This window comes from Apteryx mantelli, chromosome 1, assembly GCF_036417845.1.
Source record: "Apteryx mantelli isolate bAptMan1 chromosome 1, bAptMan1.hap1, whole genome shotgun sequence".
Classification (NCBI taxonomy): domain Eukaryota; kingdom Metazoa; phylum Chordata; class Aves; order Apterygiformes; family Apterygidae; genus Apteryx; species Apteryx mantelli.
In genome coordinates this window covers 182,576,961-182,709,831 of record NC_089978.1, presented here as the reverse complement: position 1 = coordinate 182,709,831, position 132,871 = coordinate 182,576,961, and the positions used below count along the sequence as shown (strand labels likewise).

At 39.6% G+C, this 132,871-nt stretch overlaps 4 protein-coding genes across 9 annotated transcripts; 3 read left to right on the top strand and 1 right to left on the bottom strand.

Annotated features, from left to right (window-relative positions):
* Window positions 1–216: 216 nt before the first annotated feature.
* LOC106488475 (cathepsin E-A-like) lies at window positions 217–9,497 on the top strand. The gene is made up of 9 exons (XM_013947364.2): window positions 217–272; window positions 445–622; window positions 2,698–2,815; window positions 3,734–3,852; window positions 4,541–4,740; window positions 5,911–6,033; window positions 6,657–6,801; window positions 8,951–9,049; window positions 9,138–9,497. Exons 1-9 carry the CDS (start codon window positions 217–219, stop codon window positions 9,315–9,317), a joined length of 1,218 nt encoding a protein of 405 aa, XP_013802818.1. The 3' UTR covers window positions 9,318–9,497.
* Window positions 9,498–15,363: 5,866 nt separating this feature from the next.
* Window positions 15,364–32,591, bottom strand: BEST3 (bestrophin 3). Its single transcript, XM_013947010.2, has 9 exons — window positions 32,440–32,591; window positions 30,593–30,687; window positions 29,789–30,022; window positions 24,216–24,370; window positions 23,511–23,588; window positions 22,956–23,108; window positions 19,419–19,499; window positions 18,510–18,661; window positions 15,364–16,273 (listed from the first exon to the last, which is right to left on the bottom strand). Exons 1-9 carry the CDS (start codon window positions 32,589–32,591, stop codon window positions 15,364–15,366), a joined length of 2,010 nt encoding a protein of 669 aa, XP_013802464.1.
* A 17,872-nt stretch (window positions 32,592–50,463) lies between these two features.
* Window positions 50,464–84,394, top strand: RAB3IP (RAB3A interacting protein). 2 transcript variants are annotated; one of them, XM_067313474.1, is made up of 11 exons: window positions 50,464–50,531; window positions 58,655–58,930; window positions 59,133–59,394; window positions 66,528–66,623; window positions 69,173–69,250; window positions 69,630–69,833; window positions 75,122–75,250; window positions 77,211–77,323; window positions 80,826–80,925; window positions 81,026–81,095; window positions 84,030–84,394. In XM_067313474.1, the coding sequence occupies exons 2-11, from the start codon at window positions 58,680–58,682 to the stop codon at window positions 84,110–84,112; spliced, it is 1,386 nt and encodes a 461-aa protein (XP_067169575.1). In that variant the 5' UTR covers window positions 50,464–50,531; window positions 58,655–58,679; the 3' UTR covers window positions 84,113–84,394. The 2 variants fall into 2 exon arrangements, with proteins under 2 accessions (XP_067169575.1, XP_067169583.1); XM_067313482.1 differs by lacking the exons at window positions 81,026–81,095; window positions 84,030–84,394 and having other exon boundaries at window positions 77,211–77,415; window positions 80,826–80,910.
* Window positions 84,395–86,895: 2,501 nt separating this feature from the next.
* On the top strand, window positions 86,896–132,630 carry MYRFL (myelin regulatory factor like). Of its 5 annotated transcripts, none has more exons than XM_013947991.2 (25): window positions 86,896–87,180; window positions 93,692–93,782; window positions 97,943–98,010; window positions 98,097–98,355; window positions 99,793–99,884; window positions 101,695–101,842; window positions 105,104–105,299; window positions 106,445–106,521; window positions 107,476–107,586; window positions 108,165–108,255; window positions 111,015–111,215; window positions 111,626–111,734; window positions 112,227–112,336; window positions 116,479–116,642; window positions 117,266–117,329; window positions 118,560–118,645; window positions 119,406–119,477; window positions 119,567–119,613; window positions 119,729–119,893; window positions 124,545–124,616; window positions 127,393–127,480; window positions 127,702–127,776; window positions 129,530–129,638; window positions 132,314–132,388; window positions 132,483–132,630. In XM_013947991.2, exons 1-25 carry the CDS (start codon window positions 87,135–87,137, stop codon window positions 132,567–132,569), a joined length of 2,703 nt encoding a protein of 900 aa, XP_013803445.1. In that variant the 5' UTR covers window positions 86,896–87,134; the 3' UTR covers window positions 132,570–132,630. The 5 variants fall into 5 exon arrangements, with proteins under 5 accessions (XP_013803445.1, XP_067169546.1, XP_067169556.1 ...); XM_067313437.1 differs by lacking the exon at window positions 86,896–87,180 and adding an exon at window positions 93,290–93,345; XM_067313445.1 differs by lacking the exon at window positions 124,545–124,616.
* Window positions 132,631–132,871: the final 241 nt, after the last annotated feature.

The following is a 132,871-nucleotide window of genomic DNA, read 5'->3' as shown; positions in this document are numbered from 1 at the left end:
ACTGTGCCCTGGTTATCTGTGCCTTAGTATTTTCACTGGACACCAATATTTGCACAATCCAGCGGTTACTCTGAGAACACATTAATGAGTTTTCTGCCAAAGCACTGACCTCCAGTGATTGACTGACCTGGCTAAGAGCCCTCTGCTGCACATGAGCTATAAAAAAGAGACTTCAGAGTCAATGAGTGTCAAAAGACTCTGAAACTGCTTGAAGCCATGAGGGTGATACTATTGGCTGTGGTTTGCATCTCGCTCACCCTGGCCTTGGAACGGTAAGAAAAGATGTGCTGCATCATGGGACTGTGTCTCAGCTGACCTCCTGCAGTGACCTCAGCGTGCTGTTGCCTGAGGTGTTAAGAAAGAAACAACGAAAAAAAAAACGTATCTGAGTTGTCTAGACAGGAGATCTAGTTAACATTTTATGCATTGATTTTATTTGCTTAGAATCCCTCTCGTTCGATTTAAATCTATCAAGAAACAGCTGAAAGAAAAGGGAGAATTAGAGGAATTCTGGAGAAATCACCACCCCGACATTTTTGCTCGGAGGTACCTGCATTGCTTCCCTGCAGATATTGCCTTATCAGTAGGAACCGCTTCAGAAAGGCTGTATGACTACATGAATGTAAGTACGCTTTTGGTAACATAATCATAAGGACTCTTTGTTCCATTGAAGGCAGATTTTTTTCCCCCAGCACATTTGAAATCTGGTCTCTCAGTGAAATTATAGCACTTGAGATGAATGGCTCTTTGCTTTTCACTATAAATACTACATGGCCAGCAATTCATTTACCAGTCTGCAAAACAAAACATATATAGAACGAGGTTAGAATAGGTAGAAGACTGATGTAGTCTGGCAACAGCAGTCCTGTGACAGGTTTAATTTTTGTATAAACCTATGCTGAAGTTTGTTGGGTCTCCAAACAAGTGTGGAAGGTCTGCCTGCATTCACCTCGGTTCTGGGCTGGATTTTTAATAGCAGTATCTGAATAGTTCATTTGGCTATATGCTACCTAACAGAAACTTGGATGTTTATGTGTTATTTAAAAAAAACAAATCTCATTTATCTGATCACGTGGAATCATAAATCAGTGATATTAAAGACCCACGTCGTGGTTTTATTTTTCTGCTTTTATCTCTTGAGTTTAACATGTATTTGATGAAGACATAGGTCAAACACTAACCTGGGTGAATTTACCACTTAAACTGAAGAAAGAAAAGATACAAGTTTGGCTGATCTCAGGCAGCAGCTTAGCAGGTCAGCCATTTTTGTAAATTGTTTTTCCTGGTATTAGCATTTTCTCTATTTTGTTGGTCTGTTTTCTATTTTATTCGATACTGTTGCTGTGTTTATCTAAAGGAAAGCTAAGTTACAGAAGTTTCTGTGGAGGCTGCATTTGAACAAGGAAGGGAAAGGAAAGGCAAATTAATTCAGCAAGAGCTTTCTGACACTTGGGGGCCACAAAGAAATGTGTGAAGATGAGTTAGAGATGTGTGTGAAGAAGAACAAAAGAGACTGAAAAGTGGCAGCCATCTCTAAAGCTTATCAAAAGAACATAAATACCAAAATAACAAAACAGAAAACACTTCCCCAGCATATCTAGCAACCACCAGTAACAGGTTTGTGGAGGTTTCGGTGCGGTGTGTTTATGTTTTGTTTGGATTTTTTGGCCATTATGTAGAGCTGCCACACTTTAGAGATTAAGCAATAGAGATTTATTTAATACAATAACTGATAAAATCCTGCTGTGTAGCTGAGTATGATGTTACATGGCACACAGGCTTGCATGTTTAGTGACTATCTCATTTAGCACGTAAACTCTGGAGCCAGAAGCCATACTGTGTATATTAATTAACAAGTATGCACTTGAAGCTCCATATTCAAGTATTTGTGTTGCTACAAAAGACTTGGCACTGGATATTACTTTTCTATCTGCCTTTGAATTCCAGAAATGCCTTTTCCTAAAAATAGGTCTCTTAATGCTCAAGTGCTCTTTCTTGGCCAGATAGGGACACTTAGACACTTGCACTCTGGCTGCTGATAAACCCTTCACTTCAGAGTTCACGTGTTCACAGATTGCCTCTATCTTCTGTTAATATCCAAGGACATTCAGTGGTTTCTCTATCCACTTGATAAACTTTGCTCAGTGCCTCTGATACAGTTTGTGAAGCCGGAACCCATTTTAGCTTGCTAATAACGACTAATTACAATGCGTTCAAAGGAAAAAGCACGGCCCTCTGCGACAGCGTTGGCACTGTTGGTCTGGCGGTGCCCTCGGCCATTGGCAGAGCTGGATCTTGCTGGCTTTGCATCACTGATTTCATATAGATATCAGCAGGGAACTACCTAAAAGACTGCATGTTTTGTGGGAGCTTTGCTTTGGGGATGACCTTGCTTTCCTGGAAGTCAGTGGAAGATGGCTCGTTGGCTTCCTTGGGAACAGCACTGAACATCTGCTTAAAATGCTTTAAAACACTGCACTATTATCCAGGCAGCTGGAGTGAAATCTGCTGTCAGCAGTCACCCATGCAGCCAGCAATAATTCCTTGCCCAGTAGAGATGGGTTTCATCTGCGTTTTAAACCAAATTGCACTGAAAACCTTGAGAAGGCGTTGTACTGCACCTCAAAGTCTTGTCTTTTTCTCAGGAGAAACTTGCCCTGAGGTAGCACTAACCCGACCGGATTTTCCCTCCCCCAGGCTCAGTACTATGGGGTTGTGAGCGTTGGCACGCCGCCTCAGAAGTTCACCGTGGTGTTTGACACCGGATCGTCCAACTTTTGGGTCCCCTCAGCTTATTGCATCAGCGAAGCGTGCAGTAAGAAATGTTACGGTCCCTTGTGCTGTCCGTGCCGGGGGTAAGGTGGCCCTTTCTCCTTCCCGAAGGAGCTTCCGGCGGCGGAGGTACTTTGCAAGGAATGGTATTGTGCCCCGGGGGGAGCCCCTGCCATCGGGGTTCGCCCGACACTCGCATCGCTGCACGTCTCGGCCCCTGTGCCCCGACCCCGAGGCCCCGTCGCGCTCCCGGGTCTTTTGCACCTTCCTCCTGGACCATGAAGATGTGAAATCCTGGACTGACGTATTGCAGCCAGATGGCTGCAGTTTCCCCTGTAAAATATTTGCAATCAGGGACTCCAACACGGGCACGCCGTAATTTGGTGTACCCCTCTGAGAAGGCCATAGCCTAAATCTTCATGTAGGCACAGGTCTAACGGGGGTTTCCTCCTCTTTCTGATGAGGCCACGTGAGCAAGACCGCTCCTCAGGTCCAGGAAAAGGCCAGATGTTGCTCTGTGAAATTGTCAGGAGGTGGGAGGGGAGGATTCAGAGCCCCCTACATGCCAGCTCTCACGCTGCCGGTCCCGTTCCCTCGTGCCTCCCCGCCGTCGGGAGAGGCACCAGCTGCAGCTGCCGAAGGTGCATCCGGAGGTGGCTGATGAGAAAGGCAGGAAAAGAAACCAGGAACAGCTACAAATAGCTGTGGAAATGTTGATTTTTTCCTTTGTTTTGTTTTGATTTCTTGTTTACATTTACAACTAAAAATAACCCCGAGGTATTCTGAGAACAGAAAACCCCCGGTGCCTATGGGCTGATGGGCAGCCTCCATTGACGCGTTATTTGTAAGAGAGGCAAAATGTGCTTTACCTGCGCTTTGGCCAGGCCTGTGGCGGGGAGCGGGGTGCGTTTCCCAGGACCGTGCCTCCGTGCGCAGGTGTCATTTGCTTTGATTTGTGTAGGGGTGCACCAGAGATTCAAGTCCTTTCTGTCGGATTCGTACGAGCACAGAGGGGAAGCCTTTTCCTTGCAGTATGGCACGGGCCAGCTTCTGGGCATTGCGGGCAAAGACACGCTGCAGGTGAGTGTCTGCCTAAAATGGGTGTCAGCATCCAGGCCAACAGCTTTCAAGGCAGATCAGATACTGGCTTTATGCTGCAATGGGGCAATGTGCAGTCTGAGTACAACTTGCGTTTTCAGCTGTAGAAAAGGCACTTGTGAAAGATAATGCAGAAGAAATGTCCCAGACTTCATTAATGCAGAGCCCAGGCGCCCCAGGCCCTCCGGGAGGCAGGGCTCACCCACAGGCCACGTCCGAGACCACGGGGGCAGAGGTGAGGTGCCCCCAACAGGGGTGCCCAGGGGTGTCCAGGGGTGGGGGTAGGCGCCACCTCTGCTGGGAGATGTCGGGCTGCCTCCTGGCACTGGTGTGAGCCGTAGGTGCCCTTCAGGACATGCCACGCCGGAGCGGGTGCTGCTTTTGCCTTGTGCTCCCCAGGCAGGATGAACCCCTAAGACTTCATTTTGCATTTCCTCCTGGCCTGGGTTTATGGACAAGCAGCCCCAGAATTAAGGTGTTAAAAGGAAGGCGCAGAGCTTCTCACCAGCTGGGCACAAGCTGCGTGTGCAAGTCACGCTAGGACCTTCAGGCTCTTTCCAGTACATTTAATAAACTGAATGAGTCGACATGAATCTGAAACACGGCTGATTTCTTCTAATTGATACTGAATTTACTTTTGTTTGTTCTTTTTTTTTTTTGTGCTGAACAGATCAGTAACATTTCCATCAAGGAGCAGGACTTTGGCGAGTCCGTGTTTGAGCCAGGAGTGACATTTGCCCTGGCCCACTTCGACGGGGTGCTGGGTTTGGGATACCCCTCCCTCGCAGTGGGCAACGCTCTGCCCGTGTTTGACAGCATCATGAATCAGCAGCTGGTGGAGCAGCCCGTCTTCTCCTTCTATCTGAAAAGGTCGATCTTAAAAGTGGTGGTGTCAAAAAAGAAGCAAATACATCTTAATGCAGATAGCAACAGCTCTGCATCTGTATATATCTTCAACTCCGGAAAGTAATTTTCCGGAGCGTGTCTAGAAAGAGAGATCAGTGAGGAAGCAAAGCAGCTAAAGTCTTGTGTCTGAAAATGCTTCCAAATCTAGGTCTTTAAAATAAGTTTTGTTTTAGCTCTCTCCCTCTGCTATATTATATGTAATTAACACAAAGAACTAAAAAAGAAAAAAAGTCCAGATTTATAAAGTTTATATTATAAGTTTATATATATATATTTATATAGTTTATATTGTCTATATATTGATATAGATATATCATACATGCTACACATGCTATATATACTATACTATATATCACATATACTATATATTATACAATATATATATTTATATAGTTTATATTTATATAAATCCAGATTTATATTATATATTTATATATCCAGAATGGTTGGGCTATATATTTAAAAATAAACATTCAAGGAAAAAAAAAGAAAAAGAGGCTCCTCCCTTAAAACTACTATCTCTGTCAGAAATTGGTAAAAAATAATTTGATTTTGGAGGCTGGTGGATTCTTTCTCATTTTCTTCATTTTTTCACCTTGCCACTGAAAAAAATGGAGCGAAAAGAAAAAATGTGTTGGGGGGACCCATGAATTTTTTTGAACAAATAGCTGTTCTTGTTAGAGCTCATCATAAAAAAAAACAAAAGCCCCCAGCTCAGACTTAGAGTGTTTTGAGTTGCCAGTGATTTTCTTCAGGCGAGTGGAGAAGAACAGAAATGCATTGCTACACCCAAGTGGCCACATTTCAGAAGAGAAATTTTTGTTTCCTAGTCTAAACCTAGCTGTAATTCCACAGTTTTATCTAGCGTTTATTCTGAGGTGAGACCAGCAGCTGGCTCAGCCCGCTCTCAGTGTCTATCTTTAGTCCTCAGCAACCTACGGTAAGTTTTCTCAGGGGTTGTATGGATGCTCTGAGTTGGGACTTATTCAGTTATAACTTAAAAATAATCCATTTCAGCCATCCATATATGAATTTGGAAAGGGCCATGGTTCATCTTTTGCTTTTTAAAGTGTAATCTCATCGGTATATGTTGACCTACTCTTACGTCTCTGTTAACCTGTGTTCTGTTTTTAGAGGAGAAGACACCGAGAATGGTGGTGAGTTAATCCTGGGGGGCATAGACCATTCCCGCTACAAAGGCTCCATTCACTGGGTCCCAGTCACCGAGAAAAGCTACTGGCAAATACATCTTAACAAGTATGTGTGCATGCAATGCCCGGCAAAATTCACCTCTCCCCGTAAAGCCTGTGGAGAAAGAAAAGCCTTGCAAAGCGCTTTCAGAAGGCCTCGGTGCAGTGTTTTGCCTTTGCTCCTCCCAAACAGGGGGCTTCCTGTGATGGGACTGAGAAGTCCTTTCTGTAGGGCATTTTAATATGACCCACCAATGGTCAAGTTGATTCTTGGGGGATTATTCAGATAAGGGGTTAAGGCACCAAAGAACCAAATCCAGCTCCAGCTGCTGCTGCAATCCCTCTTTTTAATACTGGTCAAAGCAGTCAGTGGCCATCTGCTCCTATTCCTCTTATGTACAAGGATGAGGACACATCTTGCGGGTCTCACCTTGTGGGTGAGGACAAGCTCATCAGCAGACAGCAAATGATCAGCGCTACAGGAGTCCTAAGACAGAAAAGTGGGTCCATAAAGGAGAACTCTTCCTAATGCTGCTTTCTTTTAAAACTTTCATGTCTTTTAAAGACGTCCTTGTCTTTCGAAATTGGGAAAGCCTGACAGGGTGCTCTAGCTAGCAGTAATGCGTTGTTCCTGTCACAGCGTATGTACTGTTTGCTTAAGGGTGGGGTTTTTTTTTTTTTCACTTGCAGTATAAAGATCCAGGGCCAGGTGGCATTTTGCTCCCACGGTTGTGAAGCCATCGTCGATTCGGGCACTTCTCTTATCACTGGCCCCTCTTCACAAATCAGGCGGTTACAGGAGTATATTGGGGCAACTCCGTCGCAGACGGGAGAGGTAAAAGCCACACGGCCAGCAAACAGCCAGGGCGGAAGGGAAACTCTTTGGGGCATGGAGCTTACCGGCTGGGGAAAGGGAAAGAATAACCAAAATAAGAGCTCAGGAAAAGTCTCAGAGAAAGCACTGAACGCAGAGCCGGGCTGCCGCCTCCCAGATGTCCATGTCCTCTTCAGCGCTCTTCAGTCATGGTGTGGAAGGAAATGACGGGACCATCTGTTTAAGGAATCGCTCCATTACTGTATATCAGGGTTAGGGTTGCCTTTTCAAGTGCCTGGCTGTAGCTGCCAGCTTCCCTGAGCCTGTCAGCATCAGGAAGTGGAAAAGTATCTTAAATTCAGCCCTGCAGTGATAGGCATGATGGGCCCCTTCCTGCCTGCTGGCTGCAGGGTAGGAGGTCTCACCCCAGGCTCCCAGGAGGACCCCCAGCCACGCTGCCCCGAAAGCCTGCTCATGGCTGGGTAAGGCATGGGTGCGAGGGCCAGACCCCTTGCTGTCTCTCCTGTGTGTTATTCCCGGGATAAGAAACCTGAGATGGCTAAAGCCTGCCCGTCCCGAGGCAGAGCGCAGCTTGCTTTTCCCTGTGAGTTATTGCTGGCCTTTGGCTGACTTGCGCCGTTAATTACTGCATTGCCACAGCTCCAGGGCCCCAGGTAAGGCTACTGCACACAGTCACTGTTAACCTTGCATTTGCCTTGATCCTCCTGCAAAACTGCATTTTGAAGAAAATTAAGAGGTGGCATTTTCAGGTGGCACTGGGCAAAGATCAGAGAGAAAGCGCAGTCTTAAATCTGCCTCCTTTTGTAGAGGAAGACCTGGAGCTGCGCCTGTGTAACCCACAAGACTTCCGACTTCTTTTGCAATTAAATCTTAAATTTTGCTTTTGCCCTAATGTTCAGATACATCTCAAACAATATGTTTTGATATCAAGCCTGTATTGTAATGATACTCTCAAAGGGACATAGATAAACTGTGTTACAAATGTAGCTATATTAATGCAAATGAAACAGGTCATTGGAGTATATGTTTAGACAATGCTGAACAAATAGTACTCAGCGAGCATCTCAGTTTCTGGGGAAAAAAAAAAATCCTCACTGTTTTTGTACCAACCACAGACAGGCTAAGTATATTGGCTCAGCTGTATCCTGGTGTAAGTATGCGCATTCATCAGTGATTTTACCAGAACTTCTACCTCTTTCCAGCAAGAATTCATTTGTCCTAGACATACTAACTATGTAAATGAAATTATGTCTAGCTTCTCATATTCTCCACTTGCATTTTAGTGGCTTTTTTACTCTGTATCCCCTGGTTTATTTTGTTGCTCTAATGGTATGACACCTGATAGGCGTACAGAATATTTCAGACTATGTTTTCAAAAAGCAGATTTAACAGCAAAAAAGAGGGCTCTTCCTTACGGGAAGCCTCTAAAACAATGACTTTAAACACTACAGTTTATGGCAAAGATCCCTCTGGGGCTTGGAGCATTCTGCAGTGCCATTTAACATCCCAGTTGTTTCATGAAATAAATAGAGAGGCCAGGAAATGATCCTGTGTATTGCTGTAAGTGAATGCAATATTTATAGAGATTAATGGCCTTGTTCTGCTCTTCCAGTTCCACTCTAGGGCAGAGTAAAGTATAAAATTCGGTATTGCTCACAAGCTTTCTGCGTGAGCCCCTTTTTCTAAAAATACAATGTTGCTGAGCAGAGGGGCAGAGCCGCAGCTGCGAGGCGCTGCCTGTGCGGGCTGAAGGCAGCTCCCCGGGCCGAGCCTGAGCCCGAGCATCAGGGCAGTTTTGTTCGGCAGAGCTTACTCATATCTCCTTCGCAGGGGGCTCCAGGGCGCTCATGAGCTTGGCTTTGCTTCGGAGCTGTGCCGGGTCAGCGTGCCCCTCTCCTTGCCCGTTTTGGGGCTCGCGAGGGTTTTCGTCAGCCCTGCTCCTCAGGGTCTCTGGTGCCAGGGGTGTGGGCTGGTAGCGTGGTTTGACCCAGCGCGGGAACCAGAAAGTGGGAGGGCAGGGCTGGGCTGTAAGTCAGCCTCATACTGGTTTTGGTAGTAAATTCAGCTGCAGCAAAATTCTTGAGCTTAAAGGACAGTGTTTTTACAAAAAAGCAAACCAACCATGTATCGATCAATGCATTGCACACAGTTTCTCGTGGACTGCAGGAGACTGTCCAGCTTGCCTCTCATCAGCTTCACTATTGGACACCATGAATACAAACTGACGGCAGAGCACTACGTGGTAAAGGTGCGTATGGGTGGCCTGGCAGCGCTCCACTGCCGCAGCGAGCGAGTGAGCTACGGGCCATGACAAGGAACTGTGCTTTCCCTTGCAGGAGTCTGTCGAAGACCAAACCTTCTGCATGAGCGGCTTCCAGTCGCTGGATATCACCACTCGCACCGGCCCGCTCTGGATTTTAGGAGATGTCTTTATGTCTGCATTTTACTGCATTTTTGACCGTGGGAATGACAGAGTGGGATTTGCAAAAGCTGCTCATCGGAAGGATTACCACTGAGTCCCAACAGCATTTTTTCTGCCTTAACCAGAGTGTTTCTGTAGTGATCTTCAACACATGTAGGAAGAAGGGCTTTGACTGAAACCCTGGACCTGAATACAGCCCCCCCAGGTTTTAAAGGCTTGGGGTGATCCTTGGTCCAAATTTTATAGTTTGGCTCAACCTCTATCCGTTTACAGCTGAGAAACATTTTTTCTGAATAACTGGTAAATGCCACAGCTCTCTAGATGGAGTGAAAACAGCTCACCACTCAGATTTGCAAAAGAAGGCTAAAAATGCTAAGCAGCACAAGGGTGATGTGACAGCAGTTATAAATGGGTGAAACTAACCCTAGTCTGATCTGCTCCAAGGATCTTTTTTTCCTTCTTGCTTGTCAGCTTCCATCTCATTTCCTGCTGACTTCCTTTTCCTGACTGTTTTCCATGTTATAACTTATTCTTCGGGATTTTGTCCAACCTTGTCTCCTTAGTGCCATGTAAATTCTCTTTATGGGCTTGCTCCAACTGGTTTATCTAAAGAGGAGCTGGACCAAGCCCTGCGGGAATGTGACCCTTTCCCCTGCCATTCCCTGCATGCAGTTCCCTGCTCCTTATGTCACCTCCAACCTGCCTTTTCCCAGGGGTTCAATCTCGCTTGACACTTTCCCTCTCTTGTGTCTTGGTGTCTAGCGTCTAGGTCTTTAGTCAGATGCTGCCTTTACTCCCTGACACCTCTGCCCTTCGGCCTGTTCTGGTGGCTGGGAGCAGCGTCTGTTTGCATGACAAACGTCAGAGCACAGTCACTGTAAAGGGAGCAGTTTGGAAATCGCATGGCAGCACCCCCTCATTTCAGACGAGTTACAAGGCCAAAGCACCAGCACTGAGCCTGCGCTGTCCCTTCCTCAGCAGCAGCTTCAGCTCTGACAGAGGTATGAAACGGCCACAGGTAGCTGCGTTGTCTCCGTAAGTGATACAGTAAAAGACGACTCACCTAAATAATGCCCATTTGAATGTTTGTTTTGCTTGTTAAAACTGATAATGTTCATGTACACATGAATAAACTTAATCAAGGAAAATCTCCTTTTGACTTAATGCTGTTTCAATTTCAGTTTAAATTTTCTTGCAGTGGGTCCTATGCCGTGAGAGCTTCATTTGTGGCTTCTCCCACAACCAAGGCTGGAGAGGAAGAGGGGAGAAAGTAAAACAGCAATTAAAAATCCTTGTTTGCTCTAGGATATGGAGGGGAGAAATGGGACATACTTGGGCTGCTTTTCTCTCCCTAACGCCAAAAAATATCCATGCAGAGGAAAGCCGTGTAGGCAGAAAGAGAGGTGCTGCTTCAGGGGTTTTGAAATGCAGCTGCGGCGCAGGGCAGAGAGGCTGAAGGGCAAAGCTGCCCCTGCCCAGGCGGCTGCCCAGCCCTGCGCTCTTGGGGGATTTGCTGCTGCTGTGTGTCTCAACGTGCTTAACACACAACTAATATGACACCCATTACCTGCCTTGGCAGAGTTACAATCACTGCCTCTTAGATTTTAAGGCTGCAGTTGTAAGACTTAGCAAGTACTAATGAAGCGAGAAGGTCTGTGTGTAGATATCTCTGAAATATTGATCTTGCCTTCCAGTATGAAATATTTTCTCTCTCTGATGCATGTTTTCACGGCTCTATATTTGCAACTACATTGTGTCACACATTTGGTGTCAAGGCTACCAACCTCTAGCAGCAGCAGCTCAGTTGCCATTTGTCTCTTTTTGCAGAAAAGATTAAACTATACACAGTTATGATTTATTTCAGGACTGTCTTGCTTTGTCCTCTCCTTGTCCATCCCATTCTTAAGGAATACAGTGACCATAAGTAAACCTGTTTGTCTAGAAAACTTCATTTGTTTAATCCTAAGTCAAGACAAACAAACATCTATAAAGCTATATCATTAATTTAACAGCAGCTGGATATTTTTGCTTTCTCTATCATGTAGCTGACTTAACATTTCCATTATTTCCAAAATACATGTGTACTCCTTGAATAGGAAATTGCAGTCAGACTTAGTGGTGTGTTACTTGTGACTGAGGGTTTTAAAGGTGGTGGGATGTGTCCATGCAGCTTGAACACTGTCATCTCAGCTTCACAAATTCTAGCGTGGAGTGGGAACATGTCCTAGAAATATGTGGAAAGTTAGGCATAGAGTGCAAGGACTGGCCCTCTCTTTATTCTGATATATCCCATCCTGTTCAAGATTAACACCATTTGATGGTAGCAAGCTGTTGCTCTGACATATTCATCTATCCTAACCCTATTCTCTCCTCAGTCTTTATGAGCTTTGCCAACTTCTGTAGGTCTGTCTCTCTGCTCCTTTTACACATCAAGTTGAGTTGCATGGTAGGTCAAACCTTTGCCAGATGTGTTTCTTGACAGTTCAGTAAAGTCAAGACAACCGTGTTTTTCAAAATGCCTTTATTCATGCAATAATTCTACATTGTTTATACCAGTGAACATGAATTGTAAATTGTTGAGCTTGCTAAAATAGTCCATTTACCATGCTAAGGCAAACAGTTTACTGAGAGAAGTGCCTAAGAGAGCATATAATCCCAAAAGCTAATTTCATACAAATCAGAGCCCACAGACATTTGCAAAAATGAGATAACAGACTAACTGAGGAGAGGAAATTTTTCTGATAACTCTATCCCAGCATTAGTTTCTTCACAAGCAATGACTAGAATATTATACCTAACCTGGAACTAGCCTACTACATGTGAATGCTATTTCTGTATTGCAGAAGACACTGTGGGACTTTGGAGCTGTTGTTGCTAATTTAGCATATGTCTACATGTAATAGAAACCTCAGTGGGACTTAACTGAAGCTTATCTACCCAATAGCTACTGTGTGGACACTCTTAGCCTCCACATAAGACCGAACACGGTCGCTGGTCCAGGGAGTGCTAGCAGAGTGAGAGGGAGAGGCAGGGTCAAGCAGCAAAATCATTGCTCAGGGGATGCGTAACAGCCTGTTGGAAAGCATCATCATGCATCCTAGAGAGCAGCCAGGCAGAGAAAAAGATGATGGAAGGTGAGCGCAGCTGAGAGATAAGAAAGGCAGGAAGACTTCTTTTAGCTTAGCAGTGCCGTCAACAAAAAAATAAATTGATGTCTGGGATGGGGAGGACGAGACTTTTCTCCAATACCTAACGCCCTGGTGGAAGTAGGGTGGAAGGAGGAGGCTGAGGACGTGTGGTGGGACTGGACCTACGGTGCAGATTCATCAGGGTCTTAGACTAATGGGAGAGTGGGCATCTCTAATTACAGTTACCTCTAATTTCTGGCTTAAATCCTCTTACACAGAGAAGGACATTGCCTCAAGCTTTCGTACTGTATGGAGAGAAAAGCCTCTCAGCTAGATAAGAAGCCAGGTTTTCTCCACAGCTACTGAAAACCCTTCATGTACATACATGGCTGGGAAGAGTATGGTCAAATACCAGCCAAAGCCTGTGTTGCTCTCCTGTCTTTGATGAAGCCTATAAAGGAGTGCTTCAGGCTCCCACAGACAGAAGCACTCACTCACCCTAACTTTGGATTTAGCTGTTTGCCTGGAGCTGTCTGAGTGTCCTTAAAATGTATCATTTTTAAACTTAAAACTTAACACTTTTTAAAGTTGAGTATGTTGGTAAATAGAGTTCCTTGACTGTCACAGATGTAATTACATTGAAAAAAAATTGAACTGGAAAGTGTGGCTCCAGATAAAAGAATAAATAAAGAACGTTGGAGGAAAAAATATATTTTTTCTGCTGATGTACTATGATAAACTATGTGTTTCCAGCACTGTCATAGGGCAAGAGAGTCCCCTTCCCCAGGGAGAATCAGCAGTCCAGGGCTCTGAAGACTGAAAAGCTGGAGAATGCTGCCATAAGTTGGTTATTGCCTAGTAAGGGCCATCCAGAAAATGATGCTATTTATTTAATTGTAATACTGCTTTGTCCGGGTCCTTATTGTATTGGGACACTTGAACATAGCAACTTGAATAGCCTGAGGACTTGTTCCAATATGGCAAGGGTCAGCTTGCCTCAAAACACCTTATGTCAAAGCTTTGATTTAAACCTCGCTACTCAGCTGTTGTCTGACACTGGAGTCATCTCATCTCACTGTATGGAGTACCACATTCCTAGGTGCCTGGGTAACCTGCGTTTGGCTTCTCCATGTACCGAAAACTCTCTAAATATGAGTTTGAACAGCTCTTCCCTGGGCTAAGTGTCCTCTGCTCCCTGAACCAATGAGGATCCAGAAATATAAGTTCTTTTGTCTTCTTTTGTCTAGCATCCTTAAAGGATTTGACATGGTGGCACTGCTTACACCATGCCTAATGCACACCAACAGGAGCAGGTTCCCAGATGGAAACAAAGCAGGAAGAGGTGGAAGTGGGGAGGCTAGTTGCTTTTTTTCAAAGCCTACCCAGATGAGAGAGAGTGCTGCTTTATATGATAGCCTACTTCAAGGCCTCCTCACCTAAGCTGCTGGCAAGAGGCACAGGAGCAGGCAGGTCCTTAGTCCCTTCTCAGCTTCAGGAGTGTCTGGAAAACTCCAGGTAGCCACTGGTGCTACCAGTTGCTCTGGCAGAGGTTTGTTGTCTGAAGTGCAGTCATCTGTGCAGGAGAGCTGTGTAGAGCTGCTGCCTGTGCAATCTACACAACTCTTGCCAGCTGTTGCAGCCACCATCATTTTCTACATCTCCCTCTCTCCCTGCTCCTCCCCGCCCTGAGCTATCCTGCCTCATGTGTGCAAGCTGCAGCCCACGTTGGCTGGTCCCTGTCCCCATGACTGCAGACACCATTGCCTGCCCAGAGGGAGAGTGTCCAGCTGGATACTCACTCATGGGGGAGTGGTGGCATGTCTCTCTTGACTGTGTGCATGTATACGTAGGGGAGAGCTAAAAACAAAGAGCCACTGCTGCTTTTGGGGTCTGCTTTGGGACTTCTTGCAGGAGTGGCAGCTGAAAGGTCAGCTGCTACTGGGAGGTGGCTTGGCACCCTAGGAGCAGCGGGAGCCACCTACTGCTGTCTCAGGTTTGCATTAATGTGTGTGGGATGTCTGGACAGTGTGGGAACAGGGAGTGAGGGAAGGAAGTGGAGAGCAATTTCTGTTAGCAGTCAGCAGCCCATTTGGCTGTCCCCTGTGGGATGACTGTAGCCTGTGGGCTGCCAGCTGAAAAGCCCTGGTGTAACACCCACCCACGAGAGCAGAGCCCTTGGCTCAGGTTCTCCTCACTTCTCCCACCTCTTGGGAGAGCGCCATGGCACCATCATCACCAGGGAGGCCACATGGGAATGCCAATTTACTGTAAACAGCCATGGGGTAAACCACATACACACTCCAAGGAGCAGGGACCTTACGCTGGCTCCTGTGCCCAGGTCATCAGCAGTTTTGTGTCCTCCATTTTTCCTAGTGAAGCTAAATATTTAATCCTTATTTTTTGTTTGTTTGTTTTCACTGTGTAGTGGCATAGCTTCAGCAGGCGTGGAGCAGACTCTCACCTCACACGAGTGAGGAGCCTGATTTTCAGGGTGTTCCCTGGGATGGTGAGGGATGAGGATGCTAAATCTCTCCAGGCTGAGGAGGGAATTGAGTCCACACCTCCCCTCTAGCCACTTGACTAGAAACCAAAAGTGTTGGTGGATCCTATAAAAGAATGTTATGAACCTTAGTCTGACGGAATGGCCGGTGGTGCCTGTGTTCCGGCTGAATCCAAAGTGCATAGAGCCACCTCTGCTTTTTTGATAACCCCCCTGTTTCCTATAGGTAAGCCTACGCAGCTCACTGCTGCACGTGCTGGCTGGTTTGCATCCACTCCTGAGGCTCCCAGTTCTCCCCATAAAAGTGCTCCCCACAGGGTCAGAGATTTCAAGCCAGCAACCAGGTGCCTTAAAGCAAGTCACCGTAATGCTTCATATTCAGGTGCCCAAATCCTCTGTTGGATTTGCTCAGGACTTGTCTGAGCATTGTCTGCCATTCTGTATTTTCTCTCTGTGCGAGAACCACTTTCAAGAAAAGACAGGAAGTTCAGCCAGACTCAGAGGAAGCACAGTCAAAGGTTTCTTTCACTTTTCTCATTAGAAAATTCTACTATAGCTGTTTCTTTAGTATCCAGGTGTTCCAATAAGTGATGCATTTCCAATGTATCTGGAGCAGCAGCAGTAGCAACATCTTTTCCATCACTTAAGGTCCTTTGTTGGGACGTTGTCCCAGAATCTGCTAAAGGAGGTGCAGAGTTGGCATTTAACATTGTACTATGACTGTGGAAACTTGGTAAACTCCATCGCTGAGGGCTTCTCTCATGATCTGTTATGAAACCTGCTATACTACTACTGTGCGTTTCATGTTTGGGCTCCCCTATCACACTAGGAAGTGACTGATGTGTCTCAGAGTTAGGGCGATATGTAGACATTTCTGGAGGGACAAGTGGAAGATCCAGAAGAGTCACATCTGTCTCAGTTAGATTCCCTTGCAGCTTGTCTTTTTCTGGCACACTTGTAGTGCAGTCGGTTTGCAGATTTGGTTTGCCCAGCATATCAGGTGCCTTCTCCTCAGCTTCAGAAACGATAACCTTGGGAACCGACTTGTTTGTCTTGGATGAGCTGTCGCTGTCGCTAAACTGTGCGTCATTCCTAGAGGTTTCTGTTATAGGTCCTAAATCTCTGCTGCAATGAAGTCTATTACTTCTGTCAGGTCCTTCATGTTTCTTCTTGAAGCTGGAGGTAGAATGTCTCCCTCTTGTGTGCATTTCTTGCAAATGTCTGATGTGCCCCTTTTCATCTGCTGGGAAAAACACTGAATTCTCACTTGTCTGCCGATTGTAGCGCCGGTGAGCAGGAGATGAAGGACTCTCATGGACGCTGAGAAATCTCTTAACTCTTCTCAGCACCGAATGTTGTCTTCTGTGTTTCTCCTCTTCCCATGGCCACTCTTCCCCATAGAGGAACTCTGTATCAGCCAGCCTGCCAAATAAAGTCAGGTAGTAGGTGTCACTTACGTACAGGAAGGATGCAGTATATATGCAAATATGTATGTCTTGGCAGGAAGGCAGCAATAACAGAGCATATTTAAGAACCAAAGCCCTAATGTGTCCCTGAGGAAGGGCATGGAAGGGATGAAAAATGGGTGAGGACACCTGGCAAGAGTGCCTGTTCCTCTGCGACTGCTGGATCGCCTGGAAAGCTCTCAGCATTCAGGTGTCTCTTTGCCTGAGGACCAGGTTGTGAAAGTATCAAAGTGGGCCCCTGGCCCCATTTCGTATTTGTGTTAGGAGCCAGGGCAGCTGTGCTAAGCTACTGTGCTGAGTGGCTGCAGCACTATGACAACCCCACATGGTTAGGTTCGCCATTAGGGTGAGGGGAAGGGGACATCCTTGTCCAAGGCTGTAGATACTTTGTCAGCAGAGTTCTTTGGGCAAAAATGCCAATAATAAAAATCTGCTCCTGGAAACAGAGAGGGAGGGTTTCAAAACACGTTGGAACAACCCAGGTGCTCACATCTCATTTGCTTCTAAGGCATGATGATGCATTTCAAAGTCCCACCTGTAATTGCTACTCTTTTCCTGCCCAGTCTGGGTGGATAACGAGGATGACTACTGCTTCATCTGCCAGGTGATTCAGCATACATTACTGACAACGCAGCCCAGAGGACCAGGCAAACTGCCCCAGGTATCGGTCCTAAGGACAAGGGTTTCAAAGGGGTTTAGGCTAGGTCTGAGGTGACGAGCACAGGGAGGTAATGTTAACCCAGAGGGACAGAGGAATTTCACCCAACATTTATGAACATGCTGGACCAGAAAGAGAAGGGTATGGATTTTTGTCTCACATTATCTATACTTGCTTCAGACTTGGATGAGTCTTTAGACCTTGGTTTTGAAGTTCACATAAGAACTACCTAGTTCTTTTTTAAAGATGAGTGGAGAAAGAGTTATGAGGAGAAAATACTTGATTTAAAAAAAGTCAGCATATCTATGGGTTTTTCTTCTCTGCTTTTCTGTCAGCTGTTTTATAATTTTTCCAAAACAGAAAAGTTTCTGAAAAGGCTCTGTGTGATAAAAGGAACTGGTATAAAAGCATTGTTCTTTTTGTTATAATGCTTGGCAAAAATGCAAAACTAGGAGGAATAAATGAGAAAACGCTGACTTCCTTTTCAAAGCCAACTGAAGCAAAAAATTAAGCATGCTTTACTTGGATAAAGACTGGAAAATTCTGGAAAAATGGAAGACACCTCAAGATAATTTTTAAAGCTACAGAAAGGCTGCTATGAAGATTTTTAAAAAGATTTTCAGATAGAGATGTCTACATGCTCTAGTATTTGTTATTTACACTTACCGATCTGTTTTATATTGCAGCATGTCACAAGTGTTTAAACTCAACAGTTTATAAGCTGACTGGCCTATCACTGTTTTTTAATATAGATCCTGACAACACTGGGCAATGCTATATCCTCGTAGTGTTTATAATAACGGCTCTTGTAATGATCTCTGCAAACAACTCCTCTTCTTCTCTTTTCAAAAAATCTGACCACTCCAACTTCCACGCCTAGATTATTAGTCAATGAAAAATCATACAACGTGTAAGATCATGTCTTGTTTACCTTCACAACAATCTCAATCGATTTTAGCCAGCAAGACAGAAGGAAGCATCTGCTGATTGAACAAGCAGAGGAAAAGCGCTTGTGCTAATTGGGTAGGGGATGTGGAGAGACTGTAGTAAATTGAAAATTATTAAGAAAAGTCAGTCACTGTGTTCACGTAGCATTTTGTACTCAGAGATTATCAACAAGCCCCACCAGCATACTCTATTTATTAATTAGACCATTTAAGATAGAGGTGCACAACACATATGAGCACATGGACTGCTGAAGACATCATCCCGTCAACATCAGTCTGTCCTCTCCTTCCCGAATAACATCAAATCCCATCCCTACTTTCCCCGCTCACATCCCTGACCCTTGGCCACTTCAACCCTCTCCTCCAGCGGAAGTGGATTTTTAAGATAATTTATTACAAAGTGCAATTTCTGAGGTGGCTGCCCAAAGAAGAGCTGCCGCCGTGGGGCTGGCCATCGGGGGCTCCCCCCGTGTCGGGGCCGGACCCAGCTGCCACGGCTGGCGGCAGGTTCGCTCCAGTGGACAGAGTCACAGGAAGTGCCTGCAGTGCTGTGTCTGAGGGCATTACGGCCCTTTCGTGCTACTCACCCCATTTCGATAGTCGACCCGAGGAACGAGGGAATGCAGTAATCGGCAGCTGCTTTGGTGTAGGGCGGCCGGGCAGAGGAGTCGTTCCAGTAAATATCTTTCTCCAGCCTTGGTAAGTTCATGTGCATCTCGTCCACCGCCAGAAGTGAGACCTTAGATTTTTTTGGTATAAATCATGTCACTTTCAATATAGCGGAGTGTACAAAATAATCTGCTTTATACTGCCTGGGCCAATGTTTTTTCTGGAAACTCTTTTCAGTAAGCTGCGCGTGCTAGCCTGAGCATTGCGAAGAGACACAGTATTAAAATATAGTCCCCCCAAACCCTCCTATTCCCACGAAAGCATAAATTTTATTGCAACTGGAGTTTTCCATGTTGCAAAGATATCTGCATCTCGCAGCTCCTGCCACTGGGGGAGGAAACTGCTTCCTGTGCTGGCCGCAGGCAATGCTGAGGGCAGTATCACAGCACAAGTCATGGTATGAGCCGTGTTTATTGGTTCAGGGCCCTGTTCGGTGTCTTCTGTATCTTCATCTTTATTTTTTCAGAAAGATTAATATACAATAGTTGCCAAAATATGTTTTCATCTATAAGGGAATAGATGGCTTTGGGATTTTGCAGGATTGACCTACATTACTTATTTTTCCAGGCATAAACTGAGTTTATAGTGTGGGGTCAGCTGTTTGCATCTTTTATCAGGCAACAAGAAATATCAAATACCAAATCCATGATGAATTAGCATGTAAAAACAGAAATATGGGGATCACAACCATAGGTATTCCTTCAGGGAAAGATTCTGTTTCCATGACCCTTGACGACATTATTTTGTGCCTCAGTACAAGAACTAGTATTAAATTAAATTATAATATACAATATGGTAAAGCTGGAAGTAGAAATAACAACAGCAACCTGTAAATTTCTATCGATGCACCAATTAGTTTCAAAATCATCATCATCTTCTCCAAACGGGTTAATAAGTTGCTCAGCGACCTAGGAGGAAAAGGAGACGGTGAACAGAGGCAGGCGTGCAACCACAGGGCTGCTGCCTCCTTAGAGCAAATACGATCTGATTTCCTTCTCCCCGCTGTCACTTGCGATCACTGCCTGAGCTCCAGCATGACGTTTCTGCCAGCCTCGTAGAGGACCCGTTTGCTTCCCTTGCAGGTTTGTACCTCGACGCCTCGTTGGTGCTGTCAGTCAGGATCGTTGGCACTAGCCGGCTACTAGGAATTGAGGAACGGCCAGGCTGCTGTAGCTGTCCCACATGACAGTCATTACCTCTCATTACTGTTAGCTTGGGCTGATTTAAATTGATGGTATAGCAGCTAAGGGCTCTGTTATTGCATTATGCGCTACAGTACTCTGCCAGCCTGTTCAGTTAATATTTCTGAGCAAAACAAAACTGAATTTTTCTGGAAAGAATACAGTTTGTCTGGCTGGCTCGGCCCCGGACGCCACATATGTTGTGGGGAAAAAGACCACAGCTGCTGGGGGGGGGAAAGATACAAAATGGGAAAATGCAAAAAAAAAAAAAAATTTAGGAAATTCAGAGTGCTTCTCTATTTCTCAGTTCCTCAGTACACTGAGATTTTAAATATCCTTCCCTCCTCCCCATGCTCTTTTCCTTCTGTTTCTCTTTTTCAGCCCCAGCGTTGGAGCTGAGCACATTGTTGCTGAGCCCCCCAGATCCTGCCGGGATCCTCGGGACCATGGACGGTGGCAGTGGCCAACTGCCAGGGCTGACACGGCTGTGGGCAAAGCAATGGTCTCTGCTAAAATTTTGAGCAGGCCCCTCATGGACCTCTCTAGGGACTGCTGTGATCTAAAACAACCTGTAATAGTAAGGCGGTCACCCCGTGGCTATTTTTTTGCATGTGCCTCATGTTTAAGTTCCTCTAGCTTGTACCATTAGGTAGTTACTTGCTGACTGACCTATGCTAGCACCTCCCAGGCTGGTGGTGGAAGATGACAAACCAGCTGCTGAAAAGACCAACGCTATAAAAACCCCAGATAAGGACGGGGGACTGCAAAGGAGCCAGAGGACATCTGTGCTCACACTCGTCGTTCTGCCCCGTGGCATTATATTTCAGATATAGTTACGTAACTGCTGGAATAGCAATAAGCCCAAAAGCAAATTGCACAGGGGCTCTGCAGGGAAAACACCAGATCAGTTTGGTGCAAACTGGGGAATCACCCCACAAAAATGCACTGCAAAACCTGTCACGACAGCTGAGCCCGTGGATGGCCTGTCTATTACAGAAATGAAAATGGGGTTTTAGACATGTCTCACGTGATGGGAAACTTTGCCCCTCTGTTGTATGTGTAACAAATCAGGCCTGAGGCCAAGGAATGAGCTCAGTTTAGCCATAATTTCTGGGGAACTGCTATGTTCCTGGAAGTCAATAGTTCTCGGCCGTTTTTACAGTCCAGCAGCCAAGGTCTGATACACCCAGCAGGAAAAAGGCTTTAACCTTCACGATAGAAATAGCCAGGATTCTCCAGCACCACGGGTGCAGGCAACCCGCCGCTCTGAGGGAGCACTGCCGATTTTAAACCTGCTTTTTTAAACTGCTCCTCCTCCCTTTCTTTCTTTTTTTTTTTTATGCACAAGATTTTTCCGTTATAATGACAACTTACTCCTGACGTCATCAGGAGTGGGCTGGAAATCTTGAACCTAACTGGAAATGGCGCTACCCACAGCCTGGGGTGTACGTGAAGGGGAAAGTGCTCCCCTTGGGGTGGTCAAGAGGAACAACCTCACTGTTTGTGCGCCACAGGTGGAGCAAAGGCAGGAAGACTGAGCCCAAAACTGTTTATGGTTTTGTAACCCGCTAGTAAAACCTTAAGAGACGTTCCCTAGAGACAAAGCCTCGCATAAACGATGGTGTAAGCATTTGCAGCTTTAAAGAAAGAAAATCTATGCTGCAGCTGCATGTACACTGATGTGTCTAATGGGCACAACGAGAGACAGGCACAAGAAGCACTTGTACACTGAGTGAGTCAACATCTTTGAAAACAAACAAAAAAGCAGCAGCAAAAAAAGATCCATACTGTGGGGTTTGACTAATCTTCATTGATATTTCCCGACTCAGAAGACAAGGGTCCACAGATGCAAATACATTTTTTACAACTTACCTTAAAAAAGCTGTTCCTTTAAAAATACATGATTTTTAAGGCCCATAAGTATCTCACCAGCTATAAAATGTAAAACATCATTCAGCTGATGACACAAATGAATCAAAACTGGAGGGGTGTTTTACAAACAGAAGACATTATCCCGTGAGCTGTCCATGCACGAAGCTCTTCCCGTCAATGGGCTTTGCAGGAGCAGTGGCCTGCGAGTCTCTCTTTCGCCATCTCTTTTCTTGATTGCACCCTATGCTGCAAATTGTTTCTTTACCCCCAGATTGCACCCCTTAGGACAGAGGGTAAGAGAAGCCCGCCTGCAGGCCTCTGCAGAGTAGGCAGGTTACTGCTCCTGCCAGCTGCCAATTTGGGACGCTGCCTTTTTACTCTGCCATTTTCAGTTGGCTGTGGGAAGAGGGCTGCCAGTATTTGGCTTTAAAACTGGCCAATTCTGTGCAATTTGTATCCTAATGCAAAAGTTAGCTCTAAGTTCTCAGCCCTGATTATTAAATCCAAAAGGAAATCCTAATGCACAGAGGCCCTAATGTACATATTTGCTTTTTATTTGAAACCTTTTGGTCAATTAGTCTACTTTGATACTCATTGAGGAGGAGAGAATCGATATGAAGTGTATGGCTTAATTACATAACTATCGGACTGATGACGATATGCTAACTGACCAGCCATCAGTGGGCTGATGGGTAGCATCCAGTTCCTTCTATAACTCTTCTTTTTAATGAACTTTTTAATGCAGTAGCATTGTAACCAATATTAGCTGTCACGGTTTGATAGCCCTCTGAAATTGGAGACCTTTAATTGCCTGCATCTGATTAGGTTAACAGCAGATACTAAAGGCTGCCTTTGATCATAAGAAGAGACTGTGGTTCAGTCCCTTTCAGTTCACACCAGGTCTGCAACAGCATTTTCCCATCACACTGCAGAGTGGGAGAAAGAGCTTTTTTAATCTTTCATCTGTCAATTTATAGTCCAAGTCCTGGGACTGGATTTTGCTGAAGTAACACTTCCTTGGGGAGCTGTCAGTGCACTATTCCTAATAAAATGGGCTCTTTCAGGTTCCTGATCATTTCTTACTCTAAGATCTGTTGGATGGAATTAAAAAATATATTGGATGTTTTTCAAAGTTTTTCTTGAAGATCGACCACAGGACACTTTGGGCTGAATTCAGCTTTGGTGTAACTCCATTACTCTTCAGTGACTTTATAGTGTGCCATAAATCTGATACCTTGACTTCAGCTCTGACACCTTCACCAACTCACCTAGGGAGAGTTCCCCCATTACCTTTCCAGAAAACTAGTTTACCTTGAGCCATCCTGCGTAGAAGAAGAACTGTAACAGTGTGAAGATTGGAATGTAAAGATCTAAGTCATGTCCCTGATACCCTTGGTCAGTATCCAAAAATTGACGCCCTATCAGGCAGGCAAAGAAAAAAGTATAGACTGCAAGAGTAACAACCTGCAAAGAACAAAACTTAATTGAAATCATGCAATAATACAGTCTTATGCATAAGGCATCACATACCTAAAGGCCTCTGAATGACTTTCACAGTGTTATTCACAAATGTGTAGAGAGCCATTACAAATAAAGAGGCTCCATGAAGTAATTATGGCCAGCAAGTGGACCCAGGAAACATAGAAATATTTCAGTGCTTCCCCCTCTCCCAAATTATGTAAAGCCTCCAAACATCTTTGCATTAAATATGACTTAAATATTTAGCCAGGCATCTGTCCTATGGACTAAATCCAGTGTGAGTCAATGAGTGCTCAACAGCTCGGACACTCTAGTCAAGGCAGCAGATGCTTTGCACTAATCTCCCATTTTTCGGAGGTCTGGTTTCAAACAGGAACATCTCAGTACCTGTGTATAGACCAGTGGAATTCCAACCCAGTCATAACCAAACAAAAGACTACACCAAGACCGGTACTTATTCATCTCCTAAAAAGAAAAAAAACAGCAAAACCCAACAAAACAAAATAGTATCATGTTCAATTCTAAACAGCACGCATTTTGTTACAATTCATTTTTATACATGTAAAAGGAGAGGAAAAAGAGAAAGTGTAGTATAAATTGATAACACAGTTATATGCAGCAGCCCATTGGCATGTTTGAATATTCACTTAATTTATGGACTTAGAATGTTTAGCATAATATGTATTTCACAAATTATCCTTTGTTTCATTTTCTCAAAGGTATTTACAGTCTAGTGATATATTAAAAAGGATATATTATATCATAAAAAGGATGTTTGACCACTTAATGAATTATTTAGGTAGATTATTTTCCCTTCTCTGGCAACGGTATAGGTATACGCTAGAATATATTTTTGCTCCCCAATTTGTTTTTTCAGTCAATATCTTCTCAGTTATATAAATATAATTCCAGTGAATTGCTGCTATATTTTCATTCATGTAAACTGGTACACAGAGAAAAGTGGCATAAACATTGAGTAAGAACATTTAGATGAGACTGGAGAATTGTGTGTACTAAATCAAACTGTGTAAGTGAAAAGCTACTGCATAGCAATCTAAGATTAGTTTTCTGTGTATTTACTTTTTTACTTACGTTCAGCAGTGTCTGCAGATCTACACTATCTCGAATTCTACCCTCTTTTCGTGCCTTTGATGCCAAATTTCCAAACCAGACAAACGGAACCCAGTATTTAAGATGGGGAGACTTAAGATCATCAAATATTTTTCTTTCATATCTTGTCATAAAACCTATTTACAAAAAAAAAAAAGTTGGTTTATTGTGTGCAGTCAGTGCGATTTATGCTATAAATGTTGATGGAATGTGAATTTCCAGGCAGTTGCCTGGTTTGAGGCAGATGTGAATGTGTTTATGCGGTGTTTGCATAGAACCATGCAGAAAAATATTTGTAATTGTAACTATTAACCTCCTTTTTTGGAGTTTTCTTCCAGGATGAATCTTGCTTGAAACAACCTCTTGAAATAACTATCCACACAAAATCCCTCTTCATGTATATATGCAACAATCTAAAATTACTATGTTCCCATGTGTGGCTGCTGAAACGTTGAAGATGCATATAATGCTAAGTATTGTGCAGACTGCTCTCTAGTTTCATATTCTACTTTCAGAAAAATAAGGAACTGAATGACATCAGTCAAGAAACTTGCCTTTCAGCAATGATGGCTGGTTGCAATAACTCAGCATATGTTATAAGGGAAGTCTCATGACCTCTTGAGTCTGATAAGCTTTTGGTAAAGCCGCAAAGTAGTGAGCAGGCCGCAGAGGATAAGACTGCGCTCGGTAAACAGAGCTCAGTAGCAAGCGTGCCTTCTGCCAGTGAAATACTTCTCCACCAGATTGTGTTTCATGTTTTCTTCGGGGTTGCGAAGGTGTGCAAAGAGACAGGAAAGGCCTCACGCCCAGAAACCCCACCGCTAGCGGGACATGGGGCCAGGTCACGTGCTCTGGATCTGCAGGCTGAAGCTGCGCTCTGCCTGGCAATTTGCCTTGCCGTGGTGCTGGGAAGGCATTATATTTCCTGCAAGACTTACCCCGGCCTTGCAAAATCCTGCTTCCCTCTACTGCAAGTAATTGCAAGGTGAGCTGGCAGGGGAGCCGGAGCCGCGCTTGGCAGCATAGCCGCCGGGGCTGCACTGTGCCCGGGGTGGCGTGGGAGCAGCTGGCGTTTTGGAGCAACACCTCAGCCCCCTTGGGCTTTGCCGGCAAGGAAGCTCAGCTCTGCCCTGCTGTCCTCCTTCTGCCCGTGCTGCTGAGAAAACCCGCCTGGGAAAATTTGCGACAGGGACTGCACAGATTTCCTTTGTCCAAATTATGTATTTCCTGGGATTGGTGCAATGTTTAGCTTTGGGAAATCTTAATTTTTGCTCAGGTGTGTGGGTCAGCTGCCAGGGTGGGTGTAAAGGCTTCTTTACTTGTGTTAATATTGGCTCTGGAATAGGACAGGCAGTGGCTAGTTGCAAAGCAACATAAAAACAAGTGGTTCATCTAATTAAATTTATGTTTGAGCACTGAAAACTTAACATGGGACTTGAAAATAGAGATGAACTTTTTTCCTAGTCTCCAACTAGTAACTAAGTTTTTCCAGTTGGCCTGTTATTTTTAATGTTGCTAATGATACATGAAGCATCAGAAAGATATATATATATAAAATATATATAAAAATATATATAAAAGTCCATGCAGCATTGATTTTTGTATAAAAAGGTGAATAATGTAAGAACAGATTTGTTAAACAAGGTGACCTTCTTAAATATTCTTTTGGTGAGGAAAATGATGTTGTTGTTGTACAGTTGCAATGATACAGCACAAGACGTGTGAGGTGCTGCAACCACCGAAATGAAGCAATTATTGCTGTTGGGCAAGAAGAAAAGTTCTGTGAAAGAATGAAAGTTCAGCAGCAAGATTCAGTACTCCTGAATCATTCTGGAACTGAAGAACAGAATAAGGTATAGCTTTTAAAAGGTCCCTGGGCGGTTGTGCTTGTATAATCATCTACACAGAAATAATCAGGCAACCGGACAATTTGGCATGCTAGTCATGACTCCTACGTCAGCCTTTTAGGCTGCCTTTGATTTGCGGCTGGCCAACCTTCTTAGTGCAGGACAGGAAAAGATGCTTCTATGATGCTGAACCAGAGGCACCAGAATATCAGAAAATTGATAGTCTGGAGGAAACATTGGATGCAATTCAATTGAGAAGCTCTGGGAAGTCATTATCTAGAAGGACACAGCCAGAGGGTCATGAAGAATAGCAAAGGTCCAAGAGTCAGTCCAGCTCTCCACTTAAGCTGGGTATCTTTTTGTTCAGAAAAACTAAGCAAAACATTATTCTTTTAACAATAAAATTCAAGCTGTCATTATTTGTAAAGTTACGGTGTTCATGTTTATGTTAATTAAGTATTCTCTTTGATGGACATTAATAATGCCTAGTATTCTTACCACAGAAAATATTAAGCAGTTCTGGATTGCTGCGACTGCTGGTGAAGGTTACAGCAATACAAGCAATATGCAGTATAGAACCACTTGTTGTGATTGCAGTGGTAAAGAAACACTTTATATTTCATCAGTTTCAGGATATTAAACCTAAGTTCTTAAAATTAAATGGTTTCTGAATATGGTCATATTATTTTTATTCAAGAGTATTCAAAGAACTAGCTGAGTAACTCTCTGAATAGGAATGTTGGTTTTTTTTGACAAGTGCTGGAACACTGGAGAAGTTCCAGAAAACTGAAAATACTTGTCAAATAGCATGCCAAGATCTTGAAAAGGATGATCTGGGGAATGATAGGGCATTGAACCCTTGCAAAAGTATGAGAAGTTTGACTTGCACTACAATCAATAAAGAATTAAAGTACAATAATATAGACCAAGTCAGTCAATGTGATCTAATGGAAAAACAGGTCCTGTTAAACAAGCTTGACTTTTTTTCTAATGAGAACACAAGCCTGATTGAAAACAGTCACTTCTTCTACCTCTCATGAGTTCAAAGAATATTCAGGTCTCCCTTCAAGATCAAATGGTTTGAGACAGGATTGGTTCAGGTCATCCGCTTCAAATACCCCAAAGGTGGTGGTTAGAGGAAGAAGGAGCTGATCAGCAGCCTCCCACTTCTCCACAGAGCTCTCTGATGGTGGTCAAATAGATGAAAAAGGGGGTTCGCTTTCTGTTGCTTTCACTGTATTATGTGAGAAAGGATTAATTTAGCTATCTCACTCCAGCAGAGGGTTTGGGACTATGAATACCAACCAGCAGAAGGTATTTTTGTCACTGAGAAGTATGGGGCTCACACTTCTTGTATCTCCTCAGCATTTCCTATCGGCTAGTTTAGGCCACTTTCTGCCCAGTTGTTGATTTTTGTGTCTCATGCTCTTGAGCATCTAGCTCTCCTTTCGTACCGTTCAGCAAACAGGATTTGCAAACTTAGGAGTGCTGCATATGTGACACTCACGTCATAGGTCATGCATCAGCATCATGATGTCATGAATCAACATGAATCTACTGCCTCCAGTTCCATACAGAACGCTAAAAATGAAAAAGAATTTAGAAGAGAGTTGCAAGGAAGATCCAGAACTGAAGAAGATACCTTGTAGGAAGAGGCTAAAGAAGGCCGAGCTACTAAGTTTATTCCAACCCTTATGCACTCTGTTAATAGGTAGCTATTGAGAGAAAATGGTGTTTTCATCTAATTAGGAAAGAACTACCAAACCTATCAAAAAACCCAATGAGGAGAAGATGACTCTATACAAGTTCATACTCAGAATACAATTCCACCTTTCAACAGGGAATTCACCATTGTGAACGTCAATTCACCTAGGATGTCGTGTATTCTCCGTTGTACTCTGTTAAATTTTAAATCAGGGCTGGTTATATTCCTAGAGATATTATAGTTCAGTCAGAAGTTACAACTCTCTAAAGGGTGTTGTGAATAAGCTTTTATGCCTTGTGTTATGGATGAGTCAGACTAGATTACCATAATACTGCTCTCTGATTTAAAATCTATGAATTTAAGCAGTTCATTTGCTGAAAAGCAAAATGTGTAGAAATATTCTTACCATGGCAATTCTGAGTCTGATATGCAAAATTGGCATACGTTCCTTCAATGATGACTGCTCTTTAAGTATTGGATTCTGCCACCCGTATTCATATTAAATGTTGCACTCCCCATGCAGTCTGTTATATAATGCCATAGGGAATAAGGGATGGGATAATTGCACAGTACTATATTAGTCACTGTATGTAAGAGTAGCACAATATGTCCTCAAGTGCTCAGTGCCGCATCAACAAAAAAATCTGTGGTACAATATGTATGAAAATCCACAGAGCTGACTATATTGTCAAGACTTAGCTATACAGTGTGTAATAGAATATTTTCCACTGTGCAAAAAAAATCTTGTTTTCCAGTCTTCAATTTTTGTACAATGCTGTGACATTTTGTCTCTTTTGGAACAGATTGTCTTTAGCAATAGGGAGGCAGAGCTGGATTAGCCTGCTGGAAATGCTGTAATTTTCCAGTGTGTATTAGAAGCAGATTGCCGGGGAGAGTGCCAGAAGCTTCCTTGGCCGCTCACAGGTTCAGGTAAACAAGTTTGTTGAAAAGCACAAGGAAGTGAAATTCAAAATCCAACAGTATTTGGAAAAGAGGAGACCATGAACAGTTTCTGTCAATAAGAAGAGTGCATTCTGCATTCTGCGTGGATTCTTTTTTTTTTTTAATATCCAAAGCTTCTCACACATATGTGGATGTATGTATATATACACACTGTATACAGGCAATAATTTTAAGAAATGCAAGACCTTCAGTGAAAACATATGACTCTTCCTATTTGAAACAGATGATTAAATCTCTGTGCTGGTGTTCTACCCCTGACACTGACTGATCCAGTCACCCCAGAAAAAGGCAGAGCATCACACCTCGCATTTAAATACTCAGCAGCCACTCCTTCATAGACAAACAAATTCTTACAAGATTAAGCTCTCTTCCCCATCATTACAGTCAACTGTTGTGTAATCAAAACAAACAGAAAATAAAGACATGCTTAATACTTAGTATATTTATCCTTGAAAAAACTGAACTTATGGTGAGGTTGTAAGTTTAAAGAAAAAAAATTAGGAGGTTGGGGTTTTTTTTAGTGTATCACAGCCAATCTATGACATGCACAATCTACTCACAGATAATTGAGATGAAGCTGTAATTGTGAAATGCCTATGGAGGCTAGTCTCCAACAGGCTAGAAAAAGTCATATCCTAGACATTGAGGCAAAGCAGTAACATCTCAGCAATGCAACTGCATTGTATTACACTGCAACTACATAATTTTTCAACTTTTGGAAAGCTTTGATTGTACCTGCTCCATATGCCTGTTCAGGCAGGCCTATGGCCTTTGTGTGGTCTGAAAACAGATCCCTCTAGGAGTCTCAGACTCACTGTGACTTTTACAGTGTCACTAGATGAAGACCTTAAGAGCAGTATAAATGGCCATTTAAACATGCTTCATTTAAGCCACTGACAAAAAATGTGGTAGCTTTGACATGGACTAGTATGACAGACACACATGGCTGAAGAGGAAAGAAAAAAAGAGGCTGATCCCTCCCCTCCCCACGCCCCCACCTGTGAAGGAAAGAAATGCTGGGAACAAGAACTTGACTGTACCTGCTCCTACCACGTGGTCCATGGTGGGAAACCTTTTGTAGACGGCGGTGCTCACGGAGCGGAAGATGAGCAGAGACGTTAAATTCACATAACGCATTAGAGTCCTTCTTATCAAGCGACCATATTCGTCTCTTCCCTGAACACAGCTAGAGATCAAGAACATAAGTCGGTCTGGCCATGGTAAGTTCACAAACTGGTTCCACCAACGATTCACCACCAAAGTGACATAGAAGCCTGTGAGTTTAAAGAAAAAAAAAACAACAGCACCTATTCAGAGTTTTTGTTTAGCTTACTTTGATTTAGGTTGTGGAGTGTTATTCATATGACCGAGTCACCACGTTTTGCAGAATAAAAGCAGTAAGTTATGTCCAAAAACAGGATGCATGCAGTCAATGTTTATTATTTAATAGACACTACAATTTCATGGCCCTTTTCTGCTGAGCATTTCATGGTATGTTAATATGAACGTCCAGATTTCTGCTACTCTAGTAGAAGTTGAATGGATTTAGTTTTTTGAAAGATCAGGTACAATATATCAGTGTTAGTGGGCTATATATATATGTATATGCATGTATATGTATGAAAACTTTACTCTTTCATTAGTGCATTAAGGACTTGAGCATATGTGTTGATGTGACAAAAGCAACTTGACCTTAAAGAGATCTAATGGAGGCTGATGATTTTATTGTGAGCCTCTAATCTCCCCTACGCCCCTCAGCTCTGAAATGCTCCCATGCACAGTCATTCATGATGCCTGGACAGAAGCAGTGTTGGAGAATAATTTCACATGTAACCAGTACTTACCAAGCACAAAAGTTACAGGGATTTGTTCAGCATATTTGTCACAGTAAATTGATAATTTTTCAAAGAACCGTTTTTGGCTTCCTGTAAGAAAAAATCTGCAGCAAAAATAAAATGCATGTGTCCTTTCATAATATTCTGGCACTAGCTACAGAGTGCAAACAAATATAAATAATCATATATGTGCAATCAGGAGCAACCTTGGCTAATGTCTTCAAGTGAATTGTTAAAGGTAAAGTGATGAACACTTGTAGCCTGTAATAAGCTGGAGGAGAAGACAATATTATTTTCTGGTCTTTGCAGTTTCCTCATGACTAATGGGACTGGCACTACAAGTTAGAATCAATAAACCTTTGGGATTAGCATACTATCTCATATAGACCAGCAATGTTAGTAAGTGATAACCCCACAAGTAGAGCTTGCTCTCATTTTTCAGAGGGCTACTTAATAAAAATGCTCAGGTCTGCCTGAATTGCAAGGGTTACTAATCTGTATTGCTGTCATTTGAAAACACTACATTGCTGCAGCAGTTTTCACTCTTACTCCTAAGAAATTTGTCTTATCCATAAGGTGAAAAAACTCAACAACTGTATTTATTTTGTAGCAAGGAAAATATTCACCAGATGTTAGAAAAAATGAGCGGAGCACAGCAGCTTCTTCCCATGGAGAAAGATATCTAATGAAATACAAGAAGCTTAAACACAAACAATTATTTTATTTGTAGGTATATTACAGTTATTCTTTGATTTCATTTAAAAGTTATACATGACAAGTATTTGGTGTGCTTTTGCTTACAATTGTGTAATAAAATCTGCAGGGCATATGGAATGCTTTCAATGGTGTATTTGCTACATTCTTTAATTGCCTAACATTTCCGTAAAACTAGAGTTTGGATTTGTATTTCTTTACATATTAGTACTGTAATCTTATTTCTGAGTTTAAACTGCTGAACATTTTGGAAAGTTAGTGATTAATCACCGACAAACTGAATTAATTTTCTCTTTGTTCCACATAACATGAAAACATTGAGCTCCAATTACAGATCAAGGTAAGAGGTGAATCATTGATTTTGATACCTATGTGCAGTGTACTTCATCAATTAAAGCATTCAATATACTAATTGATGCATTGCTTCTGTCATATCGGTGTTTAATTTACATCTTGGCAGAGGAGGTAATTTTCCTTCTAACTTGACCCTCACAGGTGCTGTGTTACACACAGGTACTTGCATATATACTTGTGACATACGGGTCACTTCTATTTTCCATGTGGTTGTGTTTGGCCAAAGGGCCGAGCCCTTAGCTTTGCAAGCTTAGGTCTGTAAAAATAAAGTTTGTCATGTTGCCCTTACTTTAAGCAAAGCTTCACTTTTCCTGGGAAAAGACTATATAAACTGCCCCTCAAATTATTACTTTTCAGAGTTTTCTACGAAACTACCACTGAGCAACTGAAGACATGTTCTGCAAGTAGGACGAAAGGTCTATACTTATCATTTCAAGCTGAAAGGCAAGCTCAGCATTGCCAAGTCAGAATGGCAGAAGCTGTATAACGTAGGCTAGCTCTGGGTTTTCACTTGGCCTAACAGCAGTAGAGCTGTCAGCCAACACGAGCACAGGGCTGAAAGCAGAATCAGTTGAATATCGTAGTTAGAGAGTATTTTATTTATACCCTACATGCTTTCTCTGGAATATTAAAGCAAATGTGGAAATGAAAGGACATTATAAAAGGTCCAAGGAAAAGATCATAATTATGTAGTAACCTCCCCCCCAAACAGTCATCCATCAGCCTAATGCTGTGAAGCGTGAACTTCAATATAACATTTAAGGAGATGTGAATCGGAAAGAGTGTACCTGTATAATACACTTATCGCTGTGTAAAGAGTAGCAAAAACAATAAATTCTCTGTACAGCAATTTGTAGATGCTGCCCTTCCACTTTAGGAGTAATCTGTGAAATCCAAAGAAAGTGGCATTTGCTACTTTGCTGGAATAAGTGACTGTCATCGTCTTGGCAGGCTGTGCCTAGAAACAGTAGAAGAGAAGCAGGAAACCAATAACATTTTAGACAGTGTGTCCTAACCTGAACACACCAATGAAAAGAGGATAGATACATAGATCTACACACACATGTACACATATAATAGTGTATGTATACATAAATACATAGTGAGTGTGTGTTTTTTTATATATATATATATATATATATATATATAAAAAGAGAGAGAAACATAAAAACCTGCAATTAGAAGCCCCGTTGAGACCTGCAAATTGATAGATGCAATGCTGCCTCTGGGATTTGCCCCAAAGGTCACCCAAGTTAGCACCAAATGTCAGCTGCACGGACCTATCAAACCTCTGAGGCCTCCACCTACCCCCAGGTTGCTCCAGTCTGGTGTGAACAAAGAAAAGGAAGTAAATTTGCTTGTAATTTTTCAAAACTTTGTCAGAACTCCAGCAATAGAAGTAAAACTAAATTTCACCAATGTACCTTCCTCCCCAGCCAATGTTTTTAGCTGGCTTTGGTAATTACATTCATCTAAACCCAGAAGAGATTTGGAGACTGCCTCTTTCATTAACAGTTATCACAGCAGCTGAGACCAGCTGAGGAGCCTTATTATTTTTCTACTTGGCAGCTAGACATATTCATCAATATATTGTCACTCCAGCATTGCATGGCCGTGCAGAAAAGCCACAGGGCTGCTCAGGCAGACAGCGTGCAAGGCAATGTCATTAAGGCAGCATTAAAAGTATATAGGTAAATATTTTACTCTGGTTTTGTTGCTTGCTCACCTAGTATAGGAATGACAAATTAACTTTTATGTGCTTACAAAAAAAAAAAAAAAAACCCTCCAAAAACGGGCGAAAGCAGCTTTGTACAGCATTCAAGGAAGGGAGTAAATAAGACAAGCACAAAGTCTCAAGGGAGTTATTGTGTAAGACACCAGCATAAATATGATTCTTGTCTACATTTTGTTGATGCCAGTCTAGGTCATTTACTTTCAGAAAAAGATATGAACCCATAGTTAATAGATGACTTGATAGAATTTTGTGCAACTTCACTAAGTCTCTGATGCAGAATGTAAAAATAAGCCATGAAAATTCAGTTGTAAAAGTGCCACTTTTTCTTTTGGTCACCGCAGAAATCAGCAGGGAAAAGACACCATGTCTTCTATTCTTGACAGACTGTCTCTTCTCGTGCGCAGAATGCCTGCTCTAGGCTTGTCAGCTTGGCCTTGGGTTTTTTTCTTTGTTATTTTTTTTAAGATACATGGATTTTATTCTTTAGCATCCAAATGATAGTTCTTCTGTTTCTGAGACTTGGCACATCCCTTTATTTCTTTTGCTGAGCTCCAAAAAGTGCAACACAGGAGCCAAATGGACTGGCTGGTATGCAGAAGCGCAGTCCTGTCTGCTTGAAAGCCTGTGGTCAGAATGAAACATCTAAAAAAACGGAAGCAGAGATTTCCAGTCTCCAGCCGAAACAGCCCTTTATAAACAACGGGAGAAGTCTGTGGCTAGACTATAGGGGAGGAACTGGGCAAAAAATACTGTTAATGCTATGGTGTGTTTCCTAGGATAGCAGTCCCTGCCTTTAGTCCCTGCTCATTAACGCTAGGGAAAATGTGTGTTCAGGTCATACAGGGAAGTAACATCCCCAGTAACATCCAGTCTGTAACGGAAACCTCCAGTGGAACTTCCTGTGTGTAGGAACTTAGATATAGAAAAGATATTTGATAGTGTGAAGGCTGGAACCGGACTCCCCAGCCTAACAAGGTGCAATGGCTAGAGGATGAAGTCAGACTAGCGCAGTCTGAAGTAAAACATAAATTCCTACCTGTGGCAACAACCCAATATTGGGACAAGATAAACTCGCTGTAGTTCAGGATCTTTAAGATGAGAGTAGATAATTCTCTCAAAGATAATCTTCTGGAAGAATTCACACAGCTGGGGTATATATGTCTCTACTGATCTCTTCTGGCCTTGATATCTGTTTAGCTATGAAACTTGCTGTCCATCCCCTTCCTCCACGGGCCATGGGGAGAACGAGATTGCCTGCAAAGCCCTCATGATGTTCATAGCTTTGCAGGAGGACAGTGACTATAACCGAACCCATGTCTCACCACTGCAGCTTACAGGCTTCAGGAAGGAGCCTTCCTCCCTTCAAGGGAGGGATGCTTCATGGATATGTAGGAAATCCTGTCTTGAAATGCCTTGTGGGTAGAGTATGGCCACAGTCTCAGAGCTGTGCTGGTAACAGGACTCAGGATTAAGAATATTTCCCCTCACACTGGACTGAGAGAAGGAAGAGTTGTTTCCATGGAGTGCAATTTGACTGTTGAAGTGGCTATATCTCACTTAATCAGATCCCAGCCATCTCTCTCAGCACTTTACTCGAAGCTGTGAAGGGCTGTGCAAGGAAGAGCCACACATTGGCTTGGGAGGCACTGCAAGCCAGCAGCTTTTGCTTTCTTTTCTGAAAGGGGGCAAGTAAGAGTGGGGCTGTTACAGCAATTTCAGGCTTTGGTGCCTTGGTTTCCTTCCCTTTCCTTGATTTGTTGCACTGTATTTTAACTTCCTGCTGAGCAAAATGTTTTTTTGACTATTTATCGTTGGGTTCATACAGGGGCTTTGGGGTGAAAGGTAATGTCCCAAAATACACATGAGGTCGGTTAGGTGATCCAAAATTCCTTTAAACTATATGAAGCTTTGAAAGACATCAATGTGCCCATCTGATTGTATTTCACAACATAGCAAGCACAGACTTAGCTTTGCACTTGTGTTTTGTTTTTTTTTCCCCTCCAAGACCAATTACAACCACTTGGGTATAACACCCCCAACCCGGGGGAGTTTTGGTATGAATCCATGTGTTGCATCTGATTCTTGCAGGGTGGTCCCAGGCCCTCGGTTCACGGGCAGCATGTTGCCTGAGAGTCCTTCCAACATTACTCAGGGTCACAGGAAATTAAAAAGCTAAAACAGAGACTGACAGGAAGGGCAACGTATAATGATGCCCCCCAGCACATTCCTGGCTCAGCGCTGTTGGCCGTGGCCACTGAAGGACAAAGGGTGCTAGATTAGACACCGCGGTCACTGGTGCCATGAAAGACTTTCCTATTCATCATGTTGCCCTTAGCTTCCTTAGCAGATATAGGGCCAGGCTTTCTGCTGGCATGGATTTGCCAGTTCTGATGACATAGCACCAGTTATACCCATTTTACACCTGCAGAGACTTTGGCTCTTATCCGTGACATTTCTTTTCCTTTTCTTCGGTGTTTGTTCCCTCTCTGGAATTTACTCAAGCACAGAGTAAAATGTTAGTTATATCTTACTCCACTTCTGCTAAGATCATCAAAGCTGTAAGTATAAATGTCTAAAAATAAAAGATTTTTTTCCTATTAAGTCCAGTTTTAAATGGGAGTTTTGCCCAGCTGAGGGTTTCAGGATGCATTACTATTAAGAGAGAAACCACAGTAAAAAATAACAGCAGTATCAGTGTTCCCTAATTGACCATTAAAGAGACATTATGGAATATATAAATAAATAATGCCTCTGTACAGAACTAGCCCTTGCCATTGTTTTACTTTATTTATTATTTTATGATGTGTTAGAGAAAGCGAGTGAGGGAGCAAGAGAGAGAGAGAGAGAGAGCCTGGTGTTAAGTCAGATATAAAAATACATTAAGCACATTTGGTATCCACTAACCTGCTATTCGGATTTGGCAGCCCGAGCGTGAAGACAAATCCTGGACCCTTCCTCCTTCGCAGGCGTCCCAGCAAAGTACCCTTCAGGTCTGCTACCACCGCCTTGCTCGTCTGGGGACCTGAGGCTCGCGGGCCGTCAGGGCATTGCTCCCACTGCGCCCGGGAGGAGTGGACTGACAAGGACAGGGGTTAAAATGTCTTTCCACTTCTGGGAACGTGTTTTTGCCAAGTCCTCTGGCCTGTCATCTACGCTGGGAACAAACGCAAGCGGCAGCAGCAGCGGCAGCTGCTGATCTTGCTCTTTTCTGCTCTATAATTATAACGGCACTTGCCGTCGGCAGGACCCCTTTCATTTGAATGAAGAGGCTTGCGAGGGTTTGGATGGCGTGCCCAGTTTTCTCCTTTTCCCTTCCTGTCCCCAAAATGGGACAGACCAGAAGGGAACATTTTTTTGTCTGTGACTTTAAAACCATGGTCTCTCTGGACTTGACCCTGTGAAGATGTACCAGTAAATAACATGGGCTGTCTCTGAACGGGAGGACCTGCAACGCTCCCAAACTCCCAGACCTGGGCATGTGCCCCGCTGCACCTTGATCCCCTCTGGAGCGCACCTTCGCTCTCTCTCTGTGCTGCTGATCTGAACCGGGAAATCAGGACTCCTGGATATACTGTAGAAATCACTCATTCCTCCAAACAGCGACAGTCACTATTACCAAAAATCCCATGAGATTCAATGATCCTGTTCCTGAGAGTACATTTAAGTGTTGTGAAAGCTTTTGCATGTCTGAGTCTGCACACAGCTTCTTTCCCCCTTCCCCTCTGTAAGACGGGATGAAATCTGTCTTTGGTGACTCATGGCATTAAGAGGGAGTTGTGAAAGGTGATAGACGGTGAAAACCCAGGAGACATCACATAAAGTTGACAAAAATCTCTGTGGAGAATGAAATAATGTGACTGCAAAATAAATTAAAAAATTGCAGGGTGGGGGAAGAGTAAGCAAGATACATAGATTTAATGAATTCTCTGCCACAGTCCCATTTTAAGGTACAGAACTATTTGAGAGCACTTATTTAATAAAAACCTCTCTCTGAAAGGAAATAAGATGTCCTTGTCTGCCTTTCTTCTCATTGACAGCTGGAGAAGGAGGACACTTTGATGTCAAATCAGGTGAGACGTTAGCGTGTGGCATGCGTGTGTCAGGCAGGGGCCTGTGGGGAAATACAACAAATCGGCTCAACATTCGGTGATTTGGCGTGGAAGAAACATGCTGCCTGATCCTATTACAGAAACGGCCCTCCACTCGAAGCCTCCTAACAACAGGGGTGTTTTAAGGTCACTGTTAGAATAATTACTTAGAGCCCAAACATTTTTCTTTGCTGAGTATAATCCTGGGCTAGTCTCTGAGAGCAGTGACTAGCACCTCGGTGGGCATCAGAGAGCGGCTCGCAGGTGGTTTTCCCAGCGGCTCTGTGGCATTCCTGCAGAGTGGAGCAGCTGAGGCTGCTCCGTGGGCTTTGAGGTATTTTTCAAAGGCACAAGATTTAGAGCTTTTATGTTTTCAGAGGCAGAAATAAACAAACAAAGGATTCCGCATGTGTAGGTGCATTGGAGCTGCAGCTGGCTCTGCAGCAAACACCCTGCTTTTTATCGCTAAAGTGCCTCTAAGTCCTGGGTGGATGTTTCCCAAAGATGGGCCATGTTTTCTTCTCTCCTCCCTTTTTCCCCTCCTTGGGGGCAGCAGGTTTGGTTTGTGCAGAGCTGTTAACAAAGGCTGCTGAGTGGCTTTACTGCCTCCCCCGAGTTGGCTGGCCATACTTTTCCCCCTTAATAGTGCTCATGTTTTAAGCTGCCCAGGCCCCACAGGTTGCCTTTATCCATCTGAATGGGGGAGGAAGCGGGGAAGACTGATAGCATGTACCTGCTACTGCAAAGCCCCTAGTTAATGAACTTATCACCTATTCTAGCTGACGCCAATATTGCGCTAGCATGAATGAGTGTGAATTGCTGTAAATTTTAAGGCAATCTTACATTTAGATTCAGCTTTCCCATTTAGCTTTATATTGGTATTTCCAGTCCACAACGTTACCAACGCATTGGTCGTGGGCTCTAAAAGCTCATTGATTACAGCAGGGCTGTGAAAGCCATCACAGTAATTCCTTCGCCCCCAGTTCCAGTACGGACTGGCTATGGAGCTCTGCAAAAATCCTTTCGTCGAGACATTATTAGGAGCTGCCTTCTGCTTTAAAGGCAGAGGATAAAGAGGGGGACTGGGAGGGGGGAAGAAGACAACAGCAAATGCTTTTTGATAACTTGTGACAAAAAGTGTCAGTGTTGTCAGCTAAGACTAAGGACTATGAGAAAATATTGGTCAAAACCAGACATATTCCTTTGCTTCTGGGTGATGTTGACAGCTGCAATAATCCCACTGTGTGAGAAACACCTGCTGGAAGTTTGAGCAAATGGATAATAAGGAAGCCTGATGCAGTACAACTCTTTTGTGATTGCCCAGTTAAGCAGAGAATATAGCTGTGGTGCCGGTGAGGTGCAGGGTGCCCCATGGTCTTTTTGGGGAGAAAAGCTGGAGGTGGCACGCAGCGGGGTGAAGGGGATGGTTTCACGGACACCACTGCTCGCCCTGCCTCCTCCAATGTGGCAGCAGTAACCAGCAGCGGTTGGGTGGAGTTGCTGCCTTATGGCAAGTCACTTCTTTCCTTTTTCCTCCAGTGGAGGGATTTTTGTGTGCAGCCTCGCTCAGGTTTTCCTAGTGACAAATACCTGATGCTCTCCTTTCTTTCTGCCAAATTTGTTGAACAAGTAGATCTAGACTACCAAAACCCACCTGGGTAATCTGAATGCTCTTCTCGCCCTTTAATCATTATTTAGTGAAGATGCGTGTTCAAATAGGGTGTTAATTGATTAACTGGCTAACAGGCAGTTGACAAGTACATGACAATGGAGGAATTTAAATATATATATATTTGAAGGAAATAAATAAAAGAACAGCCTCTGCAGGGATTTTTATTTTTATTGTCTCCTCTCCCCTGTGTGACCAGATGTCACTCTAAGATATATGGGTGGTAATGATATTTATTAGATTTTTAAATGTAACTGAGTCCACTGCAGCAAATAATGCTTTAAAGCAAACTCTTAAAATCTCATAATAGTGGACAAGGACCTGCAAACTACTGCTAGAATTCCTGTGCTCCTCATTCTGTAAACAACTATTGTTTTCACCTTGTATTTAAGGATCAACTTTGCAGATCCTGAACATCACTTAATAATTGTACGGAGTCTTATTATTACAGAATATTAGTCCAGATATCATCAAGACATGATAAGTAACATTTCATTTTAGATGATCACACCTTTACTGTCATATGGAATTATTTTAACAGGTGTCATCTGCCAGGTAGCATGCAGAAATTCTTCCTGTATATACAAGGATCCTGAAAGGTATCAAAAAAGGATGGATTTGCAAAGTGTGCAAACAGCACCATCTGCAATGAATTTAATCACTTCTTTTCCTTTTTTGATCTTTCCTGATGGGTGTCCTTAGCAGTTATTGCATCATTATCCAATAGCAGCAAAGGAGGTTCTGTCATTCTTTAAGTGCATGTGCAAGACAAGAATTTGAGAGGTCTCATCTACAAAATAGTTTTCAGAAGTTTTTGTTATACATGTAGCTCCACTTATGAAGTTCACTGCTAATGGTTTATTTTGCATTTATGTTCTCTCGATGGGCTCTGGACAAGGTAAATCACACAGAAACAAAAGCATTTTAGCACTGTGTAACTAGACAGGTTTCTGCTAATATCATTAATGGGTGTTTAACAACACACTACAGCAGACTGTAGTAATCCATCAAATACAAGTTATTCCATTTCTTTGTGCTTCCTGCTCCTCCTCCTTTCTTTTGATTTTTGTGCTCATTTAGATTGGAAGATTTCTGGAACACAGACTAATTCATATTGTGTGTCAGTGAAGCTTCAGTAGCTGTAACAACAACACATAATGCCAATATCCAAAGAAATGCTGTAATAACTAGGCTAAAATGTGGTTTGAACAACATGAAATAATTTTCTCCCTGAAAGGAGGTGAATAACTGAAATGTTGGGAAAAAGGCAGTATTAAGAAGCTGCTGTCAGATTTTCTCAAACTAGAATATATCGGGTTTGCTTTATTTTACTACTTACTGCCACTTGCTGTTGGAATTCCTGTTTTAAACAAATGAACAAATTAACAAATTAACATAAAATGTCCTCTGACCTTAGAATGAACATGTAAAGAGCTGCTGTGGTATCTTACAGTCTCTTTCATGAGAGAAATTGTAATAATTAAAAGTAAATCTAGTGAAAGAGATACTGCCATACTTAGCATCACTCACTGTGGGCTGTGGAAATATCCTTTAAAGCAGGCTGCTTTATCTCTGGAAGTCACATGGTAGAATACTTCAGAGGATTACGAATGAATTCTGTCTGCAGGATAAAGCCTGCAACAGATTAATTCTTAGAGTACTGTAAAACCGCATTCAGAAACACTTTGCTTTGCAATTTCCTTGTAATGAAATAAACATCATTTCTGATTTGGCAACACTGAGTTTGGTATTAGAATTATTATTACTGTGATTGTTAGCAGCCTTGACAATCCTTTTATCGCCGTAAGGCACATATGCACAAAAACAAACTGTCAAGGCATGGGAGTTGTCTGATGGAAGATGGGATCAACAAAGCGACCAGGAATAAAGTGTCCAGGAACTGCATTGGGATGACTTTCTCCTGGCTTAAGACTTACTTCTCAAAGTGCTGCTTTATCTTTTTTACCCAAAACAGGCTGTGCAAGATAGTTAATGTAGCATTAACAACCTAGCTTTAGCTTAAGTGAAAGCTAAATGGTCAATAGGGACATTGAAGAAGGAGAAGTCCTTGATTTTGCTCTAAGGACTAGCTCTTCTAAAGTCAGTGGCATCTTACTTTGCAAGATGACCAGGGTTTCAAAGCTTCTTGCACAATGTCAAGCATTAGATATTAGATAATTTCTTTGCCTGCCTAAGAATGCAGCTTTTTGCTATTTGCATAATCATCCTTTCTTGTATACTGGATCATGTAAGAGCCTAATTTCTTTGATTTTTAATGAAGAAATTATGTTAACAGAATTTTGCATTACAGTGGACTCAGAAGTGTATTGAAGGTTGATGCATACTCTGTGCTTTATACTGTATATTGATGTCTCCTGCACTTCTTCATGACTGAGTTAGATATGAAAGTGGGATCCTTCTTGTGTCAGAATATTCCTTTTATAAGAATACCCCAAATTTTTATTTGCATTACAGTTAATATTGATTTCTTGTTTGCAGAACAGTCATTTTTGTGCCCTCAGTGAAGATTTTTGAGGTACCAAGGGAAACATCATAAATTGATGTCATTTACGGCTTAAGAGGCTAGTATTTTAGTGAATCTAGTATTTTTAGTGAATTTAGTATTTTGTTGAATCTTTGAGAGTAGCAAAAGGTAACTGCTTGCTTTTTCCCTACATGGAAACATAATAATAATATATAATAATGCACAATGTACATAACAGTAGAACTGAACCGTTCTGTTTCTCCCATGCAATAATTATGAGGACAGCTTTGCTTATTTTTTTGAAGAAATTCTCTTTATGAATATACTGTGATTTGTGCATATGAAAAAACATCTGTAAGAATGGAAATCCAGATTAGTGCATGACCTTAAGAGAATAACACCGTGCAGTAATGACTGATGTAAAGCTCTGGTGAGATTTACCATATTACCATTGTTGGAGGGTGATTAAACCATGCTGAAATCGGTGGAGGAAGGTACCCTTCACTCAGATTAAACATTGTCTGCGTTCCAATTAAAGTGGGACTCAAACCAAAATGTCACCATGCAACACTATTGGGACTATAAGGATGGAGGATTTTGTTGAGTTGTGTCTTGGGCAGAGAGATTTGTGCAGACTTGCATGAGGGAGAAAGGGAAAGATGGGACAGAACAGATTCAAAGAAAAGCTGGGGACTGAGGACAGACAGAAAAGCATTTGCAGGGAAAAATGTTTAGAAAAGGCAAGTTCTTTTGAATTATGTATTGTCTGAGAAGCACTTGGAATTGTGAACATTTTGTTGTTGCTGCATTTGAGAAAGCAGGATTTCTGGTATTTGTACATAAACAGGGTTGCATTAGGGTGGCTGACCACCGTCAATTTTTCTTTGTAAAGAGAACAACTCACAAGAGTTCTTTTTCTTATTTAGCTGGTTTTAGTTAAAAAAAAATTACTGTTATTAAAAATGCACTTGATACACTTGTGAATTATTCCTTAGTAAGGGAAAACAGTCCCTGAGATAAAACTGAGGACTTGACTCAGCGGCCCTGGCGGTTCTGCCAGTCCTATGTTAAATGGCACAAGCAGTTCTGGCCTTCCTCCCTGGCACACTTCAACACTAAACAATTCCCTCTGAACTTTACTTGCTCTGCTTTGCAGAGTCATGTGTAAGGAGAGAAAGGCACACCCAGGAGAAAGAGTAGTGAGTTTAGCAAAGCCACACAGATAAACACAACCAGCCTTTCCTTTTTCCTAACGACTACTAGCCCAATCATTTCCACTCTGGGCTGTAACCAGTCCTTTCCTTCTCTGCTTTCTGCAACTTTTCCCTTAAAAAAAGCCTGAATAGCCTTGGAAGTTTTTGCAAAATACACACTATACTCCGTTGGTTTATTTTGATTCAGAATCAAAAGCCTCAATGATCCCCAGAAATGAGGTGTAGTCTGGGAGCCAAGAGTGGATGAAACAAATGGTAACCAGGCCTGGAAAGGGGGGCACAGCTTGTTATGAACTTTCTTTTCCAGCACCTGACCCAGAACACATATGGGCACCAAAGGGTGCTCATCAGGGAATGTCTTCTTTCCAGTCCTCTGGGTAAATCCATGCTCTGCTTGTTTCAGTGGGGTGGGGAGAAACTTCTGCCATGATGAGTGCAGGTACATCTCTGCTCACGGTAACACTGCTGTAAATGCTAGCGGAGACAAGACTGCTGCAGGGACTGGCACTTTGGAGAGCCCTTTGCTGAGGTCTGGGAGATGTAACAGAGTATTGCCTCACTCCTGTGGAATTGGACCTGCTCTGGGCTGGATACTGCCTCAGCATTTTTACAGCCTATGTGACCGAGCAGAGGTTTCAGGTTACTTTTCAGAAATGCATCTCTGATGTGCTGCACTGAACTCACAAAGCTTTGCCACCATGAGCAAGTCAGCCCGGGAGGCAAGGGAGAAGAGAAGGCCATCGTCCAAACCGGAAGGTATTCCAATGTCTAGTGGACATGGAGTAAATTCCATACAGCCTAGCTAATGTGGGACTGCAGATGAATAAAATGGTGTTTCTATCACGTGGGAAAATGGTTGGTAACTGCAAAAACTTTTCTATAAGACCAGCTATACCTCACAGAGAAGAAAGTAGCAAAAACTGGCAGCCTTTGTTGAAGTCTGTTTTTGAATCTCTGTGTCATGAAGCAAGTCTAAGGAGAGTTCAGTCCATTAGGACCACATTTTCAATGTTTATAGCAACTTTGGTCTGAAATAAATGAAGACTTTTGACACATTCATTATTTAAACTTTATAACATAACTGTAAGTTATGGGGGAGGAGGGAGAAGTCTAATGAATATCAGTTTTGAGATGGATAAATTAAGGCGCAGCAAGGCTATCCAGATCCAAGGCAGAGATGTGAATAAAACAGAGGATTCCTGAATTCTAGCCCTATGGTTTTCACTGCTACCACTGGGAGTATTTGGTGGAGCTATTTCTGGAATCTTCTCAGGCAAAAGGATTCTCTAATTTTAACAACAGAATTGTCAAGACTGCAAAGTTTCCTTTTGGGGGGTTAATTTTAAGGTGAAAATGCATTTTGTACTTTGATTTTGTGATTTCTGAGTTCAGGTTTGGCATCCATGCCATTTTCCAACTAGGGATGAACATGTCGTACTATTTTTATTCATACTCTGGATCCGTCCCTGGCTTGTTTCTAAAGATAAATGAAACCACATGTCAGTCCTTACATAAGCTGGTTAGGCCATTTCAGCTTTTTTGTTTCTTCTATTTAGTATTATTTTACATTTATAAGCATCTTCAAGAAAACTAGAAGCTGTATTTATTTTATATACAAAAGCAGAATCAGTCTTACAGTCAAAGTGGACAGTCATGAACAAACTTGCTCAGAGGGGAAATTTCTTTTTAACCCTTGTCAGTTAATAGTTGCCTTGTACCCTGAAAATGATAACTGATATTCTTTATTCATTTGTATCTTCCCCAATTAGTCTAGGTTCTGTCTAGCCATATCAAAGGTAAAATTGTCTTTTTTTGAATGCAGCTAAGAATTTGCTCTTCCTCTTATACTGTGTCAATGAGCTCTACATTGTGTGTAGCTATATGCTGTGTATAAAAGGATTTTCTTTCCTCAGTTTTATTTTTTTTTTATTCAAGTCTTGACATTTAATTAATGTCTTTAATGGGCACTCACTTTTTGGACATCATTTTAAGGTCTTATTTCTTATGCTCATTTAGTACGTTGATAAGTCTAACAGAGGAGAGGACTGAACTGGTTATGGGTTTTGGTTCTGCAACAGATTTTTTGTGTGCTTTGAGCAAATGATTTAAGTCATTCCAAGACAAATAGGAAAGAAGCAGTATATATGTGATATAGATGGACTTTGGTAAGGCTTTAGAAACTGCCTCCTATGACATCTCATAAAAAAGTGAGAGAAACTGTCCAGGTAAACTCCTGCAAAGTCAGTGCATGACTGATCTGAAAACCATACTCAAAGCACGGTTTTGAATAACTTCTTGATAAAGTAAAGCAACTTTTCTCAGGGGATCATCCTAGTTCTGATAATGTATAATACTTTAATTAATGACTTGGTTGATGGAATATGGAGTATGCTTATTAAATTTGCAAGATATGAAGGGCCATAAGCACTTTCTCAGAACATGATTAGAATTCAGTAAGAATCAATGGACTTAGAAACAAGTTCACAAGCGAAGTCACAAGCACAAGTTGGAGAAAGATGGATTAAGCAGCATTCTGCTACCATAAAAACAAAACAAACAAAAAAAGCAGAACAAAACCCCCAAGTGTCTTGCTGGGAAATACAAGCAGGTGTGTAATATGTTAAAGTCAGTGCTGTTAAGAACTCATCTGGAGTACTGTGCCTCGGCTTGAGCACTGTTCATTTACAATGATGAGGACCAACTGGAGGAAGCCCAGAGAGAGCAATAAAAACAACTGGAAGTCTAAAACTTGTGACCGATGAGGAAGGATTTAAATAACTGCGTTTGTTTAGTCTTTGAGGAGACTGAAGGGTAGATGATGTCTTCAAATATGCTAAAGACTCTTGCTTCTAGCATCCACTGAGATCAGCTCATTACTTCTTGTCCTAGTCTCCAGCAAAGGAGGTTAGGTTAGACTTTAGAAAATATTTCTATCATCTCTAAGGATAGTTCAGCACCTGAACACATTGCTTAGGGAGGCTGTGGAATCTCCATTACCTGAAATTTTGAGAAACAGGCTATATGTCAGGAGTATTTAACATCAAAACTGTCTATTTGCTCTTATTCTGGAGGTTTTTGTAGTGGATAAATTTGAAGAAAAATAAGGCCTCATTGGTTTTAATGTTATATCAGTTAAATCAGGGGCAGTAAAAATACAAGAGTTGTGGTTTTAAGACTCCCATAGCTGGATGCTTATTTATACCAATGTACCAATTAGATTTGCTTTCTAAAAGCTTAGCTAAAATGCCAATAAAATATGCCTGATTGGGGAAGTCTTGTCTATGGTATGGTTCCCAAAACTGCTAGCACTGGTTCAGCTGACTAGCAGAAGGAAAAAAAAAATCTCTAGTGTAGATAAGATTTATTGTCCCTGTACCTTAGTTTCCTCATATGTACATAGTAGAACATTTCTTGACTTCTTTTCACTGTCCTATGGTGTTGCAATGCATGTATGACTTCTATCAATAGATTTATCCTTTGGTTTGCTTGAGCTTATTGTTTTGTAACATCTTCTTTGAAAGTTAGGTAATAATTACAGTTTATGCAATATTAAAAAATAATAAAAGAAACAAGCAAGAAGTACCTCAAGGAAGTAGAAAATAGTGTTCAAAGCTTATCTGCTTTATTTTTCTGTGAAACTGTCGAGGCATCCACCCCCACCACACACTCGAACAACTTCTGTTGAGAAAACAGCCACCTCATTCTTATTTCTCCCAGCCTGCAGGAGGAACAGTTTGGTTAGCTGGCATTTGTATCTGTGAGCGTATGTGAGAAGCCTTTATTAAAGTAAAGTCAGATCAAAGGAAAACACTGCCCATCGCTTCTTTAAAGTCCTGCTGTCACTCCTGGCTTTTAGCAGAGGAGACTGCTATGGTCTGGGTCTAGCCTCTGTGAAACATCTTTGTCCCCTATGCTTTTTCCTCACTGAGGCAGATTTTCCTCACTGAAATAGACAGTCCAGTGAAATGTAACTATTAGGGAAGGATACAGCCGCATTTGGGGACACACTCTCTCACACTGATGGTTTAAATGCAATAGAACTTGGACAGACAAAGATGCTGTAGTCAGAGGCACTCTGTGCAGTGAGGGAATATACTTGCGACAGTGTTTACCACATTTTGCACCAGTATGTCTGGACAGAAGCTACACAGATGAGACTCAGTTATCAGTATATGGATTGCTGAGGCTGAGGCTGACTGCGGCAAGATAGGATGCAGCTTTCTATCTAGCTGGAGAATGAGAATTTCTATTTTGGGGTATCTAACCACACTAAGGAGTCTGAAAGGAACACATGGACTGATTCAACAAGCTGAGTGAATAGATTTGATGGGAGCGGCAAATACTAGTGGTCATTAGAAACAACACAATTTCAGCAAATTCCATCCTCCAGATTTTTTACATTGTGCAGTTCTGTTGAATAGTTCTGTCAGACTATATCTATGTATTCAGAGACAGCATCTGTGGCATATTTTATTCCACCAAAGGTGTAAACTGTACATCACTTTCTACTGGCAACAGTGACTTTGCTCATTTAGAAGCACAGGGATGTATGTTTTGCTTCTAAAAGGACTTTTGGTTTGCCTAATCAAGTCTGACTGCCAGGGCCCTGAGGGCACTAATAGGCCTTAATTGCCCTGACCAGCCTCACCTGGGACCCCCACCCAAGCACCGTCTTCCCATAGTGGGAAGGGGCTCCAGGGGCTTTATTTAAGCTTGGGTTTGGGACTGCAGGGTTTGCCTGAGCTGTGTTTTGGGTGAGTCTGTCTGTTCTTTCCCTGTGGATAAGCCTCAGATCTATGTTATAGGTGCCTTTGTCTTTGGTCCTATCTTCTGCTGTTCCGGGCTGGACTTCTTGGATGGATCCTGGACTTGATTCAAAATCTTGCCTTGTCTGATGGTCACTAGATGAATGACAGAGCCTGTTGCTGTAACCATCCCAACCCTGTACATGACTGTGCCCTTGTTGGTGGGGCCACCCTTGTCCCACCTGGTTATCCATGGTGGAGTGTCCCCACTCTTGCTGTTCCCTGATGCTGATGGGTAGTTCAGGAAGAAACCAAGGGTTGCCTAAATGTACTCTTTTAAAACAGATATTTTTTGAAAATACTTTCTAATTTTTATTAATATATTTAAACTTAATCCTAGTTGTTTCAACTTCTAATTTTAACCATGTCAGTTATATCTTCTGCAGTTTCTTGCTGACTTTTCAAAGTATTATAGGTAGCAAAATACAGGAATAATTTGAGAAAATAAATCTGTTCATGGTTAATTTTAGCATAGTCAAATGCCTTTAGAACTGTATTCCTTTCATTTCTTGGAATGCAAGATGTCTAATCTGGTTAGAACAGCAGACTGTCATGCCAAGTACAGTCATTGTGCAGGATTAAGAACTATAGGATTACAGATCCTAATTATAGACTCCTGTCAGTTTACTAAGGCTTGATACATTGTTTCCAACTTCTGATTCCACTTGTCAGGTCTTTCTTGCAATCGTGTTTTTAATGAGCTTTCTGATGTATCTTCTAATTTCAGAAACCTGTATTCTGATAGCATTGACTGAGCTCTATTGCATGTCAATATTGGCAAATTAAGCTATTTTAAAGGTTGGAGGATCAAGACTGTAGCTCTTCAAACTGAACATCTCTGCTCTGAGGCTTTTCACAACAAACTTCAAATTATATTGTTATTCAAATACACCACTTTCTGCTCTGCCTGGTTTCTTGGTTTTAGATTACTTTCAGAAAAGCAGTGGATGATGATTCTAGGTAGCCATTTTTTCTGCTGCCTGACTGCTCCCCCTCATCTGTGGTCAGTGCAGATTTATGTACTGAAAAGCATTTTAAAAGATACTACTATTTATAGGTAATATATTTATGATGAATGATGTCTATCTTTGTCTTTTGACATCCCCTTTGTCATATTTGCCCTCAAACTTTTTGCTTTGTGGAAGCTATGGTTAAGAACATTATTTGCCAATGGCTATGTCTTGCAGGACTGATCAAACAGGATTCTTTCATGTTCAGTGGACAGCTGTCAGGATAATTAACATTTCAATAATTGACTGGAATGTGGCCTAGATTCCTTAACTGCTGAATGGGACAACATCTTGTTTACATTTTTTTCATCTTGTTTACATTTTTTTCATCTTGTTTACATTTTTTTCATCTTGTTTACATTTTTTTCATCTTGTTTACATTTTTTTCATCTTGTTTACATTTTTTTCATCTTGTTTACATTTTTTTTTTTAAATTTTGCTAAAGTTACCACTGCAGACTCAGTTCAGTTCAGCTGCTACTGACAATAATGTTAGCAATAATACAGCCAATACTGCTGTCATCTGAAGCATAATTCTTGGCCATCTAATCAGAGCAGTGGTAAAATGGAGTCTTGTTTATAGAAGCCTTTTAATGTTTTGACTACCGATTCTAAAGACATAGAAAACCAAAAGCAATATTCAGACTGGGACTTCAAAAGGAAAAAAAGCGAAGTCTACATGTTAACTGCCACAAAATCGGAAAAATGCCTGAACTATAGTGGTTGTCAAGGTTGCAGTAATGATGGTTTAAGGATGTAGGCAAGCCAAGATTAGAAGTAATAGTAATATCTTCTTATTGGACAAACTAGTAGAGCTGGAAAAACAAAGCTCTTTTTTAGCATGCAGTCTTTTAGTTGTTTGTGGCCTTATTTCACCACTCCTGTGCATACGCATTATAGTTCAGTCTCTAATTATTACATATATTAGACAGGATCAGGACCTCATCTGGAGAAATGCATGCCCCATGAATGAAAATCATTGGGTAAGCATCTGGTTAATATTTCATTTTTCTCATTTTTGTGTAACTTTATTACTGCATACCAATTAAATACAGAACTATTAATTTCCTCGTGTTTTTTTCTGAAGATGCTCAAGGTAGCAAAATACTCAGACTCTGACAACCTTGTCCTCACATGCCCATGAACAAAAGCGAAGTTTTAACCCTCTCCTCCAGATCACCATCAGAGGCATGGAAGTATTGACGAATGTTTTGTGAAGTCACAAGTCTACTTGTAGTTTGCCTTCTCACAAAACGCAGCACCTCAGATGTTTTATTCTGCATGCTGTTTCAACAGTGAGTGTGCAGTGTGTGTGTATATATATTTTTTTGAGTTGGGCCTGGAAATGATGACCAGAGAGCGTGTTGTCATCAGAGTATCTGCCCAGAGAGCCCTTGGTGCTGCTGGCAGCTGAGGGAAGGCGATGAGGGCCTGGAGCAGATGCTCACACAGGGACCAATCTGCTCCAGCCCTCGGAGCAGGGGAAGAGCCGGGAGCAGGCCTGCTCCACCTGGGCCTCCTTCCCTGCCAGCCTCCCTCTGGCCCTTGAAAACACGAATTGTTTGCTGGCAGCGCGACCAGCCGAGGGCCGGCTGAGGCGGGCACCTCCCTACGAGCGTCCCTCAGAGGTGTTTGGAGGGGCTGCTGGCGCCCCTGCTGAGGGCAGGAGGCCGCTCCGGGGGGCAGGAGCCTGGAGGACGGTTAATCACGCCCCCCCCGGTAGGGGGCGGGCGGGGTCTCGCGCACCTGCCTCCCGCCTCCGGCGGGTGGTGCGGCCGCGGGGCGCATGCGCGGCGGCTGCGCGGCGCCCCGCCCCCCGCAGGTTGGCTGAGGGGGCGCGGTGCGGCGGCGGCCGCTCTCGCTGGGGCTCGGCAGGTGAGTGCCGGCGGCGGGAGGGGGGCGCCGCCGCGCCGCGCCTCACCTGCCCGCTGGCGGGTGCCGGCGCCGGGGCCGACCTGGCGGGCTCCCCGGTGGCGGCCGGCGGGCTCTGCGCCCGCGGCCGGGGGCCGTTGGCTTGAACCGCGGTCGGCGGCGAAACGGCGGAGAGGCCGTTGGGGGGGGGAGGGGTCGCCGCGGGGAGCGTTAGGCACCTGCGCGGGAGAGGCGGGGCGGTGCCGTCCCGTCCCGAGAGAGAGTCCCGGCGCGGCTGCCCTGGGCGGGACGGCGCTGAGCCGAGGCCTGGGGCGAGCTGCGCTCGGCGCCCCCGGGTCCGCCAGCGCTGTCGAGGTTCGCGCCGCGCCGCCGCAGGGGTGAGCCGCGAGCAGCTGAGGAGCGAGGGCTTCCCGTTCCCCTCATTTCGTAAGGCGATTATGTAGGGAGCAAGGCACGAAGAGGAAATGCGGGCTGCAAGTTGGTCGCGAGCGGCGCAGGAGCGCTGCGCGTACGCGCTGCCGGTCCCGCGGTGATCGTGGGACTGCTGGAAGCAGGAGCGCACCAAGGGGCAAAATCCTTGAGGGTGCCGCAGGCCCAGAAGTACTGCCGGCAAAAAGCAACAGTGTTTCCATCAGTTTGGAAGTGTTGTCCTTTTTGTCTGCAGATAGCTTACTTAGCTGTGTATTCCTTAATTTGTTCGTCGTGTTCATTTGTAGGCACCTTTCTAGAAAATCTCAGAAACGGTAATCTAGATAGCTAAAATAGTCTTCCATAGGCTAGCAGTAATTGTGAATTACCAGCTTTTCTTTGGAAGTGGATGTAAGGTTATTCAGTCTAGAAGCACGTAGTAGCAGCTACCATCTGCTCAAATATTTGATTTCCTCAGTAAAATTAGGGTAGAACCTTAGGCCTTGTTGCTTTAATATTTTTATTGTTGTTTTTGTTTTATTATAGATTGGTTTAATGAGTTCTGGGGTAGGTTAAAATCAGGCCTTTTGTATTTCTGTCTCAGCTATCACTCTTCTGCTGTGCTTGGTTAATGTTACCTGGTGAGCAAAGAAGGATAAATAATTTACCATTCTCATTATGCTTTTAATAAATAACAAATGTGACTGTATCTCACAGCTGCGACTGAAATATCCATCTTGTTACAGTATATTTAAAAGGGTAAATTTTTCTGTAAGAAAACAGTCAAAATAAATCTTCTGATTACAAACTTCAGCTATCTTCATAGCTATATTGACTTCATTTAAAATTCATTTAAATTTTTTCCAGAAAATGTATATTTTGTTTTTCTATTTTTAAGAGCCTTTTAAAGAGCCTTTTAACTACAGTGTTTAAAGTCTTGTCAACTGTAACTTTACTAAAATTTGTTTTAGACACTTTAACTACACTTAGTATGGTAATCAATTTTTTCAGAAATTAAGGAAATACTTCTTTAATGCATTTGCAGATAGGTTTAAAAAAATTCACAAACCATGAAAATTGTAATCATTTTTATTTAAGTTTATTAATTAAATCTTTTTAGTGTTAAGTAAAAAATGAAAAGGTCTTTAGTTGAAGTCTTGGCAAGAATTGCAATGCTGTCAGTCAACATGATCAGGCTTAAAACTGAGATGGTGCTGTAAAGTTATTTCCAAAATAAGGTGGAACAGTGCTGTGCCTTAAAAAGAGCAGTGTCTGGAAAGAGATGAATATTTGCAGTAAAATTAACTTGGTTTAGAGAGGCTTTCTGAACTGAATAACATTCACTGAATGTTTGTTTATATTAAAATTTCCAAGTATTATATCTTGCAAAGCACTGATTTTTTTTCTCTAGTAAAAGGTATACAATTCACGGGACTGTAGACTGTGTTTATTTATAGGTTTCACAAACACTTCATAAATATTAGTCTTTAAATCATGTGTGCTACCTCTTTGTGCAAGAGATACAACACTTGCAGTCACCTGTACTTTTCTAGTTGAAGATATCCCAATAATAACATTTTCAAATGAGATTTTTTTTTAATCTTCACTTCAGCAAAACAAAAATACTTTTAATGGACTTGATAAAACCTTGTTATCAAATAGACTGCATGTTTCTTTAAAACAGTGTGAAATATTTTGGATGTCTAACATGAGAGTAAAGAATAAAAAAGACTGATCATAATAACTTCATATGGCATAACTAGTGGAAATATGATAGAAAAAATCCTATTGTTGAATTGAACTTTTTTTTTGCTAGTTCTTAAATTCCTTAGATTTTCATAACTGTTTCTTTTGCTGTCAATAGGTTGTGTAAGATCACTCTCAAATAAAACTAGAATATTTGAAAACTGGAGTACTTCAGTGCTCTTCTTTTCTCTCATATCTTTCCCCCAAATTATTTGTTCAGTGTTTGGGCTCCTTAAGTAGGGAGTTCTATTGTAATTGCAAAATCCTAAAGGTAAGGATGGCTTCTTTAAAATTTAATTGTTCTTCCATGTCCCTGAAGTAGCTAAAGGCCATGCTATCTTATTTTATCTCTAGTTGTTTGTGATATAATCTTAATAAATCAGACTTGTGAAAAATTTACTTTTATCACAATCTATTGCATAGTTGTGCTTAAACAAAAACTTTAAATATGCTTGCAACGCTTTGAAGGTTTTGGCTGCTGGCATCTCATTGTTTATGTCATTGGCAAGGGCTACAGGAACTCCAAGGTTATCTGGGGAGCTGTAATCTGAGTCAAGGTAGATTGGAGGGAGGCAGTGAACCAAACTTGTAATTCAGTTTTGAATTGTTTTCTGTAAACCTCAAGGGAATTTCTATGCCAAGTCTTGAATTGTATTTGTGCAATGAACTAGCATCGATAAGTGTTTAAACTTGCTTGAATTTTGTGGCTAATGAGTCTTTAAGCTTAAATTTAAAACACTGTTTAGCCCCGAAGAAAAACCCCTCCAAACTTCTTTTTGTCCATACTGAATAGGGGTGACTTATAACTGGTGTTTTAAACCTTAATTTAATGTCCTCATAAGCTTTACAGCAATATTTTCTAAACTTCGTATGAAAAATGCCTGCTTACATCTGATGTGTATAGTTATAGAGTGGCTGTACTTAATTGGACTGCCTCTTTAAGAGTTATTTCTTAGTCTGCTAGCATACAGAACAGCCTGCCCTACTCAGTTCTTTAGGACTTAAAGCATATTAATTTCCAGGTTGCATAATGCAAAATCTTTCGAAACTTTTTTTTTAATTTATTTTAAACCTATTGAAAAGAATGCAAGCGTAGTGGAGGGCTAATGTCAGTCCTTTTGAAGAATCGGTGCAAAGTCTACTCTCCTACCCTGAAAAAAAAAATTCAATAAAAGCAGGCTTTGGAGTCTAATAAATGAAGTCTTTGAGACTTTATTACTTTTTTGAAAGACCTGCTATGTGAAGATTAAAACACTATAGCTAATTAAAACATGATATGTGCTTTTTTTTAAATGTTAACTAAAATTATCTTTCATCAGAATGTTTAGAAATAATAACTTTTTTCAGATTTTTTTTTCACTTGAGCAGATAACAGTTCTGTTGTATCATGCTCTTGACTATTAAAGTGAAAACTGAAATTTTGAAGTGTGAAATTTTTGGTGATGGTGTTTAATAAATGAACTATTAGTGTTAACCAAGGAAACTGCTTTTAAATACAAGACAGGCTGAACATGACAACTTTGAACAACCTGTGAAAGATTCCAGAGCTTGTAGTAGACAGTTTTAGATAATGCTTTTGTTTCAAAAAGAAATAACCCACAATACAATTATTGGTTTTCAGGGAGCATTTTGACTACTTTGATTCAGACAAGTAGCTGAGCTACTCTTACAGTAACAACAGGCAAACCAGATCAAGCATTTTCATTTGACTACTGTTGAAAATGTTCAGTTTTAGCTTCCTATTAGAAGCTACAGTTTGATATATCTACGGAGATATATCAAACTGACCTTCAACTGATTTATTTGTAGTACACTTTAATATTAGATAAAACAAGGTGTACACATAGCTTCCTCAAGAAATTAATTGGGTAATTAGCAATGCAAGTATGATAGTGGAGAGGTAATAAAAAGGTGCGATGTTTTGACAACCTCCACCAAATTTACATTCTTTTCAGATGAAAATATAAGGAAATTAATTTGTTTCATACTGGATTATTACAATATTGAATATTGTATGTCATCCAAATTGCATCCTATCATCTAAAACAAAAATAATCATATATTTGCTGGGCACTAATGCTATTCCAGATTTTCACTCTATATTAATATGATATAACAAGTATTAAGATAATTCATGATTTTGTTTATTTAATAACAGCTAGCTGCCTTGAAATATGTCAGAGTATCAGCTTTTGTTCACAGTAGCAGAATTTAGACTACTAAAGAGTGCTGTGTCAACAGTGTAGTTTTTTACACACTGTCAGCATGGCTCCTAGTAAAACTCCTTCTCCGCTTACCATGCGTTTAATGTTCCTTCACAGCAGGGCTGTTCATTGCTGCCTCCCAGCCAATAATATGAACCCAAAAAAGCCTTGAAACAAACCTATAATCTTTAATAACACTGAAGTTTAGTGGCTTTTTTGTTTACCATTTCTCAAGAGCTCTTTTCCCAAAAGAGCACTTTTACTTTTAAGATAGCTTAGTTTTTTGCATGTATGTTTGCGTTAATGCATAACATTAGCTAACAATTTTGTAGCAATGTTCTGGTTTTCATCAGTTTTGAAAGTGAGATATTTGATATGGACTTCTTTGTCTTGTATTGGTGATGTATCCAACTTCTGCGTGTTCACTGCTGAGTGAGAAGCGACTCTAGGAAAGAAAAAAGTTGTGAATGGAAAGTGTTTTACACAGATGGTATGCTTAAGAGTGCCCATTTGACAGATTCTGGAAAAAGTATAGCTGAGGGATCTTATTTCCTGCTCTTCCAGAAATAATTTGTATAACTTTTTTACTGTGTAAGAATGAGGTTGCTTTTTAATAATGGGCAAGGCATGCATGGATTTACTTACTGATAATATACATCTGTCTTGTCTGTTTCAACTGAGACTAATACTTGATGTATAAGCAGAGTGCTAGTCTGTAAATAAAAAAGTTCTGTAATTTTTTTTGTCTTTTTATGACTTAAGTACGCTACAGGATATAGGCAGGTTTTGTGGAAAAGCGGTAGGAAGGTGGAGTATTTCTCATAGGAGTAGGATCATATAGATAGGACAGAATTTTTTGATAAACGTACTACCTTATTTATCTTAGATTGATGTGATAGTTGTGGTGGGGGTAGAAAAGGACTTGAACACTTACAAAATAGTAAGCAGGCTTCTAAAAAGTTTTTCTTTGCATGAGACAGTGTGACTTTCTGCACTTCATAATGAGGCTGAATTTGCATAAATTGTCGTAAGGATAAAAAATGGCAGATCTTTGAGTTTGTTGTCTACATGATATACTTAATGTATTTGCTCCAAACATTAAAGTCCTAAGATTTGTACAGAAATACTGAGAACTCATTAGAACTGACAAAGCAGTTTTTCATGAGCCATTTTTCTTAGAGATGACTAAATAATATTTATTAAAAATCAAACTGGGGGAGAACCTTAGAAAATTTCAGCCCAATGGGGCATGCAACTCTAAAGAACCAATGGTGGTAATGATGCTAAATAGCTATGGTGCCACTACCAAAAATTAAGCAAGACAGATCATGAGTTTTTGATGGAACTAGCAAAGCATCTTTCAAGTTTGAAATGTAAACTAGGCAACATGAACCATTGTTCATGTGCAGAGGAATAACTGGCAGAAAAGTTGTTTCCACTTTACTGTCTCAGCTACGTGCTCCTCCTTTGCTTCTGTTCTGCTATTTTTGGTGCAATTTCCTAGTTGCTGCTGCCATAGAGAAGGCAACCTGTGCAGAAGCCTGAATCTTCCCACATCTTCTGTTAGTTATGCAGACTGAATTTCAAAGGAGAACCAGGAATGTGAAGAGCATTGTTGCCAACATAGTAGTATTGGGAATGGCTTTGGTGGTGGAAAAGAGTGGTGGGGACATTGAAAGTGAAGGCACTTATGTAGATTTGAGCCTGACTTTGAGACTGGTGATATGGATGTTTTCAGCTGGGCTGATGAACTTAAAAGGGATGGTTCTGAAATATTTTTTTTCAAGGCTGGCAACTTTTTAGCTTATTAAATGTTAAACAGTAACATGTAAGAGTTGCACTGTAGAGCTGAAAGCATAGTTGACATTTAACCTTAAAGAAACGGCCTGTAGCTTTGGCAGCCCCTTCATTTTAATCTCTTGGCTCAACAGGCTTTATCATCAAGCAGTGCATATAGTTAGAATGTTTGTGATAGTTAAGAAGGTCTATAGGGAAAGCAAGCAAGATTATTTGTCAGACTTACTTAAATGAAACTTGAAAATAAGCTGTTCGTATTTGTGTTACAATAGAAAAGCTCTAGAGCACAAACTATGGCAGTGTTTTCTTTGTAAATTAAGTTTGTGCAACTGGTGTTGATAGTTCAAAATAGAACAGATTTCTGCAAATAATAGAAAAATATATTGACGTCCCTTTTTGTCCATGCAAGGTCATTATTGTTTTTCAAGTCTGGGCAGTTCCCTAGATGTTGATGGGTTTTTTTTTTGGGGGGGGGGGGGAAGGGGACAATTAACAAGAGAAATGGTAAATAACTCATCTTGCTGTCCAAAGTAACTTCTACCTTTCTTTCCAAATGTACCTGATAATGTGATAAAACAACTTGTTTAGCACTGTAATTTTTGATGTTTACATACTCAGTATTAGTGCAGAACTTGAGATAGAAAACAGTTTTGGGCAGTGTTCTTCGAGTTTAACATATTCAAAAAGCATTGAAATAGTTAAGATTACTACATAGTCCAATTTTAGATTTCCATTAACATTTTCCCTGTGTTTTAAGAAATAGCTAATGAGCTGGACATACATACAATAGTAAGCAGATACTATCATCTCTTTGTGGTTATGAACATAATTTTCCTAGATCTCTTCTTCTTCATCCTTTGTTTCTCTCTCTCTCTCTCTTTTTTTTTTTTTTTTTTAGTTGTAACGTCCAAGTAGATTTCTTTGTAAAATGCAATGCATTCTGACATTTAGATGCTACGGTTCTTTTCCATGTTATGCACCTTTGTGAAGCCTTAATTTTATCTGTTCTTTATTTGTAAAACATGCAAGATATTTTTGCAGTGATTAACCACTGTGAAGTAATTTCTTTGCAAGTTTCTCCAACCTACTTCCAATTTATTGTCTTGAATAATGCAAAGATATTGTAACTTCTGATAAACTGCTGAAAAACAGCTTACTTGTCTCTGTTGGGGCTTGTAAAATTGATGTGGTGTACCTGTTTTCTATTGATCTTGATTAAGAATCATGAATTAACACCTTGTGATAGGCATATGGAATAAAAATATAAATAAAAGATAATACCAGTTAAACAGCCAATTCATAGTACACTTTTACCTTTATTATGTACAGTGAATTCATTTTTGGTATGATATTCATTAAATACACAATTGTAATTTTTTTTTTTTGCTTGCCTCGTCATGCTTCATGAGAAGCCTTATTGACTAGTTCTGTCACTTCAGTGAACTGTTACAATATCAGACATAATTTAACCAAAAAATGCTATGGACTGTAACTTATTTAAAAGTACATTGATTTCTGTCTCTAGAAAGTGAGTATTTCTGTTCCCTTTTATTTCTGTTTCATTGAGATTAAAATAGAAGCTTTGGGTTTAAAAAAAAAAAAAAGGTCCCCCCCATGGTTTTCCAGGTCTCCCCCTCTTTCATGAATATAGCATATTTGTGTTTTCATGCAAAACAGCTCTAGACTGTATTGAAGATGACTTTGTTTATAACACAGAGCACATCCTTGATTTCACTACCCTATTTAGATGTGGAGTCTACTATAAGACCTTCTGAATTCATCAGTCCAAAGTGTGGGGAAAAAAACATATTATTGGTGGCTGAAGTTGATACTTTTGCAAGATTAGTCTACATTTTCCATTATATCATGAAATATTCTAATTGCGTTTGTGTATTTTTTTTATTCAAATAATTATCAGATGTAATTAAATATATTCTGTTTGCATTCTGATAATGTGATTATTTAATTCAGGGTTACATATGATGAGGCTTTTATTATGGCCAGTGACCCCTTGGAAGGCTTTCATGAAGTGAACCTCGCTTCACCTACTACGCCAGATCTTCTCGGAGTAAATGAGTCAGGGACTCAGGAACAAACTACCTCACCCAGCGTTATCTATCGACCACATCCTTCTGTTGTGTCCTCCGCACCAATCCAGCCCAATGCATTAAATGTTTCTGACCTTCCCACACAACCTGTTTACTCATCTCCCAGACACCTGAATTGTGGGGAAGTCTCAGGTGTCAGGTAAGTTGTGTGCATCTTTTTATTTAAAATGATGATGATGTTACATATAAACTGCTTCTTTTACTAGAGAAATAATTTAAATATATTTATAATTTATAACATTAAACTGTTTGTAACAGTACATTCAACACCATTAATGCCATTTCTAAAATATTTCTTCTTAATATATTCTTTAAATAAAGAAATATCACTTTCTTTACAGCATCAATGTTACCGACGCAGTACTTTGTTCTACCTCTGGACTCCAGGGTGGGTCATTCAATCACAGTAATTCCAGAAAGGAAAGCAATAATGCAGAGAGAGAGTTTTTGCAGGGTGCTACAGTAGCAGATGTTGCTGAAGGAAACGAAGATATTTTTGGGTTGAGTACAGACAGTTTATCTCACTTACGGAGCCCATCTGTACTGGAAGTAAGAGAAAAGGGCTATGAAAGATTGAAAGAAGAACTTGCAAAAGCTCAGAGGGTAAGGCTTGTTGTCTTGTATTCTCCTGCTGTTTGTTTCTTCAAAGTGCTTCTAGTATTACAGAATGATAGATGGCCTGGAAGGTGCAGTCTGAGTCTACTCATTTATTATAGAATTATTACAATGTAGTTATTTTATGTAAAGTTATTCTGAGTGTTTGCAGTGCAAATGTCTAAGAAATATCCCTTGATAGTTTCTTTTTCTACTGCTCCTGCTACTTACTATGGAAAGCTTTTGCTGCAATATGTGGTTAAACTTGCTTTTTCTTTAAAAAGTAGGCCATTCCTTCATTCTGACATTTAAGAATAGGAATAATTTTCTGTCATTCCATTATTACTTTATAAGTATTTATAGACACTGATTACGTACCTCTTGAGTCTTCTCTCCCCTACACTATGAAAGTGTAGTGTGTGTCATGGAATATTGAAATGTTTTAGAACACAGGTACTTGTGACGTATCATAGGGATGCCTGTATGTGAAAGAAGCAATAAAGATGTCACTGGTGTTCTTTGGAGTACTATTATACCACTCTTCAGATTGAATATGCTTACCTTTAAAGACACTGTGACTCAATTCATTAATATTTGTAAAGCGCTTTAACTTGTTTGGATGGAAGGTGCTATATAAATACAAAACCATTATTTATTGTGTTAACATTCTTCTATGCTTAAAATTCCTCGTAGATTTTATGCTGTCTGTATTTGTGCCCTTTCCTCTCTCTACATTATTCCCTGTTTGTGTAGATTTAAGCTCACCCTATCTTATGGTTGAACTTGTTTTCTTCTGTGCTTGTTACCTCTCCCTGTTGAATGTTGTCATCACTTCTGTTATAGTTGTGTATGCCCTTATTAATGTACATCTTAAATATGGATTCTGATATCACTTCTGTTGATATTTTATCACTGAGTAGTTGCTTCCTTCTGTAAGGTGTTTATCTGGTTAGCATTTCACCAGAGACAGGACGCTCAGCAGAGCTAAGTTTGTGGGCCTTGCATGTGAATATGTAATTCTAGCAGTTAAACTTGGAACCTTAGAAAGCAAGAACAAATTAAAGTTTAAACTTCAGAAAAGCTCTCCAGCTGTAGAAGATATATAAAAGTACAGTTAACAAACTTCAGCTTAGATCTGTTACACTTCTCCTTTGAATAAAAGAAAATTTTATTCTATTGTATACTCACTTGTCTCTTAAAACCAGAAATGTTTCCTGTTTTTTTCTGAAACTTGTGTGGGTGATTATGTCTAGTTCATAGCTCATGCTTTGTTAAGGTAGTTTTTCAGGAAAAGGCATTAAAGCTGTTTGAACATACTGTATTATGTATTTTCAAATGCTTTGGATGTTCCTAACAAAAGTAATTCAGCTCTAATTTGAATGTTGATTTCAAAGTCTTTGTTAATTCTCAGCCCATTTGATTGTTTCTCATCAGTGTTATACTGGATGGATAACTTCTTTTTGCCTGTCTTCTTGAATTTTCGCTCTTTCAGAATTGTTCAGTAACACAGTCATAACAGAAGTATTTACAGACTGTACAGTAATACACACTGCTCCTTCCATAATATCATCTTTCTTCCACTTCCTGTATAAGAGCTAGCTTTTTGTATCCCTCAGTCATCACTTCCTAAAAATGCATCTGATTACTTTCTCCCGAAAGTCTTGGCTGTTCATATAGGGGTGAGTCCATTCTGCAGTACTGATGTACGCCATGCAGTCTTGAAACACTTATTTCCAAATATATACCTATGTTCAAATGAGTATTCAGTTTAAAAATCTGCAGAAATGTAATCCATACATGGTGCCTGTGTTTAGCTAGTTGTTTTTTTAACTCTTTTTAAACTTTTTTTGTAACTCTGTACATTCCTCAATTTCTGAGATTTGTTAGGAGCTGTGAGAAAAATGAGAATTACAATTTGCACTTGAATTTTTGTGGGCTCATTGAGCCTTGAAAGCTTACAGACATCCCCAGAGTGAACAAAATAAACAAATCTGGTATCTTGCCTTTTTCATTTGTTCCAAATTTCTTACCCAAACTGTAGGCTGTTGTAATATGCATTAGACATACTGATTATAATTTGTTGCAGTTGTGTTTGGAAGGGAAACTAGAAAAGAAATAGGAATTCTGAAGCTTAGGGATTCATTACCTAATTGTTTTTTTCATGTCTCTGCTTTTTTGAATGGAACTTTTCTCTAATATCTCTCATTTTTTATATTAGAGAATAAATGTAAAAACACTACATGCCATGCATATAAGCATGGTTCTTGAACAAAATACGCAGAAACAGAAAAAAGCTTTTTTGCCTTGTGTATACCATGTATTTTTTTAAGACTTCAAACTTTACTGCTCAAAACAAACAGCATCACTGGCAAAATTGGTGTGTGCATGTGTGTGTAAACCTTCCAAAGATTTCTTTGTGTCTTGGTGAGAGGAAATATACTCTCTACTTCAAACTAGTTGACTTGCAACACCAAATCATATCATAAGATTTGGAGAAAGGTCAGAGATAACATCAGGGCAGTATTGACATATTATTGTGTGAAAAATGTCCTCTTAAAAATTAAAAATTGAAATTGACATAGATTTTTCACTTCTTAAATAGTGGAGCTGAAGAGCCCTTTCTTTAAACGATCTGAACCTTCCTCCTTGTTTTGTTACGCTTTTTAAGGCAGCATCAGGAAAGTTGAGAAGGTGTTGAGGCTTAGCAATTATGCTTAAGACCTCATCTCCTTATGTCTCTGTGCATTTACGTAGTAATTTTTCTACCATGCTTGGATTGAGCTGTGACACAGTGGTTACTGAAGGTAAGTCAAGCACACTGAGGTAATGTCTCAGAGGATAGCGTTGGTATTTTGAGACGTGGTATTTCTTGATGTGTAAGTTTAGTAGAGCCCTTTCAAGGGAATACCTTTTTTGCTTTTCACAGTAAGCAACTGGCACATTGCATGTGTTCTAGATAGTTTGTTTTGGTAATATATGAGCAGTGGCAGTTCATGGTAATGTTTCCCTTGAATTTTTAGCTGTTAAATTATTTCTTCATTGATCTGATGGTCAACGTAATGGTGACATCCATGACTGCAGAGAGGGAAACTGTTTTCCATTGTGATATGTTTTTCTCTTGGGGTCTTAAAAAATATCAGCTGTCACTGATGGTTAGCCCCTGTGTCTGAGGAAAGAGCAGTCTACCAGAGACTATGGTTGGAAATACTTCATTCAGTTTGAGAACGAAGAGTTCCATACTTCCTACCGTCTTTAGAGTAGAACCTGTAGGCTGGCTGTCAACAAGTGAAACAATATCTTTGATTTTTATACCAGGAATAGGAATTATGAATATTTTCCTACTAGAGTGAAATCCAGGGGCTTTTCCATACTGTTTTAGTGCCTGTTGTGAAACAGGTAACAGTATAAACACGGTATTGTAAAATTCAATGTAGTTTTGTTGAATCTGATACTCAGATATTCTGGATTTTGTTTCAAAGGCTATGGTTTCTTTATGCATTCTTCATCTCAGAAACAAAACTATATTCTCCAATCTGATCTCTTGTCCTCAGGTCTTGATATTACATGATGAGGGTTTAATAGAATAATTGGATTCACAGTAACTGCCCATCAGTTCCAATAGTACTGTAGAAGAATATTCAGCATTCTTAAATTTTTTGTCACTTGCTTTCGAGTTAACTGAGAATAAAAATGAGGATGCTCCTGAATAATGTACCATCCCAGAACTCTGCTGAAGAGTTACTTTCAAGCTTTTCTAAAACAAATTACGGTTGAACTGTGTGTAACAGCATTGCGGCTGTTAAAGATGAGTTCTCCAGAGGTGTTTTAGCAGTTCATTGCCATCTTTGAATGATGGAAAACTTCAGTTTGAACACCTCTGTTGACTTATGGTGTTGCAATATATAACAAGCATAGAAATTCTCTCAAGCAAGTAGAAGACTATGTGCAAGCAAGACAAGCATCTTCACCTGCTCTGTAAGGCTATAATTTAATAGTTTATGATAATCTTCTCAGAGATAAGAGTATTTTCTGGGCTTAGTTACATTAAATATCTTTGTAAATGTGGTTGCAACAGAATAACTTTTAATGTAGCTTATCTATCTTGTGTGTTGAATGAAGGCCTGTCAAATTTAAGTGTATTCTAATATAGATATAACTTTTTTTGGACAATTTTGGATTTCATCAGTATCCTGCTGTTCTGGTTTTAGATAATTTCTCTAGAGAACTTCTGCTGTTTTCTGAATCTTCTGCTTCTAGTTATAACTTGTTTAAATTGCTAAACTAGATCCAGGATGATTCTCTTTCTAGAATTTAGAACATGAATTGCTTTGAAGCAGTAATTTGCATTTGTTATCTCACTAGTTCTTTCTAAAGACCCACCCCATGTTCTGTTCATGAAGATCAAAGTAAAGTGAGCAGTAATATGACTATTTGATATAAGAATATTTTTTCAACTTTTTTTTTCCATGCAAGTTAAAAAATTAATTGCCTATTTCAGTATTTGTGTGTGTTCTGCTTAATAATAGTTCACCTGCTCCATATAACTACTTTTTCAAAATAGTCACATGGGAAAGACTGCAGCATGGATGGTTAGCCAAGCGTACCCAGTTGCCTGTTCTGCTTCTGTGTTGTGTATGGCTGGAAGGTGTTCAGTAACAGCTTTAAGACACAGGCAGCAGTAATGGCTTCAATAACTGATAAGCTTCTGCTTTGGGCACTCTGTGTTTCTTCCCTGCTTAAAAAACATCAACCCAAGCTATTAAACTTGCTTCACAAAATAATGTGTTATATTATGCTCCTTCTGAATCATGTTGTGGAAACTTGCCCGATATTTGACAAATATAGCTAAGCAGCCCTGAGCAGTAGACTGCATGGTGTTGTCTTCTCTTTGTTTTCATTAAGTAGTTTTACTTCGCTGCCTAAACTTAATCTAAAACCTCTTAATCTTCCCGCTTAGAAGTGAAACTAACAACCTTACCTAAAACAGACTATTGACAGTGTAGCTCAAAGTGAGCCAGGGTAGTTTTACCTTCTATGCGAGTTTGATAGGTCTTGACCTGAATATTAATATAGCTTCTTTTTAAGATGTAGTGATGTATGTAGCATTTCCTTTACAAACCAGTGGAATAAACTGACAAATTAAGGTGCTGACATGTTCTCCACATATGTAGGAACACACAAAACTTAAATTTTAAGCACATTGCATCAGAATTTTTCATTTCCATATTAAGAACTGTATTTTACATGGAAAACACATTTTAAACTTACAAAGATTTTAAACAAAAACATTAAATTTTGTTCTCTCCTTTTTTCTTTATTTCTTCCTCTCCAGTATCTCTCTCTTTCTCTTTGGCTTTCTGTATTCTATTTTCTTTGTATTTTATTACCTTTTTTGTAGGGTGTGTTTGGGGGGAGAATAGCTAGTTGTGTACAGAACAGGGAATAGTAGGTAGGAGTTGAGTACTATTTGAGGAAATACTGTGGAAAAAGCACCATCGTTTAAATGGTGCCTTTCAAAATAGTTAAAAGGCTGCATATGGAAATTAAAAGATCAAAATGGAAAACAACTAGAATAAAAATCAGTCAAAACGTCCAAAGTTAAAACCAAATGGAAAAAAAAAGACAAATGCTTTTAATATTACATAAGTCTAGAGCAGTCCTTAAACACTTGTCAAATCTAGGAGCTGAAGTCTAATAAGACCCTTCATCTTAGAGGAAAATCTATTGCCAATCTTGCTGCAGAAATCGAGAGCAAGACCTCATATCACCATGCTACAAGGCAAAACGTAATTTTCGGTATAGTTGCATAAAAGGTTACTCAGTCATGAAGATTTGGGGAGAAATGCTAATTACCTTCCAGAAACATGCAGGAAGCTGAGATTTTTGACCTTTGGTTTTATGACTTTGTAGTGACTGGTCTCCCAGAGTTTTCTGAAGGCAGGTAGGTTCTTAACGAGCTTCTGGAGGTTTTTGAAGCAAGTTATTGCTAGTGTGTGTATGAGTTCTCTAACGTGTCAGTGACGGACTTGTGGCTTTGAGTCTTGCGTTTCAGGAGTGGTGGTAGTGTCATAGCTAGCTTGGTGGGGGGAAAGGAAAAGAAGGAAGAACTAGACAGGGCGGGGGATGGAAGGGGAGTTATGTCCAAAAATGCTTAGAAGTTGGCTATATACTGTTTTTTTTTTCCCCCTCCCTCTCCATCCTTCTCTCTCTCTTACAAGAAATTTCAGGGTTTAATGGATGGGAAAGGGTAGAGTAACTCTTCTTTCAAATTTCCTGTTAAACTTTTTGTACTTCCCTGCAAAAATGTCCCAGTTTTTTCTCAGAATTGGGAAAACCCTGATAAGCTTGGGCATGGGTAACCTTTATACTGCTAAATCTGTATTGAGGTCATACTGTACCAGTGATATGGCCAGGCTTCCTCTAACCATGTTCTAGTGATACTGAAGACAAGTAACATATTTTGAATTTCATTAAACTGCTTTCATTTGATTTTTTTTTTTTTTTTTTTTTTTATCACTGCATAAACAAGAGTAAGGATATAACTGGAGTATAATTTTGGAATTGTATTAGTTGTAAGGAGACTTGTGAGAGATGAAATATTTATAGTAAAATATATTTTAAGATTCTGTGAGTAAACCTGAGACAAAAGCTATTTTTGAAAGAAACTTTTTTTTTTTTTTTTAAGAATAAGTACTTAAGAATTACTTTAAGTGTATGTTAAGGAATGGGCAAACAGTAATAGCAGTATTATTCTGCCTGTTTCAATATTTAATTTGATCCATATTTTAAGTGACTAGTCTTCTATACTTCAAGCAGAAAAAGCTGCTTATGCTTCAGAGTATTATGGAAATTCTGATATTTAGGTTAGAGATGCTTTAGATTGGCCTGGTAGGTTGCTGTATAGCAGGAATAGCTATGTATGTGCAGCATTAATTTTATTGCTTCTAGTATTAAGATTAATGTTTTGAAAGGCTTTGTTTAGCAAAGGTTGTATATGTTCCTCTGAGATATATATATATATATATATATATATATATATATATAATATATATATATATATTTCCCCCCCCCCCCGTAGTATTAGCTTTAAAAGGCCAAATTATTACTCTAAGTCAGAATAAATAACTTTCAATTTTCCATAGGAGCTGAAGTTAAAAGATGAAGAATGTGAAAGGCTTTCTAAAGTGCGAGATCAACTTGGACAGGAATTGGAAGAACTTACAGCTAGTCTGTTTGAGGTTTGTTGGAGTCTTCGATGTGATATACTTAAAGGAGGCCGAGCCAGATGTGTTATGTAGAATCAGTGTATTGTATGCTGAATTTTTCTGCAATAAGCTTACAAAGCTCAAGACCAGTGTGTGTTGAACTAGAGGCTTAAGAGCAAGCAGTAGATTGTTTTAGATGAAAGAGACCTTGCTGAGCTTGTCAATCTGCTTAGATACAAAATGAAGAAAATAAGGACAATGTATCAGGAAACTTAAAACTATCTAAGCTTATTTTTTTGGCATAACTATTCTGAGACAGCTTCTCTGTCTGTCAACAAGACTATCTAGATAAGAGCTAAATTTGGGGTTGCCATGGTGACTAAATACAAAATAAGATAGTTCGAGATTAATGGAGGCAGCACACTTCATGCTTTCAGCTTTTGAATTTGGGGCCTGGCAGCATGTTATTCCCACAGACTTGAAAAGAAGCATGAAACTTTGAGTAATGCACCGGGTTGGACATGGCTGCAAAGTGAGAAGCCTGAACTTTGAGTGGGACCTTTTCATTTGAGAAGAGGGCAGTGGTGCCAGCAAAGTTTGTGATCTTGCACCACATCTGAAAAAAATCTGAAATCCATCCTAGAAGCAGGATCAGTTGCCATTTTATCACGGAATGCCTGGAGGCTAAATTGTGATACACACAACTGTCAGAATAAATTTCATAATGCAGGGATGCTCTATACATTTACAGTATTATAAGTACTGATTTTCAGTATATGCATAAAGATATAACATTAAGTATGTTTTAGAAAGAGTATTTAAACCTATGATATTGTGTTGGTATAGAAGTGCTATCAGAAACTGAATAATATTAACATTCAAAATCAAATTACAAACTGCTCTGTGGGTTGGCTACACATCTTATTTCATCATCCCAGTAGGGCAAAGTTACTTAAAGCTAAGTAACTTTGGAGTGTGGGGAATAAATAAAGTCTGGAAAGATACTTTTTAGCATAATATGTGTGTATGTTGGTGGGAGGAAACTGGTGAAGAAAATCTTGGACAGGTATCTTAAGTGTGTAAGAATAAAAATAAAATTGCCCATGAAATTTTATATTAATGACACTTCATAACTTAGAGCAATCCATCACTTAATCTGTTAATGCTACATTTGAAATATAACACATTAGTAATGATTGTTTAATGAGTTTTAATTATTCATAACCCCCAACTGTTATGGGCATGTCACTTGAATTTTCTTTTATCATTTGATTTTGCTGAGAGCCTCTAATGAAAGGCATCATTGTAGTGTCTTGATTTTGCACTGGGATCTACAGCCCTTGGATTCATGTTCTATTCTGAATCCTACTAATTGCAGTAACTGTATAAACGGGTGCTGGAGCTTATATTAATGTATCCCAATGGAGGATCAAGACCTGCTTTGCACAGCTGGGTGTATATGTTACATGATTGCACTGTTAGTGTTGGGAATGTAACATGCTTTGCTTTCAAAGGTGCATCCCTAGACGGAAACTGCATGGTCAGTGTTAAATGTATCTGTACACATTGTATAAATGTGTATCTTCACATTCCTGCATGTGTCTGTTGTTATTTAAGAGACTTACAAACCCATATTATACAGTTGTGTTGTATGCCAGTGGGAGCCAGATCTTTTGGTATGGTGATGTATTAAATTTTGTTTTATTTATATAGCGTCCAGATATGTGCTAGGCGCTTTACAGATATAAGAAGGATCCCTATCCCAAGTAATTTAGTCAGTGGCCCTGATCCTTCAGTTTGTGTTGCCTTCAGTAAATGCTAAGAAAGAATAGTAATTTGATCGTAGGCAGCAAATTGCTGGATCAGGGCCTAGACAAATACATTCTGCAGGCAGAAGGCTTAGAGGTATGAGGTAAAAGGATGTTTAAAAAAAAAATTCCTGGGCCTTTTACACTTTCTTTTTGATTTGCTTGCTTACCTGGATTATTTTTAGTATTTCCTTTTCTGTTCTGTTTAAGAAATGCATATTAATCCATAAATTACTTTTAGCTTTTACTTTGCCTGTGTTATTGATGGTAAGAATGCAGGCTTCACAGTCATTTGACCAGTTTCTTCATGCAGAAATTTACAGTTGACTAAAACTGGCTATTCTGGCCAGAAGAAGGGAGCAGTTCTTTTGAATGTGCTGTTGTGCCCATGTTGCTTTTGTCGCTACTGGCTTGAGTCTTTCTCTTGGGGGGTCAAGGAACTTCAACTGGAAGCCACTGAAGCATGACTGGAGCCTGGCATTCCTGACAGGTATTGTTTCTGCCGGAGGTGGGTTAGCTGTGAATGGGTGGAGTTGCTCATTTTCTGAATCTGGGCTCAGCCCAAGGAAAAGGAACTTATTGGCCCAATGATGAATTCAAATTGATACATTTGTAGGTATTTTGGGGGTACATAACTATCTAATTCCAGTGGATTGTTGCACAACTTATTAATCACAAGTAATATCCATGAAGCAAAGGAGTAGGATATACTCCTTAGTTTTTTAAGTGAATCTTTTAAACTTGTATTTACACTATGTAAATATTTTTTTATAGGAAGCACACAAAATGGTTAAAGAAGCTAATGTCAAACAAGCTGCAGCAGAAAAACAGTTAAAAGAAGCACAGGGAAAGGTGAGGGGTTTTTTTGAACTTCCTTGCTTTGTCTTTTCACGTGTCTTTGAATCTAAAGTGTGAATGATAAAGACATAAAAATGAGCCTTGCATGTATACATTTTTAAAATATATACTAAATTGTTCCATGTTGCCTTGATGTATTAGCTAACATCTATGGATGCACAACTGGCGTTTCAACAGCGTTCTTGGATAGCTAGTCAGGTGCCTAGGAAACCAGTCTTACTACAGCGTGCAATTGCATAGGGATGTGTGCTAGTACTGCTGGAAAAACAAGTCTTGATCTGAATGAAGATAACCGGAAATTGTTGAAGGATTTAACATATTCATGCCCTAACATGATATGGTCTGTTAATGACTTTATATTTTTATTTTCAAGATCGATGTCCTTCAGGCAGAAGTAGCAGCATTGAAAACACTGGTACTGTCTACTTCACCGACATCTCCAACTAAAGAGCTTCAGTCTAGTGGAAAAACACCTTTTAAAAAAGGGCATGCAAGAAACAAGAGTACAAGTAGTGCTATGGGTGGCAGTCATCAGGACCTTACCATGATGCAGCCAATTGTAAAAGACTGTAAAGAGGTAACAATGCAAGGATTGTTGGGTTCTTTTGCTGATAAGCTAGTTTTATTGTTTCATTTTTATCACAGTAAATCTCCTGTGTGTTAAATCTTCATGTAGTACTGCATGCTTTCAGAGATATCTTGTCACTAATGAAAGAAAGATTTTCTTAGAAAAATCACCGGCTATTGGTATTTAAGTCTTTTTTACTTTTAAATCTTTGGAGGAGGGGAATGAGATAAAATATGAAATACTTGAATTAAAATATATATATAACTGAATGAAAGTCCTCACCAAAGCTTCTTAAACTAAATTGTCATAGGAGAAAAATTGTTTTATACATCACTAATGGGTGAAAAGGGGAGGAGGGGACACAAAAAGAAGAAATAAATGATAATTTATTAGAGATATGGAGGAGAGTTACCAGTCAAGTCCCACAGGGACCTGTGATTTTTTGATCTACTTGTAAATGCCATTGAAAGTGGGGAAATACCGAGGTGACAGTTTGGTGCTTAGGTCCTCAGAACGATAGTAGCAAAAAAATGACTGAAGAGTTGATAAGGATCTCATGATACTGATTGGGTCATGGAACAGCAGATGAAATTGAAAATCAATAAATGAAGAATAGAGCGTCTAGTGAAAAATGCAACTCTAGTAGACATGCAGTTGTGGTCTTAAAATTAGGTACATTGTGCAGAAAACCCCCCCAACTGTAGTGTCCTTGTGGATAACTGTTTGAAAACACCATCTCTGTATTCAGTGGTGGTTGAAGACCCACATATCTTCAGAAGTTATCAGGAAAGAAATAAATAGCAAAACAAAAAGTACTATGCTGCTGTACAAACACAGTAAATGTATGTGTCTAATTCTGCATGCAGCTATGATATGTCCATCTCGGAAAGGACGTAATGAAAATATGAAGTGTGACATACATGATCAAAGCTATGGAAGTCCTTCTGTATGGAGAGAAATTAGGACTCTCTGTGGCGAAGGAGAGGCGTCTGAGGTAGAGCAAAAATCTGTACAGTCACAGGTGACACGGGGAAGATGAATGGTGAACAATATTAATTATTGCTAGTAATGAGAACTCTCTGGAAACTAAAATGAAAAGTCAGCACAAAACTAAATTTTAGAACTCGTCACAAGGTAGTGAGACTAAAAAATATAAATGGGTTCAAAATTTAATCATGCATACTCACAAGAGAGAAGCCTGTCATGGTATATAGAAAATACAGGCATGATTTTTTGACTCAGGAAGCTTTTAAACCACAGATGACTATAAGTTGGGAGGCTGTAATGAAGAAATACCACTATATTGCTCTGTAGCTAGCCCTAAGTCACTGCTGGCCATTGTCAGAGAAGGGAGTTGGGCTAGTTGGATCTTTAATCTGATTCTCTGTGGCCATTTTGTATTTTGTTTTGACTTCTGTCATTAAGCACACTTATAGTATGTGCCTTTAAATCTAGAAAATGGAAGACATTTTCAAGCCTCTGTTCAAAAGCTTTACGTCCTGCCTACCCACTTTACATGATATCCAAAATGTTTTTCATTTCAAAATTGAATCTCAGTCACTCTTGAGAAAGCCCAGTCACTTTGAAAACATCATGTTGAGGTCATGACTCAATGACATTTTGCGTGTCTGGCAGGGCGGGGAATGATTTTGCCCCAATTTCCTATGGAGAGAAAGTGGTGCATGTGAAGGACGTGCAGCAGAAGGTCCAGTCTGCCTGGTCTGTATTTCTTTCTTTCTTTCAGTCTCCATTTTATTGGCCACATAAGGAAACACTCTGAAGTTGATCCAGTCTGCTTAAAATAGGTGACTGTTTCTTCTAGTGACAGCCTAAGGAATCAGTAAGAAATACCTGGATTTTCTGCCCATGGGGAGTCAAGTCTTTCTCTCTCCTGAGTGAGAATACTTAATGGAGTGCACCATGGGGCGGAGAAGGCAAGACTGCCTCTGGTCTAGTGGGTAGGACACTCAGTTTTAAGGAGGGGAGGACTTACGTTCCTTACTGCTTTGTTTTATCCTGTACTGTGTGTTTTTGTTTATCTTCCCTATTCTCAGAACTGCTTTTGTTTATTGCTGGCCTAGTGTAAATGCTTATGCGTTTCTGGGAGCTGGGTCTGGAACTTTAATTCTGCCCCCTTTTTTTGCCAAATATTCTCACCACCAAGTTAGTTCCCTCCCTCATGTGCCATTTTCCTGATTTTTTTTTTTTTTTTAGAGTGACTGAGCTTCAGAAGGGGGGGGGGGGGCAAAGAATGCTCTTGCTCGGGGGTAAGTAGTGGCCTTGTGATGGCAGTGTTATCCTGGGCTGCAGGAAGTGTGGCTGTGATACCCTCATGGAGAGTCCAGAAGCCAGACTTTTCCGTTCCCAGATGTTGGATAAAGCCATATCAATCTTCAGATTTCTTTGTGGAACACAGGCAGTGTCCAAGTGACTGTCTACCCTAAATTGCAGGGGAGACAGAAAGGTGCCATATTCCCAGACAAATACTACCAAGCATGTGTGGGTAACCTCAAGGATAAGCAGATGGGTGCTTAATGAATGTAGGCATCAACAGGATTTGGGCAAGCCAAATAGCTGCATTCATCTTAGGCAGGCAGGTAACGTTCACTCAGTATAAATGCTGCTAAATGTGTCACTTTTTTTAAGAACTGAAATGTTTCTCTGATGTTGTATTTTAATTGTTTACTGTAAAATTAAAATGTTAAAAACTCAGCCAAAATTGTAATTACAATTGGCTGTATATTTAATTGCAAGTAATCAAAACTTTGGTCTAATGCAAGTAAAGGCAGGGAGGAGATACACATACAGCACGCACACAGTGTAGATCAGAGAGGAAAAGCATCAAGTTATGTTCACTGAGCAGTTTTTTAAGGCAGCTTCTTTGTAAATCATGGGTTTGGGGGAAATTGAGTTAAATATAGAAAATAACCAACTCGGTTAATGAGAAATGCGTCTTAATGCTTAGAATCATATAGAAGAAACTGAAAATGGCTTTTTTTTCCCTGCCGATATCTCTTGATGGTATTCAATTTAAAGCCAGACCTGAGATGGGCTTTAAGGTAGGGAAATGTTCCTTTAGGGAGCAAGTTACACCTATTGAGTTTCATTTATACAATGAGGCTGGTGACTTAGCAACCAAAGCATTTATGGACTCGCTTAATTAAGATAGTTGTTTCTGATTATACCTGAGTGAAAGGCAAATGGGTCTAATGGTAAACAAATTTGCCAATCTAATTTTTGTAGTTTGTTTTTAATCCCTCCATCCCTCTCAAAACAAAAGAACTCACCAAAATATATCTGTAAAAGAAAATGGTGAAGTGCTGAAGGCTCAAAGAAAGGGAGGTGCATAAGGAAGAACAGAACACTGAAGGAGGTTGGTTCAAAGGAGTATATTCATCTTTTTAATTGGGTTACCTCTAGCATGAATTACTTTCCCTCTTCAGTATCTCATCTACACTATCTGTTTTTAATGTTACAAGATTTTAAAATCACATTTGTTTTCTAAGATGCATGTTGTAAAACCAGTGTTAGTATTTGTTGGTGTCTGGGTTTTTTAAAAAAATTCCTTTCTTCTAAATACTTTTCATCCTCACTCCCCCTTTTTTCCTATTTGTATCTCTCCATACTCTCTGGAGTGGAGAGGTAATCTAAGGAGTCAGTAGGCAGTAGCATTAGGTTCTACTTTTCCTATCATAATAACCTGTTTGTGGCTTCTCTGCTTGACTGCACAGTCAGTTTTTTTTCTTTTTTCCTTTCATTCCATATGACTATCTGCCACCATTTCTATGGACACTTCTTCTCCATGACTTTGTTTCCTACCTTTGCTGTATCTCATCATCTTTGTTTTTCATTCCTCTGACTTTGCTGACCTCCTGCTTATATCCTTTCATATAGCTTTAGATCACTTCAACACTGTCACCTGGATTTGTATCTCCTTTATGCCAGTAGGCTCCCATAGTGCCTCGCAGTGAGCAGACACACAGGTCTTGGCTTTGGAGAGTGTAGTTCTGCTATAGTACAAGAAAGGGATTTAACAAACAGTAGGAGGGGAAAGGTGCTGAAGGTATGTGTCAACAGACTCGAAGCCAGTCTGAGTAGTTAGTGCACATCGGGATGACGATCCTGTGGGGGTGGAGGGAGGGTGGCCTACTTTGGTGTTTTAGTTTGGATTAGGAGTGTGCTTCAGAAGCAGTCATCCCCACTGGGCTTGGCTCATGTTTTGGAGCATCCTTGGCACTTATAAATAGGATTCTTGTCAGGTGAAACAAAACCAGATGATGTGCTCTGCGAGTGCCTAGTGGATACCAGGCGTTAATGGGCATTCACCCCATGGGATAGGCTGTTTCCTAATGGAACCATTGACTTTAATAGTGACCTAGTACCTGTCTCCTGAATACCAGACTGGGTAGGTGCCTTCTCACCAGAAAACTGCAACATGGAGAGAGCAAAACAAGGTATTTTCAAAACGGATAAAACTGTCTCTTAATACAGAGCATGCTTACTCCTATTTTCCCAATTCAAATAACTGTTATTGTGATTTCATGTGTGGGTGGGTTTTTTTTGTTTGTTTTTTAGTATTTCTCCATTGACTATAGGAACTGGGGAAAGTCAGCTCACAAACGAGGAGCCTAATATGAAGCTCAGTGAATATCCTCCCCCTCCTGTCATAGCATAGTGTAGAAGGAAGTTTGGACTTGAAGATGTAAAATGGAGCATAAGAGTAAAGTTCTAAGTGATTTGGGTATTGAATTCTAGTTTTCCTGTGTTAGTACGTTTACTGTTAAATGTGTATTTTCTTTTTTGCATTCAGATAGCAGTGCATTACATTCAAATGCTGTGTGAATATATAAAATGTCTAGGATTGCAATTGTTGTTTTCTTTAGATTTCCTTGCTTTTCTGTGATTCATGAAAACAGATGGACTAAAACACTGTAAGGAAGATGTGCAAAGAAGCAAATTACTGGCTTTTGTCTGTTAAACAATAGCTGGTACATTTTCAAAACTGTCCTGGAAGCTTAGGAAATGGGGGAGAGGTGATTAGCTTGTCATTTGTGTCATGGTGACCAATGAATGCATTAAGTCTGTCTTGAGAATGGTACGTTTTGAATTGCTCAAATTTACAGTCTTAGGAAAGGGGGTTTTAGAAGGTGCTCAGAGCTGGAGTGCAATAGCATTCTTTCACGGTGCAATGGAAAGCATTTAGTTTTAATGCTTACTATTTATCTGTGGATGCTTACACATTTTCAACACTAGTGTGATAACCATAGTACTAAAATATGTGAATCTTTGTGTTTTAGGCTGACCTATCTCTGTATAATGAATTCAGATCTTGGAAGGATGAGCCTACTATGGACAGAACATGCCCTTTCTTGGACAAAATCTATCGGGAAGATATTTTTCCATGTTTAACCTTCTCAAAAAGTGAGGTAATGTAGTCTAAATGTTGTCACTGACATTTTTCCTTTGAATATCTTGCATAAAGCCAATAATAGACTGCAGTAAAAATGCTTTCATATGAAGCATTTTTTATTTCATTACAGTGGGACAGTTTACAGTGAAGTAGTGTAGTATGGAGTATTGAGATAATCAGTTTTTCTTTGCTGTTTGCTATTTTAGATACCAGCTTTTCAGGTAGAGGCTGTCTTACTCCTTTTTTAGACTTTACTGCTGTCTGATTGAATCTGATGTTTGTAGGAATGGATGGCGGGTGTTCCACTGACATTTCAGAGATGCATTTTTGTAGAAAGACTGTCCTATCACTGTCTCTACTTTATATAGAGGGCAGTAGAGACCACAATATATTTGATTTTTTTGTGGACATATTTTCTCTCTGTTAACTGCAGCAGCTGGAAAGCACAACTTGGATGTTTTCTTGAAGTTTGAGTTGCAAGAACTCAACTTTGGGATTTAATGTTTAAGAGGAACATTTCGGGAATATAGTTTTAGATGAAAACAATGATGTGACTTTTTTTTTGTTTGTGATCTCCCTGTCCCCTCAAATAGAGATGAAAGACTGGGAATAATGTGGAAGTGGTTGCAGCTGCAAGTCCTCTGCTTAGTCCTTATTATTGAGCACCTTTTTTTATAAGAAAATGAAAAATGAAAGAATGTTTTAGAAACTGAAAAACCTCACATGGAAAATGCTCTATGTAATTGTATACTAATTCCTTTTGGTTGGTATAGAGCATCATATGAACCTCTCCCACTAAAAAATTTACCTTGTTACTGTAGGAATTGATTTGCTTCTGTAGTGTGTATAACTAGGCCATCCTGTTTTTTCCCCCAGCAACTTCATTTTGTTGTTTCCACTTCAGTGGTGATACAATTACTGTAGATTTGTATTTTTTCTTGAGGAAAGAATGAGGCATCTAGCACTTGTCAGTTATATCAGTTATTGTTTCCAGATGTTGTGCGTGGATTGACCAACCCCTATTTTCCTTTTGATTATCAACTGCTGTGCAGTTAAATTAATAAATTACATGTGTTATGTTTTTGAATAATTGGAAATGCGGTTATCTGACTAGCTGAAGCATTACATTAACTCTTGGTAGTCTCTTGTGTGCATGAGTACTGTTCTGGTTTGCTTTTGAGAGGTGGCAGAGAAAAAATATTTGAACTACTTTAATACAACTTTGTTTTTAAAATATGCACAGTAGAATATTATTTGGCCATACTTAAACAGTAAACCTGGGCAACTGTTGAGGCCTGTCAAACAATTAACATGTTTCTAGTGTCTAAAAGCTGTGTGTTTATAAAGAGCTAACATCAAATAACATTGAGGAAAGCTGCCCTTTGTTTCAAGAAGATGATGTTTTAGCTAGGCCACTGTATTAAAGTTGCAATTACCTGTTGGTTTTTCTCTTTATTGCTTAGTTTTATTTCTTTGAACGCTTTTCTAAAGCTATGTTTCAAAAACTGTGACATAATACTTATTTCCTTTGTGTGAGGTAAAGAAGGCATATTGCATAATTTTGTTTTTCTATGGAATACAGTAAAATTAGAGCAATTTTAAAACAAGGTTTTGTGCTGTGTCCAGTCTTTGACAAAATCATTGCTTGTTCAAATGTATATGCTGTTTGGGCTTATGAGGAATGAATTTAATGTACAGTTAACAGTTAAAACATGCTTGCCTACATACTCTGCTGTAAAGACAGTTATCTTGCCTCATGGAAGGCAGTTATTTGTAGGACAGAGTTTAAACCCCAGTCTGGGAATGGGACCTTTTTGATTTTGCTTACAACAGCATATAAAGCAAATCTGATTTGTAATTGAATGAGTTGAGTTTTTTCAGTATTTCTAGCTTTATAGAGGCAGAAATGTGTCACTACTTTGAGAACAATGGCTAATGCTAAGCTGTTTTAACTGCTTTCTAAACTTCTTTTGCAGTTGGCCTCAGCTGTTCTGGAAGCTGTTGAAAACAACACTCTGAGCATTGAACCTGTTGGCTTGCAACCTGTTCGATTTGTGAAAGCTTCTGCAGTTGAATGTGGGGGACCAAAGTATGTTAAGCTAACAGACAAAAGGGGAACCTTGACCATTTGAGAACTCTTGGATTGAGAAAACTGCTATCAACCGATCACCTTATTCAAATGTGTATATCTTAAATTTGTAAATATTTCCTAAAATATGAGATGTCAAGACTGCTGTTGCAAAATTTTATGGGGAAAGTAGACAACAAATCAAACTTACCCCCCCCCCCCCCAAAAAAAAAAAAGCCTAATGTAGAACAAGCCTTCAAGAGAAATTCCTTTTTTGGGAGAGTCATTTGCTTTATTTGTAGTACATAACTGTAAAAGTAACACTCACTTGAAGATCATCCTGATACTTAAAACAGGGGCTATGGCATGGAAGGTATTATGAAAGAAATAGGTATGAAGTAGTACAGACTGAATACCATCCATCTAGAATATTTGTGGTGTAAGAAATTGAGGATATATATAACACTGGCAAAGGCAGCTGAAGGATTTAAGAGGAAGTATATAGAGCAAGTCCTCTGAATGTGAGCAGGAGCAATATAATGAAGAGGGAATGCAACTGAGATGAGGGTGAGTTGAATGTAAAGTGGGAGGTGTGGTTGAATGACGAGGGAAGGTTATGAAACTGGGATGGTCCTAGTGGAATCTGAGGCGAGACTTTGTGTGAGGGCACTGATGAAGGCTGTAAGGTTAGGTGGGAGGAACTTGGCTGAGGCAGGAGAGCTTTGATGGGTGTGGAAGAGAAGGGAGGGATTTGTAGAGCACTTCAGCGTATGTTAGGGTTAAGCAAGCAAAGTCCGTGTCAAGTCCGTGCCTTTCAACTCTTGAAAAAGTCTGACTTTTTTGTTGGAAATCTTTTGGACAAATTGACTTGTTTTGGCCAAACTCAATTTTTTTGATAGAAAATTTCTATCAAAATGTTGTTGTTTGGTTCTACTTGACATGAGATTTCTTTCTTTTTGTTCCTGTACTCCTTGTTTTTGAGTTCTTGTTCCCATTGTTTTTGAGGAGAAGAGAAAATACTTTTTAACATGCTTCAAAGGAAGTTTTTACTCTTCCTTTAAAGAAACTGCTTAAAATGAAAATTATGTTTTATGACTTAGTCTTTGATCATTTCTAGCCTACAAAATTCAGGAATTCATGTATTCTTCAACTTAGTCCTGTCACCAGAAGGTTTACTTGGAGCTGTAACAGTCCCCCATCAGGAGGGCCTGCCACAAATAATGGAGCTCCTCAAGGGGTGGTGATTTCAGTTCCAAGGTGCGTCACGATGACGTGTGTTCCATGAATGTAGTGGAGAATGCAGACAACTATTAAAACAAGTCACATATCATTAAAGAGCAATTGGCAAATTGATTTAAAATAGTTGCAATTCAGGCAACTTCTCTACATCTTGACTTGATGAAATATTCACTCAAACCAGAGTACTCATTTGCATCCTTCAAAAGTTCCATGAGATTTTTAATCTATTTTGTCCTATCTAAGATAAATTCTTAATTAAAGCTTATATAGTCCTTAAACAGTTGGCTAACTATATATTAACTGTTTAGAAATGTTTACATACGAATTGTACTTCAGTTACTTTAAAGCATATTAAAAAATAGGTTTACTTCTTCCTTCCCTTTCCAGCTGTCATTTAGTGACAAAGTTTTGGTCTGTTGCTTGTGGATAAGTAATAGGTGAGGAATATGCAGTATTTAAATGTAGTTTGACAGCAGTTGTGCTTTGCTTTAAATATCATTACTGGCACTTAATGGGAAACAGGTGTTCCAGTTTTCACTGAATCAGAATGACAGTTTCACATTTCTCACTGTTAAAGTGAAAAACATTTTTTTTTTTTTAATTGAAACAATGTTCTTTGATAGGTAGCATAGTATAGAAAAACAGCATAAATAACAAACTAGAATAATCTTCTTAATGGAATTATTTTCTTGTACAGTTGCCTGTGTGTGTGTGGGGGGAAACAGATACATAAAATAGTGTGTAATAGCCCAACAGCAAAATAAGGCAGGGGGAGGGCAGGGAGTTGTGATAATAGTGAAGGAAGATTCCTGACATAGAGGCACCATTCAATAACTTTTGTGATGATGTGTGTTGTAAGTGCTGCCTTAGAGTGAGACAGCTGGATTTTCCCACAGGGTTCGAGTAATTGTCCCTGTGGGGAACAAAGCACTAAGCTGCAGGTACACCGTACAGCACAGAACCAAGGCATTACTAGCAACTGTCACACCAGCATTTAACCTGGTGTGATGGAAGATAAAATGCAGAAGGTAATTCTATAGCAAGGAGGAAAAAAGGGCTTTATTTTCTTAGCATTGAAAGTTCGTCTGTCTTGAAAAAGCTTAACTGAAATGGACATCAGCTTGTTTCAGCTACTACAGGATTTCTTGGATGAATGTGCTGCTGCCAGTCCTCATGAATTGTTATGGATAGCCCTATGCACTCTTCTGTTTTATTATGTTTTATGTGGTTCTGTGGACCAGCTGCTGACTGTTTGAGGGCCTTTGGGCCGCTGTGTAGAACCACAGAAGCTTAGTTATTTTTGTTTCACTTTTGAAAGGCTGCTTGTTCTTTGACTCTCTAATTTTATGTGAGGTAGCAATGGAAGGGAGAAGAGCCAGCAGCTTTTAGAATCAATTAAACAGTGGGTACCATAGCAACCTATTTCATCTGAGATGTTGCAATATAGAAATTCCAAATAAATCAGGTTTCTGGTTTATTTGCATTTATTAAGATTGTATTAATAGCAGTTTTTTCAAGAGGTGTGGAACTTTTTTTTTTCCTGAAGAGTGTTGGAGAAAATATCTTAAATGCAGTGTGCCTTTTCTCAAATTATGTTTTGGAAGAATTTCTGCTGACTAGTGACCTTTCCTTGTTTGTGAATGTGATATTTGCAATACACCAGAAAAAGTAAATTTTATTATTTTACCATCACTGTTTATAATGCCAATGGAAAGAATTATTGCTGGGCAGTCTGTTTTCCTTTGCCTGAAATTCTTTCATACTCTGAATATAAAGTGCAGTTTAAATTTGGGCATAAATGCAAAGCTGGTCTTAGAACGCATCTTGCACAGCCTTCAGAGAATTGACTGTTATTCTACAGGGCTGATGTTTTTATGATAAAATGTAACCTCAAGCAGAAATCTTCTGTTCTGTTTAAATGTTGGCATCAACTGATAATTCAAACTGTTTATTTCACATATGAAGAGTTAAAGAAATCCCACTGTTTCAGAGCAACTTGAACCAGTAAATATGGGAGTATACGATCAGAATTGATCAAGTATGCAGGAGCTAAAAAAAGATTTAAAAATCAAAATACTTCATGATGCACCAGTGTTAAAACAAAATTAATCCATATGGAACTTGAATAGTTGGCAACCAAATATAATAATTTATAAAATGAAATCAGAGACTCGGGTACCTGTCTCAGTATAAAGTAACTATATTAGCACCTTAAATGTGTGCAGGTATTTAGACATTAATGTCAGAATTGTTTACTAAATTATGCAAACTTTATATTTTGCAGGAAATGTGCTCTCAGTGGACAAAGTAAGTCATGCAAGCATAGAATCAAATTAGGGGATTCAAGCAATTATTACTACATTTCTCCTTTCTGTCGTTACAGGGTAAGTAGATTTACTGTCATTTCATTTTGAGTAGTAGTTATTTTTCCGTACAATTGTATAACATATGAGATTAACCACCATTATTTTTATATTGGTTCAGATCACTTCTGTGTGCAACTTCTTTACATATATTCGATATATCCAACAAGGACTTCTGAAGCAGCAAGATGGTGAGTAGCAAAAATATTGCAGATATAAGTAGCGATTTAAATAGTACTTTTGCCTAAAACTTGTTACCTGTGCACAACAATACTGACCTGACATTACAGGAAAACCGTATGTTTGTACTTGTTGTAATCATTACTAGAATTTGGTGATATCCCTCTGACTCTGCTTCGGCCCTGTGAACGTGTTAACAACAAAGGAAAAAATGATTTTAGTCCACCTATAACAACTCCAACATTGTTCAATGAGAAGTTTTATGAAGAACTCTGTGATGGGAGGAGTTAGTGATAGTTGTTCACACAGTACTCAAGAAATTAAGGTTCTTTCACAGGAAATGGAGATGTTCTAGGTTCAGTTCTCTCCTGCCCTTTTCTCACAGTGCCTCATTTTAGCCTTTCAATTCCATTGTTTTATTTTGTTAACGCCTGAAACTGACCTCCAGAATTTTGGTTCTAATAAAATATGTCATTTCACTCGAAAGTGTTGGGTTGATTAGAGAGGCCAGAAAAACCTTCAGTTTGGTTTGACTTGGGCAATTTTTTTTTTTTTTCTTGGTGTGTCAGTGCATCTTTTCTCATTTGGTGCATTGAAAATTCACGCAGCCCTCCTCATCAGACTGCCTTTCAGGGAGAACTGACAAGGATGACAACAGTTCTGGGTTAAGTTGTAAAAAAAATAAAACAGGAGACCGGATTTTAAGCAGTTAGCTAAGTGCAGCTGAGAAATGAGCTCTTGACCTTTGCTGTGGCATTGCAAAGTCTCTTGATCAGGGCTCTGTTATTAAACATAACTGATAATATAAGGCTTCCTCCCCTTCCCCTTTGCTCTTCAGCAAGAGAAATGTTATTGCGGCCATTGCTTCAGGGCCCCCCCCCCCCCCCCCCATCACTGCAGTTACCTGGTTGCTTTGTTCCTGTCTGGCTAGCATATCTAACAGCTGCCTATTTAAACTCCTGTCTGGGCTAATAATTCAGAAATGTGCTTAACTGTGCTATTTGGCTCAAGTAAAATGTCCATATAAAAGATGGCAGCTATGAAAATGTATGAACTGTACATCTAGATTACTTAATTCTAGAATTTAAAAATCTATTGTGTGTTGGAATTGTAGCTATTGATCTTCATTTGCAAGGCTATTTTGCTTTTTATCACTATAAAAGAAAATTAAGATGATTTGTGTTTAAGCTGCACACAATTTAATCACATTTTGTGTCCAGGTCAAAGAATATTACCTAGCAATGCTTGCCTTTAGTCCAAGTTTTTGTTGAAATAGACCATGCCTCTTCGGCTTTGAGATTTGCTTAAGCACTTCAGAAAGTGGAAAAAGTGCCGTTAACCCTTTGTTAATAGTTCTCAAAAAAAAAAAAAAAATTGTCACCCTTTAAAATCTGCTAATTCTTTGGAGTTCAGTTGCGTTTTTTGAAAGTAGAATAAAATAGCATTGTAATGTTTATGGCTGTCTATGCTTTTCATTCTTCTAGTCTCCGAGTTTTTGTAGGCCTGTTTCATCCAGAATTTGGATAGGCCCAACTGGTCCAAATATCCCCACTTTGATCCACCTTGCCTGTAGTCATCTCTTTTGATCTTTCTCTGTTTCAAGAGCTCAGGATTTTGGCTACACCCAAATCCTCTCTTTCCATTTCTAACCTGAAGTGTACCCTGAGGTGACAAATTGACACACAATTCCTCACACAAATAGTGCTGTTAACTGTCCTTGCCAAAGGGAATTATTTTCAGTGAATTCACCAAAAAGCCATTTATTTCATACATTAAATTGTTTTACAACATTCAGATCAGTGATGATTATTGTTGACTTAATAACACTGCAGAAAGTCTTGAAAATTCATTCTTTCAGTTTTAATTTGGTTTATATTTAGAAGACTGTCTTTTATTTTGACTAGAAGGGCCTATATAGTTTCACCTAAAAACTTACTTCGCTAGTACTTGAGATACTTTTTTTTCTTTCTATCATGTAATCAGTGTTTTCAGCATTATCAAAATTATTTATTCTTCACAAGAAGTTTTGAGTTAAATGGGGTCTGGGGTTCCAGTTAAAGTATCATCTTTACCATTAAAAAAAAAAAATTTGCATTTGTAGCTTTATGTAAATATTTCAATAACACCTTTAGAATGTGAACACTCATGATAATTGTCTGCATTATGCATTGCGTGTGCTTCCACTCTTACATCATATCATTTTTGAGGTGCATCTCCTTTTTGCAAAAGTGGTTTTTGAAATATGGTAGGGAAGACCTTGCATTTTTTTGCAGAAATTAATCTTTGAATTCATTCTACATCATAGTCTTGGCTGCATAGAAATTATTTTGTCTTGAACAATTATGTAGTTAATAACTTTGATTTGTATTACTGTGGCATCTAAAAGCTTGAGGGATGCACATCATGTTTAGCAAAATACAGATGAAATTTAAAAAGGTCTTTTTCCCCCCTCACCAATTCATTGCTGCAGTCAGATTACTGGGAGAAAGAAAGATTAAAATCAGGAGAATTTCAACAAAGTCACAAGTTCTGTGATGAAACAATTTTTGCTTATCCTACAAGTTATACTATTTTTTTTTCTTTGTGCGGTCTTTTAAATTTGCAGAAAATGAGTGATGGGCAGGGAAACTGAAAATTGAGAAACTACAAATAATTGAAGTTGATAAGAAGTACTGCTGGTTTTTTGTTCCCTAATTAAAAAAAATCTAAATTGTTTTTTATAGGACCATCTTTTACAATTTTCAAAATATTTATTTTTACAAACTTTGTTAAAGCCAACCAAGCGATGATATCTCTCATGCATTGATTCCTTTTTACGGATGTTAACATTAATTCTGAAGTTTCCCTAAGCTGATGTATGAGGCAGCCTGTATATGTCAGTTGAAATAAAATATTCTCATTACTTCATTATGTTAATGACATTTCTACCTCTTTTGTTGTTTTAGTGGATCAGATGTTCTGGGAAGTTATGCAGCTGAGAAGAGAAATGTCACTAGCAAAACTTGGCTACTACAAGGAAGAACTCTAAATCTTTTTACTCTTGCACATGCATGAACTTCATTTAATATACATAACTTTAAAATAACTGAATCTTTTTGTCACTCTATTTATTTCCACAAAGTGGGTCCAAGATCTTTCTCCTTTTGCAGATTGCACTAAGAAGTACTGTGATTGTTTTAAACTGACTAATGCTGTATATGCTTACATATGATAGTTGAACAAATGTGGTAAGCACTTGCAGGTGTATTAGTGATTGTAATTTACAGTTGAAAATGAAACTTCTGATTAAATAAATGTTAGTCTGAAGTGGTCTCTGTCTTGTGTTCTTAGTAGTTTGTGATACAGAATGATGGGAACCTCCCTTAGAGAGGGGATTCATTCCAAACTGCAAGACTGTGAGAAGACTTTATGAAGAGTGAATGAATGCCTGCCATTTTGTCCTCACTGAAGTGTTTAGATACATGTATCACAATACAGTTAAGGGACAAATAATTGGGAGAACTTGGAATTTTTTTGAAGTGTTGATTTTCTACATTTTTCATTTTTAAAACAATGTAAGAGGAAAAACATATTATGAGGAGTTAACAGCATAATACATCTGGATATCTTCCCTGTAAGCTAGGATGCTTTTCAAACACATCAAGGAAGAATAAAATCACATTTTCACTCTTTGGCCCTCGCTTAGACAAAGTTTAGAAATCTGTCCTGACCCCTTTCTGGTTGCTAAAAACATTCTCTTCCCATTTAACTTGCTTTCATTAGTTTTTTTTTGTTCCTTTAAATGAATTTTTCTTCTGCTTTTTTGGTACATCTAAGTTGCAGTGTTTTATATGTCAACTTCCCACAGCTGTTCTCACACCTGTAAAATATCCTTTACATGAGTTTCTTTAACATGCTGATTGTAGTTCTCTTGTTATGTTATCAGTTTCCCCATGCACACAACTGGCTACAAAAGGGAACCTGGAAAATTATCATGGCTTTTTAGGAAGAATGCTTTTTCTGTTCAAGTGCCATTTAGCTAGTCCTGTTGCTTTCCCTGGACTCTAAGTTGACAGCAGTCAGCTGATTGGGATACATGGAGCGTAGTTGTGGGCTTGTGGTAAATTGCTACATAAATGCCCTTTGGGAAAAATACTAGTTTGTTTTTGATCATGACAGTCTTTTCTCAACTATAGATATCATTAAAGCATTGGCAGGTAAGCTCCCAAACATCAAAGTAAAGGCAAGTTTTATATAGTTGGTTCTTCAACAAGAAGCATCTTAGTGGTTGCAGGGTTTTTAATGAGGGATTCCAGACAAAAATAACACTGTCACTGCATCTTACTGGAGTGTTTTCCCTTTTTATAAAAGTAAATAGAATGAGCAGCAAAATTGAATACCATACATGTGTTGCTTGCATGCTATGTGCTTGAAACCACTCTGCGAGTGTTGGCTTTGGCCAGTCATTTCAATGTTAAGACTAGAAGAAACAATTGAACCTTAATCTTTTATTAGTAATGGAATATTTGCAGTGTGGACTACTTCACTACTGATGAAATATTTATCCGTCTATCACTGGATACTAGTTCTTGGTGTAGAAACCTGGAAAAATTCTAACTTCCATTGCTGGAAGTTTATTACTTCACCTAAGCTAAAGAAGTCTGGTTTTAGTCTTGGAAAACAGACTGTATTTGTTGCTCATTTATTATAAGCTCGTTATATTATGCTCATAAATGCTTCTTAAATGCCCCAAATAAATCATCATTACTCCTTAGCTTACATATTCAAACCAAACCCTTTTCAGGATTAGATAACAGTAGTTAAATGACACCTGATAGCTGCTGCTATTCTGACTTAATAATCCTTTACAAGTGATTGCTCATTCAGGAAAAAAGGGGTTCCTGCTATAAATGATAGTGTCAAGACTTAAAAGGTATCCAGAAGTTTAGTATGCAGTCTATTTTCTTACAGCTAGCTCCTGCAGAAATATTCCAATGTATCTTGAGTGGTAATGGCTGTTTGGCTCAACTATATCACCATTTAAAAAATACTGATCTGCTTGCTTTTGTTGAGTCCTTTCCCCAAAATTCTTTCCCATATTTTTAATATAAACTGCCTGTCATGAGAAACCTGTGTCACTACAGATGGCTGGGGTTTGTCACAGTTACACTGTAGTTACTTGTCTGATGAATATAACTACTTTAGAAAATGGCCTTCTTCCAGGTTTCTTGACTATACTGAAGCTTTTGTTCATAACCCAGTGCCTCTTAGAGAACCCTACTAAAAAAGTCTTGTTTTTCTTTTCTTTTTTTCTTTTTGGTTGGGGGGAAACAGAACAGGAGCAGTCTGCACTGTACAAAGATCAGTTGAGAGAATGTGAATTAGCGTTTGCTACTGGCCTTAAAAGACCTTTGTTCAATTTTCAGCTTTCCCATATGTTTTCCCATGTTACCTTAGACAAGCAGTTAATCTGTACTTTAGTTTTGTTACAGCAATTAGGTAGAAGTTTTGCTGCTTTAGTATCAAAGTATGCTGTGAGATTAAGGTTTTTTTTTTTTTTTTTTTTTTTGCCTTTGTTTTAAGCAGTTGTATAGGCTGGTACTTGGAGCAATTTAAATGGGATTGTGCATATGCTGAAACCAGTGATGGCTTTGCTCTTGCATTTTTGATCAGTTTTATCAATAGTATTAATTGCATCCTCTAAATGAAAGGACAGAGACATAATTTTTATTGCTGCATTTTTTGCGCATGTGTAATTATGGGCAGTATTGGGATCAAAGGTCCTTAAAACAAGGCACATTGCATATACTGAACTGAAGAAAACATGTCCCCTTCGTCTTGCCTAAGGTCTTGTTAAATTCTTGACATGTGGCAGAGTTTAAATGTCTGTGACATTCGTTATGAAAGAATGAAATTAACTGGGACAAAGGGAGCTAAAACCTTCAGCAAAAAGTATATGTGGATTCCTTAACACTTACATAATCATTTGAAAGAGAGAGAGTGCAAATTTTTTTTTTCCCCGGCGGAACTCTTCAAGCGGTAGAAAAGCAAAACACTTCTACTGCCTTGCCATGGATGTGGTGGGAGAAAACGAGGCCTTGCAACAGTTCTTTGAAGGTAAGAGTCTAGTTTTAAGAAACAGTTTTAGCAGCTTCTGGTGGCATCAAAAGTACAGTAGTAAATGTTTGAGATTAATTGAGGAAGAAAGGAGGATGAAATTAAAAAAAAAAAAAAAAGCCCAAACCCCAGATTTACACAAAACTATCGCAAAATGAGGTACGAGAATGAAATAAGTATAGATGTACTGCAATGTGTTCCTCTTTATGCTTTTGAGAGAAAAACAAAGAAAAGGTGGATTCAATAGAATTTTAAGTACTGTGGCGGTAATTATCAAGAAGAAGAAACTGGGAAGTAGCTGAGGTCTCCTTGCAATTCATCACTTGTGAAATCTTAGTGATTTTCATGAGGCTAGGTAGCCCCCTTCCTACTCTATCCTGTAAGGTTAAAGGAGGTTTACTTTCCGCTGATACATTCCTTTGGAATTACTTGAATATAATCAGTAAAATGGTAATTATGGTAGTATTTTCTGGACTTTTCCAAGAAATTAAAAGCAGATTTTTCTGTTGTCTTTTGGCTGGAATCTGTCTTGTGTCTTTTTCCCAAAGATGTTTCACACTCGAGCAGGTCCTGGCACAGTCTCTTTCCTTTTTCTTACCACAAAATTTACTTTCTAATAGATTCCATAATCAAACTACATTTTTCAGAACTTCCTATGATGTGATTCAAGATGGCTGTTCAAAAGTTTATGTATTTTTAACTTTTTAAATATTTTTCCCTTGTTCCAATTTCACTTTGCAATTTTTTAATACTAACCTTTCAATGACAAGGTTCTCATTCTGTATTTGTTTTCCTTTTATTATCTGTGTAAGTATTCTTCATGTGATACTGATCTCAAAATAACTAGGAAAATTACCTTTTCTGTTTTAGGTAATATGGACATTTTTTGTTTGCCCATGTTTGTTTTCTGTTGTACTAAATAAGTGATCTCAGTTCTTTGCTGGTGCTCTATTGGCCTGGTTGAGAGGTGGCAAATCTAATGTTGGGTTTTAATTTCAGACTGGCAAATTAAAGATTCTCTGGCATTGTTCAAGGAAATGTACTTAAGCCAAGGAATTTAAGTCAGAGAACTACAATCTAGAGCTGCTAGCCTGCAAATGTGTTGTTTATAGATGTTTAGAAATACATACTGTGTTATTAAGTTCACATTAACTCATGGAGATCAAAAGGTAACAAACTTTCTTGGCTTTCAGCAAGATGATGCTTGTATTTATCAAGATATTTGTTCATGTACTGTGGTGTACTGCATAACTTTTAAATACGCTAAATAGTGTTGGACGTTATTTAAAAATTATATAAAAAGTTGATCACCAGAAAACTTTTTAGGAATCGACTAGGAAAACAGGACTTTCTAGGGAGTATGGGCTAGATACTATTGACTTTTGTGACAATTACACTGCAATGGTGGAAGAGCTCTCGGAGATTTTAGCTGTATGAGCTCTTTAACCAGAATTAATAAAAGTGAACTATAACTCGTTAGGAGGCAATGTGGTGCGACATCTGTCTGGGCAAATCTGTGTGTGGGAGAGTCCTGTCGATTCCACTTAATCTCAAGCAAAATGAAACGTTTTGGAAGACTACGTTCCTTCTGTAGTGTTGTGTGGTTCTTCTATGTAGCAGTAGAATATGACAAAGGTCTGCTATTGAGATTCAATATGTGGGGATGCTGCTAGATGGCTGAATTTTGTTATTGGGACAGTGACATTAGATATATGCCAAGGTTACAAATGGTAATCATTCTTTCACTCAATGCATGCAGGTAGCTAGAAGCCTCTAGTGGCTGTTAAAGCCACAAGTAAATCTGAAAAGGCAGCAAGCTGATTCAAAGCGGGGTTTGCATTCTTTTCAAGCAGAGATTGGCTTCATGGAATGTAATGCCAACTTTAACTGATCTCCTGTCTCCAGTCTTGAGGGTTTGCATTAGAATACCACCCAAAAGGACAAAAGTAATAAATTGCTAATTCTAATTTGGTGGCCTCTGAAGTTAGTCATAGTGGCATTAGAATGTTGTTTTCAAAGGCTGCTGAAAAGCTACATCTTGCAATATAAAGCTGCGAATGTTGCCACTGAGGAAATATCTGTTTTGTCTGTGGTTCAGTTTTGATTTCCAAATGGATCAACTAGCAACTAAGCACATTTATAGATCTTGTTTGTAAGATTATTTTAAATTCATGAGCAAAAAGGATCCCATTTTTCCTGTTGCTTTGGTGTTCCTTATAGTGCATATTTGTCTTGACATTCATTACTAAGATAAGCTAGGTTTTGCAATATTGAAAGGTGACAACATTATCTGAAAAAGGACTTTTTCAATAAAAATGGGATAATGCAATATTTGTTTTCCTGCCATGTACTACTTTCAATAGTTTCAGTAGACCTCTTAGATTAGACACAGCTCTGGGATTTGACCTTGGCTTTTTTCATCCAAGTAAATGCCCTTTCTCTTGTGCTATTGGCTATTCTGGAAAGTTCTTGTCCTTGTCTTTTCTCTTTTCTTTCTCATTTCACTCCTCCCCCAGTAGAGATTTCCTCTTTGATGCAAGTTTTCTCCATGATTTCTGTTGAAAATAATACTTTTTTATTAAAAAGTTTGGGGTTTTTTGAATCTGCAGCTTCCTATTTGGGCCAAGGGAAGGTCAGAGCTCCTTATCAGCTCTTGTGCCTGCCCATGTACAGCAGAGCAACCTATTCTTGCTAAAATTATCAATAGGTTGAGAGACTGAACGAAGGCTGAACTAGTTACACTGTTAAATTCAGTCTTTTATTGATGTCAGCATGGGTTTTGGAGTGCTTGAGATGTCTGAAATGTGCCAGACAGTCTTCTCTGTGATCTAAATAATTCTCTTTACTTAGTAGTAGAATCACCACCTCTCTATATATGCATGCTTCTGAATGGATAATACTAAATATAGTTTGGGCCTCTTGGTAAATAAATTAAGCTACTGAACAAACAGATGCTATTAAACATGACACATTTAAAACCTACAGGTATCTTATACCATTCTAAGGATTAGAGATTGAAACAAGAATAAAAGTAGATGAAGTGACACATTTAAGACATTAACTGTAAGACTTCTGTTTTTCTGGAGAATGTTAGTACTTAAAACATCTATCTTGACACAAGCTCACTTCTTCCCTGTTGGAGTGTTAGGTCTTTCTGCCACTGAATAACTGTAGGCTGTCAACATGTCCTTGCTGGTTACAGTTCTGCCAGCTGAAGCTGTTTTGGTCCCTAACCCTTTCCTAACTTTATTGCTGCCACGTGCTTGAGGTAGATGTCCTTAGCTCTGCTGTCAGAGCGGCTTGCATCAGTGACTCTACGTCTCTTTCAGTCAAAACAAAATGGGTAATCTTTAACAATTTAAAGAGTGACTGATACTTTGAAACCTTTAACATGAAAAAGCCAGGTGGCTTGAACAATGTGGCTGGAAGAAAGGAGATGTCTACCAAAAAGACATATACTAAGCAAGCAATTACCACACTGGAGGCTGGGTGCCTGTCGCTGGAAATAGGGGCAGGTGAGAAGGGACAGAGAAACGGAAGCCAGCAGTAGAGGTTTTAGACTCTTCACGCTGAAATGGACAGAACAACAGAAAATCAAGCGTATGGAGAAATCAGCAAAACATGATCAGGTACTGCCTATGACTACAGTCTCTGATTCCTCTTCTGTAAACAACTGTGTACAACCCCCCCTTTCCCCCTGACACAGTATTATCTTGCCCCTTCAATTTTCTTGCTTTTCATAAATGATGACAGCTTATGATGCTGTCAGTTTCTTGGGTAGCTGGCGTGAACATCTGCACACTGATGCTAAAGCAGAGGTGTTGAATGTGTCTCCCAGCACAGAGGCTTCCCGGAAACGTCTGGGCATGTTGTGCTGTGCAGTGGAGTGTGGACCGGGAACAGAGATCCCTGAGCACGTGCTGATACAGGCTGCTGACTCTGCACATCGCAGGGCCGCTCTCAGCTGTGCCACACAGGTCAGTGCAGGAAGCTGTATATTTGCAGGGGCCTCTCAGCAGGGGTTATTCACGTACGCACACGTAGTTCTCTGCTCTTGCGGCAGTCTGACTTCCAGGTGAGTAACTCGCCTGCATACAACCAGAGAGCAACAAGATCAGTAAACAAACTCCCAATCAAAATATCAGTCAACTTTATCCTCCCACAGCCCATACCTATTTTAAACACTTACTGTGATCAAATGGACATAGAATGGATGCCACCATTTTAAATAAATTTGTGTATGATCCAGCAGTTCCTACTTTGCTGAAACAGATGCTAATACAAGCACACGATGGCATAGACTAGGATAGTACATCCAGAAAGAAGGAAAGAAAAAGAAAAAACGTTATGGAGAGTTAAGTTTTATGGTGCAGTCAAATGTAATTTGGCTCTTCTGTGCACCTGTATTGGGAAACTGCCATTAGTGGTATTGTACCCTCTCCCTGGTGTGCTTCTTCCCTCTCCCAGGATAGAATTACTTTTTCCTTTCTTCTCCCTCCCATCCATTTAACTATTTATGCAAAGTGGAGAGATTAAGGGGGAATGATAGTATTTTGCTGTTTTCCCTTAGTAACAGAACCAATCTCTGGGCAGTGGGGTGCTCATATTAAAGGCCCTGCCCTTGTTTGATTCACAGCTGTACTTCAGAAGATCTTGTTTCTGTCCTTGGTCAAAATAAGAAATTTTTGGTTCTGTGGTAAAGCGAAACACGTTGTACCTGACCTCTAGCTTCCTGTTAACAGCAAAATTGTGTCATTCTGCATGAGGGCCACACAACTGGAACAGCACGAATGGATGGGAGAAGGTGATTCAGTTATTTTCCTGTGGACCACATGAAAGGAGTGGTGAAAGGAGAAGTTTCTGAAACACAAGGGGGAATATCCTAGATTCAGATATGAAGAATGAAACAGTAAGAATCCAGCAAATCTGAGGAATGTTGTTGAAGACAGCTAGACCCTTCTGTACTCCAAGCTGTTTTTGCAAAGTGCTTTGTCCACTGTTCCTTCAAGTCTTTCCATGGTACAATTTTGCTGAGGCAAATAAGTATAGTGCACCTATTGAATCTGTTCTTGTCTGGTCTGCTGAGGACAGCTTTGTGCAAGAAACCAGTATGTTTGGATGCAAAGGGATCTGTCAGTAACAGGCCTGCAAGTTGCCAGATCACAGTGAAGGGCAGCTGAAATTCAGACCACAACACTGATAAGCAAATGATCCCTAGATACATCTGAGATCACAAAGCAATTCAGGAAATGCTTATTAGTAGCGTGAGGTTATGAATTAAGACAGACACACGTGAGGCAATTCCTGTGCAAACTGACGGAAGTGGGTTTTTGATGTTCCTTGCAGTTAAGCGATGTCTAAACATTGGATCAAGATGGAATCATCTGGGAAAGAGAAAATAAAAACCAAGAAATTTTATGGTGTGATCTCTTACTATGCAGGTGTCTGATGTTCGCTACAGTCAGAAAACTGAGCTGAAGCACTAAAGGCAGTTACTGCTCCTGCGCCCAGCGACAGTGATTAACCTTTTGTCTTCTCCCACTCTGCTGCGGAGTTAAGGGGAAACGTTTGGTGTCAGCCATGTGGGGCTGAGCCACGCAGCTCTCTTGATTTGTAAGCTTGTCCATTTTATCTTGTGGAGCAGTGGGCTAGAGCCACACATGAATCCAGTAGCTCACCGGAGAGAGCAGTAACTTAAACATCTTATCTTGTTTGCTTTTTGACTGGCCACACCTATATTTATGAGCAGCTTGCTGGAAAGATGGGGAGCCTACCACGTAGTTTTGTTTTTTTCTTTAAGAGAGTTCGGGCTGACTTAAAAAAAAAAAAAAAAAAAAAGTTCTCATGAATTCTGTAGACTTTATAATCATTAAATCCATTTATAGCCCTCAGTTACCAAGCAACAAAGGACAAAGTACTGAACCTTTCTACTCATTAATAAATTGCATGTTAGTGGGCTGGTTTTGCTGGGAAAATAACACAAAGCCATGAATTCCTATAACATTTCTAAGGCTTTACTTCTGTTTACTTAATCTAAGCTCAGGATAGTAGATTTTTACACTGAGTGTTTTAGAAGCTTACTGGCCGTATGAGTGCAGGAAGTGGATCTGTGTGATAATGTCTGAGCTCTGACTTAATCACCTGTTTTGATCGCAATGTGCAACAGTAAGATGTTAACTTCAAAACCCTTATTTTTCTGGTTGCAGACTGGAACCCTTCATCCTACTGTCTTGATAATTAATGAAGCCTTAATGACATATATGAACTACCCTGTCATCTTCTTCACTGTCCCCTGCATGTCCTCTTTCAGCCTGCATTTTCTGTCACAGTGACTAGATTTCCCAACAGAAGCGTAACCCATCTGTTACACACGAGATGTTCACTTGTGTTAGGACAGATTTGGTTTTCCTGTCTGTAACATGGTGGGCAGCATTACTTAGTCTGAAGTACCGCTGACTCCCTCCAGATTCCCCTGTCAGTATTTCAGTCTTTTTCTTATTTTTAAATACAGGGCAAGATGTACACGGAGCCTTGGAGAATCCCACAGTAGACACAAGTATGTTGGAAGAATTCATCAGTAGCGACTTTGAGTTTGGAGCCTTGTAAGTATTAAAGCAACGTGCACTTCTCCTTAGCAATATTTCTTAAATTGTTTTCATTAGTGCATTGGTAAAATCTGAATGCAGCAATCAGACTTGAAATCTGCAGGGTTTTTTTTAATATGATTCTGGCTCCTCTTTGATAAATTTACTTACTTGAAACTGTATAAGATGACTTGGAAAAATGAATTAGAGATGGTAATTAGAGATGGAAATATGGTTTTCTTGTAGTTCAACCAAATGAATGATAAAGAAATCTGGGATAATTCACAACTGTTATGCTAATTATGGCATTAAAGCAAAGCTATTTTAATATAACTGTAAGTGCTAGTTTAGTGTGCGTGTACAAAGTGACTGATGTAAGTGAGACTAATGTCTAATGCACTATGTGAGACTAATGTAAATCTTACAGTTTGGCGGGGGAAGAGCTATTGTTTTCATCCTAATGCTTCATTCAGAACAGAGAAACTGTCCATTAATCTTTTCTGAGACTAATTTTATGAGTAACAAAGGATACATAATGCAAAGAGCCATGGTCAAGGGTGGAAAGTTATGCAACACAGATCTATCAAAGACTTCAAAACCCAAATCACTCATGTCTACAACTGCCAGATGACTGTTGTTAAATGCAAAATATTATTATTAACAGGCTGAATCTTGCCAAGAGGGAGAGCAAAAGGGGACGTTTAAAAATAATTAAACAGCCCACAGCATTTTTCATTCTGGACACACTCAGGCACTGCATGTTTACAATGGGCTAAATAGGCTTTTACCCACTCTAAATCATGAATAATGACTTGATTTCATCTCTGCTCACACTCATAGAAGGAAAGAAGATTAAAAGGCTTGCTGTACATAGATATTCATGACCTTTGTTCTTATATTATTCATATGTATGTCTGCTCTTATGTAGCTTAAGTAGATTAGATATATATATAGTTGCAGTGCTCTTTAAGTACTTATGTGCAAGAAAATCTGTAAAGCTACCATACGTTTGGAGGCTCAGCAGGATTTTATATTGATAGTACAGTAATACTGCATTAACTATGGGATTAGGAAGAACATTTACCGAATCATTAAATGTCTATATATAACATTATGAAGCATTTATCTGTACTGCAGATTATTTGTTCATAAACAGAACAAAATCTCATAGAAAAATTTGCCAAAATGTGGCAAAGGAGGAAAATATGAAGAAATTTCATACATTTGAAATGCAGAAGAACATAATGGCATATGCAATACTGAATGCAGAGTGCAAAGGAAAGGATGTTGTTACCACCAAGGACTTGAGAGCATCTGGAGTTCTCCATAGAAGGTTGTTTGGCTTCAGAAAGGCCACTGGCTTTACATTTATTCTCTTCTTATACCACACATGAAGCACCATGTGATTTCCTCATTTCTGCCACAGTAAGGGCTTACTCTTCAGTGATGAAAGGAGAAAAAGGGTTATACTTTCTTTCCCAGGTAGGCATTTAATTGTATATTACATTCGTAATACAGAATCTTTTAAAATACCTTTCTTCTTTCTTAAAAAACACAATGCCAGTTTCAGGTAAGTGACTAGGAGACATATCCCTACTACATCTGTACTTTATGAATACTTTCTTCCTTCTAGAAAGTGTTTATAAGTATGCCTCTGTATTTTATTAAAGCTATTCTAACGTTAAACAGAAACTAAGTACCCAAGGCACTGTTTGAAACCAGAAATATTTAGAAGAAAAGGTTAGGGGCTTCATGGTTTTAAGTTTTACAAGGCACATTTGGAATTCAGTAACTGTGAACTAAGTATCCCACATAAAACATAATTCAAAAGTATCCTAACTCTCTAGTTTGTTAGAAGTTGAAAACAATGCAGCAGCAGCAGCAGAAACTATATTGAAAAGCTTTAAAAAAACCACTTTGTTCTGAAGGAAAATTAAGGTTATTGGAATATTATTGTAATATTTCACTAATGTGAAGTATTTTTTTTTTTTTTTTTTTTTTTAGAGGAGCAATCATGCTTTCACTGGAAAGCTAAACCCAAAATGTAGGGTTGGGGATGTGGCAATTTAAAAAAAACAAGAGCAATATCATTATGAAACACACAAGGATGTTTTAAAGTAATAGGCCATGACAAAAATGAATCTCTGTTATTTCTCATGCCATCCAAACTCAGAAATATAAAACTGAAAAGTAGAAACAGCAGAAAGCAAATTATATCATGGAAATTTTCCTCTGATGTTCAAAGGTATTTGTTGTACACGTGGGAACACTTGTGTTTTCATAACATGGGGGTGTCCCTTTAAGCAATGTTACTGTATTCAACTCCTGCCAGAATAGTGGGCCTTAGTAAAGGAGGTTGTGCCTCACAAAATTTCCTCTCTTTTAGTGTTTTTAGCCTAACAGGTCTTAAGCACTGCTCTTTCAGGTAGTACTTGAAATTGAGGGTTGAGACTGCATTTCACAGGAATGCCTGAGAGGGTTAAGAGCCCATTTCTGAACTTCCATCTATTCCTAATGTAACTGAGGAGCTCTAATTTACAATATAATCAAGTGTATGTGCCAAAGAGTAATAATCCCCCAAGCTTCTTTCAAACCTCGGACATGTGAATGGGCTGAGCCACTGGAGACGAGCTGAGTCACAAACTGAGAGCAAAGCTCCTAGTGGCAGCTGTGCACAAGGCAGCATTCGCTTCCTGCCTGAAGCTCAGGAGGGAGTTGCCCTGGATTAACTCACGGGCCAAATGCGGTGGGCTGGCGCGTTCCAGTGCAGTGAGCTCAAAGATCTTCAGAAGGGAAGCAGGGGAGTCTGGGCTTCCAGAGATTTGCCTATTTGATTGATAAAGCAACGAGGAAAACTTAAAAAAATCACAGAACCATGCAAAACACTCTTCGGTTGTTTGTTTTCCACAGTGACCTCTCCAAACAGGGGTGTTAAAACAGCCGTCTCCCCTGCTTATCTGTAGGGTCTGGCAAGGAGGTGGCTGTGCATTGCTGCAGCCTCGTGCTTCTTGGGCAGCCTTCCTGTCACACCTCCAACACCCCGGCTCCGGGAGCGACGGCTGGGACCCAGCTGCTCCTCTGCCTTTCTGCCTTGTCCCCCTGCCGCTGCGTTGGCTCCTTGTCAGCTCCTTGTGGGAGGCTGAAGGTGCTGTGCCCCACAGAGACCCTGCCTGAGGCCAGGGTGCCAAGGGCCCCCCGGCTGGGAAGCGCCCACCGTGGTAGCTCAGGTTTATTTGGTGACAGAGACAGCCCTACTCCTCAGCTCGCAGAGGAGCTCTAGGTGAGGTGAAACCGCCCAGCTTCGCCTGAACCTGGGCGCAACACCCCGTTTCCCTGTGGCGGTTTCGTCAAGGGCGCTGTGCGAGCGGCTGGGCGGCAGCACCAGCTGCAGCCCTGCGTGGATCCCGCACCCTTTGGCACAGCCTCCACCCGGGAGTTTTTACTTAGGTTTACTGCTGCTCACCGGAAACTTTTAATAGCCGACTCGGATATTGCAAAAAAGAGAGTATAAACAACTAAACACTGAGGGAGACACAGGACCTCTCCATGCCCCTGGGCTTGGCCACCCAGTCCCTCCTGGCTCCTTCCCGCGAAGAATGCAGCATATTCTTAATTCAGGTTTCTGCCATGCATCCAGCTTATTCCAGGCAGTAACTGCAAATGTCACAAACAACCTGTCAACTGCGGTGTTCGGGGCTGAAACACGACTGGATAACTTGTCTCCAGTGAGACCCAGGGTCATCTTCCTTTGAAGCTTTGCTTTGAGAAGGCTGCTAGAATGGGCCTACTAGACATCTTTAATTTTGATCCGATTGTGAATTAGGTATGGAAAGTACTAATTAGTGGCTCTCCACTCAATTCTTCCAAACTGAACGGAGAAACTTAGGTAGGAATGGAAAGAGGGAAAGGAGCTTGTCAGCGTACCCCGTGGAAACCCCATGTTAAACTTCGTGCTGAGGTGCCCGGAGGGGACTGAAGGATGACTGGTGGCAAGGAAGGAGGATTAAAGTTTAAATGTATTGCCCTTGCGAGAAGGGGCAGCAATCACGGTGGGCAGCGCTTCCTGGAGGAAGCATTTTCAATAGCTTGGTGGTCCCCCTGGGTGCTTTCTGCCTTGCCTAGTGGTCACTCTCCACATCTCCTCCCAGCAGAAATTCAAACCTCTTTCTCATCCCCAGGCAGAGGCAGTTGCCAGACTCTCCACCGGACTCGGGGTCAGAACCGTGCTCTCCGCCGCAGCTGAAGAGTAGGTCACGCGAATTCTGCCTGTCCCCAGCTGGTGGGAAGGTCCTCTTCCCTCTGCTCACCTCCTTGCCGGTTTGCTCCTTGCAGCCCCGCGGTGTGACACTACGTGGCCCTCCGGCCTGCAGCCTCCACTGCCGTTCCCATCCACTGTGGCGCCTAGCAAGCTCGCCTGCAGGTTCCCGGAGGCTTTCTCTGACGCTGGTGCGAGTGGGCATCCCTGTGGCATCCCCCAAGGCTGCTGTCTGAAGGCAGAGAACGCCGTGACTCCTTGGGATAATTCCACATCCTCCAGCAGCCTGAGTTTCAATTATTCGTATTTTCAGCCAAATGTGCCTCAGACTTCTGGGTAAATGATGAAACTTTTACATAGGAGATGAGAGAGATACAGAAAACTGGACCTGGAAAAAGGCGTGTGGTTTAAGGCTAGTGTAAAACCCCTGTGGGTGCAGGATTTTCCACAGGATGGCAGCGTTTAGACATTTTTGGGGCACTTGTGGTTGAGAGTTCTTTAAACATCTTGATTCAAATTAAGCTTAAACTGAGTTGGAATGGATTTAAGTTTAAAAAAGGTTGCAAGGCTAAAGATCAGCTGCGTAACTGAGTTGTAAAAATATTTAGGAGTTTTGCGATACCTATTGCAGGGGTTTGTCCGTAAGGGTCTTCTAAGTATTCTGACATGTGGCATGAGGGGAGGAAAAAGAGCTTGTCTTATCCATGTGACGAAGTGAAATGGTTTTCATATACCATCTGCTATAGTTACCCACCTGCACGTTCTGGATGCTTAATTACTTTTAAAAATACTAGGTGTTGCAAGCATCCAACCATGATACCTAGTAAGACTGTTTTGATTAATCCAGGCCACGGGGGGAATCTCTCTGGTTGTTGGGAGAGATGGTAAATTTGTCAGTGTTAGTCTTGGGGTTGCAGATTCTGTCTCCTCTTTCTGCATAGAGCTTAATCACATGTTACACGAGCGATGTGGGTAAAGCAAGCTAGCCCTGGGTTTCTCAGTGAAGCTGTTTAGGTTTTCCTTTTTTGTTTGTCTTCTAGAAGAAAATGCCAGTTAGTCAGAAACAAATAATTTTTTGATACTTCAGTTTGTGGAACTTCCTGTCAGAAAATACTTCTTGACTGAATGTGAAATTTTTGAACAAGTCCAGAGAAAGGTTAACAATTGATGTGCTGGGCAGGCTTTTCCTCTGCTTGCAGAAAAACCCTAGTTTGAATACAAGCTGGGCCTGACTGAGCCCTGGGTTTTGGGTGGGGGGTTTTCCACATTCAGATGGAGTGACCAAACATCAAGATATTCTAGGTTACATTTTATAGTATCGAAACTTTGGAATTAAGTTTTTTTCTTTGGAGAAAAGAGCAGTTTTTGAAATCTGAGTTTCTGAGAAAGAGGAGAACCATTTCCCAACATTGTCCCTTGAGATCTTCTCATCAGTGCATTAGTTTAACTCCTAAAAGTCTTTTTGTTTACTCATTGAGAAGGAAAGGGTGTAAAATTATTCAAGATAAAGCTGTCATTTTAATACAAATGTCAGAAAACAATAAAACCCTATCTTATATTCATTGAGTTTTTTTTTTTAAGAGAATATATGGAACAAAAAATATTTCTTGGAAGGAAATATTTCATAAATCAGTTTAAAAAAGCCCCCCCCACCACCACCAATCTGAATCTGAGTGACAAGACAGTTAGTGAGATGCCTGGGTGTTCTCTTGTAACGATTCTGTGATATCCATGTTTAAACTTAAATGAGTAATGTAACATATTTTTTAAAAGTATTTCTGCAGCATCAGCAAAAAAAAGAAAATTCTCACAATTACTGGGAGACACCACTGATACTCCAGTATGGACTAACACCTCCAGGCAAGGTAAGCAATTGTGTGAAGGTGCAATTTATTGCTTCATACCATGGGCAAATAAACATTTTAAAAGCAGAGCTGTTAGTGGCTCTGAAAAGGTAGCGATATTAACAGCCTGTCCTCTGCTACCAAATTCAGGCCAATGTTTTCAAAAACAAGAAACTATATATATTTGGAGAAGGGAGGTGAAGTGCTAGAGGTTTGTGCCCCCTGAGTACCCTCCAGCCGAAATACTCTGCCCTTTCTCTACGCAGGAGCCTGCAGTACGCAGGTGATACCATACTCTGCTGACTTGCTTGGTGCTAAATTGACTGGGCAAAGAAACCATCTTGGGTCAGTTTAACAGGGCATTAACGTGGTGGATGAGCAAACAGATTTCAGCTTTACTGTCTGATTTATCAACTCTGTGTTTTTTCTACAAAGTATATCCATATGTGAGCTTGGTAAAAGCTGTATGTTCCTCCGTGCCCCTTCTGCAAATTGAGTTCATCAAAATAAGAATGCTTAGCCTATACTAAATGTTATGTATGAAAAAGCTCATTGGGCACGTACAGGAATGGATCAGCTTCTGTGGTGTGTGAGGCTGCCTATGAATGAACAGTTCATAACGAACAATTTATCTGAGGAATTTCAGCCTTGTCTGCTAGTGGAAAATCTGAGAGTTGCTTGTCATTTCTTCAGAGCAAGTTATTTCTAAGCATTGCATCAATCTTTTAGTAGGTTCCTTCAATGACTAGCAAGTGGGTTTACTAGATTACCTTTCCTTTAGTATCTTTTGTTTGATCAGTGTTACGTGATTGTGGCTGGTCCTCTAAGTCTGCTGTTGTGGGAAAGAGAAGGCAAGAGGTTCCAGAGCCAACACTCCTGTGTCTGTTTACAATTGTTGCTGTTTTTAGTACTGAAATATGCTTTCTCTGGGAGTCTGTGTTAATAAAATCTGACCCACACAAATGCCATTGGAAAAAGAACACAAACATGCATAAAAGAGCATGAGAATCATTTAGAAATGAGGTGTGAGGTTTTATTCTGTGCTTTTTTTTTTCATTTTCACCATACTATCTGTCAGAAATGTGGTACTGCAAATGAAAGCTTGGAGCTGAAATTTTTCCTGTAGTGGTGGTCTGGCAAACTATGCTGCCTCAGGCCACGGGAAGGTCTTAGCTTATATGCTCACTGGCATATTTTTTCCTCTCCTTACTGCAGTTCATTTATCTGTTTCTCTTGTCACATTCTCCTCTGTCTTCATGAAATGTATAATATCTCAAAGAATTATGGTTGACCCTGTCTATCTCAGAATGCTATAATATATAGTCAGAAAAATTAACCAGTCAACCAGCTGTGGTGATGAATGTAGCTGTTACAGAAAATTTTATCTCCTGCTCTGGAACAAAGTACCTGTTGCAATGAGCTGGAGTAGTGTTTAATTTAGTCATGTAGTATAGAGAATAGGAAACATCTATAATTCTTTTGCTTAAGTCTTGTTGCAGTGTTGCAGATTTACAATAAAATGCTTAGTTTGCCACTGTGGGTTTTTTTTGCAATGGAAACTGTCCACTCTTTTGAAGAGAATAAAAATAGGAAGTGCTACTTGTGTAATATTTTGCAAATCAGGAAAGCTAAAAAATTTGTTTTCTGGAGCAAGGGAATATAACATAATCTTTTGGAATAGCTGCAAAGGAAAATCAGTTTTGAATACACATGCAACGTATTTGTGTTTTATAGGTGTGTATATATATGTAAATACATTTATAGAAATGTTTATGCAAGATTTTTGGCTAGTTGTAAAGGTAATAATTGAATTGTCACTATCTCGCTACAGCAAGTATTAAAGACTGTGCTCCTGAAGTGCAAGAATATGACAGTGATGAACAGAATGTAGCTTTGGACAAATGCTGCCAAGCTCTAACATGGCAACCATATCAAACTTCTCAGTGGAATGCCTTATTTAACTCTAATTATGAAAAACTGTAAGTAATGATGTTTGCACTGGGAAAAAAGTGTATTTTTTTCCTTTTTTGCTGGTACTGTTGTTTTGCAGGAATAAATGCTACACTTGGCATCCTTTGTTCTTACTGAAAATAAGGCTGGAGAAGGAGGTATAGCAGTCGCGGACTCAGAATCTGCAGAAGTATCAGAGAACTTTAAATACTTGTTGAACATAATACCAAGTTTTCTAATTCCCCTTCAGGGATTTTAAAACAAAAGAAAAACAAGTTTAACCTTAATTACCTTTTAATTTTTGTTTCTTTTGGTGCAAGTGCCTACTGAGCATAAGCCATTGCAGGGAAAGGTGCCTTAAAACATTTTTTTAAAAAAAGAAGATATCTATGTTATTTCTGGGCTCATATAACCTGACTCTCCTAACTATAGGTGTATATAATATGCATCTGTTTAGTCAGAGACTTAGAGGTTTTCCTGTATAAATCAGAACTGTAAATCAGTTTTTTTTTTTTTTTTTTTTTTTGCCATAAGACGTAGAAAAGGTCATTCTAGGTTCACTTTCCATCCCTGGTTTTCTACGCTGTAGTGCTTGGTGAATGATCCCTTTTAACAGAAGCCCCTGTGTAGTGGCTTGTTTATTTTCCAGAGTTGGAGGACATAATTTGTCACTGTCTACACAGGACCTAAATAGCATAGTAGATTTTAATTTTCCTCTAGCTCAACCTGTCAAAAGTGCACATGGCAGATTGGAGTGTATCAGTGTTGGTGCTGGACACTGACATTCCCTGTCTGCGCGCAGTGTGATAGGGGCAATACACATCTTACTGTGTCCCACAGAAGTCTTTACCTAAGGGAATGACATGATGAGAGAACAGGTAGCTCAGTGTCTGCACCTTTCTACCCCTTGGGAGCTAGGTGGGCCAAGAAACCTCCCAGTGCTTCCAGATGCTTGTGACATGGATTGCCACTCTAAACGTAAGTGGCCTTCAACTCCTAATAAATTGCGCTTACACCTTTGGTCAACGACTACATTAAAGCTATGAGGTGGTGGTGAGAGACTCCATCTCCTGCTGCTAACCCAATTACTGTTTCTCATATACTCAAAACTGAGGTTCTAAACTTGCATTTCTTCGTGGCTTGTGTCAGCAGAGGTAAGACAACGTGGTGCTGAGCATTAAGCACCCAAATACATGTATTGTTACCATTACTGTGGAAGGGGATTGTGATATTATTTGCAGAGGAAGTCAAGGTTATATTTAGGTGAGATCCTAATGCCAGTAACCTTTGTTTCAAGGCACACTATAATTGTGACACAGTGCACAGATTTCCTCTGACTAATGATCTTGTGTTCTTGTAGCCTCAAGAGAGTCACGTGCCTGTCACTGCTCAGTGTAGATGGACTGATCCTGTACCTCTTGAAATTGCTATGCGCTCTTTAAGGGTGTTTCTCATGTTTATTATCGTTTTCTGTTTTATTCATCCAGTATTTTAACCTTTTGGTTTTTTTCATTTTCACAACCAAATGTTAGTAGCTGTTGGTAGATTTATTAGAAGAAGTTACTCTAACATTAATTATGCCCTGCACTGAGTCTGCTGGGTGCTTTTTTAGTCCCCTTGCCTCGTTATTATTGTGACTGGTGGGGCTCTGTTCTGAATATGTGGTCTTAACGGTCAAATTCTGAGGAGAAAGAGGAATTTAAAGTGAATTTCTAGTAGGACAGCTTGTGTCAGAGGGAGGGGCCCTTGCTATCTAAAAGTTTTTCAAGTTTTGTCGTACTGCTAGGTAAGACTGACCATCATTTGTGCTTGCTGACACCTTCTGTAAGATCAAATCAAAATATGTATTTGCTCTTAGTTGCTGTAAAGGGCATACTCAGAAAATGATAAACAAGAAATTCCTCTTTGGAGTCATTGTTCCAAACAATTCTACTTGGAGAAATGCTGATCTGTACTTTTGCTTCTCAGCCTGTTTGCCTGTGTGTAAGCAAATGTCCTGAAATTGCTTTAAGAATATCAGCTTAATGAATTTGATTTCACCTAAATCAAAACAATCTATTCCTTTTCCTACTACAAAACATGTGCATTTCCTGCCTAGATAGAAAACATTACCTTAGGAAGGTAGAAGGAAGAACATTAAGGAGTTTTCTTTCGTTAGTAATGATGCTTTGAGGAGCTGGTAGACCCTTTATTATAATTTAAGTGAATTGACAGCAATATGACTTGGTAGTTTTGAAGCCTTTTGTCTTTATTCCCTGTGCCAGATAATTTGTGATTGTTTGAAAGGGGCCTTTTACTCGTCTTTTATGCAAAGATAATAGAGTACTGCTACATTTCTTGACAAATCTATACATTTTAATTCTTCCAACCTATAAAGGGCAAATGAGTTCTGGAAAGATGAGCTCTGAAAAGCCATCTTCAGTAGTTGTGTTAATGAGAGGTTCTGCAGTATCATCAGACAGGAGATCATCATTACCAAACTGTCATTAACAAGTGAATTCACTGTCCATATAAGACAGCCTTGCTATATTATTTCAGAATTATCAATCACTGAAATCAGATGACTGGAAGAATTGTTGGAATGGTGAATTCACTGGCTGTTTTAGAAAGATCTTTTGATACCTTCCTTGTCTGCTGTGAGTCATAAGGACAATACTCCTCTCTCTCTCTCTCTCTCTAAGTGACAAATCAGTCCTTTGAATAAATAGAATAGGATTTCTTTATTTGGGGTGGGATGGACAACTTTTTAAAAGAGAGTTTTGTAGTGACCTGTTGAGAGGATCAGCATCAATAGCTTTACTTTTAGCTTGAGTAAAATCTTATTCACATTATTCAACCCCAGCAGTTTCTGCAGAAGCCCTTGGTGTAGGAATTCAGGAACAAAATAGTGTGTCTTGCTGGCTTATTATTGTGTTGCTGTCTGCAGCTCTAGTTCAGCTCTGTTATTTATAGCAGTGCCATAATGTGTGCTTGAGTGCACTAAAACGTTTAGTTGTGCTTTTAGGTACACAAAATTATTTTATATCAGATTTGTACGTGAGGATTATGTGAACTTCCTCACCTCTGGTCTCCAAACATCTCATGTGTTGGACTAGAATTACAGTACACTTTCTGTGTATTCTCATTTTTACACTTCTAAGAAGCTAAAAAGAAAATGCCTGTAGAATTGGTGATTGTGAAGATATATTTCTACTCCCATTTTTATCAGTAAAAATCAGATGTATTTTCAATCCACATAAAAAATAGGAACCTGTACTTATGGTTGCTGTTCTTCCCTCTTGCTTTCATAGACCTGCCATAGTTTATCACATTGCCACAGACAAAGGATTTAATTTTTCAATAACAGATGATGCCTTTGTGTGCCAGAAGAAGAACCATTTCCAGATCACAGTCCATATTAGAATCCCTGGACATCCCAAATATGTCAAAACTCTGCTGGGGGTGGAACCAATAGAAAAGTTTTACTTGAAAGTTTTTGGAATAAAGGCAAGTATTTCTCTTCTCAGTGCTTATTGCTTTTCATTAAGAAGTATGTGATTATCCATAGAATAGGGTAAATAATTGAAATGAACTCTTTTTCTTAGTGATTTTGACCAAGAACTGACCAAAGACAACTTTTTAAGTTATCAGTGGCTGTTACGTGGAACCCTTTAGCAGAGTGATGTTTTTATGGATGCTTGTGCTGATGCATGCTCAAAGGTGTCATGTTTGCCTGACTTGTGGTTTCACCAGCTTCCCTCTCACTGGCTGAAATGTTGTCTGTATGTGGGCAGTGCAGTGTTACCAGCTGGTTTGTAGATCAAAAGATGATTTGAAAAAAAGCAATTCACAAAGCAAAGAAGAATCAAATCTGTTTTTCCTAAACAATTCAAAAGTAGAAAACCAACAAAATTTCCCCATTTCTTCTTTCCAGGTTTTCCATTTTCATTTTAAGAACCAAATTCTTCCCTTCCAGTTTGGGTCCATAATCTTGCCTATGGAGAAGTACTAAGAAATCTCCTTCCTTCTGAAGGATTTTCTCAGGTTTTTTACTTGCTACTGAAATTTAGTGATTAAAAAAAAATCTCTGTAGATGTTGTAAAAGGCAGTTAGTACTAGTTTTACCTAATGCTTTCTAAAACATTAATGTAGAAGGAATTAGTGGATATTACTGTCTTGTGTTTCTCTTTGAAACAAAGTGCTACTTGCTAGCATTCAAGAAACGTCCAGACATTTGCATTAAAATAACTTAAATTGCCTTGCATAGGCTCAATTGTCATGTTAAATATCTATGTTTATGCCTTGGGAGAGAAACTAGCCAATAACAGTCTAGATTCAGGAAGCTATCTCTCTTTTGCAAATTATTGTGCAACTTTTCCTTTGAGATATATATATATATATATATATATATATATATATATATATATATATATCTATCTCCAATTTATGGCCTCAGAATGACTTAGGGTTTTAGACCAGATGGAGCAAAGCACTGATAAGGTATAGATTCCCAGGTTAGTTTCTGTGCTCCACAAGAAGTGAAGGCGATTTCACTGTTTCAGACATAATTTGGCTATTAAATTCTACTGCAATTCTATTTATGTGAAAATGTAATGTTCTTGTCATTTTTGAAGACTTTTGTTTCTTCATAGGTGGAAGCTCCAAGTCAAACAATTGCTATTGAACAGTCTCAGTCAGATCGAAGCAAAAAAACTTTCCATCCTGTTAAGTAAGAATTTTGAAAAATTTACTCTGTTTTAATTCCATACTAGACTGGGCTGAAATTTTAATTTGTTTCTGGGAAACTCGTAGTAGCTCTAAGCCAATCTTCTGATCTTTATTCAAATTCCACTCCAGGTGAACGCATAGAATCACAGTAGTATATATACCTGGTTGCCCTCTATTAAGGAAAAATTTGAGCAGCTTTACAAATATATTATGTATGCCCAGCCAAAATATGTATATTCAGCTAACAGCATTGCTATATGGTGTTTAGAGCTGGATGGCAGATGTATTTTTTTCATGGGTGATGATGGTGTAGTTTTTTATTTTATTTATACCAGATGTGAATGCAGTAGGTGGACTGTTGAATTCACCATGCAAACTGTTTAATCATATTATTTATCACTTGCAATAGTGGTGCCACTATGTATTTCAGACATAGCTGTGTATTTATACTTTGAGACACACAAATTAGATGGAAAATAAAGGTCAAACAGTAAAATTTACTACTTTATTTTAATATGTAAATTCAGAGCCATAATAAGCAATATTGCCCTTGGCAAGCAACAAATACGCACACATGAGCACACACAAATTGAGCACACATGGTTTATTGTGTTCAACACTGTGTACAGACCAGACTAAGAAACACAAGACAGCTCCTACTAACAACAGTTTCCCACTCCTGGTCTCTTGCTTATTTATTTCCTTGACACAGTCACTATGATGGATAAATGTGACTTGAGTGTTTTGGTTGAGAACTGTGAGAGAAAAAGGAAATGCGTTGCACTGTATAAGCCAGGGTTATTGTACTTATACTGGGTCTCCTTTGTTGCTTTTTCATTTGTCAATTCTTTTTAAAAATTATGTTAAGGTGCATGAGGAAATCTGAATAGAACCTAGCAGATTCTGCAGATGAAAGATGCTTATTTCTACTCTCTTGTTTCCTTTCCTGTTTTAGAATCGATCTGCCGGGGGACCAGATAATCAAAGTAACACTGGGAAGGTTGCATTTTAGTGAAACTACAGCAAATAATATGCGAAAAAAAGGGAAACCTAATCCTGACCAAAGGTATTGTTGTAGCTAGTCGGCCTGAGTGTGTGAAGGGGAAAAGGGAACATCTACTTTTGCATGGGACTGATGTTTGTGAAAAATGTCAATGTTGTCAACTCCTGTGATTTTTATCGCAAATTCTGTGATACTTGGTGTCTGCTTAAAGGCCTTTCTGCTTGAATCAAATGATGATATAAAAACAAAAGAAAAGTAAGTATCTCATGCTCATAGTTAAAGATTATTTCAGGAAACCATAACCAGAATGTTGGCTGAAGGACTCAGAAATCAGGAAGCAAATGAAACAAAATAAGTTTGTTTTCTTCTGGGGAGGCTCTTCACCTTTAAGTCTTTTTTACTTAAACTTGTCAAAGTCACTGAAATCTTTGTTGACTTTTCAGTTACTTTTGGGAGGTGAAAGAGCATATTGCTTGAGAGGGGAGGAAACTTTTTTCTTTCACGTTGTAGTATAAATATATTTTAAAATGGTTCTGAACATCTTTTTTTGTGTCAATAATAGCCACTGTATTCAAAACATTTAATATATTGTGTGATGAGACATTTTTTCAATTATCTTGATTAAATCAATTTAAAATTAGATACTTCATGCTGGTGGTTGGACTGTATGCAGTCTCCCAGGACCAATTCTACTTACTGTCTGCACACGTCTCAGAAAAGATCATTGTGAGGGTAGGTAGAAAATATATTGCTTTCACATGAACAATATTAACTGTTTTGTTATTCACAAGAGACTGTTGGGAGGGTGCTACTTGGGCAGTGAAAATAAAATAAATTCAAAAAGCTTGAAAAAAATCTGTTGGATAATGAATTCATTTTTTGTTATCTTCTCATTATAAGGGTTTCACTGTGTTAAAAATAAGGTTATAGAAAACTTAAAAAAACCCCTCTTGATTCGAATTGCAATACAAGCTACCTTCAGTCTGGGGTCGTTTTGAGCTGCAATAAATTTTTAAATCTGCCAGGAAATGCTTTAATTAGCTAGATCCTTAATTTGAAGAGAGGAGATGAATGGAAAAAAAATTAAAGCAAAAAAGGTTAAGAGGGTGTACTAGGATAAGATTTATTGCTTGACTTGTTCAGTGTTTGAGATCTTAGCTTGGTGGTAATAATAAACGTTACAAAAGAAAGACTTCCACACTTTTCCTAATGACCTTTAATTCTAAATGCCCCACTCCACTTTTTCCTTTCAGATCTCAACATTTGCATAAAGTTAGGGCTTAGAGTTAAAAGAGAGAAAAAGCCAAGAGTGGCATAGTGAACGTGGCTGGGAAGGGGTTGCCAAGGGAAGTGTGGGAGAGGGAAAAGGTTGGTGTTGTGGGCACTTGTTTGTGTTGTCCACGTCTGGTGGTGCTTGCTGGGAGCTCAGCTGTTTCCTGGGTTGGGGTTAGGGTTAGGGTTGGGATTAGGAGAGAGAGAAATGGCAGAGCTGGCTTGGGAGTGGGGCTACGGAGGAGCTCCCAAATGACCTTTTGGAGTGGGCGGATAAAATGCTAAATGAAATGTCAGGTTTTCTCAGTTTTCTAATTATACACATTTCTTTGGCCTTTTTTTTTTTTTCGGTATTCTTTGAGAGACCATCTTTCCTTGACATGGTGTTTCTGATATAAGTTAATTTTAAACATTAACTAGGATTTTAAAGAACATGTAGTTATGTTTATTTTGGGATACCTCAGTGAAATTGGCATTTGGTTACTAAATAGTAGTAATTATTTGTTTTTAGAGATGGTGACCTCTGCAGTTTCTCCATTTTTTAAACATTGCATTTCTCTGGAACCCAGCAAATAGGGCTTTGAATATGATTCAGTATCTCAGTTACTGAACGAAAGCAGAATTCAATTGGTAGCTATGACTTGCAGTAATTGCTGTTACAAAAGGAATCTTTTCCTGTGTGTTTCATTGAGCAGTGTTTTCTACCAGTCCAAAACCACAAATAATTGAAAAAAAATTATTATTCTGTTTTCTTTTTGAGGCATATTAGTAAGGCTTACCCTGTTCAGAGTGTGTGAAGAGTTTTGATTTTGTAAGTGACTTAATTTTTTTGTGGGCATTTTGTTGCTGAATCTGTGTTGTGGAACACCTGCAGAGGGAAGTATTTAAATTTGCTTTAAGTTTAAGTTTGCTGCATGTTTTGTTTCAGGGCAGCATTGAAATGAGCAATGCCTGGCTCCTTTTTGCTCCTGTGAGACTGCTTGGTCCCATCCCCACGCTTCCCCCCAGTCATGCTGATACGGTTGTTTTTCAGGGGCCCTGTGATGAAATGTAATGGGGGCTGGTCTGGGTTAAATATAAGTCTATTTTTTCTGCTGGTTCATTTTAAGTCAGGCTGGTTCCTCTAGCCTGGTCTACATCAGGGTATCAGCAGAACTGAGTAGTGAGGTGGACATGGGTGATGGGGAGTGGGCTGCCTACGCTGCCCTGCTGCAGAAGGAAACGTACATCAAGCCATGGCCCGGGGTCATATTTTGGCAGTGCCTTTCTCCCCCTGGGCTGCAGTTCTTCCTTCCCTCAGTTGTGCTGAAGTGGGTGTCTGTGGGTGATGGAGCAGGCCTAAAAAGAAAACTTCAGGCCAGCAAAATCACACCTCTTCTGAGACCACAGCTCCCCAGCAGATGTTTTGGTGCTGGTGCAAAGGGTGGGGAGGGGAGCGTCACTACCTCTTCCTGGCTCCCCTTCTGCTCCTCTTTTTAACACTCCTACTGTGGAGCACCGCTCTGCTGTGCTAGGTGCTGTGTAAACTAAGAACAGACCAAGTCACTTCCACAAATGGTTTACAGTTAACTTTGTAACTCATAATTTAGGTAATGTAGTTGGGCTTCTTTTTCCCACTTACTTGTTTTCAAGGGTTATTTCTAGAAACCTGCAATCCACATCGTTTATGGTTTAGAGTATGTGCTTTAGGAGATCAGGACCTGTGAAATCAATACAAGATCCCTCTGATCTGTTCAGCACAGGCCTTGGATACATGCTGGAAAAGCTTGCGAAATAGCATGCAAAAGAAAGAAACCAGTATGGCCAAAGCATAGGCAAAAAATATTTTTGAACCACATGTGTTTAACCTCCGGCTTGTTTTCTCTTTTCTAATTTCCAGCCCTTAAGAAAAAGCAAGGCTCAGCTAAAATTTGCTGGCAAATCAAGAATGATTACATGGCATAATTTCAAGCCTAAAATTTGAAAAGCTTTGGAGTTTGATGATTTAACTGAATGTTAAAGTGTAATAGAATTCAAAGGAACCAGTGAAGCCAAGATTGTTTGTGCAGAAACAATTACTTAGAAATGATTCCCCTCTGTTTTTTATGCTGGTGTATTAGAAAAGCTCATGAATGCTATTTAAACATGAAAGATTTGGCATTTGATTTTCACCAACAAATGGGTTAAAGCAATAGGCACATCTATGTTATAGTGTATCTTTAAATATATATTTTTTCCAGGCATCTAACCCAGGGCAGTTTGAGAATGACAGTGATGTACTGTGGCAACGAGGACATGTTCCAGAGACGATGGTCTATCATGGTCGAGTAGGAATTAACACAGATGCACCAGATGAAGCACTGGTTGTCTGTGGAAATGCAAAAGTTATGGGTAGAGTCATGCATCCATCTGACAGCCGAGCAAAACAGAATATCCGAGAGGTAAGGATTGTGAGGTATTTAAGACATTTATATTTGTACCACAGCATGTGTATGGATCATTGTTCTGACACATGTGAAGTAGCTGCTTTATCCTGGATGTGCTGAAATGCAGGTCCAAGGAAAATAGGTGTACCACTGTGCTCCATGGAGCCATCGCCTAAGGACTTTTGAAAAGGCAGACTATAGAATTTTGGGGAATCTGTGTAAATGGGAGCTGTAAGACTGAAGGGTAGCTGGGAACACAAATATGAATGAACCCTGCTAAGGAAGAATGGAAAGACTGTCAGTATGTTCCAGTGGGAAGATTGGCCAAGTGGCCATATCAGGCTTGCTGCTATGTCTGTGAAGTCCTCGATGCCACTGTAATTCTTAATGTTTCAACGTGTGACTCCTGGTATTTGTGCAATTAGGTTGATACAAATGAGCAGTTGAGAAGAATAACCCAAATTAAGCTGGTGGAATATGACTACAAGCCTGAATTTGCATCTGTTATGGGAATAAACAATACTCATGAAACAGGTATTCAGTCAGCTCTGTTCTAATTTTTCATTCTCTTCCACTATTGTCTACTGTGCCACAGTGCCTTTTAATGTCTTGCATTTCATCTCTTAGGATACCACAATAGTATACTTCTGCTGTGTTTCTCTTGTAAAATGAAAATACCAAAATGAAGCATTTCTGGTGTGTTTCTAGCTTCTGTTTCAATTTTTGAAGATATAATATAAGGGTTTTTTTTACATAGGTTTAACGAGACTGAAGTATGTGAGCAGAAACAATTCTGTTGTTACTGGGGAGAAAAGGGAGTATTAAAGGTTTCTGTTTGTTTTCTGTTTTGGGATAGAAAAAATGTGAAATACGGGATTTTCCTACCACAGGGAAATTCTAGATCATGCTTGGCCCTACCTGTGGCTTTTAGGATGGGTAACTCAAAGAAAGCACACAAACCATGGTCACTGCATGTCTAGATGTCACTGCATTTCCTGACTTTAGTTTCTGTTATCTTGTGAACAGGAATAATAGCCCAGGAAGTGAAGGAGCTTTTACCTCAAGCCGTTACAGAAGTTGGAGATGTTGCTTGTAACGATGGAGAAAGAATAGAAAACTTCCTCATGGTTGATAAGGTATGATTTTGAGAGAGAAAGAGGATGTGTATATTTAGACTGTTCCTTTCTTGTATGAAGCTATAAATATACACTGTGTTTTATACAAAGATGTAGGCCAGCACATGTATTTATAGAAATAATCTTTGGAAAATCATTCAGGAAAACTGAACTCCCAGATGTTGGTAAATGGCTGAATCTTTTAATGATAGAAGGTATTTACATTAACATCTCTCTATAATAATAAATGAACATACAATAAAAGTGGTAAATGCAAGAAATTTAAATTAACTTTGTTAAGTAAAGTTGGATAGAGATTTCACAACATTGGTCCTACAAGTGGGCCTCCAAAACATTCTTTTGCATCTAAGTGTTTAAATTAATTAAATGCTTCAGAGGTAAATTAAGCAATGGTGGCATTTGATTTGTTAAATGAAAACTTCCATACTCTAATAGCCTGTGTAATCTCCTTATATCAAATGCAAATGCTAATTCTATGTGCTCTGTGGGAGATTTCTTTGACTATCTTAAATCCTTATTACAGCTTCAAAATCATACATCATGAAATGTTTGTGGCACACAAAATAATTACTATGCTCCTAGGCTGGAAACAATGCCTTCTATCGTCCTGTGCTCTCTCCTCCTACATTTCATGGAGAATAGGATGGTAAAAGACTAATCAGTCACAGAGACCAGTAACACATGATTGCAGGGAGCACTCATCCAGAACATTACTCAGAGCGGCTCCTCTGTTGAGCCACTGGTTCCCTGCAGGTCAGAGATGACTTCCCAGCTTCATCCCACTGACAGCTGATAATGGAAGGAGGGAGGTTTCACAGATTGGTAATTTTGTCTTATCTCAATGATGTCATGAACAAAGTCATTCATTATAGTCATGCATTCTTTCTTTATTCTATGGAAAACATGAGTTTACACCACCAAACTTGGAGAAGGGGTCTATCGAAAATATTGCTTGTCTTGTTTTCTTTTTATAGGCTACAAATAAGTTAAATTAATAGGTTAAATCTGCTAGGCTGTATTCCATATAAAGCAGTCATGAGTTAAACACATTGAATAAAGCTGTTGAAAGAACACTTTCTTGAACATCCCAATATTCATGTTATCCACAGGAGTGATTTCAGGTTTCAGGTGGCTAACAGGAAAATAGGAGGCCACTGACTGTAACAGAAAACCTGCTCCATATGCTGCTTGTTGTGGCTTAGAGCTCTTATTCTGCTCCCCTCCCCACCCCCAGGAGTGCTGAAAGTGGTAAGATGTCTTTGTTGTCCTTCAGTGTGTGAATTCAGGTCAAGGGAAGCATGGAGATCAGCCAGGCTAAGTCAGACCATTTCCCAGCCCAATGGTTCTCTTTTCTGTAGGAGACCAGAGTATTTTTCATCCTTCTGTTCCATCTACCATTTAAAAGATATTCCATTTATCTGCAGACTAAGTAAGGCTGGGAAGGATTGAGTTTTTCTGTACCTTCAGAAAGGATGTGTGGTGTTGCTCATGGTGAGTGTGCAAGTTGATGGATAGGATAGACTATCAAAAGTCCTTTCTGGACTAAATTATCTATTACACAACTCTGCAATAGTGAAGGATTGAACTAGGTGACTGAGGTAGCTTCTTCTAATTTTTGCTCATGAAGTCTTATCTAGCTGAAACAAGTGAAGCCATGGGTTACATCCTACAGGATGGACAATTGGCCTTGTGTCTGTTTGAACACTGGGAGTGGGACTTTCTAGAGCCACTGTTGAAAGGGGAACTGTTGGAAAATTTGCTCTGTTTGGTCAGACTTCCATCCTCTCTAGCTGATTTCCAGATCCTCTGTGAAGAACAGTGGCGTTTATTACTGACAATAGGCACATTTTGCCCTTTAGCTCTTTCTGTTACAATGTGTGACAATTGCAGCATTATTTGCCCACAAAACTGCTTTGAGGTGGTCAGTTTTTTTCTGACAAGACTTTTAGATTGGACAAGAGCACTTCTAATTTAATGAAGAAAACTGCTACAAAATGTATCTGATGGAAATATCTCTTTTTGTTGAAGCATCGCACAAAATACTGTCTCTCACAGTGCCTCATAAAGCACTGCTGTTTGGGCCCGTTGTGTTCCCTTTGTCCTCTCTAGCCTAGGACTCTGGATAACACTTGACAGGATGCACTCCGGTGATGTGACCTACAGGATATCATTCTGCCACAGATGTGACCCAAGCAGGAATGTGTTGTTACAGATGTGGTTTTTTTTGTTATTATTATTACTTCCTTTTTTCTTGCCTTCTTGGCTAGCTTGGATCACTTCACAAATACTTGTGACACTTGATTCGAATGAGGTGCATTCAAAATTACTGCAGTGCTACATGTGTCTTTCTCTTAACGTCTGTGGCAGAGCATGTGAATATCAATGTATACAGCATTTTGTGACCTGGGGTGGCGGAGGTGTGCCTGTGTCCAACAGTTGAAGACGTATATTGAATTCAGAGCTCTGGGACTTCTCATGTCCCAGGTGGAATATCTGCTCTAAAAAGCTGGAGCTCCTGTCTCCAGAATACCTCAGCACTTTGAGCAGTCGGTGGACGTGTGGGTGACAGTGCTCTGTATCTCTGGTTTCAGTCAGGCAGGTAGTGAAGCCTTGAACTTTACCTTGCATCCCAAGTTTAGTTTCAGATGAGCAGGGTGTTGGCTGGCTTAGTTGTGCTTCTGTGTCAGTCACCTGTTTGCGGCTCTGTAAAAATTAATTAATTGTGTAATTACCACTCTGTAAAATTAATTAATTGCATTACACCTTTGACCCAGGCTCTGCAACATTCTGAGGGAATGTCTTAACCATGGGGAAATTGGCTATTTTGGGGTAAGAATATTTCTCTTCAACCCCACTGTGCTCAATACTCTGTCATCAGTGAGGCACGAAAAACTCTAATCAGTCCTTTCTTCCAAAGAAAGTACTCCTTCATTTTGTCAGGTGAGCCATTTTCTCAGCTTTTTGAAGCCACCTAGAAGAAATTCATGCGTGATTTGCAGTACAGAAGTTTGCACTTTAACACCAATATATGTGCTCTGCTTTTGTTTATAAAAACACTATTTGTGTGGAATGCAGTCACCTTTAAAATAAGTTATTGTGCACGGTGTTTACAAGGTGAAAAGCAAAACTGCTTTTGCCTTGTTTCTCCATGCCTTGAGTAGACTAAAACACTTAGCAGCATTTACCTCAGTAATAGCTTCATCCAAGGTATAATGGCAATAGCCTGGCTGTACATTAATGTGCAAAAGCTGTTCTTTCAGACACAGCAATGAGGGCATGCTGTTGCCATGCTGCTGCGGTGGTCAGTAACCATTTTTTGCTTAGAAATAGATAAAACCCTTATTACCTGGATGGGTGTATTGAGAGCTACTCCAGCAGCAGAATTGGTATCCAGATGGCAAAGAGGAGGTAGAAGAATTGAAGGCTTTTGCTGGTGCTGGGTAAAATATTCAGAGAGAGTAAATGAATGTTGTCTGAACTGAGGTGGTTGAGGAACTGATCACACAGTATTAGAACTTACAGGAATCCTGTAACAGGCTGCAGAGGTTGGAGAGGAGAGAAAATATCCTGCCATCAGTTTTTGAAGCCATTTCCAATCTTAGAAGTAACATGCTTGGCCTTATATTTTGGATCTTTCTCTGACTCACTGACTTCCTATATAATTTATGTTACACATGCAATGTGGACAGCAACTCTAGCTTGTCTGTGCCAGGCTAGTCTATCCTGTAGGTAAATGGTTGAATGTACATTTTGCTAGGGGATTCTGAAATCAATGCTTAGCTGCAATGGTAAAAGTCAAATAGCAAGTGCCTGCTTTGACAGTCTTCAGGTTTAAAATTCAGCACAATATGAATTCAAAATATAGTTTAAACTCTTGGTCTACAAAGCTGTTTAGCTCAGTCATATTGTTCCGCAAGTCCTCATTTTCCAATTTACTGCAGATTGAACATAAGCAATTTTTACACTCCGGCAAATCAGTTTTATAGTCCTAAGTGACCTCTCATTTATGGTGAGTTAACTTGTGTTTGTATTTTAAATATTCAATTTGTCCTTACATAGATGAATTCTGTGCACATCACTGATTGTTGCATCTGATTGATGAGTATACTGTATCTTGCTCTTGTCATTGTTTTGCTTCTCAGGATCAGATCTTTATGGAGAACGTTGGTGCAGTAAAGCAGCTTTGTAAGCTAACCAACAACCTTGAAATCAGAATAGAAGAATTGGAACAGTGGAATAGAAAACTGGCCAAGCTGAAACGGTTAAGCAGTTTAAAGTCAACAGTCAGTGAAAAGAGTACAGTCAGGTACCACTGTCCCAGCTTGGGATGTTCTCTCATAGTTGTCACAGAAATTGATAAAGCCTCTGTGGTAGAAGTGAAAGATAATTTTGCTTGACAGCAGAGTTCAGCTCATTTCCAGCTGCTCTGTCTTTCAAATCTTCATCATTTAAGTTGTGCAAAAAAAGGCAAATTCACACATTCTGTAAATCACTGAGAAAATTAATATCTGAAATGGCTGTTAAATTGCAATCATTTTAATAATTTCCTCAGTAGCATAAAGCAAAGGCAGACCACCTCCAGTTACAATGCTGCCACTTAGAAATTGCTGCTAAGAGAAATCTGCAGAGCTTCTTTTACAAGAAAGAATCTTCATTAGTGCTTCAATGGAAAAATGATGTGCATTCCCTATTTCTAAACCATTTTTCCAAGTTTCCTTTGAAAACAAATGTAGCCTTTAAAAGCATTCACCAGACTGAGGTAACTGGAGGCCTTTGTTCTTGAAAATGAATGTAAAGGCTTTTCTGCCTTTTTCTTTTTAAATGTTACAGTTGCAAAAGCATGTGACATTAACCCCATAGCAAAGCATCTCTTTTTCATTCATGGTTTGCTGAAATGTTTGAATGTTAATGAGATTTTGTCTCTTACAGTAGGTATAGTCGAGCTACTAGTCTGTTGCCATCAAGAAAATCAGTCACGCTAAAATCTAGCAAGGTGAGTGAAATTAAATATGTGAAATGAATCTATGAGAGAGTTTTATAAGTGCTGAAATACTGGTGAAAGTTTTCATGTCTCTAAATATAGAATCAAGTTCCTTTGCCAGAATTTTTTAGAGTCATGCCAGAACCTTAAAAGCTCAGTGTCCTGCGATAGAAAGCATGCACAAGACACTGCTCTACTTCTTGCCTGTACATTTTGTGCATGAGGGCAGATCTACATTGTGTAATGGTATTCAGGGGGAGACTATCAGGAGAGAATTGTTAGGTGTGTAGATGTGTTCACATCATGCCCTATGCAGAAATGCTGGTTTGGGTTCAGAAGTCTTCACAGTGATAATTCTTCCTCAGCTATGTTCCTTGAATGCATGTTCTCTGTGGCTTGCTGTTTGCATCTCCTGTTTTGTATTGGATAATACCGCCCTTCAGGTGGTTAAGACCTGGTTAGGATGTCCTTGCTATATTTGGAGGACTACTCTTGTCCATATCCTATTAAAGAAAGAGGACATCCTTTCAGAAGGATTGAATGAGTTAAAGAATATATATTGACCTTTTTCAGGACAGTCTTCCTAGGCTACTATGTCCTGTTCTTTAATCTTAACCACTGCTCCTTTGCCTACCTTGCTCTTGCCAGTGCCAAAAAGCTTGCTTTTTTTCACACAACAGAATCACTCTAGTATTTAGGCACAGAATGATTACATAAAACGTAATATAGAAAATAATAGGTCGAGTTCTCTTTATTCCATAAGGACGATCAAATACTCTGTCATCTGAGACTATTATTCTTGTTTGGAGAGTGCCTTTCTTCTGTATTTATTATCAGCCCCAGTTTAACCTGGTCTGACTGTATACTGGAAGCTGCTCGTCTTTTGGGTGTGGCCATCGTTCACTGATTTCTTCATTTGATTTTAAAATACTTCAAGAGTGTGAAAAGTCAGGAAGAAAAGAGAAGGAACCGTTGTTTTTATCCATCCTTCTTTCCTGCGTAATGTTTGTGTTGCCAGGCTATTAACATTGCGCAGCACTCTCACATTTTTAGGGAACCTTTCATTACCTACATTTTTCTCACTGGAAGTCAACCCCTGCATCTAATTAAAGTATGGCTTGTATGGTTCCTCTGAAATAAATAAGGTTAACTGAGAGTCAGACTAATGTAGTATTTCTTAATCTACTAGTAGTAGCTTAGTTATATGCCACTTAATTTGACTGCACATTGTTTTTCTTACAGGTTTGTTTCTCAAAGAAGAAAGAGTCTTGCTCCAAGAAGATTTTCCAAATGACTATAATAGCTTTGATTGCTATTATGGCACTATGGTAAGAACTAATTATCAACAAGTTGACTTGTTTCTTCTTTCCCTTTTTACTTGTCTCGTTATAAAGAGTGCAATTTTTTCTTGGTTTTGGCTTGAAATAAGTGGCTTTAATTAATTTTTAGTGTTTCAGGAAGTAGCAGTTTCAAAAGTGAACCATGTCTGTTTTTTTTCTCTCATCCACCTTACTCAAAGAACACAATATATTCAAATGAATAATGCATATGCCTGGTAATGTTGCAAAGTCAAAATGCTTTTAGAAAAATGAAACATTCACGTGGCACGCACAGCTGTAATCTCTGTCAGTGCCACAGGGTATGAAGGTTTCTCAGTGACTTGTGCTACAGATCCAAAGCAGGATGCAGCAGACATGCACACGTTTTATGTAATTGTTCTGTGCTTAAGTACTAGAGCGATTCTGTTGTGTGCAAATGCAGACTTGTGGCAGGGAAACTACGCTCAGGACTTCCAGATTGCCAATTTCTGTTTCTATTCGAAAAACTTGTGGTTCACAATCTCTTCACGTGCTGAGTACTTTGAACTACTGTTGTGGTTCTATTTAAAAGGAAAAAGTGTCCATGTTTTCTGCTTAATTTAGCTGTTTACAAGTACCTGACTAGTTAAAAGCAGTGGGAATTTTTCCCACTAGAAGGGCTATGATCAGTCAGTTAACTACTGCTTTTGGACAGGGTACTTTCAAAGTATTTTATGTTATGTTATATAAGAGATGTATATCAATCTACAGAATAGTTCTCTTTCTACAGTGCTTTGACAATATCGACCCTTTATGTACTTAGCATTCATGACAGACTTCTTGAAAAACATCCCATTTCCAGGCAAGTAATTGAATTACTATTGTTTTCTGTTTTGGTCTGCAACACTGATGTCCATTTCTTAATGAATTGTTTTTCTTTTTCTTCATCAGCACTACTTCAAGTTCTGTTGCACTCTTTCCTTCTACTACTATAGCAGGTACAGTATCTCTGCTGGTCTGCATACGCATAGCAGGCTTACAATTTCTGTGTTACTATAAAATGTCAATAGACAAACAACATTAGTGAGAATTGTGTCTTTTTTTAAAATTCAGCTTTGCAGGGGAAAAGCACAATTTCTCAGAGCACGCAACCCGTCAGTGGGATCCCTGAAGTGAATTTCTGTGACATTTTGCCATGTGACAAGGTCTACTGCTGTCCAATTCATCAGCCAGAAACCAAATCTCTAAGTTATGGGGAAACCGACACAAAGGAGGAAGGTAAGTTGAAACATGAATTTCTATGATTTACCATTTGAGTAAAGACTATATGAAGAGTCTGGGGAAAGGGGCAGGAATCTTTAAAAGTATTTAGCTTCTTAAGAAAGTGCCTAGTCTAGAGGATTTCAAAAGTCCTGCTATAACTAATTGTCACTGCAGTTAATATCTTTTTGAAAATCTGGCCTGGTTACCTTTAGAGTTCTGGGTCCTAAAATGTTTGTGAGGCGTCACTGTTCTTACTGGCAATTCTTGGTAAATAAGTTGATGTGAATCTGGAAATCACTAATCGCTTTAATTAACCTTTGGCTACAATTGGCCAGGAATTAGCTGGGGGTAGTGTAGGGTGAAGTAGCAGATTTAAAGAACTGATACACTTAATAGTGTCACAGTGTGGTGACACTGCATCTTTCTGTGGGCAGAGACAGAAATTGAACTGCCACAAAACATAAAACTTAGAATTATAACTGCTCATTCAGGCAGGGGTTTTGAGCAGAGAAGTGGTATTTGAAGGCAGGGCTCTATGAAATAAATTACTTTTACTGGAATGAATTCCCTTTCAGATACTGCCTGCCAGATGTTATATGTGTAACATATTAGTAGGCATATTGTTTGCAACCTTTATAATATCTGTAAGAAATGGCTTGTACGTAAAGGTATACTGGTCATACAAGTGGTAGGGAAAAAATGGCACTCTTGTTTATGAAGTTGTAAAGTTCAGCCCTGATGAGAAAAAAACTTGGGATCTGTATTCCCCATTCCCAGATCTTAACATTGCCGATGTCTAGAAGCAAGCGTTAGCATTACTAAACCCAGTGTTCATTCTCTTCCTTTCTTGGCCTTGGGAACAATTCTTACATCAACCACAGTTGACGATTTGAGGTGAAATTGGGAACTGACCTAGTTCAGCCTCTGATGTACAAATGTCTGTAAGAACAGGCATTGCCGATTGCTATGAAACTCTTACCACAAAACAGTTTCAGTGGAGCTCGCTCACTGGCAATTCTTTATATTGAGAAGTGCTACTGTCTGCAGACAAGTTCTGTGTAACTGGTTCTTGTGATTCTTGGAATTATTGCTGCATTAAGTCCTGTGGCAGATGTAGCTCAACATAATACTTTCAAGAGGTCGTACCTAAGTGATTTGTATGGCTCTGAAGCCTGAAAGTGTGTTGATTAATTAAAGAGACACTAATCTCACTTACAAATGAGGGAACTGTAGGTGGAAGAAAATGAAATATGAAAACCTTCTATCCCCAGCTGGATGCTTTTGATATTAGGTGGAAATGGAAGATAAGAATAAACACAAAGCATTCTCAGAGTCTCATGCTCCAGATAGCATTAAGTGTTGATCCAAGAGTGAAAAATCTGCACAGTACACAAGCTACTGAAATATTTCAGATCTGCACAAGTTTAATGAAGCTGAGTGTATCCCCAGACAGAAGGTAACAATGTCAATATGAAATCCAAACAGAAAGAAAACCAGTAAGCTGCTTAATGTAGCTGCAGCCAAGATAAATGAAAAGGAAAATCTTTTAACAGAACAAAAAGCTGTGATTAATATGAGGAATAATCAAGATAAACAGTGGATATTTTAGAATCAGCTGATTAGTCTAAATCATGGAAAGATAAAACTATGTGCAATTACAGTTGAAATAATGCTACTTTAGGAGGGCATATTCAACAGACCTTCTACTGTCCCTCTATGTGGCACCTGAATTCTGTGAGTGCAGACACTAATAATGGATGAGCACATTTACTGTAGATCCTAATCCTCTGTGCCTCAAATTTGTTGAGGAAAAGGCTGAGTTGGCAGTGTTCAAAGCGAGTCGGAACAAAAACATTCATAAGGAAGACCATATTTATGAAAAAAAAGAAAAAAAAGAATTCAGCACATCTTTATGAAGTCTTGCAGTATTTGCCTGCTTCTAGCTTAATATGGCCTTTTTTTCCTTTGCGTTATTTGTCTTAAGAACTGGATCCTCTGAAAGATTTAGACTTTCTAACTCCTATTGCTTTCGGTGGACATAAGGAATATGAATACCCTTCAGCATCTAGGCTTTTTCTATTCTCTGCTTCCATCTCAGCAATGCTCTTTGCCTGTCTATTAAAGTTAAGTGCCCCTGGTAACAAGGGGGTGTCCTTACTTTCCATCAAAATATTGCCCCTTCCTGGCATCTCTTCCCTCACAATAAAAGCTTGGTGAGAGCTTCTGGTAGGTTTCAGTTAGCTTTGTGCATTCACATTTACCACCTTCCCCCTGCAAGATACCATCACAAGAAATCAGCAGCAGGTTTTTTCCATGGTAATTTGGTACTGCTTATAGAATATTCCAACTCATGTGAATTAAAACCAGGCAGTACTTGAGGAAAAAGGATACCAGATTTATTGGATAAGTTTATCTGAATATTGTATGAAGAGTTTGGTTGTCCTCATTTCATTTTGGTCATGCCCATACTTTTATACTCAGTATTGAGTAAACTGGGTCTTCATATCCCATGTGGACCTTTAGGAAAACACTCAGAGTTACTATATATGACAGAGTGGAAGTATACCACAATTTATTAGAAGCTACTACAGTGCTTTTTGGTAATTCCTGGTGTTCTGGATTGGCATCTTGAGCTCCAAATAAAAATATTATCAGTCTGGTTTTCTACATTTCATTTGGATTGGACCAACCTAGGGGACAACAAAATGGTAATTTTATGCAGAGTAAAGAAACAAATAAAAATGCATTTCCAGCTTGTTTAGCTTGTTCATTGTTAGTTTGTTCAAATAGTTGAAATCTTAGTAAAATAAATTTATCTTCATCCTAATTTTGTACAGAATTTTGATACTGACTTAATGCTTTCTTTGATCATCTGCCAGACAAAGAATTACAGTGCTAAATATTTAGTAATTCAAAATATGTAATAAATATTCCTGCCAATACTTGCAGAGCTGATGTATTGTATCTACAGGGAGAACATATTTCTTTCAGTGAGCATCCTGTTACCCTTACCAGTGGATGTAGGTTTTCACAGAACAGTTTTCTGTTAATGAGCATGCAAAGTCTCAGGTAACTATCAGTGCATTGTTAATGTATCTAGTCTATTGACAGAAAATAGAAGAGAGGGGAAGGATGATGTGACAACTAGTTTTAAATTGAAAGGAAGAATGAATAAACCTTTTTAGGTCTGCCTCAAGACCTACTGTATGTATACAACTGATTCCATATGTTCAGTAGCCATTCTAGGTGTCTGGCAGCAGATCCCAATGAAAAGAAATGGGATGGTAGATTACTGCAAAATGCAACAGTTACCACCTAAACTGGTAGAAATGACAAATCTGAATGATGAGCAAGTAAATAGAAGATGGCTGGATGGAAGGAAAAACTAGCAGTATCACTGATTCATAATAAAACAAAAAAAACGGCAGAAATTCTAAAGATGGTAAGATGGTTCTGTACTGCTTTGCTTCTCTGCTCTCAGATTCCAGTTGTTAGTGTTGTTCCATGTTCCAGATTACCTATTAGCACTAGGAAAACCTGGATTTTCTTATTTCCCAATTCTGAAATGAAATCAAAACCAAAATCTGGAATAAATAAGGTCAGTCCAGTTGTTTTGTTTCCATCTAAGTGAAATACTGCATTTCAATCCTTGTTTTTGTAAAATAAATTTTTATATAATGAAACAAAGATTTTTGTTCTAAACGTTCATTTAGAAATCAAAATGTTTCCTTTGGAAAACACAGGAATGGGGTATTTCAGCATTTTAGAAATACATGATTCCGTTTTTTCCCAGATGAAATGATATTTGATGCAGCATGATAGTTTAGGCAAGATCAACATTCCTCAGGGCCAGTTTATCAGTAATACTTGCCTGGACAAATTCTTGGCTGGCAATTAGCCTAAAAGCACAGGAGTAGCTTTAAATTGTCTCCCAAGGGCTCGAAGGGTCTTTTGCCTTCTACAAGTTGGACTATGTAATGATTATTCAAAAGATCTTTTAAACTTCACTTTTCTAGAGAAGTGTTGAGAAAAAGAATAGAATAAACCCCCCCATCAACTTAGATTTCCCACCCTAGTTCAACACTTGAAATTACAGAGCTGACTTTAGTGAACATGGTGACAACATTGTTAAAGCTCTGTATTAGTTTCTCTAGTCTGGTGACTCATCCCTCTGTGTCTGAAGCGGAACGTCTTGGGTCAGTCTTCAATGTCTTGTCTTACATTCAAAAAGCTAATTTATTCCAATAGGCTATGTTTACAAGGCAGGTACCCATTGATTTATTTTCTCACTAATAAGAAGGATGTGGCTTTATGATCAGACTTGTGCTGAAGTGCCTGGCTGGATGTTGATTTTCTCTTTCTCTCTCTGTTATAACATTACTGATATTTCTTGTGTGGCATGAAATCTTTTCTCTTAGGCTATTTTTTAAATGTGTTAAATGTCCTGTAGAATTTCAAAAGCTTGTTTCTTGTTATCTACAAATGTCATTTGTTTGTATGTATTTTAGACTGAATAGAGGTGGTTTGTATTTTAAAGGATTCTCATGTTAGTTATGTGTGCCTTTATCCAAGTAATAATTAACAACACATCTTATGATGTGTCCATATTTTGCTGCTATAACTGTGCAAAGCTAACCTGGGAACATCTATAAACGTTCTTTCACAGGAAACAAAAGTAACATGTTCCTTGAAAGTAATTTAATCAAAAATCGTAACAGACCTGATCTTGGAGATGACTGTAAGTCCCACATTTTTTTAAACTGTTTTAATGCATAATTGTATAACTTGGTATTCTGCTGCTAGAATTGAGAGAAGTTTCATTTATAACTGGTTATTATAGGAAATTAGAACTTAGAATTCTATTAAATACCTGCACTATAATTTTCTTGTCATTGTAATTTATTCTTACATCTTCATTAGATTTTTGTAAATACGCTGGCTACCCAGCAAGTTCTTCCTCTCATCCTTGGGGAATTATTGCATAAAGATTGCCTCACACATAATGAGCTCGTCTCAGCTAAACCTGCACCTGTTTCCTCAAGCTACTACTTGAGACAAAAGACTTGGCTTCACATGCAAGACAAGTGACATTTTTCTTGACAGGGGCTAAAATCTCGTAAGGTGATCAACACTGCAATCCCTTATACAGTAAATGCTTAAGCATGCGAGTGGTGTATTTGTGCGCAGGAAGTGCCTGCTACAGTGTAAAGGATGTGTTTGGGGTTTGGCACAATTGACCTAATGGATAAAAGCATGAGCTGTTGAAGGGGGCCTTCTCTGCCTTGGGATCCTGACATTGCCTGCGTTAGTGGAAATGAAATGAAGTTCTGGGGCACAGGACTTCCAGCTTGATTTCAGGCTCCCCTTTTAATGACTATGCGCTGCTGTCAGAGCCAGTCTGGGTTGAAAATATTGATGCTTTTCTGTGATGACGAGTAGCCGCTGATTGCAGATATTGTAATGATATATTCTGGCATTCATTCAGCATGAGCAGGATTATGCCTTGTCTTTTCAGTTATGTGGATGCTCTGTTCTACAGTTTTTTTTTTTTTTTAATAAATGTTTGATTAAAGATTGGGCAATACTTGTATAATAAAACATTTATGCAGTGGCATGCACTGAAAGCAGGCTGCTACCCATGGCCATGCAAGGAATAGAGCACATGTTCTGCTTGCTGCCTGCGTACACAAGAGTGAGATGATCTGAGAAAAATCACTCCCCTTCTGACTTTTTTACAGTGGCTGCACACCCCAGAATAGGGTTTCTTTGGCAAACAGAAATGTTCTTCTCTGCTAGCTCTTTGAGACAGACATACTCGATTTCCTTCCCTCCATCACTTAAGTATGTGTGTGGGTATTTGCATGCTGAAAGTTAAGCAAGTGCTACTGCATAGAAGCACAAGTCAGCCTATAATCATCAAGTCCCTGTGCAGTGTTTTTGCAGAACAGAAGAACAGAAACTCAAAAGCAGTGTTCACAGTGCAAGGTGAAGAACAGACTTGGGCCTGCTGAAACACATCCTCTGTATGCTTTCTACACCACATTGCCAGACTTAAAGCATTGGCAGCATAGGCAACAACTGGATTCTGGCTATCTGCTTGTGGGTCTCATATCCCAACCCCACATGGGTCATCCCTATCCCATCAGCGGTGTGAGCATAGGCCCCTTGAGGGGATTAAATCTGTTCAGCCCCTTCCGTTTCAGGCGCTCCATGATTCAGCCTGAAGCGGGCTAGCTTGGGGGCCTGAGACATGGTTGAATGGTGGACCTGCACTGATCTGACTCTGTAGATGTCTCCAGAAGGAATAAGCTTTGCAGGATGCAGCACAGTGCAGTGATTCCTAGGTCAGCTGTGAAAACAGAAGCAGTACAGCTGTGTTAGCTCGCTGCTTCTTGCTGCCTAACTCTTTGCAGGGCTAATTCACTTAGGGGAGAGCCACGCCAGTATGGCTATACTCTTCCTCTCACCATAACTACCCCCTTCAGATAACACCTATGAGGCACAGAGAGACTGGCCCATGGAAAGGCAGAAAGCCTGTGGCAAACTGGGGAACTTAATCCAATCTGGTTAGGGACATAACCACTCAGGTAACCAGTTACTTTACTCAGCTTTCCTGGTAGTCAATACACCAGCTATGTTTTGAGTTTTTTTCGGAAAGTAAGTTTTCAATTAGCAGTATCTAACTGCATTACATGCTGCCCTGAAACATATTCTATGATATATGTGCATGTATATATACAATCATATACATGTGTGTATTTATACATGAGATGTTGAGCTAATTTTAAAATATGAACTTTTAGAGTTTGTGTTTCGCATTCGCATTCCTCAGATTGTCAACTTCCTCCAAGATCAGGATCTAAGTATTGGAAAGAGATCAGCATAGTATCCCAGATCTGCTGCGTTTGGTTGCTCCTATTGCCGCAGTTTACTTAGGATCAAAGTGCAAATATATTTTTGGTTAGCTGAGCATATTTTGATCCATATTTCATGATGTTCTTATATGTAGAATATTACAGAACTCTAAGCTCTTGAAAATTCAAGGCAGAGCTTTATGAAGATAGTATAATACCCTTTAGATTTAGGTAGTTTCTCTGGATACACGGTTAGAAACAAGTTTTGTTGCATACCAAATCATTTCTCTCAGCAAAGGTAACGATTTTCAGATTAATGGATACTTGCATGAGCATGGCTGCTAGTACATTAAAATGAACATTGACATATTTGTATGCCAGTTGGGCTATCATCAAAATGGTCTTTAATGTCTGGTCAAAAGAAAATATTTCAGTTTGAGGTGCCCAGGCTGTTTGTCCATGTAAAGCACAAACAAGGGATCCCATGTCCCCTGTAACTTCAGAATGAATGTAATCAATCAAAGGTTTTGACCAAGGGCAAATTTAGACCAGTAGCAACTTCTGTAGTGGCAAACAAGCAAGCAGATGCTAATATTATTATGCTCTTATCTGAGATTTCTGAAATAATCAAGAAGAAAACATTATTCCTAATGTTTTTAGGGATTGATACAACAATCAGATCCATACAGATTTTGGAAACTCAGCAAAGCATTGACAGTCGCTATTGTAGTAAAAATCTACAGTGCAGGTAGGTAAATTGTTTTATTATGCTTTATTGTGGTGGGATAGGAGTACCATAAATGTGACAGGGCTACTTGATGGGCTCCTTCTCACAGCTTTCTGTAGTGTACATGAGCTTTTTCTACATTTTCACATTTTTTCCTTTTAAATTTAAAAGCAACTTCCATGTTTTTGCAAAGATGATATCTATATTAAAATCCTATGTGCATTAATGCCACCTTTTATCAGGTCTGGAAATTACAGCTATGTTATTCCCATTAACAAACACACGCCCACGAATGTGGAAATCTCCCTGGAAATCAAGTAAGTGCAATTAAAGATAATGCGTCCATAACAAGATGGTGATTCATTTTTTGCTACTAATTCTTGCCTGATTTCTATTCTGATACTAAATGAAATCCATCTGTATTCAGAGGAGCGGGACAAATCTATGCAAAACTAAGTCCTTAACTTAGACCTCTGGGGAGATCCTTTGCTGAAACATAAGCCTAGTACTGCTTTCAGGGCAATGACAATTTCACCCATCAAGGCAGGTATTAAAATCCAGTAGTCTTAAGCTTTAATCTTGTAATTATTTGAATAGACATGTACTCCTGTATCAGCAGGACTGTTTTTTAGTGTAGAGAAATGTTATTAGGAACATGCATAAATAACTCCCAACAATGACATTTATAAGTGAGTAAAGTCTTTGGGGCAGGGACCGTCTTTTTGACTTGCTGAACCAAGCCCAGTAAAAGGGGATTCTTGTGCAGGAATACTAGCTCTGGTAATACAGAGAATTAGGATTTACACCAGGAATAAGCAGCAGACTTACCTCTCAGCAGAGGTGCTCTTCTGAAATAAAAGTCTAGCTCTGTTGTGTTCTCCCAGAAGTAACATATCCTTTCTTTTGGGGCTGTTCTCTGATAGAGGCCAGCGTTAGCCAGAAAAGCTGCTGAACGCTTTGCTCAATGACACTTGATAACTCCAGTCTGTCCAAGACAAGGCCTTATGAAGTTACAGATAGTCTTTAAGTCCAATCTATTGATCTTAAAAAGTACCACCTTGTAAACATCCTTCTTTAGACCCAAAGGTCTCAGTTAAGGACTTAGTTTTGCGTGGATTTGTCCTACTCCTCTGAACAGAGGTGAGAGGAGATATAACAGAACTCCTGAAGTACCTACTCATTTTCTGCAGCAACTGAAAATCTGCATTTTAAACTTTATAAACTAGTGGTGAAGCCTTCCCGTGTAGGGAGTAATAGATTTTATTCAGAGTTTCACTGAAATAGTTGCTGAATTTATTGTGGATATTGGGTTATTTGGGGGGGAGGGGGAGTTTTCAATCTATACTTTTTCTATAACCTTTCACTTAACAAAAACTCGGACCCAAACATATCTGAGTTACTGCTGTGTCCAAGTACTAAGATAATACATCAAAAATATGGAAAACCTTTATGCCACTGAATAAAATCAAATGAAACCAACACACAATATTCACATCTGGTCTAGGACAGAAGATGTGGCATATATGAATACTTGTTTGCACGTGTACAGTGGCAAGTGTTAGTTATTTATATAGGCCCCTGTTTTAAGGCTTATTTGGGGTTTGTCTTCCATAAAATTGTCTGCTATTTTGTTTAGATGCCCAAATATCCTCTGGCATAGGCATGTTATGCCTATGTGTGACATAAGCCATGCAGCCCAAGCCTGTCATGACCATTGAGTTGTATAAAAAGTCATATATAATAGCATCTGGTATGAATAGGCTTAAGGTTTAAGGAAGTTAATATACGTTTCTAGATTTATCTTAATGACTGTAAAAATCACCCAGATTTCCAAAAGCAAAACTTCCTCCATTCATGGAAGGGAATGGAGCAAGTTTAGAGGTTGGTGGCTCAGTTTTTTTTTCCTTCATATCAACCAATTAAATAATTTCCTCTCCTTTATTTCTCCATAATTAATATTTTGTTCCACGTAAGGATTTTTTTCCCCCTATTATTTATATTGTATTATATATATGGTTATTTTATTTAAGAGCAGTGGAATAAATCCTTATTTTTTTCTCTTTGTTGAAGCACTACAGAACCATTAATTGTATTCCTCTGCAAAGTCACGTTTGGAAATTATTGCCCCTATTATGCTTTAAGCCGAAGCAGTGGGAAGGTTTTCCCAGAAACCACACAGGTAATATTTTTGCAGTAATACTCTGGCTTGTGGGAATCATATTTATATACTGTGTCCCACATGGCTGCTTTTTCATCTCTTCCTTTAAAAGTAATTTGCAAAAGTGAAAAGAAAATTGAGCTTCGTGGAGGAAAAAGTGTTCAATTCTCTGACAGTTTTGGCCATTGGAGCCATACAGCACTGAAATAATTTGATTAGCTTTCTCCTTTCCCCTTGGCCTCCAGAATGATGTTTCCTTCTATTAGCTATCTCTGTTTTTCATAAAAGCATCAAAGTCTCATTGATAAGACATCATGATCCCTTGAATGTAGGTGCTCTTGACGCCAGTGGTGTTGTGTGGATGCGTTCTGGTATAGAGGGAGATCCAGAAGGTGGAAAAGACTTGTTATAACATCTGGCTCCACTGAGTAGCCTCACAGAGCCATGATTATAAGAAATGAATGAATGAATGAATCAATCAAGAGATAGAAGACCCCAGGGAGAAGATCTCCATCTCCAAAGTGTGGAAAGGAGAGTAGCTGATGGCAGCTAGTCCCCTTGGCCGGGTCAACAGTGCGTTTATGGGCACTTGGGAAAAAGAAACAGCCCATTAGAAGCTGACTCATAAAATTATTAGCCACTAAATTTTGATCTTAGTTAAGGTGGTAGAAATCCAGGTATACTTCAAGTCTACCAGACATAACTGGCTTTGGCATGGCCATAATCAGATAGCTAGGATGTGACCTTTTGGTGTGGGTCAGTTTTCTGCTGCATTTTGTAAAAAAACATCTAGTGACTCTCTAAAGACCCTAGAAAAGATTTTTGAGTCTACTCACTCCTATAACTCATTACATTTCCAGAGATACTTAAGAAATGGGAGTACTTTTCGCCCAGGGCCTTAGAAGACAGAGTCCTCCAAATTCTCATCTATTGTACTGTTTCCATTGTTATCTTATGGGTAGCAAATTCCAGTTTTTAAGTCTTGGCTTCACTGAAAACAGTGGTAGTATTCCCATTTATTTCTGTGTGAACAGGAGTTTACCAGTAAAGCTCTGTAGAGAAAGTTATTTAGTGTAAAAGCAAGAATTATTTTCATGTCATTCTCTGAATTATCTTGATGGGAATAAAAGTTGTTAAAACATGTTAGCTTTTACCACTAAAAAGTTATTTAGAAACCTGATCTTGAAAACTGTAGATCATCTCCAGGGAAGTGATGAAGACTTTAAACTCCCTTCAAATTCTAGGGAAATAGAAGACTCTTTATGTTACCAGGTCCTCAGATTTGTCCACGTTGCTTGGAAATGTTTATTCTGGCCAAAAAAATTAGGAAAGACAGAAGCAAGGATGGTAGCATTAAGGATGGTAGCATTTCTGAACAAACTGTTCAGAAGGAGGACCCTACATGAAATTGGAAGTCCTTTCACCAACTTTAAATTGTTGGTCTATGGTACCATACAGAGTATGTTCTTAGTTGGTTTTAAATTACTTTTTTTGGTGCTTTGTCAGTTTAGAGCAGTTGGGATACCTGCATCCTTACGCAGACTTTAAATAAACTTTCCAATTACCTTTGCAAAAAGTTATAGGCGTGTCTGCAACAGCTGCAAAAAACCACCAGGCTCAAGTAAATGAAGTTCTCCAAATTTTGACCAGTCTACTGTAATTCCAACACTCCTTGAAATTACGTCAGACCCAGAGAGTTTGCCCATGCAGAAATATCCCTGAAGCTTACTGCCAAAGCTGGCCGAAGAGATTTCATGTGTCAACCTGAAATCTGCATCAAAAGTCTAAAGCCAGCTAGCTTCCAGCAGCAGTGAGTATTCGGGTTTGACCTGACTCAGAATAGAAACACTGCCTGGTTGGAGAATTTTTTTCATGAGGATTTTCCTGAGGACTGGAAGGCTTATCCCCTACCAAAGGGTAGGACAGCAATTATTTGGACTCTGGGCAATTCTCACATAAGTTGTGTCATGTAAGCCTATCATCTCCAACACAGAGAATATGTCAGAAAGTGGAGTGAGGAAAGAAAGAGAAAGGAGTTGAGACATTAGGAACTGATGAAATAAAAAATATCCTAGGAGTACCAGAATGGATCATTAGAAAAAAAAGGAGATGAGGGTTGAATTTTATTCAGTGTAGGATAAAAATTACAGATACGAAATATATTATTTCATTTGTACATTGCAGGACACTGCAATCAAAAGTAAAATGAAATCTTCCCAGCATCTCTTTTTGAAATATTGAGTGAAGGTGAAGACGCTGCTCATATCTTTCGAACATATAGAGAAACTTTCACTGCCTTCTGAACAGGACTAATGTTGCTACTTCTAAATCAGCAGAATTGCCATTTCCCTTTATTACAGCTTTCAGGTCACCTGGCACAGCAGTGACAACTCCTATTGGCTGTACAATTTGCTTTGAAGACTAGAGAGGGAGTTCAGTTATTCAGAGCCAGCTGAGAGTCGCTGGGAGCCAGATGTCTGTCAGTTCCTGTTCAGAGCTGATCAGAGCAAAACCACATTTGCAAGGTTTAAAGTCAGCACTTTGTCTTTAAATGCTCCAACTAGCTCTCAGGTCTTGTTATCATAATTATCGAATGCACTGCATTTGTCAATGAAATGTTTCCACAGCCTATCTTTCTCTCCAACTGAATGTGAAATAAGGTTATCAAATCTCTTTCTCTCTCATTTATTATCTAGGGATATCAGCATATTTGGATTCTCCCTGTAGCTAGGTTGTATGACAGCGCATACTATTTCCGTGTAGCTGCACCGGTAAGCTTTTTTCAAATGGGAACACAGCAAAAGATAAAGAACATCTGAGCTGAGAGAAGATCCTATATTAATCTCCTTTATTTTTCTTCTGCAGGATCTTGCAGACTGCTCAACAGATCCTTATTACGCTGGAATGTTTTTTACTGATTACTACTTCTATTTTTATCGACAGTGTAAATAAAATGTTGCCAATCATTCTGTTTTTTGGAGAAATAACAATGAAACTCTTGGTATGAAAAAGAGACTCGTGTATTTCTTTGGATTTTTTTAAAACCTTTTGCTGAGTTATATGTCATTTTCTAGTTTGTTTTAATCTTAACTTAAAAAAAGGAGAAAAATAAAGCATTTGACCATGACCATAGCTCTGCACTTCCAGAAACTGCTTTAAAAGGACATGATGCAGTGGAGTACCTGATGTGTAAGGAAATAATTACGTTGTTGTGAAATTACAAGATATGGTAAATATAACAAAAAGAAATATGT

Coding starts and splice junctions, on each gene's coding strand:
- LOC106488475 (XM_013947364.2), top strand. CDS start 217: ATGAGGGTGATACTATTGGCTGTGGTTTGCATCTCGCTCACCCTGGCC. Junction 623..2,697: donor GGCTGTATGACTACATGAAT/GTAAGTACGCTT, acceptor TCCCTCCCCCAG/GCTCAGTACTATGGGGTTGT. Junction 2,816..3,733: donor TTGCATCAGCGAAGCGTGCA/GTAAGAAATGTT, acceptor TGATTTGTGTAG/GGGTGCACCAGAGATTCAAG.
- BEST3 (XM_013947010.2), bottom strand. CDS start 32,591: ATGACAGTCACTTATTCCAGCAAAGTAGCAAATGCCACTTTCTTTGGA. Junction 30,023..30,592: donor CCCTGTAACTTTTGTGCTTG/GTAAGTACTGGT, acceptor TTAAACTCACAG/GCTTCTATGTCACTTTGGTG. Junction 23,109..23,510: donor TTCCACTGGTCTATACACAG/GTACTGAGATGT, acceptor TGTTCTTTGCAG/GTTGTTACTCTTGCAGTCTA.
- RAB3IP (XM_067313474.1), top strand. CDS start 58,680: ATGGCCAGTGACCCCTTGGAAGGCTTTCATGAAGTGAACCTCGCTTCA. Junction 69,251..69,629: donor TAAAAGAAGCACAGGGAAAG/GTGAGGGGTTTT, acceptor TTTATTTTCAAG/ATCGATGTCCTTCAGGCAGA. Junction 80,926..81,025: donor CTCCTTTCTGTCGTTACAGG/GTAAGTAGATTT, acceptor ATATTGGTTCAG/ATCACTTCTGTGTGCAACTT.
- MYRFL (XM_013947991.2), top strand. CDS start 87,135: ATGGATGTGGTGGGAGAAAACGAGGCCTTGCAACAGTTCTTTGAAG. Junction 101,843..105,103: donor AACTCTAATTATGAAAAACT/GTAAGTAATGAT, acceptor TTGCTTTCATAG/ACCTGCCATAGTTTATCACA. Junction 119,894..124,544: donor AACCGACACAAAGGAGGAAG/GTAAGTTGAAAC, acceptor GTTCTTTCACAG/GAAACAAAAGTAACATGTTC.